The sequence below is a fragment of the Coregonus clupeaformis genome, chromosome 24, assembly GCF_020615455.1.
Source record: "Coregonus clupeaformis isolate EN_2021a chromosome 24, ASM2061545v1, whole genome shotgun sequence".
Taxonomy (NCBI): Eukaryota; Metazoa; Chordata; class Actinopteri; order Salmoniformes; family Salmonidae; genus Coregonus; species Coregonus clupeaformis.
Window position 1 is genome coordinate 38,831,753 of NC_059215.1, and position 109,913 is coordinate 38,941,665.

General features: G+C 46.4%; 1 protein-coding gene across 4 annotated transcripts; it reads right to left on the reverse strand.

The window, feature by feature from the left end:
- Nucleotides 1-8,173: 8,173 nt before the first annotated feature.
- LOC121538172 (protein SOGA1-like) lies at nt 8,174-96,550 on the reverse strand. 4 transcript variants are annotated; one of them, XM_041845972.2, is made up of 14 exons: nt 95,352-96,550; nt 93,106-93,330; nt 83,033-83,191; nt 34,502-34,564; nt 31,176-32,516; nt 28,849-28,962; nt 24,160-24,294; nt 22,983-23,258; nt 22,640-22,789; nt 22,269-22,436; nt 14,141-14,395; nt 12,423-12,496; nt 10,694-12,314; nt 8,174-10,484 (listed from the first exon to the last, which is right to left on the reverse strand). In XM_041845972.2, the coding sequence occupies exons 1-14, from the start codon at nt 96,261-96,263 to the stop codon at nt 10,332-10,334; spliced, it is 5,646 nt and encodes a 1,881-aa protein (XP_041701906.2). In that variant the 5' UTR covers nt 96,264-96,550; the 3' UTR covers nt 8,174-10,331. The 4 variants fall into 4 exon arrangements, with proteins under 4 accessions (XP_041701906.2, XP_045063119.1, XP_045063120.1 ...); XM_045207184.1 differs by having other exon boundaries at nt 28,849-28,959; nt 31,176-32,519; XM_045207185.1 differs by having other exon boundaries at nt 24,160-24,291; nt 31,176-32,519.
- Nucleotides 96,551-109,913: the final 13,363 nt, after the last annotated feature.

Consider the following 109,913-nt stretch of genomic DNA (forward strand, 5'->3'; position numbering starts at 1 on the left):
CCTCATCGCCCATGGGACTGCACTATGGACCTACTGCCTGGTTCTACCCTCCTGCGGGGGCACATCTACCCTCTCTCGCATGCAGAGACCGAAACCATGGAGGTCTACATCCAGGAGGCGCCGGCCCAAGGATTCATCCGTCCGTCCACCTCTCCGGCCTCTACCAGCTTATTTTTCATGAAGAAGAAGGACGAGGTCTCCTCCCCTGTATCGATTACCGGACACTGAATAAGGCTATGGTTAAATTCAGTTATCCCCTGCCTCTCATACCCACTGTGATCGAACAGATGCACGGTGCAAAGTACTTTACCAAATTGGGTTTACGCAGTGCCTACAACCTGGTGCGCATCAGAGAGGGCGATGAATGGAAGACCGCCTTCAGTACCAGCACCGGGCACTATGAATACAGCGTAAGGCCCACGTCCTGACAAATGCACTCTCTGTGTTCCAATACTTCATTAACAAGGTGTTCAGAGACATGTTGGGTCGCTCTGTAGTGGTGTACATAGACGACATCTTGGTGTACTCCACTACACGCAAGCAACATGTCTCTCATGTCAGGTCCGTTTTGAAGAGGCTGATACGGCATCACCAGTACGCCAAGGTGGAGAAGTACCTTTTCTTCCAGCAGGCGGTCTCCTTCCTGGGCTATCGGATATCCACCGCGGGAGTGGAGATGGAAGAACAGCTGGTCAGTGCAGTACGTTTGTGGCCTGTTCCCTCCAACATCAAGGCAGTGCAGCGCTTCCTAGGTTTTTCCAACTATTTCAGGCGCTTCATTACGGGTTACGGCACAGTGGTGGCCCCTCTCACCTCCCTCCTGAAGGGAGGTCCTTGACAGCTGCGCTGGACTGGGGAGGCCAACGAAGCCTTTCGTGCGCTCAAGGAACGGTTTAGGAACGCACCGGTTCTGGCTCACCCTGACCCGTCTCTGCCCTTCATCATGGAGGTGGATGCCTCCGGGGTTGGAGTAGGGGCTGTTCTCTCCCAAAGTACTGGATCGCCGCCTAAACTCCATCCATGTGCCTTCTACTCACGGAAGCTGTCTCCCGCAGAGCGGAATTACGACGTGGGGGATCGTGAGTTGTTGGCCGTCAAGAAGGCACTGAAGGCATGGTGGCACTGGCTGGAGGGTGCTCAACACCTATTCCTTATCTGGACGGACCACCGGAACCTAGAGTACATTCGAGCAGCGAAGAGGCTGAACCAGCGTCAGGCCAGGTGGGCCCTATTCTTCACCAGGTTTGACTTTACTATCTCCTACCGGCCGGGATCTAAGAACGTTAAGGCCGATGGATTGTCCTGGGTGCATGACACAGAGGATCGGAGGGAGGAAGTGACACCCATTATTCCCCTGTCCAGCACTGTGGCTCCTGTCGTGTGGAACGTGGACGAGGACATCCGTCGAGCCCTGCGACAGGAGCCCTCACCTGCCCACTGTCCCAAGGGGCGTATCTACGTGCCCTCTGATGTACGGGACCGTCTCCTCGCCTGGGCACACACAGCACCTGTGTCGGGGCACCCGGGTATAGCACGTACTATCGACTGTCTCTCCACTAAGTACTGGTGGCCCACCTTGGGTTTACGTCTCTTCCTGCTCCACCTGCGCACAGAGCAAGACACCGAGACACCTCCCCTATGGCAAACTCCACCCACTGCCGGTTCCACAACGACCCTGGTCACAGACCTTCCCCCCTCGGAGGGGCACACCACCATCCTGGTCATTGTGGACCGGTTTTCTAAAGCCTGTCGTTTGATTTCTCTGCCTGGTCTCCCTACGGCCATGCAGACAGCGGAGGCTCTCTTCTCTCACGTCTTCCGGCACTATGGGATCCCGGAGGACATCGTGTCTGACCGTGGTCCTCAGTTCACCTCCTGTGTCTGGAAGGCCTTCATGGAACGACTGGGGGTCACGGTTAGCCTCACCTCCGGTCACCGTCCCCAATAAAATGGGCAGGTGGAAAGGGTAAATCAGGAGCTGGGTAGGTACCATCGTAGTTACTGTCAGGACTGGCCGGGAGAGTGGGCTGCGTTTCTGCCTTGGGCAGAATACGCACAAAACTCCCTCTGTCACTCCTCCACTAACCTCACACCATTTCAGTGTGTTCTAGGCTATCAGCCGACCCTGGCACCCTGGCACCAGAGTCAGATCGAGGCTCCTGCAGTGGACGATTGGTTCCGGCGCGACGAGGATGTATGGATCACAGCGCACACCCGTCTCCAGCGCGTCGTCCTCCGGCAGAAGGAGCAGGCCGATCATCACCGCAGTGTGGCCCCGGTCTTTCAACCCGGTGACAGGGTTATACGAAGGACCTGCCCCTCCGCCTGCCCTGCTGGAAGCTGAGCCCGCAGTTTGTTGGGCCGTTCAAAGTCCTGAGGAGAATCAATGAGGTGATGCACAGATTACAGCTCCCCGTCAATTACCGTATCGCACCCTCATTTCATGTATCTCTCCTCAGGCCGGTGGCAGCTGGTCGTTTGGCTAGTGCTGGACCCCACGACGCACCTCCCCCTCCCTTGGACGTCAAGGGTGCCCTGGCATACTCCGTCCGCAGCCTGTTGGATTCAAGGCGTCGTGGGGGGTCTCTCCAGTACCTGGTCGACTGGGAGGGTCTCTCATTCGGGATTTCCACAGGCATCGTCCTGACCGACCCGCGCCGCGTCTCCGGGGTCGTCCCCAAGGTCGGTGGCGCCCCGCAGGGGGGAACTGTCACACCAGCCTTCGCTTTGGCTCCCCCTCCTGTCCAGCTCAGGCGTTCAGCATCGCCGGCCTTCTAGCTGCTGCCGAACCTGCTGCTGGCAAACGCCCTTCACTCATCAACCCCGGACTTGTCTCGTCATCATTACACACACCTGGTTCCAATCCCCACTCTATCACTGTATACAGTGGGGGAAAAAAGTATTTAGTCAGCCATCAATTGTGCAAGTTCTCCCACTTAAAAAGATGAGAGAGGCCTGTAATTTTCATCATAGGTACACGTCAACTATGACAGACAAATTGAGAATTGTTTTTCCAGAAAATCACATTGTAGGATTTTTAATGAATTTATTTGCAAATTATGGTGGAAAATAATTATTTGGTCACCTACAAACAAGCAAGATTTCTGGCTCTCACAGACCTGGAGGACAGAGGCTCCTCTGTCCTCCACTCGTTACCTGTATTAATGGCACCTGTTTGAACTTGTTATCAGTATAAAAGACACCTGTCCACAACCTCAAACAGTCACACTCCAAACTCCACTATGGCCAAGACCAAAGAGCTGTCAAAGGACACCAGAAACAAAATTGTAGACCTGCACAAGGCTGGGAAGATTGAATATGCAATAGGTAAGCAGCTTGGTTTGAAGAAATCAACTGTGGGAGCAATTCTTAGGAAATGGAAGACATACAAGACCACTGATAATCTCCCTCGATCTGGGGCTCCACGCAAGATCTCACCCCGTGGGGTCAAAATGATCACAAGAACGGTGAGCAAAAATCCCAGAACCACACGGGGGGACCTAGTGAATGACCTGCAGAGAGCTGGGACCAAAGTAACAAAGCCTACCATCAGTAACACACTACGCCGCCAGGGACTCAAATCCTGCAGTGCTAGACGTGTCCCCCTGCTTAAGCCAGTACATGTCCAGGCCCGTCTAAAGTTTGCTAGAGTGCATTTGGATGATCCAGAAGAGGATTGGGAGAATGTCATATGGTCAGATGAAACCAAAATATAACTTTTTGGTAAAACTCAACTCGTCGTGTTTGGAGGACAAAGAATGCTGAGTTGCATCCAAAGAACACCATACCTACTGTGAAGCATGGGGGTGGAAACATCATGCTTTGGGGCTGTTTTTCTGCAAAGGGACCAGGACGACTGTAAAGGAAAGAATGAATGGGGCCATGTATCGTGAGATTTTGAGTGAAAACCTCCTTCCATCAGCAAGGGCATTGAAGATGAAACGTGGCTGGGTCTTTCAGCATGACAATGATCCCAAACACACCGCCCGGGCAACGAAGGAGTGGCTTCGTAAGAAGCATTTCAAGGTCCTGGAGTGGCCTAGCCAGTCTCCAGATCTCAACCCCATAGAAAATCTTTGGAGGGAGTTGAAAGTCTGTGTTGCCCAGCGACAGCCCCAAAACATCACTGCTCTAGAGGAGATCTGCATGGAGGAATGGGCCAAAAATACCAGCAACAGTATGTGAAAACCTTGTGAAGACTTACAGAAAACGTTTGACCTGTGTCATTGCCAACAAAGGGTATATAACAAAGTATTGAGAAACTTTTGTTATTGACCAAATACTTATTTTCCACCATAGTTTGCAAATAAATTCATTAAAAATCCTACAATGTGATTTTCTGGAAAAAAAAATCTCATTTTGTCTGTCATAGTTGACGTGTACCTATGATGAAAATTACAGGCCTCTCTCATCTTTTTAAGTGGGAGAACTTGCACAATTGGTGGCTGACTAAATACTTTTTTCCCCCACTGTATATACTCCCTCTGTCATTTGTCTTTGTCGGTCATTGTATATGTTGCTTGTTTTCCTGAGTACTTTATATTTTGCACTGTGGGTTTCATCCCGCTTTAAGCTATGGTGCTTTAATAAATTCAGTAGTTCTAAACCTGTGACTGCCACCTGCCTACTCCTCTCTACACTTGTGACACTTTTGCCACTGCGCTATTCAGACTCTCCTTCATATCTCGTAGTGGGAATAGGGTCCTAGCTGTTATTGGCAGAGAGGTTTGGAACTTTCTTTCTTATTCATCTATTAACCATTTTACCTCCTGGTGATGTCACCCGGCAGGCCAAAACTTCATCTCATCAAAACAGGCTGAAATGTCAAATTTTTGAATGCACTGAGCCTTTAACTCCTGTAAAGTGGTTGACACAGGCTGTGTATGTCCTGGACTGGTGAGGCGTGTGTGTGTGTGTAAGTGCGCTCGTGCATGCTCCCATGTGTGCGTGTGTGTGTTTGTTTGCGAGCACGCATGTGTCTGCATGTGCATGGTGAGGGCGGCGCCAGGTCGGTTGGAATGCACCCAACTGTGAAATGAAATGCATTATGGGCCTGCACTGCTGCCAGGCAGCTTGGTGCTGTGGGAGGAGTCTGTCTGGCAACACTCTGGGCAGACTTCCCTCTTTTCTTCACTCCCTCTCTTTATATATATTTTATTATATAGTTATATAGTACTTTTTCTTCTCTCCAATCCAATCTCTCTCTGCTCTCTCTCTCTGACTGTATCTCGCTTCACTTTGGTGAATTTTAAGAGAATTTGAAAGGTGACAGTCTCTCCATGACTGACCATGTTAAGTTTGTTGTACACATGTCAGATCAAAATTAAAGTCTAAAGTTAAACAGTAGATGATAATGGACTCATCTATTTTTGTGAGTGATTAATCTCATAGGGTATATTTGTGTTACTTTTTTTTAACACCCTTGACAAGTTCTAAATATAAAGATGTATAAACATCTAACTTGTATTATGTAAGATGTGAACCCAGTCCCCTAGGACACCTAATGGTCAGGGACTGTGTAGCCATTTTAAATGAGCTGCTCCAGTACATACTGGCACTGTGGTTTATTTAGCCCTCTGATGATAGTGTCACCTCTATCCAAACAGGAAGTTTTTCTTTGTTTTTAAATGTCGCTGTGGTGAGGTCATTTCCTGTCTGTCCACCAGCCAGTCGGCCGGCCGGCGACATTCAAACCCACACTTGTTTTGTTTTAAAAGGAAGACAAGCGGAGAGAAAAAGAAAAAAGATTAAACTCAACTCAAATCCCAGATGTTTCCAAGAACGTGTAGCCAACAGGATCATGCGCCGCCCCTCTAACCACTCCCACTCCCACTCCCCCTTCCCCAAAACCCCCTAATGTCAGTTCCCCTCTGATGACATCACAGTCAAGTGTAACTAATCAGAGGACAGAGAACAGCCTGTGTGAGACAGACATAGTGGTGGCCACAGGCGGACTCTCATGCCTATGTTAGAACATTAGAACGCTAGAGGACACAAACAACAAGATGCTACTATATGTGATGGACACACAGCCGAGAACTATGTTGCATATTCACTGCGGAAAACCTCCTCTATCGCTTTCTCTCTTTCTCCCTCAGCAATTTCTCGCTCCTCTGTCACTCCTCACTGTGTTCCCCCCTCTACCTTCTCCTACTCTGGCTTCTCTCCCTCCCCTCTTCTCTCTCCTGCCTCTCTCTCTCTGCCTCCCCAGTGTTTTATAATGTCTCTCTGCAGCTGCCCAGTCAGCTCAGAGAGTGCATACAGGGACAGCTGGGCTGCAGAGAAAGACAGAGTGAAAGAAAGTAAGAAAGGGAGCGAGAGGAAGAGAGAAAGGACACAGGGAGAGAGAGACCGCGATTTCTCTCTCTCACAAATACCAAACCCACAACCAATATATTGTAGTGTTATTTCAATAATAAAATAATAAAATATTAATATTGATTTATTTCAAACAAACATTTATTTGTGAACTATATGACAAACAGGAGGCAATGAGATCTCAGCTGAACAGGCTACATAGTTGGAAACCCCCCAACCCCAAACCCACCTAAAAATCCACTCAAAATCACTTTTCATTTATTTTTCTCTTCCTTTCATTTCCTTTTTCAAAATGAGTATGTACAAATAAATGTTCAAGTGTCTCTAGAAAGGGAGAGAGCTACATACTTCAACAGTCAGCTCAGAGCTACTGTAGACATTCAGCTTTATTCTCTACGCAAGGATAGAAAGAGTACAAATAATACCGTAATGTATTATTTTCAAGTTACAATACATGTGATGATTTTTTTTGTTTCGTTTTCAGTCATTGCATTCTTCTTTTAGCAAGAGTCAATGTATTAAAAAGAAAGGAAATATATAAAGCGAATATACAGGCAATCTTTCAGTAATAATTTAGCTAATATTATTAACAGCATAAGCTAAGAATTAATGTACATATTGCTAGGCATTGTGACGTGACAGTGGACAGTGTGGATGGGGAGGTGACATAATACAGTTTGCTTTAGGACAGATGAACAATGACAAAGGTATGGTACAGTGGCATTGCCCTCTCATGCCTAGCAGTACCTCTCTCTGAATGGACTGTTGCTTTAGAATGTACCAAGGCTCTCTCCTATCATTGGCTACCTGCCGTGTGACCAGCTGCTGTTACCTGAGGGGGAGGAGCCTGACATATGAACCTGCCAGAAAGCTAAATTAGACCGAAACAACTTCAAAAACACAAGAGGAAAGACCTTTACTGTAAACATAAAAACCTGAAGTGTATTAAGAAGAAGCATATCATCATATTTTCAGTTCCCTTTAAATCTACATAATTCAGGACTTCGTGTGCTCAGTTAATTGTTTTGGGAAAGTAGAAGAGCATAGTGGTCTTTGATACTGTATAACACTTTATGTTTTGATGACAATGAGATGGCAGAGCCTTGAAGAGTAAGCCTATAACACTGATCCTAACTTGACTGTACACAGTCTGTATCTATCTGGACCACGGGACCGTAGCTAACTGGGCAAGGCAGTTGTCAAAAGAGCTGCTGCTCACCAAGACAACGTTATTTTAGAAAGGCACTCTAGTGACCTTATTAATGACAACACAACAAACATGGTGGGCCTCGGGCAGGTAGGTATTACATTTAGTTCTTCCAGGTCAAAGGGCCTCCTATTTGTGAGGAGGGCAGGGAGGTAGCAGAGGATGGGTTTGGCAGCAGCTTCTATCAAAGGCAGGAGGAACCAGACCAGTTAGTCTATCTGTGTGGACTGGAATCATGCTCGTCATTGGTTGGATGGCTGGGCCTGGGAGAGACTGTGGGTCTGAACCACAAGGTAATTTAAAGCCTACTACTATAATGCCCTGTTCTTACAACAAGAAGCGCAACACACAAAAGAGCCTGCTGACTGCCCATGTTAACTCAGCTTCTGGAGAGAGAGAGAGAGCGAGAGAGAGTGAAAGAGAGAGGAGGGGGGAGAGAGAGGGGGGGAGTGAGAGAGTGAAAGAGAGGGGGGGAGAGAGAGAGGGGGAAGAGAGAGAGCAAGAGAGATGGGGAAGAGAGAGAGCAAGAGAGAGCAAGAAAGAGTTAGAGAGAAAGAAAGAAGGTCGGGAAGAGATAACAGAGAGAGAAGGGGTGAAGAGAGAGAGCGAGGGTAGAGCAAGAGAGGGGGAGAGAGACAGGAGGAAAGACAGAGAGAACAAGAGAGAGTGAGAAGGGGGAGAAAGAGAGCGAGGGGGGGGGGAGAGATGTGGTGTGTGTATGTTCGTGTTACACATTCATTGAGGCTCTCATGGGTAATGGCCAAATCAGTGTTTTTACGACAGTGACATGCTCATCATTAACGCTCCTGCCAGGGACTGACTCCTAACCAACATCCATTTATATAGAATACTGTGTGCCACTGCCAATATAGGAAAAACTGAGCCTTTTCTCTTACCTAAAAGCCTTGTAAAAAGCACTTTTTAAAATGAGGGAAGAATCTGCACTATTAGTTCAGCACCATTGCAAACCGAGAGAAAAAACAAACAGATATAAACATTTATATATATATATATAAAAAAAATACAAATAATTTACTTCTCTGAAAAAAGTTCCTTGGTATCAAAAGAACGTAAACCTTTCGCTCTCTCTCCGTGCTTTTAAGAGTTGGTGATGACTTGTTACTTCTGAATGACGTACATAAGAGTACAGTATACTGTATATCCCCCTTGTGTCTAAAATCATTATATGAACAACAATCTGGGGTTCTAGTTGTGACGTGCAGTTTGGTGCGAGCTGACCTAGTCTATCAGGCACTTCAAAGTCAACACTACAACAGTCACCATAGTAACAGACTGATTGACAGCTATCAGACCTTAGAGAGACACTCCAAAATGGAAGGAATCAATCAAATCTAACTAGACAATTTCTCAGTCTCTCTCGTCTCGGATTTCATTTCAAGGTACAAATAACCCTCTTCACAACAGGGGCTTTTGTTCGCCCCCCATTTGCAAGATAATACAGTTTTTCATTAAACATATTACACAAAGTATCTCAAGAATTGAGTGATGACGTGAGAAAGTAATGAGCTAGCCTTCTGTAGAGGACGTTGTTACACAAAGCAGGAGAAAAGAGGTCAGGAACACACTGACAGTCGATGAAGGAGAAACACACGCACAAGTTAACAGATTACCCAGAGTGTCATTGGAATTGTAACTTAACAAAGGAATGCATTTTGTCTCAAAATGAGACAAGGAGTTTGTGTTTTTTCCTGGCAGGGAGTTATCTTTACAGCTGGGTTTAGACTGAGTATAGATCCTCCTATACACATACAGCCTACAGTACACACAGAAGACACCACTCATAGTCTTAACCACCATACTATCAATGTGTGGCAGCCAGATGACAAACCTTCAAACAACCTTTAGAAAACATAGGATCATATCATACGTGGTACATCATAACAACGTCAATGTCCTATCCCTACATCGGATTCAAGTCTTTTGGAAAAACGACAGGCATAACATCAGGCAGTTGACATAAAGAAATGATGAAACGTTGAACGGACGTTTTTTGATGGTTGGTGGTTGACAATGGCAAGAGGTGGTCCACACCAGTAGAATCCTCTGCTTGGTGTTGGGGAGGATGTTTGGACAGTGGTCTCCAGATGTCGGGTTGGGAAGGGACTGGTGTTGGGTAGGGATTGGGATTGGGAGCATTCCCAAGTGGTCCCTCTCCAGGCAGCTAACCAACCGCCTCATATCCCTGTCGGTTGGAAAGAGGAAAGAGGTTCTTCTCCCAGACCACTTTCTAGTAGTCCAGTATTCAATAGTCCAGTATGTTTTCCCCTGTGCAATTCCAAGTAAAGTAGAGTGTTGTGGGTTCTGACATTATATAATTCCACACACTGTCTGCATCCAAAATGGCACCCTATTCCCTAAATACTGCACTATATAGGGAGTAGTGTGTGAAGTGGGGTTGTCCTGCTGGTAGTTGATAGTGGTTATGGTGGTCAAAGAGGAATCCTAGGAGATTGTGGTCTTCCTTTGTCCTTGGCAATAGAATGTGCTGCTTGGGTTGAGTTCCAATGTAGACATCTGTGTATGTGCGTGTGCGCGTGCATGTGACAGTGATTCTGTGTGGCAGTTTGTGGAGGATTGTGTGTATGTACATTATGCATGTGGCAGTGTGTTTGTGTGGCGGTTTGCAGGTGTATATATATATATATGTGTGTGTGTAGCCAAGATGTTTGCGTGTGTAAGTTTTGTGACAGTACTGTACTGTAGTATGTGGCAGTCTGTTGGCGAGGCAGCATGTATGTACATGTGTGTGTGTGGCAGTGTGAGCTTCCGTGCTCTCTCTGATCCATCACTCATTGTTTGGATCCAATCTCTCCTCTGTTGCCGTTGGAGACTCCTGGGAGAGGTGCATGCAGTGGCCCAGTGAATGGCGTGTGGCCGAGCGGGAGGGCCGGACGAAGCAGGAAGTCAGAGCCTGGGAGGTGCAATCACACACTGCATCCTGGGACAGGTAGGAGACAGTACATAGTTATGTTATAATCCAATCCAATGAAAGACAAAGCTGTTTAAATAATACGCTTGGATATGATGTCCTGTGTGTGTGGGTGTGTGTGTGTGGCGCGCGTTCATGTGTATACCCCTGTCTCTGTGTGAGTGTATGTGTGCCCCTGTCTCTCTGTGTGTGAGTGTGTCTGTGTGTGTGGAACCTACCTCCATGCTGGAGCTCATGGTCAGGTCCCTGGCAGTGGGATCCCTGGTGGTGGGGTCCCTGGCGGTGGGGTCCCTGGCGGTGGGGTCCCTGGCGGTGGGGTCCCTGGCGGTGGCCCCAAGCTCCTCCCTGGGCATCTGTCTCATGAACCTCTTGTTGACGATCTTGGTGACACTGTCGTTCCCCACCAGCGAGGCCCCGGAGAGGCACTCTGGCTTTGGCTCATCCATGGCCCCCACCTCCCTCTGCCCTCTCTCCCCTCCCCCGGGCATGGGCGTCCCGGTCCGGCCGCACACGTTCCTGAAGAATTCCTGGAAGGGGCCGTATTTCTGGGCTCCGGTGTCTGGGCCAGGGCCAGGGCCAGGGCCAGGGCCAGGGCCAGGGCCAGGGCCAGGGCCAGGGCCAGAGGGCTTCCCTGCTGCCTGGCGGGCTGGGCTGGCCCCCGGCTCACTCTTCCATAGGGACTCCACGCTGCCTGAGTGCTCCACCACGCTGAACAGGCTGGACAGGCCGTCATTGAGGCCACTGAGCACAGGGCTGTCTCTGGTGGTGGTGGAGCGGGCCCAGGCCGAGCCACTGGAGGTCGAGGAGCGCTGGTGCAGGTTCCACAGGCTGCGATCACGGGAGGATGCCGAGGACGACCCTCCTCCGTCCAGCTTGGAGGAGGAGGCGGAGATGCGGCGCTGAAGCTTGGGGGAGCCGTACTTGGGTGAGCAGCAGGGCCTGTCGATGCGGCTGTGCACCTTATCCAGGGACGAGGAGATGTGGCGTGAGCGGGCCGAGGCCAGTGAGGACGAAGGCCGGGGGGACCAGGAGGACTTAGTGTGGAGGCTCCCTACCCCTCGAGACCCGAGCCCGTCCGTCTGCAGTCCCACAGTCACAAACTGGGCCGTCTGGGTGGAGCGGCTAGACACCAACACCGTCTGGCTGCCTGCGTCCTTGCTGCACTTCCTCTCCAGAGAGCTGGAGCGGATGGCCTGGCGCACGCAGTTGGTCATCTCCTTCATGTCGTCCGAGAGGTTGGCAGAGATCTCCAAGCCGTGGAAGGGCGCCACCCCCGCACCCACACTGCTGTTCTCCAGAAGGTCCCTGTGCTGGTTGGACAGAGAGCTCAGCCACTGGTCGTAGGACGAAGAGGAGGAGGAGGCAGAGGAGGAAGAAGAAGGCTGGCCCTCCAGGGCCCCAGCGTCTGACGGAGTTGAAGCCCGGGACAGGTGGCCTTGCTGGGCTTGAGGTTTGTCCTGCTTCTCCTTGGCCAGCATCCTCTCCATACGGCGCATGGTGGGGGGGCTGTAGTAGATACGGATGCCGGTCTTGTCGGGGGCCGTGTAGCTCCTCTGGATGCTCCCCAGGCCCAGGAAACTACTGGGGGAGCTGGGGCAGTCCCATGTCTTGAAGGGGGTATCACCCTGCTCCATCATAGCCACCTCATTGGTCAGGTACTTCCAGTTCCTCCTGGTTAGGTCACCCAGGTCTGTGTGGGCTGGAAGGGGAGGGGCCTGGGTGTTGGGCTGGTCCTTCTCTCCCTTCTCATTGGCTGTCCCGTTGACCTCCTGACCCGGAAGGAAAGGACAGGCCTCCAGCAGACCCTCCAACTCTGGCATGGACGGGATGGATTTGGTCCTGGGAGAAGAAAAATTATATCATTCAACATTATTTTTCAGCTACTACTATTTATTTTTCATGATAACTGAAATGTAGAGTTTTGTATACATTCAAAGCCAATGTTACCTTAGTAAATTGCTTCCATTTGTAACAGCATCTGTTGCAGTTTCCCTTTCGGAGGTAGTTTTGTCGTGCATAGACTGTAAGGGAGAGAAACAAGGAGAGGTTTTAAGTTGCCTGCCCAGCCAGGCCGTTAGGTTTTATAGGTAGTGTTTAATGGAGGACATGAGGAGGATGTGGCCATCATGAAGGACATACAGTATCTCTCCCTGACAGAGGGCTCGCTGTCCATGTAGTGACACTGACTCAGGACCTTTCAGCTCGCAGGGAGATGAGCTCACACACACACACACACACACACACACACACACACACACACACACACACACACACACACACACACACACACACACACACTCACACATTCACACAACCTAAACCATTTCCTTTCAGAGGGGGAGGGAGGAAATAGGAGAGGAGAGGGGAGGGAGAGGGGGAAGGAGAGAGGAGGAAGGGGGAGAGAGGAGGGGAGGGAAGGGAGGAAGGAAGAAGAGGAAGGATGGGGGAGGTTCAATGTAATCATACAGTACATGACTGCTGTCTACATCATGAAGGAAAAGAAACAACTTGTTTGTTTTGTTAAACAGATTTTGTTTTCAGGGTATGTTGAAGCACAACGAACAAAACCAACAGTAGGGCTACGACAGATTGGAGAAAATAGTTGAGAGCGAAAGAGACGTCTGTCTGAAATAATGACATGTCCTCTTGTGTGCTTGGCCTCAGTGCTATGCTTCCTGTGCGGTTTTCTGCCACAATGAGTATTGGAGCGAGAGAGAGACAGTCCTATTTTCCAAGACCAGCCAGTCAGCTTGGGATAGACTGGATGACAGCCAGACAGACACAGGTAATGAGGCTGGGCTGGTAGTAGGGCCATTCAGACTATACCAAGCACACACACACACACACACACACACACACAAGCCTCCAGTGTGGTTAGACCACGCAGCAGACACACTCATGTTCAGCAGCATGCAGTCTCTCCTTGCATTCCTCTACTGGCCAGTCATCTGCCCCACAGTGAAAGCTCTATGGAAAACACTCAACCAAATAGAGTACCGTAATGCATACAAGCCCACAATGTCCTACCAGTGACAACCTCCCATTCCACCCCATCAAAATACCACCTTGAGGAAGGAAAAAGAGGATAGTCATTAGATGTCACAAGGATAGTCAGTGTCACTCTCAATACTTATGTAGGCTGTGTGTAGCGGTTATGATCTGGTTTGGCTTCAAAAGTTACATACATCTGAGAAAATATACAAAAACGAAGAGAAAATATGAAAGGAGGAGAGCGCATAGATGTGAGAAGGAATACAACATGGCTGCTATTAAAGTGAACTGTGTTTACACGTGATCAGGGGTGTATTCATTCTGCTGATTCTGTTGAAAAACGTTTCTTAAACGGAAGCAAGTGGAACGAGCGGGGTTAAACATACCTTAATTTGTCCAATAGAAACTCTTGTTTTTATTTCAGGCCCCGTGTAGCTCAGTTGGTAGAGCATGGCGTTTGCAATGCCAGGGTTGTGGGTTCGATTCCCACGGGGGGCCAGTATGAAAAATGTATGCACTCACTACCTGTAATTCGCTCTGGATAAGAGCGTCTGCTAAATGACTAAAATGTAAAATGTTATGGCTAAGTGTCACTCTCAATATACATGGTTATGCCAGACTACTAGACTATGCTAGCAGAGTAGAAGCTCTGAGGTGCAACGAAATCAAGTTACCATCTTGTTCTGTAGCCTCTGCTCCCACTGGCCTCTCTCCTGACTGAAGTGCTCTAGAAGCTCCAGCTTCTCACGGCTCCAGTTCCTCTCTCCCATCTGCAGCTGCTTGGTCAGGTCCATGACGGCGGCGTACGAGTCGGCCAGGAGGTGCTGGTACTCCTCACGATCCCTCTTCAGGGCCATCTTCAGGTCGGGAGGTCCTTGGAGGTCCTTCTCCTCCCCGGCCAGCGCAGCTTGGCCCAACTTGCTCTCCAGCTGGAAGGGGGTGACAGAGGGGGTGAGGTTGATGAACATGACGAATTATGGGGGATGTAGTGCGGTTGGTGCACAAGTTCTTGTTCCATGCATTTCTGAACAGCTAAATTAGATGTAGGCCTACAGGTGATGAAATACCCAATTGCAGAAAAACAGACACTTCCTGAATTCCACTCTCTCTCACTGATTTACACTCTAGATACTTTTCTATCTCTTTCTTTCTCACTTTCTTTCTTTCTTTCTTTCTTTCTTTCTTTCTTTCTTTCTTTCTTTCTTTCTTTCTTTCTCTGAGAACAACTGTTAGTGTTTATCTGAATTAGTGGTGCGTGGGTTGACTCATAACCCGCAGTCGCTGTGGTTATATCTGCGGGGCGGGCGGGTTTAGGGTCATGAAATATTATGTGGATGAAGGGCGGTGGGTGGCGGGCGGGTTGAATAAAGAGAAAACAATGCATAAAAAAATGTATGTATAATTCTTGTGCAATTCATATCTATAGGCTATATTGATGATTTTTCTTTCATAATTTTTTATTTGGCATTGGTGCGTAAGCCTAAGCTTTAGGTCCTAATTTTACCCGCACTGACTGAAACCTGGCACAGTGGACGCTATTCTGTTTCTCAACAGTGCTGCAAAAGAAAGACAAAGTAAGCAATTATAACTTCATAACTGGACAGTGGGTACTTAGATTTTCTCAACTTTATGTTACGTTATATCCTATTTATTTTCTATGCCTATTAATTTTTTTATTCAATTTTTTTTTTACATTCATATGCCGGTATAGGCTATTAGCCCATTTCACATTTTGTTTCGTTTCAGCAAAACGATAGGCTACCGTCCAATAAGCCTTTTCCAATGAATAGGGCTAAATGCTCAAGAAAAACATAATTGTTCACTTAATTGTTCAAGGGAAAAGTATCCCAATTGTACAGTGTATTTTCACAAAAGCATGACCAATATCTGATTTATTGTTTGACTATTTTTTCACAAAAGCATGTGCAAGGTGTCAATTTAGGCTATTGTTTGACATTTGTTGTTTCAGCAACACATTAAGCTACTGTTCAATAGGCATAAATATTAATTAAATAAATGAGTAAATGTTGAAGGAAAACGTCATTGTTCAATAATTTTTTAAGAGAGAAAAAAGGAACTGTACAGCACATTTTCTATATTTGTGAGTTAGGATCAGATTTTCACTTTATCACATATAGTGGGGTGATTGCGGATGGGTAATTAGCAATTGCGGGTGGGTGTGTGTGAACAAACATCTGACCCGTGCATCACGAATGTGAATATCTAAACAGACTTTATTTGCTCTTTAGTATTCCTCCCTCTATAAAACCAGATATGGAGCGAAGCAATGAGAAAGCCCTATAAATAAAGAACAACAGTAGATGCTGACAATTTGAATAAGTCATCCCTTGTTTTTGAGGCGGAAGAGAAAACGGAGAGAAAACCTGGAAACTATCAGTCACATTAAAGAGACAACAGCTGAAGAAGCCCGCTACGTTTCTCCCTTCATTCTCCTCCTCTTTCCCTCCTCTCTCCACCTCTACCTCCTCTCTCCACCTCTACCTCCTCTTTCCCTCCTTTCTCCACCTCGCCCTCCTCTTTCCCTCCTCTCTCCACCTCGCACTCCTCTTTCCCTCCTCTCTCCACCACTCCCTCCTCTTTCCCTCTTCTCTCCACCTCTCCCTCCTCTTTCCCTCTTCTCTCCACCACTCCCTTCTTTGTCCCTCCTCTCTCCACCTCTCCCTCCTCTTTCCCTCCTCTCTCCACATCTCCCTCCTCTTTCCCTCCTCTCTCCACCTCTACCTCCTCTTTCCCTCGTCTCTCCACCTCTACCTCCTCTTTCCCTCCTCTCTCCAACTCTACCTCCTCTTTCCCTCCTCTCTCCACCTTGCCCTCCTCTTTCCCTCCTCTCTCCACCTCGCCCTCCTCTTTCCCTCCTCTCTCCACCTCTACCTCCTCTTTCCCTCCTCTCCCAACCTTGCCCTCCTCTTTCCCTCCTCTCTCCACCTTGCCCTCCTCTTTCCCTCCTCTCTCCACCTCGCCCTCCTCTCTCCACCTCTACCTCCTCTTTTCCCTCCTCTCCCAACCTTGCCCTCCTCTTTCCCTCCTCTCTCCACCTCTCCCTCCTCTTTCCCTCCTCTCTCCACCTCGCCCTCCTCTTTCCCCCCTTTCTCCACCTCGTCCTCCTCTTTCACTCCTCTCTCCCTCCTCTTTCCCTCCTCTCTCCACCTCTCCCTCCTCTTTCCCTCCGCTCTCCACCTCCTCTTTCCCTTGTCTCTCCACCTTGCTCTATTCTTTCCCTCCTCTCTCCACCTCTACCTCCTCTTTCCCTCCTTTCTCCACCTCGCCCTCCTCTTTCCCTCCTCTCTCCACCTCGCCCTCCTCTTTCCCTCCTCTCTCCACCACTCCCTCCTCTTTCCCTCTTCTCTCCACCTCTCCCTCCTCTTTCCCTCCTTTCTCCACCTCGCCCTCCTCTCTCCACCTCGCCCTCCTCTTTCCCTCCTCTCTCCACCACTCCCTCCTCTTTCACTCTTCTCTCCACCTCTCCCTCCTCTTTCCCTCCTCTCTCCAACACTCCCTCCTCTGTCCCTCCTCTCTCCACCTCTCCCTCCTCTTTCCCTCCTCTCTCCACATATCCCTCCTCTTTCCCTCCTCTCTCCACCTCTACCTCCTCTTTCCCTCCTCTCTCCACCTCTACCTCCTCTTTCCCTCCTCTCTCCACCTTGCCGTCCTATTTCCCTCCTCTCCCAACCTTGCCCTCCTCTTTCCCTCCTCTCTCCACCTCTTCCTCCTCTTTCCCTCCTCTTTCCCTCCTCTCTCCACCTCGCCCTCCTCTTTCCCTCCTCTCTCCACCTCTACCTCCTCTTTCCCTCCTCTCCCAACCTTGCCCTCCTCTTTCCCTCCTCTCTCCACCTTGCCCTCCTCTTTCCCTCCTCTCTCCACCTCGCCCTCCTCTCTCCACCTCTACCTCCTCTTTCCCTCCTCTCCCAACCTTGCCCTCCTCTTTCCCTCCTCTCTCCACCTCTCCCTCCTCTTTCCCTCCTCTCTCCACCTCGCCCTCCTCTTTCCCCCCTTTCTCCACCTCGTCCTCCTCTTTCACTCCTCTCTCCCTCCTCTTTCCCTCCTCTCTCCACCTCTCCCTCCTCTTTCCCTCCGCTCTCCACCTCCTCTTTCCCTTGTCTCTCCACCTTGCTCTATTCTTTCCCTCCTCTCTCCACCTCTACCTCCTCTTTCCCTCCTTTCTCCACCTCGCCCTCCTCTTTACCTCCTCTCTCCACCTCGCCCTCCTCTTTCCCTCCTCTCTCCACCACTCCCTCCTCTTTCCCTCTTCTCTCCACCTCTCCCTCCTCTTTCCCTCCTTTCTCCACCTCGCCCTCCTCTCTCCACCTCGCCCTCCTCTTTCCCTCCTCTCTCCACCACTCCCTCCTCTTTCACTCTTCTCTCCACCTCTCCCTCCTCTTTCCCTCCTCTCTCCAACACTCCCTCCTCTGTCCCTCCCCTCTCCACCTCTACCTCCTCTTTCCCTCCTCTCTCCACATATCCCTCCTCTTTCCCTCCTCTCTCCACCTCTACCTCCTCTTTCCCTCCTCTCTCCACCTCTACCTCCTCTTTCCCTCCTCTCTCCACCTTGCCGTCCTATTTCCCTCCTCTCCCAACCTTGCCCTCCTCTTTCCCTCCGCTCTCCACCTCTACCTCCTCTTTCCCTTGTCTCTCCACCTTGCCCTACTCTTTCCCTCCTCTCTCCACCTCTACCTCCTCTTTCCCTCCTCTCTCCACCTCGCCCTCCTCTTTCCCTCCTCTCTCCACCTCGCCCTCCTCTTTCCCTCCTCTCTCCACCACTCCCTCCTCTTTCCCTCTTCTCTCCACCTCTCCCTCCTCTTTCCCTCCTTTCTCCACCACTCCCTCCTCTGTCCCTCCTCTCTCCACCTCTCCCTGCTCTTTCCCTCCTCTCTCCACATCTCCCCCCTCTTTCCCTCCATTCTCCACCTCTACCTCCTCTTTCCCTCCTCTCTCCACCTTGCCCTCCTCTCTCCACCTCACCCTCCTCTTTCCCTCCTCTCTCCACCTCACCCTCCTCTTTCCCTCCTCTCTCCACCTCTCCCTCCTCTCTCCACCTCTACCTCCTCTTTCCCTCCTCTCCCAACCTTGCGCTCCTCTTTCCCTCCTCTCTCCACCTCTCCCTCCTCTTTCCCTCCTCTCTCCACCTCACCCTCCTCTTTCCCCCCTTTCTCCACCTCGTCCTCCTTTCCCTCCTCTCTCCCTCCTCTTTCCCTCCTTTCTCCACCTCTCCCTCCTCTTTCCCTCCTCTCTCCACCTCGCCCTCCTCTTTCCCTCCTCTCTCCACCTCACCCTTCTCTTTCCCTCCTCTCTCCACCTCGCCCTCCTCTTTCCCTCCTTTCTCCACCTCTCCCTCCTCTCTCCACCTCGCCCTCCTCTTTCCCTCCTCTCTCCACCTTGCCCTCCTCTTTCCCTCCTCTCTCCACATCTCCCTCCTCTTTCCCTCCTCTCTCCACCTCGCCCTCTTCTTTCCCTCCTCTCTCCACCTCGCCCTCCTCTTTCCCTCCTTTCTCCACCTCGCCCTAGTCTTATCCTCCTCTCTCCACCCTTTCTCCACCTCTCCCTCCTCTTTCACTCCTCTCTCCACCTTGCCCTCCTCTTTCCCTCCTTTCTCCACCTCTCCCTCCTCTTTCCCTCCTCTCTCCACCTCGTCCTCCTCTTTCCCTCCTTTCTCCACCTCGCCCTCTTCTTTCCCTCCTCTCTCCACCTCGCCCTCCTCTCTCCACCTCGTCCTCCTCTTTCCCTCCTTTCTCCACCTCTCCCTCCTCTTTCCACCTCTCCCTCCTCTTTCCCTTCTCTCTCCACCTCTCCCTCCTCTTTCCCTCCTTTCTCCACCTCTCCCTCCTCTTTCCACCTCGCCCTCCTCTTTCCCTCCTTTCTCCACCTCTCCCTCCTCTTTCCCTCCTTTCTCCACCTCTCCTCCTCTTTCCCCTCTTTCTCCACCGCTCCCTTCTCTCCAATCCCCCCATTTGAATGAATCAAGCAGCGCTTCAAGGAGGTGATTACTCTTTATATTTTTTACAAGTCTGTCTCGTTTTTTTTCTCATATTAGAACTCACAGCTTTCAGTGGAGGGAGCCCCATCAATCGCTATGGTGGGGACGACTGCAGGTTCCTGCCTTATATGGTGCTAATGGAGGAGTCTGGGCGGCCTATTGGACGACTACGCCATTCGTCTCCGACGGCGACGGAGCGTTGATCTCATCTGATGATGAATATCCCTAATGAGTTTTATTGGTGAGGCGTTGCGGGGCTGTGACTTAATAGTTGTCTGGAGGTTTATTGCACAGAGAAAGACTTTTGCTTTGAATGCTCCCAATTCACCCCAGTTTCCACCCAAAACAACTTTAGACAGACTTCCTAAAAGGGTTTTCTGTAGGCATCTGTAGGCATTAGGCCCTAAGCCTGGTTCCACAGTGCAACAGCTGCTGGTGCCATGCCACGTTGCCAGGATGCCATCCTACTGATGTGGTTGGCAGAGCAGATCAGGGAGAGATTGGCCCCAGCTGTGCCATCCAGATCTTGGGCACCAGACCAGTAGGTCTACACAAGACAAGGGCACAGTAACAGCATAGTTTATAGAGTGAAGGGGGCATTGTAGAATTGTGTGTGTGTGTGTGTGTGTGTGTGTGTGTGTGTGTGTGTGTGTGTGTGTGTGTGTGTGTGTGTGTGTGTGTGTGTGTGTGTGTGTGTGTGTGTGTGTGTGTGTGTGTGTGTGTGTGTGTGTGTGTGTGTGTGCGTGCGTGCGTGCATGACTCTCAGGGTGGGGCAGCAGATGATGAATGAGTTTCTCAAAAAATAAGAAATACTAAATGAATCATGCTCTAATTATGCCATAAAGGTTAGTCAGTAAATCTGATCTAATAAAATCACCGCACTGCATTTGGGGAAAGTCACCTGTCAGCACTTTCAGATGACAAATGATCCCAGACTGGGAAAAGAGAGCCAACGCTTTGATTATGGCCATGATTCACACAGGTGACGCCATTTTAAAGTGTTCCAACTGAATTACTACATTGGCATCTGGGTCTTCTTGTGAGACACAAACAAAACACAAATCAGGACTTTAATTAACCCAAGGCAAAATGTAGGCTTCACCCAAGGCTACAGCCTGGGCCATGCTCCTACAGTCCATGTTGGGCCTTATTTCATCAGGAAATATCAATTAAAAAGAAGTTAGTTGTATCAAGTTTCATAAGATCTAGAACTATAGCGCAAGAAGCCCCTTTTCCTCTCTCCCTATCCATTTTTCCCCCCTCTCTCTCCCTCTCTCCCTCTCTCTCTCTCTCCCTCTCTCCCTCTCTCCCGGACACACAACACATTACTACTGCCATGGAAGAGAGAGACAAAACTCCTCCATGGTTGTAAATTGTGTAAATTGTGACGCCCCCCCTCCCTTACTCTGTTTATTTCTCCCCCATTTTCTTTCGCTCTCTCTCTCTCTCTCTCGTTATTACTCTTCATCTCTCCTCCTCTTGATTCCTTTTCTATTTTTCTCCTTCTGTTTCCCCCCTGGTATGTAATGCAGTGGCCTGTCTTAAAGCATGTTCATTTAAGTCATTGTGGAGGCTGCTGTTATGAGAACGTCTCAGGCTGGCAGTCGTCTGGATATTAAACTCATCTCTCACTGCCAGATACCCTCTCTCACACACATGCACGCACGCACGCACGCGAGCACGCACACACACACACACACACACACACACACACACACACACACACACACACACACACACACACACACACACACACACACACACACACACACACACACACACACACACACACACACACACACACACACAGTGAACGGAGGTCTGAGGGAAAAACAGACGGCCAGACGGAACACCAGACAAATAGATTGGTACAAATCCACCACCTAAGGATATCAGCAGTTTCAAGCCATTTGTCACTATGAGTATTGGTGATGAAATGAATACCCAGTGACTGATTCATACTGAACTGTAACATAATCCTTTTTTCAGTGAGTAGATTGTAACAAATGGAAGGTCATGTCATCCTTTATGAATGGGTAACTTGATCTGTGTTCAGCTTCATGGTGTGCTCTCCTGCATGCTGAATGGATAGCTATAGTTCCACTACAAAACGTCACTTAATGGCCGTACAATCAATGACTTTGCCCCAGACATCCAGGTAGCCAAAAGGAGAAACAATTGGGGCCCAGTAGGTATAGAATATCTGACTGATCAGGCATGAATCTACACTAAAGTAATGACTCTACCTCCAAACAGGGAGAGATCGTAACCCTGGTGGCTAGGGTCCTATTATCTGTCCTCTCTCTCCAGTAGTCTGTGTGGTACCAGGGTGCTAAAAGGTGTGATGAATTACTGCCCTCCCAGGGCGGCTTTATGCTAAGCCTAGATAATGGTCTGTAAGCTACATAATAACCTGGCCTCTAAACTAGCCAAATAACACCTGATGGTTGAGGGTTTTTTGTTGGTTTTAGGTCAACTAGCTATACACTCTTCGGATAACCCTTTTTGGTTCCCCATAGGAGAACCCTTTTTGGTTCCAGGTAGAACCCATTGTGTTCCATTTATAACCCTCTGTAGAAAGGGTTCTAACGGCAACCAAAAAGCGTTCTTTAAACGGTTCTGCTATGGGGACAGCCGAAGAACCCTTTCAAGTTCTAGATAGCACCTTTTTTTCTAAGAGTGTAGGTTTAAAACTATGCAACAGAGCTTTCTATAGACTAGCTAGCACAATACCATGTCAGCCACATTGAGTGTCAGCTCGCTCACATCATTATAATGCCAGTTGCTTTCAGTAGGTGTTCTGGTCTTACCTGGGTGATGAGGCTCAAGAGCTCTGTCCTCTCCACCTCCCAGGAGGCCTTGGCACGGGCAAACTGCTGGGTGAGTTCCTGGGAGCCCTGACGCTCCTCTCGCAGCACTCCGCTCAGATCCTGGAGCGCTCCCTTGAGGTCTGCCAGAGTGCTGCTCACGCCGCTCGTCTAGGGCACGGACAAGATAGAGAATCAGTGAATGACCTCGTCATAGAGATGAATATAATATTTACATTTAACATTATTACTATCTGAATAATACCTCTATATTATCTCTAACTATCTATCTCTCGAGGATCTCTATGCCACATTTAGTCTCAAATATTGCATTAATACTGTATTTTCCAGTGTTAACCCTGTGTGTCCTGTACCTGTTTGTAGCTCTTCTCCAGCATGCAGAGCTCCTTGGAGATGCTGGGGCTGAGGGGCTGCTCCTCTGCGGCGGCCATCTTGTTGTCTCCCTGGTGGGCGGCCAGACTCTCCTCCTCCAGCAGCAGGTACAGGTCCTTCAGACTATTCACCTGTAGGGAAACACACAGCACATTATCTGTCAGTCAGTCAGCCACTCAGTCAAACAGTTAATCAGTCAGCCAGCCAGTCAGCCAGCCATCCAGCCAATCAGCCAGCAAGCCAACCAATCAACCAACCAACCAAACTATTCTGCCACAGCTAAGTGGCTGATTCAAAAGGAGAAGGTGTCCACCAGTCCTGTACCTCCAGGACATCCTTGGCCTCCGTGTCCAGCTTGCGTCCCAGACGCCACTGTTTGAGGAAGCAGCGCAGCTTGAGGCTGAGCAGCAGCAAGGTCTGCTTGAGCTGGTGGGACTCCTGCACCATCAGGTTCCTCTCCTGGCTCCAGAACTTCTGTTGCAGCCGTGTCTGCAGACTCAGACTCTGCAGCTGAAAGTCCCTCCGCGTCAGGGCCTTCTGGTGCTCCTCCTGCAGCTGAAAGTCCCTCCGCGTCAGGGCCTTCTGGTGCTCCTCCTGCAGCTGGGGACACAGGGAGACACAAACACATACACACACATACACACACGCACAGGACACAGGCCAGTTAGTGAGGGCTACAGTGACAGTGTTGTTATTATAAGGGATGCGCTTCATAGCAGTTGTTTATGAAGTTTGCTTTAGCTGTTTGCTAAGTGGGTGCATGTATGTAATAAACAGTTGTTAAACATATAGTAGCGATACCATACTGTTCTGCAGTGGGCGCATATTCTGTATTAGCATCGACAAGACGTTACAGTAACAATGCTCTGCGTAATATAATAATACTTTGAGCAAAAATGTTTATTTTTAATTCACAATCTGTAGAAACAATGAGAATAGAAATGTTCCGAACTTTTGTAAAACATCACAGTACAGTTGAAATATATATGGCAAATGGTGTTAAGAGATAGATGGGAGGTGTTGAATGGAGTTGAAGGATGGGACTAATAACAAATAACAACAAATAATAACAAGATAACTAATAATGTAAGCATACTGTGTCCATAATAAGTATATAGGTTGTATGTTGGGAGCTTTTGGGAAAGAGCACAGTTAGAAAGATATGGCATATAGAAGCAAACCGGATGGACATCATGAAAATGATCGGAGAGGTTGAGAGTAGAAGAAGTTCAGGAGCAAAAACAAATAAAATAGAATTGTTGTAAAATTGACTGTGTCCATAAAATGTAGATAGTAAGTATAAGCTGGAAGTAGAGGCCTAAGCATTGTTGTTCACTAATTTACCCCAAGTAGGTAAAGGATGGCGGGTTGAAAAGTAATAAAGGGGAGTATATATATAAAAAAACAAAAAAAATAATGCTCTGCGTGGTTTAGCAGGGTTTGTCTTTAGTCAGTGTTGTGTACATAGACATAGAACAGTTGTATTTCTATGGGTGTGTACCTGTGTGAGTGTCTGAGAACTGCTGTGGGTGTGGTCTGTCTGTGTGGGGGCCTGTCTCTCCAGAGTCAGTTCCTCCTGCGTCCCGTGAGCCGTCTCCCTCGCATCCAACAGAAGGGCCTGCAGCTCACTGATCTGCTGAGGGAGGGAGGGAGCGAGGGAGGGAAGGAGGGAGAGAGAGAAGTACTCCATTATAGCTAGAGTAAAATACACCACACCACCTCCCAACTAAAAAATATCCTTCTTTAGATTGTATAACACAACAAACATCAACAAACATATTGATCATAACTCTACTCCAAACAGGGAACAACAATCCCCGCTACACAGTTAAATAATACATTACACTTACACCCACAGTCGGCCCTGTGGTAGAACGAACATGCCTCATCTTAAATATCATCACATACTTCATTTGGCTGTGGAGTGAGACGCATCGACCGTTCCTCTTAATGTTCTTCTTCTTCACCCTCCGCTAACTCGTGGTGGGGGCCACCCCGACCCAGCCCACCATCACCGTTAACCCACTAACTGCTAAATCAAATGGCCTCCTTTATAACGATAGGCTCAAGACCAGCCGCTCGATCTCTTCATTATCACTCAGCGGCAAAAAATCATTCTCGCCAATTAGATGAAGCGTGTAAAATGTGATAGGGCTGGGATGTTCTGTGGAAGACGGAAATACCCTGAGGGAATTGTATTACTCTAAAGGCTTGAGAGGTTTGAAAATGAAAATGCCATTATTTAATATCCACTGTGTGTATAATGTGCCATGGATATCTGTGTTTAAATGGCGTTAGGCTACTAGTTGCTGCTGTGTTTTGAAGTATAAAGACGGCGACCATTATGCTTTGTCTTGCGATTCTCTGAGGGATTTGCCAGATAAGTGAAAATACTATGTCATTTATTTTCATATGTAAGCTTGATAGGCGTTGCTGGAATCATTTTTGGTTGTTGTTGTACAATTTCACCCACCATTCGTCTACCCTTATTGTGTTTTCTGAGTGAGTAAACTTTCCTGTCAGTGTAGGTCCCCATTGCGCTATGACACTAGCTCACTATTGCTCAGCGAGTAACATAATCGATTTACAGCTGATTTTGTATATCAGTTACACCATAACCAGCTTTTGTATATCGCTCCCTCCTTCACCTCTGCAGCCTCTATAAGTGACTTTTGACACCCTCAATTTCTCACCAAAGGGATTGAGGAGCGAGGGGAGCTCAATTTCAGCTGCTAGACCTTTCAAGTTCGTCAAATTTCAATGCATATTTGCCTCGTAGAACATAAAAAGGGTATAAAAGGCTTACATTTCCCAGCCAAGCCTCAGACGCAGCCTCCATGTACATAAATGGATAACCTGCTGTCAGTTTCTGATGCCCTTCACAGCTTTATGTCAGTCACACCACTGCCCTGCAGAATAATCTCCCATTTAAAGGTAGACTCAGCGATATAACGTAAATGCAGAAAGTAAAAAAGCATAATGGGTCAATTTCTGCAACAAATAAGAGAGTTAAAGCGCGAGGCTGTGTGACTGTGTGAGAGCGAAGTGTTACATCTCGCTAATCTCAATATCTCCAGTGCTGCTCGTGGCAACATCATTTCGCTGAGTCTACCTTTAAGTAGCTTTCTGAGCAGGATATAGTACCCTATTTCTAACATTCTGGCTAAGAAATGGAATAACAGATTATCATACAATACATTACTGAGCTACTCTGAAAGGGTTGGGTGGAAGGAATGGACACGAGAGGCACCACTCAGTGGGGAGAGACCAGGGCCGTCTTCATTAGGGACCAAACAGAAGAAAACGGACTGAAATGTGGAGGGACTACCTGAACTTGTCCAATAAGAAACGCTCCTTTTCATTTTCCGTTGCACAACGTTTTGAAACCATGTGAATAGAACAGTTACCCTGATGGACCCCAGGTTCCCACCAACACTCCCACATCCATGTCCATACATCAGCCCTGTCACGCTTCTATCGACGACCCTGTCCTTCCCTCCCTGGACCTGGTCCTGGACTTCCCTGTCCCTGTCCTGGCAGCCTAATCACTGATCACTGAGAGGGAAGAGAGGAGCAGGGTGGATGAATGACGTGTAGAAGCCAACAGTAGTCTTTGATGCAGTGATTACTGAGATAAATGAATAGGCCTAAAGATCTCAAACACTTGGCCCACAAGCCAATTTAATGTGGCGTGCTATGTTGTCATAGTTCATAGTTGTCATCGCCTAATATGATTATATCATTTTTAATTTCGAATGTGTTTTAATTCTGCAGATACAGAGAAATCAACTGAGTTATTGCACCTTTAATAACTATCCTACTGACAGCAACCATGAGGTTCTCTCAGTATATAAAGTGTGTGGTGTGTTCAGATTACTAACTGATTATGTGCTACAATACAGTCCAGAGAGAAACCTTTCATTTCACGACTCTCACATAATAAAACCAACATTGCAATATCCTGTAACAGGAGAGCGGGATGTGGCGATTGTGTTTCTCTCTGCTCTATTCATCGCTTCTGCTGATTCCCCCTCACAGCCCAGGTTTCCAAGGAGGCCTGCTATGGAAAGGCCAAACAAACACTGAGCAGCAGACACGTCCTCTTCTCACTTCAAGAGTTGATGTCATTGTGTTTACAGCAGCAGCGTGATTCCAGCCTGATTAACCCACATGAAAGAACGAGGGAAGCAAGCCTAATGACAGCATAAACCACATGCTTGGGCCATCAAGGAGTGCACAGTGTGTATGTTTTGGGGGGGGGACTAAGGTCACAGGAGTAAGGTCGAATCTTACTAAGCCGGCTCTGATGCTAGATGGATGTAGCAGGGCTTGCAAACTATCACGGACTACAAAGGGAAACCCAGCCGTGAGCTGCCCAGCTACGCAAGCCTACCAGAGAAGCTTAATGCCTTCTATGCTCGCTTCGAGGTAAGCAACACTGAACCATGCATGAGAGCACCAGTTGTTCCGGATGACTATGTGATCTCGTGAGTGAGACCTTTAAACAGGTTAACATTCGCAAGGCCGGGGGGCCAGACGGAAAATACCAGGACGCGTACTCAGAGCATGTGCTGACCAGCTGGCATGTGTCTTCACTGACATTTCATCCCTGACTCGGTCTGTAATACCAACTTGTTTCAAGCAGACCACGATAGTCCCTGTGCCCAAAGATGCCACGGTAACCTGCCTAAATGACTATCGACATGAAATGCTTTGAATGGCTGGTCATGGCTCACATCAACACCATCATCCCAAACACCATGGGCCTACTCCAATTCGCATACCTCCCCAACAGATCCACAGATGACACAATCTCTATTGCACTCCACAATGCCCTCACCCACCTGGACAAATGTAATACCTACGTAAGAATGCTGTTCATTGACTACAGCTCAGCATTCAATACCATAGTCCCCTACAAGCTCATCCCCAAGCTTTGGACCCTGGGACTGAACACCTCCGTCTGCAACTGGATCCTAGACTTCCTGATGGGCTGCCCCCAGGTGGTGAGGGTAGGCAACAACACATCCGGCACGCTGACCATCAACACGGAGGCCCCTCAGGGGTGCGTGCTTAGTTTCCTCCTGTACTCCCTATTCACCTACAACTGTGTGGCTGCGCAAGATTCCAACACCATCATTAAGTTTGCTGACGACACAACGGTGGTAGGACTTACCACAGACGACGATGGGGCTGCCTAGAGGGAGGAGGTCAGAGACCTGGCAGTGAGTGCAAGGACAACAACCTCTCCCTCAACGTCAGCAAGACAAAGGATCTTATCGTGGACTACAGGAAAAGGAGAGATGAGCACGCCCCCATACACATCGATGGGGCTGTAGTGGAGCGGGTCGAGAGCTTCAAGTTCCTTGGTGTCCACACACACACACACACACACAGTTGTGAAAAGGGCATGACAGTGCCTCTTCCCCCTCCGGAGGCTGAAAAGATTTGACATGGACCCTCAAATTCTCAAGTTCTACAGCTGCACCATTGAGAGCATCTTGACTGGCTACATCACCGCTTAGTATGGCAACTGCAAGGCACTTGACCACAAGGCGCTACAGAGGGTGGTGAGTACGGTCCAGTACATCACTGGGGCCGAGCTTCCTGCCATCTAGGACCTCTATACCAGGCAGTGTGAGAGGAAGGGCCAAATAATTGTCAAAGACTCCAGCCACCCAAGCCATAGACTCTTCTCTCTGCTACTGCACGGCAAGCGGTACCAGTGCACCAAGTTTGGAACCAACAGGACCCTGAAATGCTTCTACCCCCAAGCCATAAGACTGCTAACGAAGACTGCTAAATAGCCAATCAAATGGCTACCCGGACTACCTACATTGACCCTTTTTTGCACTAACTCTCTTGCACTGGTTCTATGCACACACACTGGGCTCTACCCACACACTCACACATACACCCCAACACACTACATATACCCACACACACATATATTGCCATGTTTTTTTTACTAGTTATTTTTATTCGTTATTCACTGGGTATTTATTCCTTGTGTCACTATTTCAATTTTTTTGTATCTTGATCTTTAACTCTGCATTGTTGGAAAAGCACCCGTAAGTAAGCATTTAACTGTTAGTCTACACCTGTTGTTTACGAAACATGTGACAAATACAATTTCATTTGGATAGATTATGTGGGTGTGTATTTTGACTGTACTGTAGCAGCGACCTACCAGAGCTGTGTCCGTCTCCTGTGTTTCCTGGTTCTGGTTGCTGTCAGTGCGGCTGTCACCCTCCTCCTTCTGACCTTTCACATCGCGCTCTGATTGGTCCCTAAAGTTGGGCTGCTGCATGCAATGGCAAGTTAATGAAAAAAATAAAACAAAAGAATAAAAAGAGGGGAAGAGGAACAGAGGAGGGGAAGAGGAACAGAGGAGGGGAAGAGGAACAGAGGAGGGGAAGAGGAACAGAGGAGGGGAAGAGGAACAGAGGAGGGGAAGAGGAACAGAGGAGGGGAAGAGGAACAGAGGAGGAAGGGAAGGAAGAGGATGAGGGAAGCCAGTGGGGGAAGAGGTAGGGAGGGAGGTAGTGAATTGAAAACAAAACAAGACCAAATAAAAAAAGAGATAAAAACAATAGAACCAAAATGGACGATCCATAAGACACGGTCCAAATAAAAAATGAACCTCACAGGACAAAGAAAAGTATGTAAAGGAAAAACAGCTTTTTCAGAGTGGCGTAGGACAGAGTGGAGAACAGAACCAAAACAATGATGAGAAGTGCGAGCGACGGCTGGAGGGTTGGGGGAGGAGGGTTGGGGGAGGAGGGTTGGGGGAGGAGGGTTGGGGAGGAGGGATGGGGGAGTGAAGGAGAGGGGATTACAATAATCAAAAGAGAGAGGAGAGAGGAAGAAGAGGAAAGGGAAACAAGTGCAGAAAGCGGCAGTCATGGTGCCCATGCAGTGAGAGGGGGAGGTGGGAGGTGGGAGGGGGAGAGAGGGAGGGACGGGGGGAGAGACAGAGGGATGGGGGAGAGACGGAGATGAGAAATTGGGGGAGAGACGGAGGGACGGGAAGAGAGACGGAGGGATGGGGGGAGAGATGGAGGGACGGGGGGAGAGATTGAGGATGGGGGAGAGATGGAGGGACGGGGGAGAGATGGAGGGATGGGGAGAGATGGAGGGACGGGGGGAGAGACGGAGGGACGGGGAGAGAGACAGAGGGACGGGGGAGAGATGGAGGGATGGGGGAGAGATGGAGGGACGGGGGGAGAGACGGAGGGATGGGGGAGAGATGGAGGGACGGGGGAGAGATGGAGGGACGGGTGGAGAGATGGAGGGATGGGGGAGATGGAGGGACGGGGGAGAGACGGAGGGACGGGGGGAGAGATGGAGGGATGGGGGAGATGGAGGGACGGGGGAGAGATGGAGGGACGGGGGAGAGAAGGAGGGACGGGGGAGAGATGGAGGGACGGGGGAGAGACGGAGGGATGGGGGAGAGATGGAGGGACGGGGAGAGATGGAGGGACGGGGGGAGAGACGGAGGGATGGGGGAGAGATGGAGGGACGGGGGAGAGATGGAGGGATGGGGAGAGATGGAGGGACGGGGGAAGAGACGGAGGGACGGGGGGAGAGACAGAGGGACGGGGAGAGATGGAGGGATGGGGGAGAGATGGAGGGACGGGGGAGAGAGAAGGGACGGGGGAGAGACGAGGGACGGGGGAGAGATGGAGGGACGGGGGGAGAGACGGAGGGACAGGGGAGAGATGGAGGGACGGGGGAGAGATGGAGGGACGGGGGAGAGAGCGGACGGGGTTGGCACTCAGTAGGCCTCTAATGTAGCTTAACTATAAGCAAAGAACCAACTTTACTAGACTGACTTAGAGTTCAATCCTAAACATTAGGCCTAGGTCATACTATAACTATATGACGCCACTTGGAGTGCTAAGCTATATATAGTAAGTAATACAGTACAACTACTCAAAGAGCAAACCAACCGCTGTTGATACACTGTTTTGTTTGCTTCTGTCTTCATTATCGATTCTCCTCCATTCTGAACCACACAGCCACGTCCTTGGCCTTTACCACATTCATTATTATAGAATAACAGGGTACTCAAGAAGTCTAATTCAATACGCTATTTTATTACACCTTAATAGCCCTACTTGCGCATATACAGTACATTTACATGGATATGAGAATTGCCTTTGGATGTGTGTAAATAAATGGTAGTCTATGATTTCTTTATCGCCCTAGTTGTCATGCAGCACAGCGGTGGCTCCATTTGAGGCCTAAGCTCTATGTAGCATCTATAACAGGCTTAAGGCATCAAAGCAGCATGCGTGTCATGTTATGTGTGCTGGCAGCATTCTGTGCCAGGGAGAAACCATAGTATGAGCTGGGATGGTGGAGGAGTATTAGTAAGCCATAACGTGGTTCAAAGAGCAAACAGAACAGACATAATAGACTTGCTACAAAAAAGGAGGCTATAAAAAAATGAAAGAAACACGATCAATAATAAAGGAGGGGTGGGGAGAGGAGGAGTAGGGTGTTTGTTCTTACCTTCTGCTCAGCCGTGATCTCACCCGCCTGGTCGTCTGGAGGGCAGGGGTGAGAGGCAAAGGGTGCACCCACCACAGAGTCCCCAGCCTCAGACAGTAGAGGCAGGGGGGATGCCCCCTGCACCTGTGCCCTCCCTGGGGGGGTGGTCCCTAGGCTCTCCACCTGCTCCACAAAGGCCTGGAGCTGGGTGTGCAGCGCTCGCAGCCTGCCCGTCAGAGCCTCCACCAGGGTCAGGTCCTGGAGCTCTGAGGGCTGGGCCTGCTGGCTCTTCTCTGGGACACATGGCTCTGCAGCCTCCCCGGAGGAGGAGGAGATCTTGCGGTAGAGGGAGATGGAGGGGCAGTTGGAGTCTGAGGCGGTCAGCAGCTGGATGGCTTTAGAGATGAGGCGTGCCTGGTCCCTCATGGCTAGCAGGGCTTCGTGGTCCTTCAGCCCCAGGGGGACATCACCGTCCAGGGGGACAGGAACCCCAGTGGACGTCTTCTTCTCCCTCTCCTCCAGGGGCTCGTTCTCCCCTCCGATGGGGCCCTCGCGGTGTGCCTTGCTGGGGAGGCACTCGGCTGAGTCCCCTGCCTCTGCGTCGGTCTCCAGGGCGGGCCTGGAGGAGCTGTGGTAGGAGGCCAGGTCGCAGCGCTGCAGGTTGGACAGCAACACACGGTTCTCATACTGGAGCTTCTTCACCTTGCCGCTCAGATCCCCAATCTGGAGCCTGGCGGCCTGAAGCAGCTCCTCCTGGGGGGCCTCTGTGCTGATCAGAGCCCCACCACCATGACCGTCCTCCAGGAGAGAGATGGACGAGGAGTCGTCCTGGTCTGGGTCCGACACCAGCGGCAGCTCTGACTTGTAGCGGTTGATCTCGTTCATCAGCAGCTTGTTCTGCTCCTCCATTTCCAACAGCGAGCGCCGCAGCAGCTCCGCCTCCTCCTCCACAAACTGCAGGTGCCTCTGGAGCTCCATCACGTTCTCCAGACCTCCTCCTCCAGGCCCTCCCATGCCTCCGACCCCCAGGCCTGGTGGCAGCTCCTGGCCCTTCATGTCGTCCATCTCGGCCCGCAGGCCACGGTTCTCCACCTCCAATTCCACGATGCGCCGGCTCAGCAGGTTGGCCTCCTCCTCCACCAGCTTCAGGTGAACTCTGACCTCGGCCTCGCGGGTGTGGGGCGAGTCGTTGACCTCCTCCACGGTGAGAGAGGCATCCACGTCGCCGTACATCGAGCGGTACTTGGCCAGCTCCTCCCGCATTGCCTCGCTGTCTTTGGCCATCTTGGTCAGCTTCTTGCACATGAGCGCTGACTCCTCCTTGGCAAAGTGGAGCTGGCACTTGAGGTCAGAGCTGTCCTCCTGCTGGCCACAGAGAGGCACAGAGACAGGTTGTTAGGAACACTGACAACATACTGACTCACTCACACACACAATGACAAGATATCGCCAGCCTACATATCACAGAGAGAGACACAGAGAGAGAAAGATTACGAAGACAAAACAACAAATTTAAAAAGTGAATTGTTTCTTTCTATTAACATAATAGCTTGAACTCATCTGACATCCTCATGGTAACCCCAGCAAATAGTTAGACCAATGCAAAGTTATGGATTTTTTAGGGCAAAGTGGGATAGGTGGATGCAACACTGGGAAGTCACGCACCCTGTATTACAGTGATATGAAATGTGTGGTAGCTGTGGGCACTTAGGAACATTGGTGTATTTATAACAGACAGAAGCCATTTTGAATATTAAACTCACATTTATTTTGCAGAGGGTATTCAGATTCCCTTCCCATTATTATTTAACCAAGCGACCCAAAATGATCCAGGCCCATTAAATAATACTTTGTGTTATGTAGTTGATTGGTTATAGACTATTTCCCAGAACATTAAACACAGTATGGAGAGGGTTTAAACTATTTACAGTATGTGGCACTCCAATAATAGAATAGTAAGCATTAACCTTATCCCCACAGGAAAGAAAGAGGAGAGAGAGAGACTATTGACCTTTTGTCTTACTTTAATTAGACATCCTCATTATACTAAAAACGCCACATTACCCCCCCACACACACACACACACTGTGTACCACCAGAACCTCAACGAGAGAGAGAGAGAGACACACACAAACACAAACAGACCCTACAGAGCCACAGGACAACAACAACAACACAATTAGACCCAACCAAATCATGAGAAAATAAAAAGAGAATTACTTGACACATAGGAAAGAATTAACAAAAAAACAGACCAAACTAGAATGCTATTTGGCCCTAAACAGAGAGTACACAGTGGCAGAATACCTGGCCACTGTGACTGACCCAAACTTAAGAAAAACTTTGACTATGTACAGACTCAGTGAGCATAGCCTTGCTATTGAGAAAGGCTGCTGTAGGCAGACCTGGCTCTCAAGAGAAGACAGGCTATGTGCACACTGCCCACAAAATGAGGTGGAAACTGAGCTGCACTTCCTAACCTCCTGCCAAATGTATGACCATATTAGAGACACATATTTCCCTCAGATTACACAGATCCACAAAGAATTTGAAAACAAACCCAATTTTGATAAACTCCCTTATCTACTGGGTGAAAAACCACAGTGTGCCATCACAGCAGCAATATTTGTGACCGTTGCCACAAGAAAAGGGCAACCAGTGAAGAAAAAACACCATTGTAAATACAACCCATATTTATGTTTATTTATTTTCCCATTTGTACTTTAACTATTTGCACATTGTTACAACACTGTATATAGACATAATATGACATTTGAAATGTCTTTATTCTTTTGGAACTTCTGAGTGTAATGTTTACTGTTAATATTTATTGTTTTTTTCACTTTTGTTTACTATCTACTTCACTTGCTTTGGCAATGTTAACATACGTTTCCCATGCCAATAAAGCCCTTAAATTGAATTGAATTGAATTGAGAGCGAGCGAGCGAGCGAGCGAGAGAGAGAGAGAGAGAGAGAGAGAGAGAGAGAGAGAGAGAGAGAGAGAGAGAGAGAGAGAGAGAGAGAGAGAGAGAGAGAGAGAGAGAGAGAGAGAGAGAGAGAGAGAGAGAGAGAGAGATATGAATGTGCACAAAGCTTGATCTGCTATTGTCAACCTAGTAAAATGTTGTGCTATCTTGGAAGTCGCGAAAGTGAGAAAAATCAGTTTAACTGTAATACTTTAGCATTGACTTTGGGTTCAATAGCTGAGGTAAGGTGAGAATCTTGAGACAAAATGCTGCAGCTGCAGATAATTATTTTGGTTGATTCATTGGGAAGTCTCTAGGAGATTGTCCTTCTTGCTGTTCAATGTAGGAAAAAAATCTAAGGTCTCTGTAAGTCTGGGTTACCTGGGGAGACGGCTTCTTCTCTGGCTTGTTGTTTGGCCGAGCGCCTCTCTTCTTCAGAGAGTTCTGAAAATAGAAGGAAACACATATAGTGACAATAATTAGTGTCAATCAATCAAAAAATAAAATTAACATATAACTTTAATAAAAACCTTTGTCACAAAGTGCTTTTACAGTAACCCGGCCTAGGCCCTAGACCCCCAAAGAGCAAGCAGCAGCGTATTGGCCAAGGTGTTATACAACCTAATAATAATACCACCATGAGTCTCCAACCCTTCTTCTTTCTCCCCCAGTTTATCATCACCATGGAGATGTTTATCCCCACAGTGACACTGATAGGGGTGTGGAGCTACAGTTGACCGCATTTATACTTTGTAAACGGAAAGGAAGGGGTGGAGAGGGAGATAGAGAGAGAGAAAGAAGAACAAACAACATTGTAAATACAACCCATATGTATTTATTTTCCCCCCTTTGTACTTTATTTGCACATAATATGACATTTGAAATGTCTTTATTCTTTTGGAACTTTTGTGAGTGTAATTACTGTTTTAAATTTTTTTTGTTTATTTCACTTTTGTTTATTATCTATTTCACTTGCTTTGGCAATGTAAACATATGTTTCCCATGCCAATAAAGCCCTTAAATTGAGATTGAATTGAAAGAAAGAGAAAGCCGAAGAAAGGAAGATAGTAAATAAAGAGACAACAAGAGCAGCGTTGCTAATGATAGCCAGCCCCTCCCCTTGGTCACCTGGGCTTCAGTACACTGAGTTAAATCCTAATAAATCCTAATTCCTACCAGAGTCCAGAGAGACACAAACACACGCACGCACACACACACACACACACACACACACACACACAGACAGACGCACTGCAGTACAAGCTTATCTCGCCAAGGTGTTTCCATGGAAACTGGCTACTTTCTCCGCACTGAGCTGGCTGGTGAAAAAAGCAGGGATATCCACAGTCCACTCTGCTGTGTTTTACTAAATCAAGCTAAAAACAAACAAGACCCTGCTACCACAGGACAGTATAGATCCTTTAACACAGTGGACACAGGACTTTACACACACACAACATCCAGAACCAATTCCCCCAGTGGAAAAAGCCAGCTGCAGAGCAGAGTAACTAGATTGGATTTAAAGCGGTGCCGGTTCAGCATGAAGAGCGGCATTCAATCCAATCCTCATCCCCCATTTTGTGTTTGCTGACAATGTCATGCAGTTTAGCTGGTGGCTGAGAACCTTTTAATGGTGCTAAACTTCACGGTAGAATCAATGGAGAGATAATGGAACTATTGATCCCTGCCACATATAGACCAACTTTGGGACACTTTTTCGTTTTGTTTCGACCATTGGTTTCGACAGGCCAGCTGTAACAGTGTTGTAGTGGTGTCACTGTGACAGGGCAGGCTAACACCATTCTAACACAGAGCTAAACCTCAATCCACACTCATCATCTATAAAAACCCTTTATGACACAAACATCTCACAACAACACTTTTTTCTGTCCCCTAAACCTATTTTGTTATCTCTAGGGCTGTGGCGGTCATGACATTTTGTCAGCCGGTTATTATCATGCAAAAGTCCGCCGGTAATTGACCGTTAATTAACATAAACACGTTTAGGATCTCCAGGCCTCCATCTACATTTTAAAAAGTATAATAAATCAATTTAATATACACCATCACAAAAAAAAAAAAAGCAATTATTTATTTTAGTCAGGTCTTAAGAAACATTATGATATGAAGAAAATGTATTTCAGAAGAACAGAATATGAGTTGGCCTACTGTATGTTATCTGGCTATGCTCCATGCCATAGGCTGTAGGCTTGTTCATTTAGCTGACAAGATATGCTTATATGTGCTTAATAAAGTCCTGTGACATATTATTTTATTTTATATGATTTTATAGTAAGAAGAATATAATTGAACTTAGCTGAATAAAATAGAAAGGATATTTTTCCCATTCCGGAGCGAGTGCGCATAGTGGCTATGTTGAGCGTAAAAGTGAACATTTGAAACAGGAGTTATTTGGCAACTTTAGTTGTGAATGATACAAACCTTACAATTTTCCACCCAAACTCTGTATGCCATGGGCTCCCCAACCATGTTCCTGCAGCTACAAAAGTGCTTAATTTGGGAAACCAAGTAAAATCTGTTTGGCAACATCGATAGTAACATGTTTTCGCAAAAACTAATCATATTTCACTAAACTGTTGACAGCCTGTCTGCGCACTCGAGAAAGGAATAAAGGAGAGAGAGGAGGAGATGGAAACGCATGGTGGTGGATATTCTGTATAGCTAAAGGTAATGTGTCACCCAATTAATTATGAAAATATTTAAATTCCCTATTACTAGGCTATTCAAAATCAAATACAAATTCACTAATTGTAGGCTAACTGTAAGCCGGCCTGCACAATCAATGAAACAACAGCATTGCCTAGCTAGGCTATACATTCTCTCCCAGACACATGGATAGACATTTTGGAGCGTAGCATAAGGTAACCAGTCCATCCAGTATGCATAATAATGCAGTCCACTCTCAAAGGCAATTACTTGAATTTGTTTAATTTTGGTGTATAGACTAGACCAATTATGTACCAAAGACATCTTAAATCAGTTTGTTTTATGTTTTTCTGCCATGCATAATATGCAGTAGGCTATGTATTGTATAATGGCACAATCATCATTTTAATTCCGTTTATTTTTTTCTGGGATTGGGCTCATAAGCCTATGTATATGGAAGTATGGAGGGTTTTAATGAATCATCATGCTGTCCATTTCGTTGTGTTAGGCTTTGAAACAACATCCGCAACAACCATGTTTTACACTGCTGTTGAACTTCTTTCTTCAAATTGATCATCACAGCAAGGTGATTTAAATGTTTTAAAAGTACGATAGCCATACTGTTTTGATGATAAGAGTTTGACGTGATTTTCGATCGCATTTGCATTGATGTCAGAGTGGTTAGAGGGACAATAGAGCTCTGAGTACCAGGCCATTAGGACCTGATGGTAGTTAGCGAGTTGGGTACTACCAAAACATGTCCAGAGTCAATAAAAGGAGATTACCGTGACTCAACGGTAAATTTTACTGCCGTCATGACTCATGACTGCCGGTGTGGCGATAATACGGTCACCCCAATAGCCCTATCTGTATCAAATATCAATCATTTTTACACTCCCCCTCCTCCTTCCCTTCTCCCATCCCACAGTAAAGCTTTCTGGATGCGTCCCAAATGGCACTTAATTCCATATGTAGTGCGCTATGGGCCCTGGTCAAAAGTAGTGATATCGAGGGCACACTCTCAGAAAAAAAGGTGCTATCTAGAACCTAAAAGTGTCCCCATAGGGGAACCCTTTGAAGAACGCTTTTGGTTCCAGGTATAACCATTTTGGATTCCATGTACAACCCTTTCCACAGAGGGTTCTACATGGAACTCAAAAGGGTTCTACCTGGAACCAAAAAGGGTTCTACCTGGAACCAAAAAGGGTTCTCCTATTGGGACAGTCGAAGAACCCTTTTGGAACCCTTTTTTCTAAGAGTGTAGGGTGCCATTTGGGATGCAGGCTCCCTGCTCTGCAATCTCATGACCCCAAACAAAACCAGACAAAATTCCACCCGCTCTGCCAAGTTGATGTAATCGTCCGGCCCTCTCGGTGCAACAGCTACGTATCATTCAGAACACAAGGCCACTCACACAAACAATGCAGCGCTGACTCAACCTCAGCAAAACCCTGAGGCAATACTGGGACAACGTTAGGGAGATGAGGCTTGAAATTAGGTTTCTGTACACTTTAAAGGGGTTACCGTGAATTTGACATTTCATATTATAGTACACTTACTGTAATATAAGTACGGTATCAAAGAAAATACTGTGTAATGACACACAGTACAATACAGTATACTGTAAAAAAGTAAATGCTACCGTAATCGGAATGAATTCATGAATTAATGGATTAATGAAATTCATTGAGGGGAGGGCTTTGTATTTCACAGTATTTTACTATAATTACAAGGGATTGGTCCAAGCAGGTTTGCTTCTACACTCTAAGAATTAGGGGTTCAACAAGGGTTCTTCTAAGATCCTCAAAGTTCTTTGAAGAACCTTATGGTTCTTGGCACTGAAAATTAAATGGATATCAATCAACAAAGAGGTAAGAATATGTACTGTATGCTATAAGAATATGTTGAAGGCTAGCTGTATTGGGTGCAGATGATAATAATAGGGGAGGGGGGTAGTTAAAAAATTACCCCAAAATGTTCTTCAAAAGGTTATTTGAGGATCCATTAAAAGGGGTTCTTTAAAGAACCATTTTAAAGGGTTCTTCAAAGAACTTATAGTGGTTCCCTCACGGTTTCAATTTGAAGAACCCCTAAAGGATACTCCAGGAACCTTTTATTTTTTAGCGTGTAGTTAGTGTTTACACATTACAGCATATTAATGAATATTTTTTGTTTTACATCACTTAACAAAGGCTTCAAGACAGGCAGCGACTACAGGGAAAAACAGACCAAAAAGACATGGCAAAATGCTAAACCATTTAAGGTTTAAGACTTCCTGCCACTCCAATCTATCCCCTATACAGTTTAAATTAATGGGTCTCTATAACCACATAGAAGTTAAATTGGTACATAATTCTCAGTATTATCCTCTTACAAGGCATGCCTCAAAATATAATAATAAGCCAGCAACAACAATACCATCCACCCACTAGTGGTCAAAAGGTTTTTAGCGCTCTAAAGATACGGTACGGTACTGTATTCGGTGGAGTGGAATGACAGAGCCATTCAAAATACAGCAATTTTCCCACAATGCACCATCATTTACAATATGCAGTAAAAAGTTTCAGAGTTTTTTTACTGTTGATAATACCTAAAATTACAGTTTTCCGTTACAGTGTATGTGAAATGGTGCCACTCCAGGTCTGCCTGTCTCATGCCTAAACACACCTGCTCAATGCACAGTTAAAGACACACACGCACGTGCACACACACACATACAGAGGTACGTACGCACACACACCCTATCCCCAGCAAAAGAACCAGAGCATTCAAAGGCATGTGTCTGTGCTATCTGATAGCATGGTTCTGTGGCTGTATGTCAACAGGCTGTAACTCTAGTTGTGTGGGCTGGGTAACCTGAAGCCTGGAGGGGGTAGGTAGGTAGGATGATCCCTGGCTGGATGTCTCTCTCCTGGGAGAGGGAGGTAGAGACGTGTAGGTCCCCTTAGACATGTGAAATCGCATTTTCACTAGTAAAATAGCTTTTTTCACATGTTGATCTTAAAATTCACACGCAAAACCATATTTTCACATATATTACATTTAGAGTTCACATGTTAACACCACCTTTTCACATTTTATTTTTTTATTTTATTTCACCTTTATTTAACCAGGTAAGCCAGTTGAGAACAAGTTCTCATTTACAACTGCGACCTGGCCAAGATAAAGCAAAGCAGTGCGATTAAAAACAACAACACAGAGTTACATATGGGGTAAAACAAAACATAAAGTCAAAAAATACAACAGAAAATATATATACAGTGTGTGCAAATGTAGCAAGTTACGGAGGTAAGGCAATAAATAGGCTATAGTGCAAAATAATTACAATAGTATTAACACTGGAATGCTAGATGTGCAAGAGATTATGTGCAAATTGTCACGGTATACTACGCCAGAACCCAGAAGCAGACCAGGACAAGGTACTTAGAGGAAAAGGTGAGTGTTTATTAATTGACTCCCGAGTGAGGCTGAATAATCCAGGGACAGAGCGGGTGGCGTGGATGGGTTGTTGAGGGTGCAGGGGTAGGTCCAGACATGGCTCGGCAGCCGCCGACCATCAGGCAGAGGTTGGGTGAAGGTTCCGGGTGAGAGACTGCAGACAGAACAAAACGGAGGTGAGTACACAGCAATTCAACAAGGTGCAAAACAACAAAAACTAACGCTAGAACTCAAGGCTGATACGCTGACAAACATACTGTTCATGGCTAACGATCCGGCAGGAACTGGATGTTTGGCAGAGCCTAAGAAGGGTGATGATCAGGACCAGGTGTGCAGATTGCTGATGGGATGCAGGTGCGGAAAACAAGAGAGCTCCCCGAGCGTTCCCGAACCCTCGGGAAACTGGAGATCACGAACAGGAAAACTAGTCACCAGACAGGACCCGACTCAGACTGCCGGGATCGTTACAGTACCCCCCCCTCCGACGAACGCCACCGGGCGGACCTCCCGGAGCGCCAGGATGGAGGCGGTAGAAATCACTGATGAGGTCAGCATCTAGGACCTGTCGCCGCGGAATCCAACTCCTCTCTTCAGGACCATACCCCTCCCAGTCCACGAGATACTGGAAACCCCGGCCCCGCCGTCTGGAATCCATGATGCGACGCACCGTGTAGGCAGGACCACCTCCGATCATCCGAGGAGGAGGAGGAGGAGGCGGAGGAGGCAACAGAGGACTGAGGAAGACAGGCTTGAGGCAGGAGACATGAAAGGTGGGATGGACTCTGAGCGTCCTCGGTAGTTTGAGTCGAACTGCCACTGGATTGATCACCTTCTCCACCACAAACGGACCAATGAACTTCGGTAACAACTTCCTAGACTCAGTCCGTAAAGGAAGATCCCGTGTGGCCAACCAGACCCTATCTCCGATGGTGTAGGTGGGAGCGGGGATCCGGCGACGATTCGCCTGGAGCTGATACCGGTCCGAAACTCTAAGGAGTGCCTTTCTGGCCCGATGCCAGGTCCGGTGGCAACGACGAATATGGGCCTGAACAGAAGGCACTGAGAGCTCCTTCTCCTGAGAAGGGAACAAGGGAGGTTGGTAGCCATACAGGCACTGGAAGGGAGACATCCCAGTGGCAGATGTAGGGAGAGTATTGTGGGCATACTCAACCCAAGGCAACTGAGAGACCCAGGAGGTGGGGTTGGAAGAAACCAGACAGCGTAGCGTGGATTCCATCTTCTGGTTGGCTCTCTCCGCCTGACCATTGGATTGGGGGTGAAAACCAGATGTGAGACTGACTGTAGCTCCAATGGCCAAACAGAAGGACTTCCAGACAGCAGAGGTAAACTGAGGGCCACGGTCGGAAACGATATCACTGGGCAACCCGTGGACCCTGAAAACCTCCCTAACCAGGATCTCGGACGTCTCCGAGGCAGAGGGAAGCTTGGCAATAGGCACAAAGTGGGCGAACTTGCTGAATCTGTCCACGATCGTCAGAACGACCGTGTTCCCCTCAGAAGCGGGCAACCCAGTGACGAAGTCCAGGGCCAGATGCGACCATGGTCGCCGGGGAATAGGAAGGGGGTGAAGTAGTCCAGAGCTGGGCCGATTGGTACTCTTATTCTGCGCACACACTGGACAGGCAGCAACAAAACCCCGAGTATCCTCGGCCATGGCAGGCCACCAAAAACGTCTGCGAAGAAACGCCATTGTCCGAGCCACGCCAGGGTGACAAGCCATCTTGCTGGCGTGGGACCATTTGAGGACAGCAGGACGAACCGACTCAGGCACAAACAACCGACCGGGTGGACCGTTATCGGGACCGGGCTGAGTCCGAAGGGCCGCCAGCACCTCCTCCTCAATCTTCCACATAACTGCTCCCACGACGCAGTTCCGGGGGAGGATTGTCTCGGTCTTGGACCCACTCTCCTCCGTCTTGGAGAACATCCGGGACAAGGCGTCCGCCTTGCCGTTCTTAGATCCAGGTCGGAACGTCAGGGCAAACTTGAATCGTCCGAAAAACAACGCCCACCTGGCCTGGACGGGAGTTGAGACGTTTAGCCGATTGCACGTAAGCAAGATTCTTGTGGTCAGTCCAGACAATAAACGGTTGCTCCGCCCCTCCAACCAGTGGCGCCACTCCTCCAAGGGGCAAGTTTCACCGCGAGAAGCTCCCGGTTACCCACATCGTAATTCCTCTCCGCAGGCGAAAGGCGACGAGAGTAGTAGGCGCAGGGATGGAGTTTACTGTCCGTGGAGCATCGCTGCGACAGGATGGCGCCAACTCCCACATCAGACGCGGGGTCCACTTCAACGACGAACTGACGGGCCGTGTCCGGTTGAGAGAGAATCGGTGCGTTGGTGAATCGCCTCTTCAAATCCAGAAACGCTCGATCCGCCTCCGGATTCCACTTGAAGGTCCTGATACTGGAAGTCAAGGCAGTTAACGGAGCGGCCACACGGCTGTAATCCCGGATGAATCTGCGGTAGAAATTCGCAAACCCCAAAAATCTCTGGAGCTGCAATCTCGTACCGGGCTGGACCCATTCCAGAACCGCTCTAACCTTCTCCTGGTCCATCCTAATCTCTCCCCTGGAGATGATGTACCCGAGAAAGGATGTCGTGTGGGCGTGAAACTTCGCACTTCTCGGCCTTCACGAACAGGCGATTCTCCAACAATCGCTGCAGAACCTGCCGGACATGCTGGACGTGGTCGGAAGGTTCCTTCGAGAAGATCAGAATGTCATCCAGGTAAACAAACACAAAGAGACCGATCATATCTCTCAGGACGTCGTTCACCATACTCTGGAATACCGCTGGAGCATTGGTCAGTCCAAACGGCATCACCTGATACTCAAGTGACCCATCGGTGTATTGAAACCCGTCAACCACTTTCGTCCCCCTCTCTGATCCGGACCAGGTGATACGCATTGCGTAGGTCTAGCTTGGTGAACACCGTAGCACCCTGTAAGGAGTCGAAGGCAGAACTCATCAATGGCAGGGGATACTTGTTCTTGATCGTGATGTCATTCAACCCCCGATAATCAATACACGGTCGAAGAGAGCCATCCTTCTTACCCACAAAGAAGAATCCTGCCCCCAGGGGTGATGACGAGGGGCGAACGAGACCAGCAGCTAGGGACTCCTTGATGTAGGTCTCCAACGCCTCACGTTCAGGTCGGGAGATACTGTATAACCTTCCCTTGGGGTAGACAGCTCCAGGGACCAGGTTGATGGCACAATCATATGGTCGGTGGGGGAGGAAGTGACAGAGCCTTCTGCTTACTGAAAACTTCCCCAAATCGTGATATGTCTCGGGAACCAGGGACAAATCTGGGGGTTTAGCCTCAATCACCTGACTGGGAACCGAATGGGGGCAGGCAGTCTTGAGACAGTTAGCATGACAATCAAGGCTCCAACTCGTTACCTTGCCCGTCACCCAATCGAACGTGGGATTGTGTTCCTTCAGCCAGGGGTATCCAAGGACCAGAGGAACATGGGAAGACGGCAGAATGAAGAATGAAATCATCTCAGAATGATTCCCCGACAACCGCATCTTAACCGGTTCAGTCCTCATCGTGATACGTGCCAGACTACTGCCGTTCAGAGTGGTCGCTTCAATGGCTTCCCGGCAATTGCTCCTTGGAAAGCCCCAGCTGTTCCACCAACTCGGCATCAAGAAAGCTTCCATCGGCACCTGAATCGATAAAAGCGTTAAGCGCTAAGCTCTGATTCCTGTTCACAAGGGTAGCCGGGAAACGGGGTCTGACAGAGGTACTGAGAGGTTGAAACTGGCTCGCTAAAAGTCCTCCCAACTTTAGCGAGCCGGGCAGTTTGACGACCGCCGGGAACAGGTGGAGATGTAATGTCCCGAGCTACCACAGTAGAGGCAGCAGTTGGTCTGACGTCTATGTTGACGCTCCTCCTTGGTTAACCCGTGCACGCCCCACTTGCATGGGTTCAGAATCGGAGAGAGGACCTCTCCACTAATCCATTGTGGAGGAGAATGATCGACGTGTTCTGGTCCACCACCCGACCCGACTGGGAACTGAGAAGCTGATCGATTGGACGGACCCCATTGCTTCTCCCTCCTTCGCTCTCGGACTCGATTATCCACCCGAATAGACAAGGCTACCAAGCTGTCCAGGTCACTAGGCTCCGGATAGGAGATCAACTCATCCTTGAGCTGCTCCGACAGACCCTGGTAAAAGGCCGCTTGCAGAGACTCCTCGTTCCACCCACTCTCCACAGCCAACGTCTTGAACTCGATCACGAAGTCGGCCACGCTGCGAGTTCCTTGGTGAAGCGAAAACAGGCGCCTAGCTGCGTCCCTCCCTCGGACGGAATGGTCGAAGAGCTTCCTCATCTCGGCCGTGAACCCCTGGTATGAAGCCATGCAGGGGTCTTGTCGTTCCCAAACGGCTGAAGCCCACTCAGCGCTCGACCACGCAGCAACGCAATCACAAAGGCTATCCTAGCCTTGTCTGTGGCATAAGAGTAGGGCTGTAGATCGAACACTAATCCACACTGCATAAGGAAGGAACGGCATCTTCCCAGCTCCCCTCATATCTATCCGGCGTCGGAACCTCGGGCTCACGGAAGGACACAGCTCCCGAGCGGCAGGCGAGATGGGGGAAACCGGTAGTGGATCCTCCACCGGAAACTTGCGTTGGTTCTGGACCTCCGTCAGACCGGTAGAAAGGTTCCGAACGACAACGCGATCTCCTGTAGTACCGTGCTATGATGGCCCAACATCTTCTCCTGATGGGTAATGGCATGGCGAACAGAGTCCAGGTCCGCTGGGTTCATTACTGGCCGGATCGTTCTGTCACGGTATACTACGCCAGAACCCAGAAGCAGACCAGGACAAGGTACTTAGAGGAAAAGGTGAGTGTTTATTAATTGACTCCCGAGTGAGGCTGAATAATCCAGGGACAGAGCGGGTGGCGTGGATGGGTTGTTGAGGGTGCAGGGGTAGGTCCAGACATGGCTCGGCAGCCGCCGACCATCAGGCAGAGGTTGGGTGAAGGTTCCGGGTGAGAGACTGCAGACAGAACAAAACGGAGGTGAGTACACAGCAATTCAACAAGGTGTAAAACAACAAAAACTAACGCTAGAACTCAAGGCTGATACGCTGACAAACATACTGTTCATGGCTAACGATCCGGCAGGAACTGGATGTTTGGCCAGAGCCTAAGAAGGGTGATGATCAGGACCAGGTGTGCAGATTGCTGATGGGATGCAGGTGCGGAAAACAAGAGAGCTCCCCGGAGCGTTCCCGAACCCTCGGGAAACTGGAGATCACGAACAGGAAAAACTAGTCACCAGACAGGACCCGACTCAGACTGCCGGGATCGTTACACAAATAGAGATACTGGGGTGCAAAAGAGCAAAATAAATAACAATATAGGGATGAGGTAGTTGGGTGGGCTAATTTCAGATGGGCTGTGTACAGGTGCAGTGATCGGTAAGGTGCTCTGACAACTGATGCTTAAAGTTAGAATAACATGTTTTCACCTCACATGTGAACTGCAGTTTCACATGTGACATTTTCGGTTTCACATGTTAAAAACTTTCATGTGAAAATCGGATATGTAGTTTCACATGTGATTGAATTTCACATGAGCTTGCAATTCCACATGTGAAAGTGAGATTTTCACATGTGGAATTGCAAGCTCATGTGAAATTCAATCACATGTGAAAATCTAATTCGCAGATTAACATAAGAACATTCCACATACGAAAATGTCACTTTCATATTTTCACATGATTGTTTTAGACATGTGAACTTGCAATTCCACATGTGAAAGTGAAAATCTAATTTTCATTTTCACGTTTAAAAAAATCTCACTTTCACATGTGGAATTGCAAGTTCACATGTGGGGTTTAAAATAATGTTATGGTGTGAAAAGATGGTGTAAACATGTTGCATTAGCAATGTTTCCAACGGTAGAATTAGTGTGACCACATCTAAAAAGCCCAAGACAGGGGAATGATTTTGTGAAAAGTTTGGACACACCTACTCATTCATCAAAACTATGAAATAACACATATGGAATCATGTAGTAACCAAAAAAGTGTTAAACCATTCTAAATATATTTTAGATGTTAGATTATGTGGGAACTCCTTCAAGACTGTTGAGAGAATGCCAAGAGTGTGCAAAGCTGTCATCAAGGCAAAGAGTGGCTACTTTGAAGAATCTCAAATATAAAAAATATTTTGATTTGTTTAGCACTTTTTTGGTTACTACATGATTCCATATGTGTTATTTCATAGTTTTGATGTCTTCACTATTATTCTACAATGTAGAAAATTGTAAAAATAAAGAAAAACCCTGGAATGAGTAGGTGTGTCCAAACTTTTGAATGGTACTGTATGTATATTTGTTTTACAAATCGATACTTGGGGTCACAGTATCGATATAATATCTTCAAAAATAATGTTGCGATATGTATAGATTTCACCCGTCACTAGTTATTATATGGTGTAATCCTCTAGTGAGTGAGTTACTTCTATGCCATTAATATTAAGCAAAACCTCTGAAGTCGATAACACAATTCTTAGTATTCCAAACAAAAATATTGATATTGAAAGCAAAACATAAACCCAAAAGTATTGATGGCAAAACAAAATATTGCAAGAAAATAATTCCAAAATGCGAGAACAAATGAATGTAAATGGATAAAAAAGTATAGTTTTCAGTGAAAGAAATGTGTGATAACGGGATTAAATAGAAACACCTCCCTCTTTCCTGCAATTTTCCCTATCTTTGGTTATTAACGTGGCCTTTGCTTTTGCTGCCTTTTTTTCCAGTAGGAAGTTTTCGCACATTCATTCCAGCAATATAGCACCCTGCATCCCACTGTTGGTTTGCCTCTGAAGCTAAGCAGGGTAAGCCCTGGTTGGTCCCTGCATGGGAGACCAGATGTAGCAGAAAGTGGTGAAAAATGCACATGTGGGGAAAAAGATAATTCATATGTGATTTGTTTACAAGAGTGTGTTGAAAAACCATGTGTTTCTTTTGTAAGGGTCTGGCCATCATGCCTGCACACTTAAGCCCAGTACAGCTATGTCTGGCTTGGCCCAATAGTGTAAATCAGGCAACAGTCAGCCTGCCTGGGCCTGACTGGACTTAGGAAATAATGCCTGGTGCAAAGAAAAGAACAGAGACGTTACACAACCTCACAGTCCAGGGCTTGGAAAGATTAACTTGTGTAATGGGCTCAACAATGAATGTTAGGATAGGAACAGACATCATCACAACACTAATGTGGGTTTACTGGATTTTATGGACATCTGATGGCTTTGTTATGTGTGTGTGTGTGTGTGTGTGTGTGTGTGTGTGTGTGTGTGAGGGTGGGGGGGCAGGAGTTTGATCCACACACACATACAGATGTAGGATCCTAATTTCAGCCAGTTTGGTACAGCAAGAAAATAATCCTGCAGCAACAGGAAATGTGAATTAATATGTGGATTATAATAAATATTTTTAAAAAATTAAGAATATACAACTTTTTAGTAAGGGAGAATCAAGTCTGACATTTCAAAGTAGAAATTACAAACTTCAGAAGCCCTTTTAAACCTCAAATACACTACACATTTTACATTTCCTGCAACAGTGTGTGCGCACATGTAAGCACGCACACAAACACAAGTCTGTGGAGGCGAGGGGCCCTTAGCATCAAAGAGGAGGATGCTCTAGTGAGCACGCTCAGTCCCTCCCATCACCATGGCTTTAGTGGCACTTCGGTAACAAAGACAAACATCCCAACTATTGCATAACCAGGGTGTGTGTGTATGTGTGAGGGGAGATAGATAATTGCCCATAGTGGACCAAGTATCTCTCTCACAGTGTGACTGTGGCTCTGTTCTGCTCTACTCCACTATAGTGCCAGACAGCACAGTGACTTTAACATCAACTCAGCTAATTGACTAGACTCAACAGCACAGCATTCCAATGTTCTTTCTCTCTCTCTTTCTGCCCTTCCTTTGTTCCTTTGTGTGCCGTATCTAAATCATTGCAGGGTTTGAGACAGGGGAGTGAGAAAGGAGTGAGAAAAACAGAGGAAGAGAGAGGAGTGGAGGTGTAGGAGACAGGTAAGGAAGGAGGAGTGGGAGAGAGTAAGAGAGAGAGGGTGAGAGGGTGGGATAGCGATATGCTGACTAGTTTATAATGGAGAGTAATAGTGTACAACAGTGGAGGCTGCTGAGGGGAGGACGGCTCATAATAATGTCTGGAACCGAGTCAATGGAATGGCCATCACACAATATGGCTTTATCATATTACTACACCATTCAATACAGCGGAAGCATGAAACAAAGAGAGTAATAAAAGTGTAATAAAATTTTAAATATGAATATCCAATCAGTAGGATTATTAAAAACCAATCGATGCTATTCTAGTCGTAACATCAAATGGTGTTATTGCAGTAGCAGAGGAGGCGCTTTCTAAATTCAATTAGATCTGTTTCTATCTGCACTCCAAAGTGGGAAGTGAAGTAGAATAGTAGATTTGCATGACTGCTGTAGCAGAGCTGCAGGTAATGTGAGTGGAGATGACAACAACACCAGACAATACACTCCCCACTTTGCTTTTGCTCTAATCCACAGAACAATCAATGGTGTTCAGATCAACCCAAGTTTGAGATCCAGTGGGGGGAGATATGTCTCTTTGTTACCAAACTCACTGCTGCTCACTTTTAGACATTGTAGGAAGGCTGTGGGAAAGAAGGCTGTGGTTGATTGGTTGGTCCGACCCTGTGTATGCACTGGTTAAAATGTTTCTGAAAGCTTGTTATTAATATGATTCGTCAACTTCAAGCAGAGCAAACATAGAGTCATGTGTGAAATGTGTGTGTGTGTTTCTGTCTGTTGGTGTGTCAATCTGTGTGTAGTGTTAGAGTTTAGGGAATGGGAGGCATGGAGTCTGTGCAACAATGAGTTGAGGAGAGACAGAGGGGGTGGGAGGGAGGGAGGAGGGGTCTGCAGACGTCCTCTAAAGCCTGTCAGCATAGCACAATCCAGGGGGACAGACAGCCTAAACACCAGCCACCAGCCACCTCTCTGTCTCAGTCCCTCCTCTCCTCTCCTCTCCTCTCCTCTCCTCTCCTCTCCTCTCCTCAGGCTCCTATTGTCCCTTTACGGCACTCACAATGGACCAGCACCAAAACCCAAAACCCCAAATCTCCAGAATCCAGAATCCAGAGTCCAGAATATAAATATACTGTATATACATATAATGGTGTGTATAGACAGTACGGACAGTATAGGAATAGAAATGGTGTGTACAGCAGTATGGGATGAGCCATGACTAGAATACAGTATATACATATAAAGTGGGTAAAACAGTATGTAAACATTATTAAAGTGACCAGTGTTCAATGACTCTATGTATATAGGGCAGCAGTCTCTAACGTGCAGGGTAGAGAATTGGTGGTAGCCGGCTAGTAACAGTGACTAAGGTTTAGGGCAGGGTACTGGGCGGTGGTGACTGTTTAACAGTCTGATGGCCTGGAGATAGCCGTGGCTGGCTGAGGTCCTTGATGATCTTCTTGGCCTTCCTGTGACACTGGGTGCTGTAGATGTCCTGGAGGGCAGGCAGTGTGCCTCCGGTGATGCGTTGGGCTGACTGCACCACCCTCTGGGGAGCCCTGCGGTTGCGGACAGTGCAAAAGCTTTTGACCCTCTCCACTGCGGTCCCCCGTCAATGTGGATGGGGGTGTGCTCTCATTGCTGTCTCCTGTAGTCCACGATCAGCTCCTTCGTTTTGTTGACGTTGAGGGAGAGGTTATTTTCCTGGCACCACTCTGCCAGGGCACTCACCTCCTCCCTGTAGGCTGTCTCGTCTTTGTTGGTGATCAGGTCTTGCACTGTTGTGTCATCAGCAAACTTGATGATTGAGTTGGAGACGTGCATGGCCACGCAGTCATGGGTGAACAGGGAGTAGAAGAGGGGGTTGAGCACGCACCCCTGTGGGACGCCCTTGTTGAGGTTCAGCGTGGCGGAGGATGTTGTTGTCTATCTTCACCACTTGGGGTCGGCCCGTCAGGAAGTCCAGGACCCAATTGCACAGGCAGGGGTTCAGACCCAGGGCCCTGAGCTTAGTGATGAGCTTGGAGGGCACTATGGTGTTGAAGGCTGAGCTGTAGTCGATGAAGAGCATTCTTACATAGGTATTTATCTTGTCCAGCTGGGATAGGGAAGTGTGTAGTGCAATGGCGATTGCGTCGTCCGTGGATCTGTTGGGGCAATATGCGAATTGTAGTAGGGTCTAGGGCAGGGGTATTCAACTCTTACCCTACGAGGTCCAAAGCCTGCTGGTTTTCTGTTCTACCTGATAATTAATTGCACACACCTGGTGTCCCAGGTCTAAATCAGTCCCTGATTAGAGGGAAACAATAAAAAAATGGAACTGGTCAAAGATTTGAGTTGGAGGGGTCTAGGGTGTCAGGTAAGGTGGAGATGATATGGTCCTTTACTTGCCTCTCAAAACACTTAATGATGACAGACGTGAGTGCTACAGGGCAATAGTCATTAAGTCACAAGACCCTATTCCCACTACAAGAGATTAAGGAGAGTCTGAGAAGTGGAGTGGCGAAAGACATTCCTACATTTCAATTCACAACGCAACATTCTTAGTTCGCAGCTCAAATGAAAGTGAATATCACAGTAGCCACTAGCCAAACTATTTAACAATCCGAGCAACTTTTCTTCTAAAACATATTACAATATTTAATAATGCAACCAAACCATATTACACTCCTGAACAATGCAACAATCCACAAGCATGTGCAGACAATTAAAGGGTTTATTTTCTTGTCCATACACAATATATTAGCAGAACGCACACAGCTAACTCCTGCTAGCTATATATTATAATATAGGCTACACAGCTAGATAACATTAGCTAGCTACACAAAATGTGACCCGTTTCAGAAAGCTGGGCAAGATCCATTGGATTTACTCATATTTTCATGATGGACAACATGCAAAGTGTAGCTACAGTTTTTAATAATAATAATATGCCATTTAGCAGACGCTTTTATCCAAAGCGACTTACAGTCATGCGTGCATACATTTTTGTGTATGGGTGGTCCCGGGGATCGAACCCACTACCTTGGCGTTACAAGCGCCGTGCTCTACCAGCTGAGCTACAGAGGACCTTAATAACAGTGTTGTCCTGAATACAGCTGCTGGTATCGACACAGCTCTGTCTTCTTTCGAAAAAGCAGTCTGGACTGGTTGAAGCCGAGTGGGAAGGATTATTTTAAGTGTTTCAGTCTGCCGTGGATCATCATAATCCATACACAGGTAAGAGTCTACAGTTAAAATGCCAAGATAGCTACAGTGGGGAAAAAAAGTATTTAGTCAGCCACCAATTGTGCAAGTTCTCCCACTTAAAAAGATGAGAGAGGCCTGTAATTTTCATCATAGGTACACGTCAACTATGACAGACAAATTGAGGAAAAAAAATCCAGAAAATCACATTGTAGGATTTTTAATGAATTTATTTGCAAATGATGGTGGAAAATAAGTATTTGGTCACCTACAAACAAGCAAGATTTCTGGCTCTCACAGACCTGTAACTTCTTCTTTAAGAGGCTCCTCTGTCCTCCACTCGTTACCTGTATTAATGGCACCTGTTTGAACTTGTTATCAGTATAAAAGACACCTGTCCACAACCTCAAACAGTCACACTCCAAACTCCACTATGGCCAAGACCAAAGAGCTGTCAAAGGACACCAGAAACAAAATTGTAGACCTGCACCAGGCTGGGAAGACTGAATCTGCAATAGGTAAGCAGCTTGGTTTGAAGAAATCAACTGTGGGAGCAATTATTAGGAAATGGAAGACATACAAGACCACTGATAATCTCCCTCGATCTGGGGCTCCACGCAAGTTCTCACCCCGTGGGGTCAAAATGATCACAAGAATGGTGAGCAAAAATCCCAGAACCACAGGGGGGACCTAGTGAATGACCTGCAGAGAGCTGGGACCAAAGTAACAAAGCCTACCATCAGTAACACACTACGCCACCAGGGACTCAAATCCTGCAGTGCAAGACGTGTCCCCCTGCTTAAGCCAGTACATGTCCAGGCCCGTCTGAAGTTTGCTAGAGTGCATTTGGATGATCCAGAAGAGGATTGGGAGAATGTCATATGGTCAGATGAAACCAAAATAGAACTTTTAGGTAAAAACTCAACTCGTCGTGTTTGGAGGACAAAGAATGCTGAGTTGCACCATACCTACTGTGAAGCATGGGGGTGGAAACATCATGCTTTGGGGCTGTTTTTCTGCAAAGGGACCAGGACGACTGATCAGTGTAAAGGAAAGAATGAATGGGGCCATGTATCGTGAGATTTGGAGTGAAAACCTCCTTCCATCAGCAAGGGCATTGAAGATGAAACGTGGCTGGGACTTTCAGCATGACAATGATCCCAAACACACCGCCCGGGCAACGAAGGAGTGGCTTCGTAAGAAGCATTTCAAGGTCCTGGAGTGGCCTAGCCAATCTCCAGATCTCAACCCCATAGAAAATCTTTGGAGGGAGTTGAAAGTCCGTGTTGCCCAGCGACAGCCCCAAAACATCACTGCTCTAGAGGAGATCTGCATGGAGGAATGGGCCAAAATACCAGCAACAGTGTGTGAAAACCTTGTGAAGACTTACAGAAAACGTTTGACATGTGTCATTGCCAACAAAGGGTATATAACAAAGTATTGAGAAACTTTTGTTATTGACCAAATACTTATTTTCCACCATAATTTGCAAATAGATTCATTAAAAATCCTACTATGTGATTTTCCGGAATTTTATTTCTCATTTTGTCTGTCATAGTTGACGTGTACCTATGATGAAAATTACAGGCCTCTCTCATCTTTTTAAGTGGGAGAACTTGCACAATTGGTGGCTGACTAAATACTTTTTTTCCCCACTGTACATGTACTGTACATACATTATTGTCTCAACTGTCTCAAAAAGTTGTTTTCATTGCTAGCTATTGTTAGCTATATAGCTAACTAGCTATACAGTTGCATACAAGTAACGTTATAGCCAGCTAGCTAGCAGAGCTGGCCAGTTGCATTCTGCAGTTAATGTTGATTGCTGATGTACTAAGCCATGGATGACGATAATCTTTTTCCATGTTCGTCAGTTTGTCATGTTTAACTAGCTAGCTACCAAAAATAGCCACTATGGTGTGAATGCTAATTGATTAGCAAGCTAATCAAACCCCATGTTAAGTGATAGGGACACATGTTAAATTGGCAAGCTAGCTAGCCACAATGAAATGATAGCTAAATAGTTAGCTATTGGATTATAGGTTTTGTGGTCGTTTTTTTGCATTTTCAACTAGCTGGCTAACTAGATGAATACCATTTACATCTAGCCAGTTGGTAATTATAAAGCTAAATCTAGCTAGTTATCTTGAAGTGTCTGCATTGCCATTGCTGGAAGCAGGTTGAGTGTATACAGGGCATTTAAGTACAGCTGTAGCAGTCAACCAGCAATAGCATGCTAAGGGAGATTAATTAATTCATGTTTTAACCTATTTTACTGGAATTTGTCTTTCAGCATAAACCTGCTCTCCGCCACCAGTACAAGGAGATGATCAAGGTTAGCAGTGTAAAATCAAATTTTAAGAACATACATTTTAGAAATGGGCGGGGTTTATGACAGTGGCTGTGGTAACTAGTGACGACCCTGGACCTCGGTGGCGGCTCAGTGCAGTCAAGCAAAAATAAAAATACACCATTGAGATTTAATGTAATGGTGACAATTTCAGAATGTAACAGGCTGCTACTACAATTTCAGGTAAAAACTCAATAAAACAAGTCTAAAAAATAAGGAAAATGTCTGTACATTTCAGCTGTTTCAAAAACATTGCTATGCTATTACAATTTTTACTGTAAAGAGTGTTGGCTCAACGAGACAATTCTGTTTACACTGCCTTGCTTAGAGGTGGGCAATTGTCGGGCGTGTGTCGTGCGGTCAAGTAGTGACAAGTTTGCAAGTTTACATTGCAGTATATGTGTAGGCAAGGGTATTTTTGCGTAAAGTCTAGTAAGTGTGAAGAACCTCTAAGAAAGGAGCTCTGCAGGTGTAGAGAGAGAGATCTAGCAAAGGCACAGGGATATATGCAGGGTGACAAATGAGAGAGGGAGAAGTGGGGGAGATAAAAGCCAATCTGCATAGGAAAGGAGAGTAAGAGCGAGAGAGAGTGAGAGAGAGGGAAGGGGGAAGGAAGAGAGAAATAGAGGAGGGAGATGTATAAGAATGAGTATGTAATTTCCCACACTACAGCGAACGTTCGATTCAGAGATTGGGGGGATGAATGTGTCGTCCATTATCCCACCACCTCCACCGCAGACCTTAATGGGTTCCCATGACAACCGCTTATGCACTTCCTCATTCAGTTTCTGACAGTGGAAGCCAACAAAACAAATTGGTGAAAGTGGAGGATAGGAGGGAAAAAACATGGAGGACAGGAAATGCAGACCCTTGAAATCCCTATTGACATGAGACAGCTCCACTCTTCAAAAACCAACGGAAATAACGATAAACGCAAGAACACCCCCTCCTGCCCTCTCTTTTACGCCCTGACGCATCTATACATCGAGCTGGAAATTAGGGATGGCATTAGAAATGATTTTACTATTAAAATTTGTAAAGTGGTTATCCCACTGGCTATAGGGTGAACGCACCAATTTGTGAGTCGCTCTGGCTAAGAGCGTCTGCTAAATGACGTTAATGTGCCCTTGAGCAAGGCACTTAACCCTAATTGCTCTTGTAAGTCGCTCTGGATAAGAGCGTCTGCTAAATGACTAAAATGTAAATGTAAATGTAAAATAATATCATAAAAAAATATGGATATCCGGATAGTTGAAATTCAAAAAAGAACAAATGTGCTCTTGAGTCTCTCGACCATACAATGACCCAAATGCACATGGCAGAGGTTTCTCAGGTAGTTTGGCTAACAGCAACAGCGAAAGAGAAGTCTGATTTTCACCATGATAGAACTGATTCTGTTACAAAAAGGTTTTCTGGTGAGTATTTTGCATTGATCTGTGTCAGGTCTTGTGGGAACTCCGCTAGGTGAGCACCTGTAATTGCTATTTGAAGTGGGGATAATAACAAACCGATGTCAGGCCAGCCTGTAGGGCTCGATGCGCAGCAGACGCTCAATGCACTGTTATAAAAACTACATTCAAATGTTTGTTTTATTAAATTAAATTTCAAATGTCATGGTATATCCTTGTCATGGTATAAAAATGTATGTTAATTTAGACAAAGCTTTTTCATTGTATGTTTTTTTTTTTCTAAACACACTCAAGTAACAGAATACTAACGTCCTTTCGGATATCTGGATATTTGATTAACCGTGCCAATCCCTACTGGAAATGTGATTATTTGCATATGGATTACTCAGAGGGGTTTACATGCACATACGTTATTGTACAAACTATATTTTCCAATGTTGTATTTACCAGTACACTATACACATAGGCCTGACAGATATACAAATACGCATATTGAAAGTCTGTTCTGTATATCCAGACAATATAAAATCATTGAGGCAGGACCTGGACAGTCGTTCACCTGTCCTTCACTTCATCTCTCCATCCACCCATCCCTCACCCCATTCTATTCAGCATATCTTGGCTTTACTGTACATGCAGGGCCGGCCTTGTGCATAAGCGACATAGGCATTTTTTGGGGGGGGACTCAGTCGGGGTCTCAACTGTTGAGCGTTAGAATAGTAGAATACAAAAAGGCGTAATTTCTAAATTTGGTTGTGCATCAGCAGTTTTCCACTTGTTATGCCAGTCACTGCCAGTCACTCAATTAGCCCATGTCAGCAAAAATAATGTAGATGAGTCTATCTAAACTTTTTGTAATCATGGCCGAATTCCCGACCGGGCACGAAGAGCACGTGCCCAGGGGGCCCCCATTGATTTTGTTAGTCACTCTCACAGTACCATATTAACATGACATACAGTACCAGTCAAACGTTTGGACACACCTACTCATTCAAGGGTTTTCCTTTATTTATGACTATTATCTACATTGTAGAATAATAGTGAAGACATCAAAACTATGAAATAACACATATGGAATCAGATAGTAACCAAAAAAGTGTTAAACAAATCAAAATATATTTTATATTTGAGATTCTTCAAAGTAGCCACCCTTTGCCTTGATGACAGCTTTGCACACTCTTGGCATTCTCTCTACCAGCTTCATGAGGTAGTTACCTGGAATGCATTTCAATTAACAGGTGTGCCTTGTTAAAAGTTAATTTGTGGAATTTCTTTCCTTCTTAATGCGTTTCAGCCAATCAGTTGTGTTGTGACAAGGTAGGGGTGGTATGCAGAAGATAGCCCTATTTGGTAAAAGACCAAGTCCATATTATGGCAAGAACAGCTCAAATAAGCAAAGAGAAACGACAGTCCATCATTACTTTAAGACATGAAGGTCAGTCAATCCTGAACATTTTCTTCAAGTGCAGTAGCAAAGATCATCAAGCGCTATGATGAAATTGTCTCTCATGAGGACCGCCACAGGACAGGAAGACCCAGAGTTACCTCTGCTGCAGAGGAAAAGTTCATTAGAGTTACCAGCCTCAGAAATTGCAGCCCAAATAAATGCTTCACAGAGTTCAAGTAACAGACACATCTCAACATCAACTGTTCAGAGGAGACTGCGTGAATCAGGCCTTCATTGTCGAATTGCTGCAAAGAAACCACTACTAAAGGACACCAATAAGAAGAAGAGACTTGCTTGGGCCAAGAAACACGAGCATTGGACATTAGACCGGTGGAAATGTGTCCTTTGGTCTGATGACCGCCGTGTCTTTGTGAGACTCAGAGTAGGTGAACGGATGATCTGGTTCCCACTGTGGAGGAGGAGGTGTGATGGTGTGGGGGTGCTTTGCTGGTGACACTGTCTGTGATTTATTTAGAATTCAAGGCACACTTAACCAGCATAGCTACCACAGCATTCTGCAGCGATATGCCATCCCATCTGGTTTGCGCTTAGTGGGACTATCATTTGTTATTCCACAGGACAATGACCCAACACACCTCCAGGCTCTGTAAGGGCTATTTGACCAATAAGGAGAGTGATGGAGTGCTGCATCAGATGACCTGGCCTCCACAATCCCCCGACCTCAACCCAATTGAGATAGTTTGGGATGATTTGGACAGCAGAGTGAAGGAAAAGCAGCCAACAAGAGCTCAGCATATGTTGGAACTCCTTCAAGACTGTTGGAAAAGCATTCCAGGTGAAGCTGGTTGAGAGAATGCCAAGCGTGTGCAAAGCTGTCATCAAGGCAAAGGGTGGCTACTTTGAAGAATCTCAAATATAAAATATATTTTGATTTGTTTAACACTTTTTTGTTTACTACATGATTCCATATGTGTTATTTCATACTTTTGATGTCATCACTATTATTCTACAATGTAGAAAATAGTACAAATAAAGAAAAACCCTTGAATGAGTAGGTGTGTCCAAACTTTTGACTGGTACTGTAAGTCATGGCAAAATGTGTAGAATTTCAGGAAATTAGCTTTAAAACGGGAAACAAATTCTCTCCGCCCCATGGCAAAATTAATAAAATTGCATGAAATTAGCTATAAAATTGCAAAAATGTTTGTCCGCCCCATGGCAAAACGTGTAAAATGTCATTAAACGTGCTTTAAAACTGCAACATTTTCTCTACGCCCCATGGAAAAATGTGTAGAATTGCAGGAAAGGAACTTAAAAACTTTAAATGTTTCTCTCCGCCGTCCAGAGGGGGGCCACTAAAATGTTTTGCCTAGGGCCCCCAAAAGGCTAGGGGCGGCCCTGTGTACATGTCCATTGTCTTCACAAGGAGTGAGCAGAATGGCCAGCTCCTGAATGCCTGATCCCTGCTGCAGGCAACTCTCCCGCCCCCTCCTTCTCTTTCCCTCTCCTCCCCCTCTCTTGCTCTCTCACTCTTACCACGGAATCACAGCACACACACACACGCACACACACCATCCCAAACAAACACAGACCCTGTTACAACCCTAAAAATAGTCCCCCATCTTTGACAACAGAGCCCCTCTGTAGCCGTCTCCCACACCACCCACGTAGAGCAGCAGTGACACCTTCCATCATATGTCTCTGTGACTAGGAGAGAGAGGAGCAGTGTTTATGACAAGGTGATTGGACTTCTTGTAATTAGCGCTGTGAAACACTGTTATAATGGTGCTTTGGGGCATATCGGGATTGGGTGGCCAGATGGGGGGAGTTCTTTCTGAGCCTGAGGGGACACAGCATGTTGACTGGCTATATCAGTTTAGATAAAGAGTCGACTCCAGAGTGCAGAGGAGAGGAGGTCATTTCTAGGTCGTGATACAAGGACGTTGAACGGTGGAGGTTGTGTCTTTGGTTGTCTCACATTGACCAAGTCACGGTCACAGTAACACTTTGCAAATTGGCCCATTAGAATCCATGCACCGTTATCCCTCCATCCGACCACCCTTTAGATGAGTGTCACAAACAGCCACACAAAGACTAGGATCCAACCCAGCTGAGCTCCCGACGTCCACCCTTTCATCTCTACCTTTAATGTGCTGACGCCAACGTCACTTCTAGGTGAGGTCCCAAATGGCACCCTATTCTCTATGGGCCCTGGTCTAAAATAGTGCCCTATATAGGGATTAGGGTGCCATTTGGGACGAACCCCTAGGATTGACTTGTCCTGCCCTGACTGCCATTTAACTACCAGTAACGCCACAAATGTAAGGGATTTGACTGTTTGTCTACTGAAATTAAACATCACACGAATCTCTCTGAAATCTCTTTTCATCAAACACTTTCCTGGAGACATGACTTGTGTAATCGAGGCAATCTCCCCTTTCTGACAGGACATCAACATTGAAATGGGAAATTGATTAAACATAACCTTAATGCAATTGTGTCTCTCATGGCACATTTCTGTTATGACCTTGTGTAATTGCTCTACGCTCGCCTCTAACGCAGGTGAGACTTACACTGTACACTCCCACACAGAGAGGGTGAAGAGAGAGAGACATAGACAGAGACAAAGAGAGACACACACAGGGAGAAAGAGAGAGAGAAAGAGACAGAGAAAGTGAGAGAGAGATGGAATGATTGAAATGACAAATCATAAATAAGTAACAGAAGAAAACAAAGCCATCTGCATGTGCTCCTCCAAAGACACACCGGGCCCACCTGCAGTAAAAACATGGTTAATTACACACAGGTGTGGGCCAATTATATTTACCCACCAAAACATGTTTCTCATTATTCTAACCAAAATGGCCGCCACCGAGACAATACAGACTGTAGCTGTGTTCGAATACCCATACTAACATACTGTATACTACATACTTAATGAGTATATACTTCATACTATATACTATTAGTATACTGTAAACGAACGGTATCCTTTCAGTTGAGCATACTAGCGCTACGCCTGTCTACCGGAAGTTGACGCTGTTACTATGCAACCTCTTGCTAGCTTGTTAGCAAAACAAATGACTAGCTAGACATTTTACGACTTTGGGTGTGTTCGTAAATTCAATCAGGAGTGCAAGAGTGCGCTCTGGACATTCGTAAATTCAGAGTGTTGGCAGATTGTCAGTTTGTAAATTCACAGTGTTTCCCTCTCTGAGTGTTCAGAGTGTATACTGGACGCTCTGAGGAGTAGGGGTTGATCCGAGAGTTCTGACCATCACAACCACAGTCAAGCACACAAGCTAACTGGCTAGCTACTTCCAGACACAAATGAGAGAACACCTCACTCTGACCATTTTACTCGCCCTAGCAGAGCTGGTTAGGCTGTTTTCATGTTATCCAGAGGGTTAGTAACTGTAACTGTGCTGCTGTCAACAATTTAACTACGCTTTTTTGTGTTGGGTTATCAGTTATTCTGCGCTCTCTGGCACACTCAGACGAGAGTGCTCTGAAATCGGAGTAGATAGCCAGAGCGAATTTATGTCCATTGAGAACGCACAACGACTATTCCACTTAGCTAAGAATGACATGAATAATCAAGTCAATAAACGTTGGGTAGTTAGTTAGATAGCATATAGTTAATATAATGGCAAGTTCAATGTATTATTTGCTAACTAACGTTAGGTAGCTAACTAACATTCCGGTACCTACTGCTGTAATGATATGCTATGCGGTTCGTAAGGATAGTGTAGCCAACAAATTGTCGGCCAACATAACGTGTAGCGTAACTTATTTGAAAAGTAATTCCTTTATTACATTCCTCAACATTTTCTTAACATTTGTCATCATTAGTTAAACCAATGAATTTGTATCCGCTGTCGTCAGACTTCGGCTGCATATTTTCCGCCATTTTCTTCCAATCTGAAAACGTTGTGAAGCCAAGCACATTTTCGGAAGAATTGCATTATGGGCCCTAAAAGCACGGAAATAGTGTCCACTGCTTGTATACTTCGTATTTTGGCGAATGTAGTACGATATCCAGGAACTTTTGGAATACTAACACTATCCATACTATGACCAATAAGCATACTACATACTCAATTTCCGTCACACATATTATGGTTAGTGCTGTTAGTATGAGTATTAGAACACAGCTTGTGTCCCCCTGCTGTAAGGATGGGCAACACCAGTTCTCAGGGGCCTGATTGGTGTCACACTTTTGCCCCAGCCCCAGCTATCACACCTGACTCCAATAATCAACTAATCATCCTCTTCAGTTTAGAACGCAATTAGTTTAATTAGCTGTGTTTGCTAGGGATGTGAAAGAAGTGTGCCACCACTCCGGCCCCCGAGGACTTGAGTTGCCCATCCCTGCTCTGATGGAACTACAGGGAAACATACATCTGATACCATTGTTATGATGGGGAGTGAGAAAACAAAAAATATGTCAGGCCTGACATTACACATTTATGACACATAAACACAGTCTGTGTAAGGGCTATTTGACCAAGGAGAGTGATGGAGTGCTGCATCAGATGACCTGGCCTCCACAATCCCCCGACCTCAACCCAACTGAGATGGTTTGGGATGAGTCGGACCGCAGAGTGAAGATAAAGCAGCCAACAAGTGCTCAGCATATGTGGGAACTCCTTCAAGACTGTTGGAAAAGCATTCCTCATGAAGCTGGTTGAGAGAATGCCAAGAGTGTGCAAAGCTGTCATCAAGGCAAAGGGTGGCTACTTTGAAGAATCTCAAATATAAAATATATTTTTCATTTTTTTGGGGTTACTACATGATTCCATGTAGAAAATAGTAAAAATAAAGAAAAACCCTGGAATGAGTAGGTGTGTCCAAACTTTTGACTGGTACTGTATATGTTTAAGAGTTTCTCCTACTGGCCCTCCAACACCACTTCCAGCAGCAGCTGGTCTCCCATCCAGGGACCAACCATGACCAACCCTGCTTAGCTTCAGAGGCAAGCCAGCAGTGGAATGCTGGCATTACTAGGCCACTCAGCTCAGAGCAGAATGTAGGCAATTAGATATTTCATTTCAGAGTGGCGGGCACTGGGTAGTGTGGAGAGGTTCTCTCTCTCAATCTGTTTCTCTCTCTCTCTATCGCCCCATCTCTCTTGACTGGGATGAGAGATAGTAAAATAAGTCAAATCAGGCTTCAAAGTCAAATCAGAACTGGGAGGCCAGTTTGACCCAGTTAACAGCCCTCCTCCCTCCCTGTCTCCCTCCCCCACCTGGCACCTCGCCTGCTTTGTGATGTGTGTTTAACAGAGCTATCCATCGAATGCCTGTCTGCCTTTACTGTCTATTAAGAGTTACTGAGGACGAAAGGCAGAAGGAGACTAATACAGTATATATCCCAATATCTTCTCTTCTCTTCTCTCCTCTTCTCTCCTCTGCTCCATTCTCTTCCATTCTCCACTCCTTTCAACTGAATTCAATTAAGGAGCATGTGCCTCTTTCTCCCCTGCTCTCGCTCGTTAAGAGAATCTGGAGCACCTGACGCACATTAAGCCGTCAGTTAGCTGGTCGCTAACGGAGACAGACGCTCAGCTGAAGGAGAAGGGGCGCGACAGTCCCCTGCATTCCTCTCATAGCTCACCTCATTACTTCATTAAGCCTTCTACACAACAACAATAACAACAGTGGCAACATGGCCTTCTCCCAGTTCTATCCAGACTGAAGAAAGATGCATGAGGCAAATGGAATGGATTCAGTTTCAATCTATAAGAGATGTCTGATTGTATCTTGGGGCATGCTGTTCATGAGGGAAAGCTTTTTGTTAGGCTTTTTTTTGTCAAGTTGGCAGGTGCACACTTAACACATAAAGACACACAGACACACACAAACTCATGCACGCACGCACACGCACATGCAAACACATGCACACATACACACAGAGACCCCCCTACCCACACACACCCACACAGACACACACATACACTCTCCCACACAAACTCACACCAATCATCCTCTTTTGACTAAACCCCTCACACCCTCAGTACAGAGGGGCTGCCAGCCAATTTCTTTTCCTTTCTGCCACAAAATGAGTTTGGAGAGCTCTCCATCCCCCAGAGAGCCCTGAGAGAGATGAGCACTGAACACTACGCTGCCCTGATAAAATCACTGGGAGGAGAAGTATATACATTTATATAAGCCACGTCCTGTGTGACAGCTAGACAACTATCTACGTGCTCTCATAACCAAGCAGGACCAAACAGGAGCACTGAGGCTGAAACTGGCCATCAGCCCATCCAGAGCTGTAGTGGTGGTGGTTATATAGAGGTATAGAAGGAGGAGGACGGGATTTGGGCCTTTCAATGGTGAAATAAAGAGAGAGATGAATACCCAGCTGGTATGGACTAAATATAACCAACAGTCATCACACTTCAGAAGACAGATTCACTCCTATGTTGTGATGCTTTGTCCAGTCAGTCCGATCTATATAGCACTACTGATCATCTCACGAGCCATGTACATGAATGTCATGAATGTCAAGAGAGACTACATTACCACTTTGTGTGTTTAATTGCAGTCTTACAAGCATTTCACTACACCCGCAATAACATCCGCTAAATATATGTATGTGACCAATAAAATGTGATTTGATTTGACTATGCTGATGTTGGCAGTGGCAGAAATAGTAATCAATCTATAGGTGATAATTGATGAGTGCTTCATTTCACAGTGTGCATCCAGCCTTCTCTCTACGGTCTGCGGCTGCCTGGGAGTTAATGGATAATTATCAGAGGAGAGAGATGAGAGAAAAGCGTGTCACAGCACAGGGTAGTGCTCGGCTCTAGGAGAGACAATGCAGGGGTGGGTGTGTACAGTATATCATGCCACTGCAGCATGCTACTGCTGCACACACACACACACACACACACACACACAATCACACACCCATACTAATGCATGCAGGCAGGCAGACACATGCACACACACACACTCAGAGAAGCCTGCCCAGTCAAGCCCCTGTGTACTCTAAGGAGAGAGAAGATGATAATAACCCAGGAAATGTACTTAGTTGGCCAAACCCAGCTCAGAACACGTTGTAATTGTTTATTGGTCTACACACTGTGGTTTTGATGATCTCACCATGTCCTCTAAAACCACATCAAATTCTGGAGGAGATACAGTTCACTCATTTTTTATGCCTGGGGGCTCATTTTGTATCTAGAAGCCTACCCTCGGCCTCCCGAGTGGCGCAGTGTTCTAAGGCTCTGCATCGCAGTGTTGTGGCGTAACTACAGCCTGGGGTATGATCCCAGGCTGTGTCACAACCGGCCGTGACCGGGAGTCCCATAGGGCGGTGCACAATTGGCCCAGCGTTGTCCGAGTTAGGGGAGGGTTTGGCCGGGGGGCCTTTACTTGGCTCATCGCGCTCTAGCGACTCCTTGTGGCGGACTGGGCGCCTGCAGGCTGACTTCGTCGTCAGTTGAACGGTGTTTCCTCGGACACATTGGTGCGGCTGGCTTCCAGGTTAAGCGAGCGGGTGTTAAGAAGCGCGGCTTGGCGGGTCATGTTTCGGAGGACGCATGGCTCGACCTTTGCCTCTCCCGAGCCCATTGGGGAGTTGCAGAGATGAGACAAGATCGTAATAACAAAAAAGGGGGTAAAAATAAAAAATTCAAAAAAATAGAAGTCTACCCTCCCATGGTTCTCTTCTCGTCATTCTTTTCATCTCTCTCTCTCTCTCTCTCCCCCCTCTCTCTCTTTCTCTCTCTCTCTCTCTACCTCCCGCCATCTCTCAGGCTCTGACAGGTTAGTGTACGGAGCACTAGTAATGGAATCTCTCCACAGAGAGACCAATGAAGATGCAATTTTCCTCATCCAATTGAGCAATCAATCTCACTTCTCATTTGCTCCACTCAGCCCCATCACCCAGCTTAGTAGCCCAGCAGTCTGGAGGAGTGTGACTGGCCTCGAGGACCCATCCCTGGGTAGAGGAGAGCAGGGAGGCAGGGAGGCAGGGGGGCTGGAAGACTGATCATACTGGACATGGAACAATGCTATGTCAGCTCAGCACACAGCTAGGGTTTATGTAACGATGGTTACGTAAGGAGAGGTGATCCCACCATCTCCGAGTCTGCTGGATAGGACACTCACTAATGGTTCATGACAACGAGACCTAGAAACAAACACACACTCCAAGCAATCACTCACAGTCACCACCAGCAATCACACACAAAGGAATACCAATTCAAATCCTATTTAATTAATTGATCTCTTTTCATAATGAAATTCAATTCAGTTCTATGTCCTTGGTTCAACTTAGGAGTCAAACTCCAATTCTTCAACAGTCAAACTCAAGGATTTGGGACCCTCCGATTCATTATCAATGTCTCGTTCCCTGCCAATTTAATCAGTAATGATCAAAATCCTGCTTTGCTGGTTTAAAATGACCTCATCTGCAAGGCTCTTTGCTGTCCTACTGTCTTAACTGTCTCAACAACACTCAGACCGACAGACAGACAGACAGACACAGAGAGATAGAGAGAGAGAGAAAAACAGAAGCGAGAGAGAAATAGAGAGAGATAGAATGAACTAGAAATAGAGACAGACAGACAGAGATCAAGTTCAAGTGGAGCTCAGCTCCTTCTCAGCCTCCTGATGCAGGCAGACATGTCTGTCTCTTACATAACAGGGTGTTTTTAATACACACATACACACACACACGCACCCACACACACAAGTGGAGCGGGAGACTCCGGAAGAGTCAAGATCTACTGATTTTCTGTCAGAGAGAGAGACCGGAATGTTCTGACAGGACCTAACGAGGAGAACAGGGAAGACAGAGAACACTTAGAACTAGGTGCTGTAACGGTACACGTATTCGTACCGAACCGTTCGGTACGGGGACCTCGGTTCAGTCCGCACTGTGAACACAAATGAATACATAAACAAAAAAAACTACAACAAAAAACAAACACTAGGCCTATAGGCTATGCCTAAACTGCGTTGTATGCCATTGCCTCGTGAGTAAATCTGAGCTGAAAAAACATTGTTCTGTTAAAACAACTGTAATCAAAATTCTAATCTTAACTGGCGGATTTCAAACTATCCTTTTGTGAGGCGCAGCCGGGAACTGTAGATGGCGAGTGGTGGGGCATGTGGTGGGATCGATAAACCAGAATTGGAGGATCCTCCATCATCTTTTAAATCTCAAGTTTGGGAACAGTTTGGCTTCACAGTCGATTACAACGGGGATGGACAGAGAGTTGTGGATAAAAAGTTAATAGTATGTTCTCCACTACTCGACGAGAATATCACAAGTCGGCCAATCACAAGTCACCAAAGAGCCACTACAGTCATAGAGCCTCAGTGTGAGGCAAAGCAAGTTAGGACATTATCTAATCAAATGAAGATGGAATTAAAATGATGGAATTAAAAGTTTAATGAGAAGTATATGTTAAAACGAACAAGAGCCAACAGGTTGGCTGCTATTTAATAGTCTGCATGGAGGTGTTGTTATTTGTAACTGTAGGACAGGAAGAAAGATAGCTGGCTAGCTATTTTAGCCAACTAGCTTCTCTCGGTTTGATGCAGTCAAGACTGTAACTGCGTAATCATATTGGATGATAAATAACCTAGCTATGACAAGCTAGAAGTTAGTCTACTAGCGCAAGTCGGCTCGGTTGGTTGCTTCCTTCCTCTCCTTCCCTCCTCCTTGCTCCCGTTTCACTCGCTCACAGTACAAACACACCAAGGCCCCTCCTCCGCCTGCTCTCCCTTGCGCTGTATCAGGTCTGGTTAATAAAGTAGCTTACAAATGGACTTTTCTGCTGCTTCCCTTATCGGATCCGACCACGTCTATATGGAACTGGTCGTCCTCGGGTCCGTTCGTAACGGGTCTCGATATTTAAAAATTTATTTATGGATATTTGTGACACGTTTCAGGAAACTAGGCGTATGTCACGCGTCACTACTTCACAGGAGCGCTATTTGAACGTAAACTTTATTTTATTTGATCAAAATGCGTTTTTTGGCAGAAATGCCTTCTGGAACATGTAAACTTTCATGTGCCTTAATAACAAACTTGTATGCCATCTGTAAATACGAATACAATTGTTAAATTACGAGCCTAGTTGGTTTAGCCACGGAAAAATACAGCAACATGATTGGCTGAGATAATGAGTGGGCTGGACATGCCGAGAGATGAGTTCGGATTGGTCTGCCGTGTAACAAGCTTCTGTCTATAATATGAGCTGGTCAGTATGTGTAGGTAATCCTTTCTGACACTGCTTTTTTGAAAGATATCACGTAGTAGAACTGCATAAGTGTTGCTCTACACTTTCTGGAGGTTCGAGTTTTGAAATACGTGGAATTAGAGTATGATAGCTAAGGAGATGGAGAAAATTCTGGCGTTTGATTGCAAATATGCAGACAGAGTCGAAAAGAGAACACACAGAAGGCTGTTGTATAAAACACCTGTCTCCGGATTACATCTTCAAACTAAGGGCAACCATGGCATCCGAGACAGAGAGGAAGAAGCCTCCATCCATATATACGGGTAAGAGAGTCTAGCTAGCTACATTTTCAGATATTACACGTTTCTAATTTTGTCAGAAAGTCGTTTTCATTTCAAGTTAAAGTGTACTGTTAGCTAGCTAGCTAACGTTAGCTGGCTGGCTAGCTAGCTAACGTTACGTATATGATCTGTGTAAAAAAACGTAATTAAATTGTTGCCAGCAGCCCAGTTGCAGTCACTACCGCTCTGGATAACATAAAAACAACCTAACCCGCTCTGCATGGCAAGTAAAATGGTCAGAGTGAGCTGTTCTCTAATTTGTGTCTGGAAGTAGCTAGCAAGCTAGCCAACGTCAGCCAGTTAGCTTGGGTGCTTGACTGCTGTTGTTAGGTCAGAACGCTCGGATCAACCCTACTCCTCGGCCAGAGCGTCCAGTGTGCGCTCTGAACGCTCCGAGTGTTAGGCCTACTGCTGCTAGGTAGCTCTCTCTCTGCTCTCTCCCTCCCCTCTGTCTGTCCTTGATTGCAGGAGTGAAGTCTGGCGTGCGGGAGTCAGGGTTCCAGCTGCAGCTCATTCACCATAATCACCTCAGCCTTTAAGACCCGGTCAAACTTACCACTCATCGTCAGATCATAGTCAAGACGACCATGTTAGTCTCGCTGCCGACTCAACCTGTTTATTTTTGCTCTTTGTGTTTTGGCCTGTTCTATTTACTTTTTCTCCTGTGCCACAGATATTTGGAACCTGACTCCTGCCTCCGCTTCACTCCTGCCACCACCATCCTGCTCTCCACTACCGGACCTCTCTTTTGGACTCACCACGGACACTAGGGACATTACGGTACCACACCTGCCCTGACCTGGATCTGTTACCCTCCCTGTAACCTGGACTTGCTCTTCCCCTATTATTGGAAACCTGGACTATTGAACATTTTAAATAAACCTGTTAAACCTTCTCTGGCTTGGTGTACTTGTCTGCATTTGGGTTCTAATACTGGTAAATCATAACAGTATGATCTGACCATCATGAACCCAGCAGACAGTAGCTTGGATACCACCCCAGAGTGCACTCAAATTTGGACTGCCATAGCCAATCAGGACATTTTACTTGGCCAACATGATACCCTGTTTAAGACGATTGCTGAGGACAGTCAGGTGCTGCTTAATCAGGTTCAATTACTCACCAATCAAGTGTCTGCCCTTACTACCCCTTCAGCCCAGATCAGAGAGCCTTTGTTCCTGCTCCAGAGCGCTATGACGGGAACATGGGAACCTGTGGCGATTTTTTGACTCAATGCTCGTTAGTGTTTGAACAACAGCCCCTCACCTACGCCTCAGAAAGAGCCCGTATTGCCTACCTTATCAACTCTACTAGCGGTTCCGCCTCGTGCCTGGGGATCCGCGGTCTGGGAGAGTCAGTCGGACATTTGCAACGCTTTACGTTGCCTTCACCACTGAGATGAGGAAGGTTTTTGACCACCCCGTACGAGGCAAGGAGGCTGCGAAACGGTTGTTTTCTCTCGGCAGGGGGCTCGCAGTGTGGCGGAGATGGCAGTGGAGTTTCGGACTTTAGCAGCAGTGAGTGGTTGGAATGACGAGGCATTACAAGGAGTGTTCATCAATGCTTTGTCTGAGACTTTAAAAGATGAATTGGTGTCATATGATGAATCGCCTACGCTGGATAATCTTATTTCACTCACCATCAGGTTGGATAATCGGATTCGGGAGCGCCGCCGGGAGAGGAGTGTTAGTTCCAAGCAACCTGTCTGTCATCAACAAACTCCTCCCCGCATCTTCCCTACGGAGAAAGCCGTGTCTTCCCCGAGTCGATACGAGGGAGCACTGAACCCGAAGCCATGGAGGTGGGTCGGGCACGGTTGTCCTCAGAGGAGCGTGCACGTCGCATTCAGGCTCGGGTCTGCCTGTATTGTGGGGAAGCTGGTCATTTCGTTCCTTCCTGCCCAGTTCGTCCGGGAAAAGGGCCGGCTCATCATTAATGGGAGAAGTTTTGGTGAGCCGAGCAGCGGATTCTTCCTCTTCTCCCCGCATTCTGCTCCAGGCATCCCTCCAGTGGCAGTTCCAGAATCTCTCTGTTAGTGCGCTGATTGACTCTGGTGCAGACGAAAGCTTTTTGGATAGAGAGTGGGCTCAACAAATGGATGTGGAGACTGTTCCTATGGACTGTCCGCTGCAGGCTAAGGGTCTGAATGGACATTTGTTGACCCATATTACCCATCAGACTGTTCCTGTTTGTCTTAGAGTGTCGGGAAATCATCAGGAGAACATTCAATTCCATATTATCGACTGCCCACAGACCCCCTCTGGTCCTTGGTATCCCCTGGCTCATAAGACACAATCCACACATTGATTGGGTGACAGGTAGAATTGTTTCATGGAGCACATTTTGTCATGTGAATTGTTTGTGTTCTGCTCTGACTCCTGCCAGTACTGTGCCTCGACCTCCACTGGAGTCCATGGATCTTTCTAATGTTCCTGACGTGTATCATGACCTGGCATCCGTTTTCTGCAAACACAGAGCTACTTCTCTTCCTCCTCACCGGCCTTACGACTGTGCCATTGACCTCCAGCCAGGAGCCCCGCTCCCCAGCAGTCGCCCTGTACAATCTCTCCCGGCCGGAGACGGAGGGCTATGGAGAACTACATTCGGGACTCCTTGGCGGCAGGTATTATGCGTCCTTCCTCGTCACCTGTAGGAGCGGGGATTCTTTTTTTGTTGCTAAGAAGGGATAAGACCCTCAGACCCTGTATTGATTACCGTGGACTTAACAACATCACCATTAAGAACAAGTATTCTCTGCCTTTGATTAATTCTGCTTTTCCCCTCCTTCATGGTGCTACCATCTTTACGAAACTGGATCTACGAAATGCGTATCACCTGGTGCGCATTCGTAAAGGTGATGAATGGAAGACTGCCTTCAACACACCCTTGGGACATTTTGAGTATCTGGTTATGCCTTTTGGGTTGTCTAATGCCCCTGCTGTTTTTCAGGCACTAGTCAATGATGTCCTTCGGGACATGTTGAATGCGGTTTGTTTTTGTCTATCTGGATGATATCTTGATTTTCTCAGAGTCCTCCCAGGAACATGAACTGCAATGCGCCAGGTGTTGCAAAGGTTGTTGGAGAACAAACTGTTTGTGAAGATGGAGAGAAATGTGAATTTCATGTGTCTGAGACCTCTTTTTGGGTTACATCATCGCTCAGGGGGAGTTGCGGATGGACCCAGCTAAGATCTCTGCTGTCACGGACTGGCCAGCCCCCTCTACCCGCAAACAACTTCAACGATTTCTGGGTTTGCGAACTTCTATAGGAGGTTCATCAAGGACTACAGCCGCACGTGCGGCGCCACTCACCGCTCTCACCTCCATCTCACGACGGCTTTCGCTTGGAATGAAGGGGCCGAATCAGCGTTTCGAAGAACTGAAACATCGCCGCCTCGGCTCCCATTCTGATGCAGCCGGACCCCGACCGCCAGTTTGTCGTGGAGGTGGATGCATCCGACACTGGGGTAGGTGCGGTGTTGTCACAGCGTTCCTCCTGAAGATAACAAACTGCATCCCTGTGCTTTTCTCTCAAGGAAACTTTCTCAGGCAGAGAGGAATTATGATGTTGGCAATCGGGAACTGCTCGCCGTTAAGCTGGCTCTCGAGGAGTGGCGACATTGGTTGGAGGGGGCGGAACAACCCTTCATCGTTTGGACGGATCATAAGAATCTGGCTTACCTCCAGTCAGCGAAGCAGCTCAACCCCGGCCAAGCCAGGTGGGCACTATTTTTGGGAGATTCAATTTTTCTCTGTCTTACCGTCCTGGGTCACGCAACGTCAAGCCTGACGCCCTGTCTCGTGTTCATTCGGCTGTTGATACTGGTAGTAACCCTGAACCCATTTTGCCTCCTACCTGCAGTATTGCGGTCGTCACATGTGACATCGAGGGGATTGTTAGACAGGCTCAACATCATCAAGCTGACCCTGGGAGGGGTCCTCCTAACCGGATGTTTGTCCCTGAGTCTGCTCGCTCCCAGGTACTTCAGTGGGCTCACTCGTCTCCCCTTACCTGTCACCCTGGAGTTTCGCGGACCCTTGACTTTGTGCGACGGAAGTTCTGGTGGGCCACGATGGAGGCGGACACTCGAGCCTTCATTGCTGCTTGTACGGTATGTGCACGAAGTAAGAACTCCACCCAGGCCAGCGCTGGTCATCTACACTACTCTATACCTAGCCGGCCCTGGTCGCATATCGCTATGGATTTTGTCACTGGACTTCCCCCTCGTCTGGAAAGACTGTAATTCCTACGGTGATTGATCGTTTTTTCTAAGTTCGCTCATTTTTTGGCCCTACCTAAACTGCCCACTGCCAGAGAGACGGCTGATATTTTGGTTGAACATGTGTTCCGCTCTCATGGTCTACCCACGGATATTGTCTCTGACAGGGGTCCCCAGTTTGTCTCCCAGGTGTGGAAAGCTTTCTGTAAAGCTTTGGGCATTACATCCAGCCTGTCCTCTGGATATCACCCCCAGACCAACGGGCAAGCCGAGAGAGAGAGCGAACCAGGAGATGGAGACCGCCTTCGCTGTGTCACAGGGTCTAACCCTGGGTCATGGAGCTCCATGCTCCCCTGGGTGGAATATGCTCATAACACCTTGACTAACGCTTCCTCTGGTTTGTCTCCTTTTCTGTGTGCTCTGGGTTATCAACCTCCCTGTTCCCTTCTCAAGAGAGGGAACTGGCGGTACCTCGGTGCAGTCCCACATGCGCCGCGCTCTGGTCTGAGGAAGGCCAGGGTAGCTCTGTCTCGAGCTTCGGCGTACATGCAGAGGCAAGCCAACCGTCACCGGTCCCAGGCTCCCGGTTACTCTCCTGGTCAAGAGGTATGGCTGAAGTCACGGGACCTTCCATTGAAGGTGGAGTCTAAGAAGATGGCGCCTCGTTTTATAGGACCGTTCAAGATACTGTCTATTGTTAACCCCTGCGCGGTTAAGCTACAGCTTCCTGCCTCCCTACGGGTTCATTCCACCTTTCATGTTTCCCAGATTAAGCCTGTGTCGGTTAGCCCTCTGTGCCCGCCTCTCGTCCCCCTCCTCCGCCCAGGATCGTGGGTGGGGGTCCAGTCTACACTGTCCGGCGACTTCTGGAGATGTTCGCCGCCGGGGTCGTGGTTTCCAGTACCTGGTGGATTGGGAGGGTTATGGTCCTGAGGAACGTTCCTGGGTGCCCAGGAGCTTGGCATTGTGGATCCTGCTCTGGTCCGAGAGTTTCATAGGTTACATCCCGATAAAGCCGCGGCCGCCAGGTGGCGTCCGTAGAGGGGGTACTGTTAGGCCTACTGCTGCTAGGTAGCTCTCTCTCTGCTCTCTCCTCCCCTCTGTCTGTCCTTGATTGCAGGAGTGAAGTCTGGTGTGCGGGAGTCCGGGTTCCAGCTGCAGCTCATTCACCATAATCACCTCAGCCTTTAAGACCCGGTCAAACTTACCACTACTCGTCAGATCACAGTCAAGACGACCATGTTAGTCTCGCTGCCGACTCAACCTGTTTATTTTTGCTCTTTGTGTTTTGGCCTGTTCTATTTATTTTCTCCTGTGCCACAGATATTTGGAACCTGACTCCTGCCTCCGCTTCACTCCTGCCACCACCATCCTGCTCTCCACTACCGGACCTCTCTTTTGGACTCACCACGGACACTAGGACATTACGGTACCACACCTGCCCTGACCTGGATCTGTTACCCTCCCTGTAACCTGGACTTGCTCTTCCCCTATTATTGGAAACCTGGACTATTGAACATTTTAAATAAACCTGTTAAACCTTCTCTGGCTTGGTGTACTTGTCTGCATTTGGGTTCTAATACTGGTAAATCATAACACCGAGAGCGAAACGCTCGGAATTTACAAACGGACAATCTGACAACGCTCTGAGTTTACGAACGCCCAGAGCACACTCTGGCACTCCAGATTAAATTTACGAACAAACCCATAGTATAAGCCAGCCTTTAGTCTTGAAATCTTTGGTTGTTTAGTACATAGCCTCACATGTGAATCGTTAAAGAGATGGGTGGGGCTAAAGCTTAAATGGGTGTGAACGATGCTGAATGGGTGTAGACAAAGAAGAGCTCTCTGGTAGGTACCAAAACATTCAAGGGCCATTTTCTCGAAAGTGAGGTTACAAGTTTATCAACTTTCAAAGCAGAATTACTTTCCCGTTGTTCCTCAAGTGTAGTGTATGATACACCATTTTCTAGCTCTGAGTCTCTACTTTTATCCAATGTAAAAAAAAAACATTTAAAATGTTTGTACATAAGACCGAATCGAGCCGGTCGGTCACATTTGTCTGGGTGGGAAAGCCCCAGGTACATTTCAGAACGGGTCCACATTTTTAGACCTCTACTTGAGGCCCAACATAACAATCCCTGTCACAACAGACAATGCCAGGAACATTGTGAATGATGTCACAGAAACTGGATTTGGGCCACAAATAGGGGGCTTTTACATTTTTCGTATTTTGCCAAAAAACAACAGTTAATAATAATAATAATAATATGCCATTTAGCAGACGCTTTTATCCAAAGCGACTTACAGTCATGCGTGCATAAATTTTTTGTGTATGGGTGGTCCCGGGGATCGAACCCACTACCTTGGCGTTACAAGCGCCGTGCTCTACCAGCTGAGCTACAGAGGACCACTAGAGTAACTGTTGGAATTTCATTTTTATGCTGTACCGAAACCGAACCGTGACCCCAAAACCGCAATACATACCGAACCCCGTTACACCCCTACTTAGAACCCTGGAGAACAACTGTGGTTCAAAGTTCCTGATGTGGAACCAGACAGACATACAGTACATGCCGTGATGGAAACCATTGGTGGTGACATTCTGTAGTCACACAACTGCCATTCGTTCAATATACCCATTCTATATGGCAGGCCACATTTTCGGGATAATAAAACGTCCCCACTGTCCTATTATACCATGTTGCTAATATGTCTCTGTTGTTTTCTCTGTTAGGGATCTGTCATAGGCTTATTATAGTCTTTACCATAAGCCTCGCTATAAAACCTATTCCCAATTGAAGTGACTGAGAGGCTAATATGTCTAGCCAAACAGGTGTCTGAGTTTAGGTAGCCATGGCAACCAAGGTCCAAAGCGACAGCATAGCCAGCATAACATGTCATTGGCCTATTCCCATTACCTTGTTGAATATCACAGTAAACACAGGCGCAACTGGCAGCATGTTGATGATGTCACTGCCTTGGTCTGGTAGGAGGATGGGGATTGTGGAGTCGGGGGCCTTATATGAGCCAGAGCTCTGAATAGACATCTGGTAAAACTATTATTAGTCTTGGGCCAAGGCAGTCGGTTCAGACAGGGTGTGTGGCGGTGGGGGACTTTACAAATGACCTGCCAGGACAGGAGGCCTATCACCCAGTCCAACCTAATCACCGCTCGGTCTGATAGGCTCCGGCCTCCTGGAGAATCCGTATAAATGTGCCAATCATCATAAATCACAGACACATCCCTGCATCTGGGTTTCTTCCCCTGTCAAAATGGCCGACAGGGTCACTTCGGGTCCTCCGATAAGGAAATATGAAAAGGAGCTGCACGTGAGAACGCTCAATGACGATTCCCTTCGGTCGTTTGTTTAGCTGGAAGTAGTATGTTGAGTGAAGTGGCACCTTGCAGCACATATGAAACCCGGGCAACTTATGCCACAGTCTAGTGCGCAGATTATTCTGACATACAGTACCAGTCAAAAGTTTGGACACACCTACTCATTCAAGGGTTTTTCTTTATTTTTTACTATTTTCTACATTGTAGAATAATAGTGAAGGCATCAAAGATGAAATAACACATATGGAATCATGTAGTAACCAAAAAAGTGTTAAACAAATCAAAATATATTTTATATTTGAGATTCTTCAAAGTAGCAACCCTTTGCCTTGATGACAGCATTGCACTCTCTTGGCATTCTCTCAACCAGCTTCACCTGGAATGCTTTTCCAACAGTCTTGAAGGAGTTCCCACATTTGCTGAGCACTTGTTGGCTGCTTTTCCTTCACTCTGCGGTCCAACTCATCCCAAACCATCTCAATTGGGTTGAGGTTGGGTGATTGTGGAGGCCAGGTCCTCTGATGCAGCACTCCATCACTCTCCTTCTTGGTCAAATAGCACTTACACAGCCTGGAGGTGTGTTTTGGGTCATTGTCCTGTTGAAAAACAAATGATAGTCCCACTAAGCGCAAACCAGATGGGATGGCGTATCGCTGCAGAATGCTGTGGTAGCCATGCTGGTTAAGTGTGCCTTGAATTCTAAATAAATCACAGACAGTGGCACCAGCAAAGCACCCCCACACCATCACACCTCCTCCTTATTATTGGTGTCCTTTAGTAGTGGTTTCTTTGCAGCTATTTGACCATGAAGGCCTGATTCACGCAGTCTCCTCTGAACAGTTGATGTTGAGATGTGTCTGTTACTTGAACTCTGTGAAGCATTTATTTGGGCTGCAATTTCTGAGGCTGGTAACTCTAATGAACTTTTCCTCTGCAGCAGAGGTAACTCTGGATCTTCCTTTCCTGTGGCGGTCCTCATGAGAGCCAGTTTCATCATAGCGCTTGATGGTCTTTGCGACTGCTCTTGAAGGAATGTTTTACGTTTTTGAAATGTTCCGGATTGACTGACCTTCATGTCTTAAAGTAATGATGGACTGTTGTTTCTCTTTGCTTATTTAAGCTGTTCTTGCCATAATGTGGACTTGGTCTTTTACCAAATTGGGATATCTTCTGTATACCAACCCTACCTTCTCACAACACAACTGATTGGCTCAAACACATTAAGAAGGAAAGAAATTCCACTAATTAACTTTTAACAAGGCACACCTGTTAATTGAAATGCATTCCAGGTGACTACCTCATGAAGCTGGTTGAGAGAATGCCAATGAGTGAGTGTGCAAAGAGAATGAGTGTGCAAAGCTGTCATCAAGGCAAAGGGTGGCTACTTTGAAGAATCTCAAATATAACATATATTTTGATTTGTTTAACACTTTTTTGGTTACTACATGATTCCATATGTGTTATTTCATAGTTTTGATGTGTTCACTATTATTCTACAATGTAGAAAATAGTAAAAATAAAGAAAAACCCTTGAATGAGTAGGTGTGTCCAAACTTTTGACTGGTTCTGTAGGTATGTACAATTCATGTGTAATTCTCCGACCAGGAGCCGTTAAGCAGAACAGATGTACTCTGGAGAGCAATTACTCTTCCCCACTAAGCTTTGGTGAGGAAAGGTAAGGCTATCAATAAAACCGTCTACTGCCTACACCCCCCTTCACACATTTAACATCAACCCCACCTCCCCCTGGCTGTAACATGTTGTTTTCCAGACTACAATGGCTCCCTGAAGACTGCATAGTCCAAATTGAACCTTGTAGTAGACCTCTCCTCCCCACACCTAACGGGTCCCACTGCGTGAGATAATGTGACACTTTAAAAACCTTTTAATGTCTATAAAACAGGAGGAGAGAGAGGGGGGAGAGAGGGGGAGAAAGAGAGCTGTAAAAACAACAACCAACAGATGTTGAGTAGACGTCTGGCTCAGGGGGGTGATGAACAGAGCAGTGGTTTTAGATGTGTCAGTTCTCTCTCTCTCTCTCTCTCTCTCTCTCCTCCCTGCAGACTGGCTCAGGTGTGGATATACTGGCTGGGGATGGAGAGACTAGCAGGGGATGGATATAAAATGCCTTTCATCTAACCTGTCAGGGCTCCAGCGCTCTGCATACACTTTGTCTGCTGCATGTGTTTCTATGTCCACAGTGCTTTCACTCTGTAATGAGGAGGAGAATGCAGGCTATACAGCTTCAGGTCACTGTCTGAGGATCTATCCTTTCCACAGTTGACCTGACTCTTCTCAATTTTCATGTGTATTTTTATTGGAGCATTAAATTACCTTGCAATTCCTCAGGGGGGAAAATATGCATGTGTTTGAAAAATTCAACACAGTTTGCTTGGCTGTGCCTGACTCATACATGAGGAAATGGCCCATGCTGCTCCAAGATTTTACATGGATTTTGTGATGAGTGCATAGTATATGCGTTTATGTTTTAGTGAGATATGTGTGTGTTTTTCTGCAGGTATTTTATGTTCCTCCATGGGGAGCTCTGGTCCTCCAGCAGCTCCTCACACACCTCTGAATGTCTGTTTGTCCCACAGGGTTCATTGTGTGAAGCTTCTTTCTATCGACCCAGAAATGCTACTGGGAACATTCCTTTGTCTTCACTGGCCTTCTCTCCCCACCTCTCTTTTTTCTTACTCTCCTGCTTTCTCCTCTCTCTCTATTTTAGTCATTAGGCTAATAAAGGCCTTGGTGTCCTATATTTACATCCTATATAGTACTGCAAGACAGTGATAACATTTGAGTAGTTGCTCTTATCCAGAGCAACTTATAGTAGTGAGTGCATACATTTCTCGTACTGGTCCCCCGTGGGAATCAAACCCACAACCCTGTTGTTGCGAGCGCCATGCTCTACCAACTGAGCCACACAGGTGATGTCCTGGTCAATCACAATGACCCAGAAAAACAGCATTCTATCCAGTGCCTCCATAACCCATCTGCTTTGATGCCATGATGGCCCATAATAGGTTTGTTTGTCCTTGGCATTGTCCTGGAACACACCCAGCGCAGGGCGGTCCTCATCAGAGACAGACAGCTGGCCAGCTAAATCCTTATTAGGGTGGGAGAGGTTTTGACCAGGGGTAAGCAGCTCTGTTTTTAGAAGGGACAGTTTGAGGGGAGCGGGAAAGAGACAGTCATTATCAGAGAAGGCTCCGTTACAAGCTGGAGGTCTGTAGGTCTGGAGATCTGGAGGTCTGCAGCACGGTGGGACTCAGTTCAGCCCAAACCACTGTGGTTGCAAGCAGCATGGTGAGGAGTTCTAATCAGAGCACACACACACACACAGCGACTGCAGCCCGTTTGGGACAAGTGATCGCCCATAGCGACCTGATTGGTTGCAGGGGCTGAGCGGAGAATCCCAGATTAAACCTGTCAGCTTGGCCCACGGAGGAGAAGCACTCAGGACCCACCTAATGCAGCGGAATAGGTGTGTGTGTGTACTATTGTATGTGTATGTGTGCCCATGGTGAAATACCTGACCCATTTCACTGTAACCTAACTGAATAACACCACCATTGTGTGAGAACTAAAGCGTACCACAGTGGCAAAGTGCCAGAAGATGGAACATTGTCCAAGGTACCAAAGAAAACAATGTTGTCCACTACCCACATAAAAAATATATTACAGTTTACTATAGAATACTACAGTAATTACTATAGAATTATATAGCAAACTGTAGTATACTGTAGAATACTATTCTACACACGGTAGTATCCCTCGATCATGTGTAGTACTTGTTGTTGTATACTGTAAAATACTATAGTAAATACTACAATATTATCCAGAGAAGAAAATAAACACTGTAGGAAATACTACAGTAATGTACGCAAAAACACTACAGTCCGCAAAACACTACACTATAGTAAATATTAATGTATTTAATTTGCATATACCCTGCCCATTCCCCTCCCCCATAACGCAATTTATGCCACCCATAACTGAGAAACCTACATGCCAAGTATAGACCATATATTGCAGAAGCTCTGAACTATCTATTCAGAACCCAGTTCTACCTAGCTCGACATCCATCCATGTCTGAGGATTTTGGGAGATAACGTGGAAACCAGCCACTAGGGGCAACAGTGAGCGCTATTACCTTCAAGTAGTTTTCAGTTTTACTAGGGTGTTGGGAATGGCGAATGGGCGTAAGCGTCTGCCACTGACTCCAAAGGTTGCAAGTTCAAATCTAGCAGTTGAAAGTTGTTTTTGATTTTTTTGTTTTAAGCCTATCCCAAACCTTAACCCTTACCTTAACCATTCAGAGTTAATGCCAAACCTTAAAAAATCGGAGTTAATGCCTAAACTTAACCTTAAACACTTTGAAATTTGACATTAGGAACAACTTTGACGTTTGAGAAACATGGATGAACTTTTAATTCTGACATGAGACTTTGAGAGCTAGTAGGTCCTACCTACTTACAGGTTATGGAGCATTTGCTCTTTTAGTATTTCTCCAGTAGGTTTCCTGAAGGAGAAAGTCTCCACTTCTATGTCAAAGATAATAAAACAAAACACTATAGTAAATACTACAGTAATGTCTGTAAAAACACTACAGTAAATACTACAGTATACTAAAGTCCGCAAAAACACAACAGTAAATACTGCAGTATACTACAATCCACAAAAACACTACATGAATTACTATAGTATTTACTACAGTTGTCAGGTACTACAGTATTTATACTATAGTTAACTGTAAATACTACAGTATTATACAGTACACTACAGTAAATACTATAGTAAATACTACAGCATTCACTGTAGTGTTTTTGCTGACTTTAATTCGCAAATACTACAGTAAAGTCAGCAAAAACACTACAGTGAATACTATAGTATTTATACCATAGTATACAATAGTATTTTATTATGTGGGTATTCATCACATGAATACACCCCTCAGCTCTTCTGCATGTTGTAAAGCACTGAATTATCAATGGCTCAAGCCCAGAGCATAATCATTCATTCATTGGGACAGACAACCATGTGACTGATAAGGAAGTAGCTCACGGTCACATGTCCTCCAGGACAAAGGCACTTCCTGAAAGTCATAAATAAAATGGGGGCAAGCTCGGTGTAGTGTTTCCTTGATAAGTAATGGCAAAATGAGTGGCAGATGCAATACTAAAGGAGTGCATTAGGCCTTGGGATTGACTGCTACAGAGTTCTGTGTCCCCAAGCAGTCCCCACTGCGATCCCACTAAATCACTGGGGTAATGAAAGCCCACAAATACACACACCAGTAAACATAAAACACTGCCCAGTCTGCCCATGACCTCCGAGAGAGAGAGAGAGAGAGAGAAAAGGTATTATAAAGAGAGAGTGAGAGAGAGAGAGAGAGAGAGACAGAGAAAGAGAGAGAGAGAGAGAGAGAGAGAGAGAGAGAGAGCGAGAGAGAGAGAGAGCGAGCGAGAGAACATGTGAGGGAGCGACTGGGAATGAAAGTGGGAAGGGGTGGCGAGAAAGAGAAAAATAAAGATAGAGGGAGAACAAGCTTAAGAAAGAGAGAAAGAGGGAGGGAGATAAGTCCTGCTATATTTTTCTTTGCCCTCTCGCCATTGAGGTTTCCACTTAAGGGTGTTATCTTTCCTGACTGCCAGCCCCCTTCGCCAGGACCCCACATACTATAGCCCACCTCTGTCTCCATTCATCTCAGCTGAAGCTGCTACAGGACCCAACCACCCAACCCCCCCCCCTCCCTACCTCAACCCAACCCCCCTCCATCCCTCCCTCCAATCCAGCCTCATCACCTTCAGAGGGTCAAAACAGCGGCAATGGGAATCGATGCACTTGAAATTAGAGGAGGACAGGACAGGGAGAGGATAAAGAAATGTCTTAATCAGCAGTGTTCTGTCTGTGTTGGAAAGGGGAAGGGTTGCAAGCATTCCCCTTTGTCCATTTGTGTGGAATCACTTCTGAAAAATGTAGCTGGTTTACAGAGAGCAATACGCTAGACACAGGCAGCCAAAACCACTCAAATGTATCTAATCTCAGAGAGCTGTCCTTATTTAGCCTCACTGGTGACACTACTTCTAATCCCAACATTTTCCATTGGTTTAGAGGGGTGAATGGCAGATCTATCACAATGCATTTACGTGATGAAACGCTGAGAGCCTACGATGGGTTTTAAACAGATTGTCTTTGGAAGACATCAGAAATAGTCAGCAGCCAATCTGGATTTAACCTAGGCCTAATGGTTAATGCATCCTAAATATGGACTCAAATGTTACTGCAGCAGCCAATCTGGATTTAACCTAGGCCTAATGGTCAATGCATCCTAAATATGGACTCAAATGTTGCTGACCACATCTTTCAACACAACTGAGGTTATAAACATTGCAATGTTTGGGGGAAAGGTCTGATGTTATAGAGTTGGCAGCACAGTATGTCACAGCTTGCCACAAGCTTAGGGAGGAAACATATAAATGTACTATTTTCTCCATGTATTATAAGTAATAGACAATACAAGTACCACCAGTCATTTTTAATTTTGTTTGCTGAATTAGATTCTGAATTGATTGTTATTCAATTATTAAAACTGACCATTATTACATTTCTGTACTGAAACAGAAGATTTTCAGAAAACATGGCAAATACTGCATATTTTCTTTCTGTTTTTTCCTTCCTTCTCACTCTCTCCTCCCTCTACCTGGCCAGCATCATCAGCCCCTCCACTATCCCAGGAGACTGATCATCTAGCAGCACAATCCCCTGGTCTAGCCAGGCCCAGCAGCTACCTCAATACTGCAGCAGCAGCATCACTTCCACTCCCAAGACAGGAGCCACAGAATACCAATTCATTATTTACAGACCACCTTTTATTCACCTTTATACACAAATCCGTGATTCTCTCTCTCTCTCTCTCTCTCTCTCTCTCTCTCTCTCTCTCTCTCTCTCTCTCTCTCTCTCTCTCTCTCTCTCTCTCTCTCTCTCTCTGTCTCTCTCTCTCTCTCTCTCTCTCTCTCTCTATTTTCCTCCTATCTTCCTGTCTCTACCTCAACTATATTCACTTGTGTGTTGCTTGGCTGTTTTTAATACTGTTCTTAACTTATCCTTTTAATCAAAGGAAAAGAACAGTGACGGAGACATTCCTAACTGACTGAGAACAGAGACAGAGTGGGTAGTGAAACAGTGAAGCCAGGGATCGGCAGGCACACATAATAGTTCTGGATCAGAAGGGTGTCAGCTATGCAAAGAATTCTCCCTCTCCATGGGGCAAGCACAACACAGCAGCAGTACCCCACTTAGCATAGCCCGCCAACCACACAGCTAGCCAACCAACCAACCAGCCAGCCTGGCAATGACGGAGTGAGTTAGCATTGCAGCCAACCAGACACCCAGCTACCCAACCAGCTACCAACCAAGCCAGCCAGCCAGCCAGCCAGCCCTGCCCCCATTCTGAGAGCTGGGCCAAGAATATGGTCAGTCATCAGTCCCTGCTCTCCTCTCCTCCATAAAGGGACAGCAGGAGAGAAAGGGGCCTCCTTTTGTCCACTCCAGATTAGTCAACACAGAGGGAGGGCCGAGACTGAGAGAAGAGGACATTTGATTTCTCCTGAGAGCATAACTGAGCATAACGCAATATCTGTAGAGAGCAAATAGTGTTTTTAGCAGGAGCATTTATCAGGATAAAAAGACTTGCACAAAGCAACTTCCTCCCACGGTTTTCTATTTAACTCTGTCCAGTAAACATACGGCGAGGCCAAATGAAGAAAGGCCAAATATCACATTTGGCTTAAAGGTTAGCAGTCCCTATTTGGGTCCAAACAAAAACACAACCCTCTATCATAAATCTCAAACCGCCCACTTATTTTTTCTAATATAACATATAGGACAATAAAGAATTGATGTACAGTATGAGGTCCCAAACTTTCCATTTACTGAAAATGTAAAAGGTTTTATTCCAAGCCTGGTGAATTTACATGGAACCTTGAAGAAAGCCAAAAAAACAGATCAGCACAGCTAAACCCAGCCTACTTAACCCAGCCTATTCAACACAAGAGTAACCTATAGCCAAACCCAGCTAAACCCAGTACAGCTCAGCCCAGCTAGACACAGCCAGGATCAACCCAACCAAGCCCAGCCCAGCTAAACCACACCATGTCTTACTTCTCTGGCCTTATCAACACGGCCCAAACATGGTAATCCCAGCTCAGCCCAATCCCACCCCACCCAGCCGTGTACTACATAATGTCTTACCTCTCGTTGCTTCTCCATCTCAGCCTGCAGGACCTGCTTGGCCACCTCAAGGTCCTGGAGCCTGACCCTCAGCTCCTCATTCTCCTGCTCCAGACGGCCCCTCTTCTTCTCCACAGAGTCCAACTCGTTGTGCAGCCGGATGGACACGTCTTTAGCCACCTGACATCCAAAGGAGGAGAGAGAAGACATGAGGGAGGGTGGTCAACATCAGAGGTTCATTGAGAAGCATGATCCACAATTCCATGGTCCAGAGTCATACTAAATGACTTTATGAATGCCCTAAGCCTTTATAAGTTGTATTTTGTTTCCAGTATGAACATATATGCACTGAGTGTACAAAACATTAGGAACACCTTCCTAATATTGAGTTGCACCCCCTTTTGCCCTCAGAACAACCTCAATTCGTCGGGGCATAGACTCTACAGGGTGTTGAATGCGTTCCACAGGGATGCTGGCTCATGTTGACTCCAAAGCTTCCCACAGTTGTGTCAAGTTGGCTGGATGGACCATTCTTGATACACACGGGAAACTGTTGAGCGTGAAAAACCCAGCAGCGTTGCAGTTCTTGACATACTCAAACCGCTGCGCCTGGCACCTACTACCATACCCCGTTCAAAGGCACTTCAATATTTTGTCTCACCCATTCACCCTCTGAATGGCACACATACACAATCCATGTCTCAAGGTTTAAATATCCTTCGTTACCCTGTCTCCTCCCCTTCATCTACACTGATGGAAGGGCATTTAACAGGTTGCATCAATAAAGGATCATAGCTTTCACCTGGTCAATCTATATCATGGAAAGATCTGGCGTTCTCAATGTTTTGTACATTCAGTGTATTTGCGTAAGTAATATATGGCTCTCTGCTGATGGTGTATTCAAAGCACAGTAATAAATGCACCTTACTGTAGCTTATCATTAATGTGTTCCAGTATTATCACTAATGTGTTCCAGTATTATTACTAATTTGTTCCAGTATTATCATTAATGTGTTCCAGTATTATCACTAATGTGTTCCAGTATTATCACTAATGTGTTCCAGTATTATCATGAATGTGTTCCAGTATTATCATAATGTGTTCCAGTATTATTACTAATTTGTTCCAGTATTATCACTAATGTGTTCCAGTATTATTACTAATGAGTTCCAGCATTATCACTAATGTGTTCCAGTATTATCACTCATGTGTTCCAGTATTTTTGCTAATGTGTTCCAGTATTATCGCTAATGTGTTCCAGTATTATCACTAAGGTGTTCCAGTATTATCGCTAATGTGTTCCAGTATTATCATGAATGTGTTCCAGTATTATCACTAATGTGTTCCAGTATTATCATTAATGTGTGCCAGTATTATCATTAATGTGTTCCAGTATTATCGCTAATGTGTTCCAGTATTATCACTAATTTGTTCCAGTATTATCACTAATATGTTCCAGTATTTTTGCTAATGTGTTCCAGTATTATCGCTAATGTATTCCAGTATTATCACAAATGTGTTCCAGTGATATTATCACTAATGTGTTCCAGTATTATCATTAATGTGTGCCGGTATTATCATTAATGTGTTCCAGTATTATCGCTAATGTGTTCCAGTATTATCACTAATTTGTTCCAGTATTATCGCTAATGTGTTCTAGTATTATCATTAATGTGTTCCAGTATTATCACGCATGTGTTCCAGTATTATCATTAACGTGTTCCAGTATTATCATTAATATGTTCCAGTATTATCACTAATATGTGTAGGAGTGGAGTAGAGCAGAGACCAGCTCTTACATCATCATGAGTTGACATGTTGCTACAGAACAAGACTGTTATCAAGGCTGATCTTCTTACAGTTAGATATACAGTACCAGTCAAAAGTTTGGACACACCTACTCATTCAAGGGTTTTTCTTAATTTGTATGTAGAATAATAGTGAAGACATCAAAACTATGAAATAACACATATGGAATCATGTAGTAACCAAAAAAGTATTAAACAAATCAAGATATATTTTATATTTGAGATTCTTCAAAGTAGCCACCCTTTGCCTTGATGACAGCTTTGCACACTCATTCTCTTTGCACACTCACTCATTGGCATTCTCTCAACCAGCTTCATGAGGTAGTCACCTGGAATGCATTTCAATTAACAGGTGTGCCTTGTTAAAAGTTAATTTGTGGAATGTATTTCCTTCTTACTGCGTTTGAGCCAATCAGTTGTGTTGTGACAAGGTAGGGGTGGTATACAGAAGATAGCCCTATTTGGTAAAAGACCAAGTCCATATTATGGCAAGAACAGCTCAAATAAGCAAAGAGAAACAACAGTCCATCATTACTTTAAGAACTTTGAAAGTTTCTTCAAGTGCAGTCGCAAAGATCATCAAGCGCTATGATGAAACTGGCTCTCATGAGGACCTCCACAGGACAGGACGACCCAGAGTTACCTCTGCTGCAGAGGATAAGTTCATTAGAGTTACCAGCCTCAGAAATTGCAGCCCAAATAAATGCTTCACAGAGTTCAAGTAACAGACACATCTCAACATCAACTGTTCAGAGGAGACTGCGTGAATCAGGCCTTCATGGTTGAATTGCGGCAAAGAAACCACTACTAAAGGACACCAATAAGAAGGAGAGACTTGCTTCGGCCAAGAAACACGAGCAATGGACATTAGACCGGTGGAAATCTGTCCTTTGAGATTTTTGGTTCCAACCGCCCACATTTGTGAGACGCAGAGTAGGTGAACGGATGATCTCTGCATGTGTGGTTCCCACCGTGAAGCATGGAGGAGGAGGTATGATGGTGCTTTGCTGGTGACACTGTCTGTGATTTATTTAGAATTCAAGGCACACTTAACCAGCATGGCTACCACAGCATTCTGCAGCGAAACGCCATCCCATCTGTTTTTTATTTTTTTATTGTACCTTTATTTAACTAGGCAAGTCAGTTAAGAACAAATTCTTATTTACAATGACGGCCTACACCAGCCAAACCCGGACGACGCTGGGCCAATTGTGCGCAGCCCTATGGGATTCCCAATCACGGTCGGTTGTGATACAGCCTGGACTCGAACCAGGGGGTCTGTAGTGACGCCTCAAGCACTGAGATGCAGTGCCTTAGACCGCTGCGCCACTCGGGAGCAGTGGCACTTAGTGGGACTATCATTTGTTTTTCAACAGGACAATAACCCAACACACCTCCAGGCTGTGTAAGGGCTTTTGACCAAGAAGGAGAGTGCTGCATCAGAAGACCTCCACAATCACCCGACCTCAACCCAATTGAGATGGTTTGGGATGAGTTGGACCGCAGAGTGACAGGCAAAACGTCAATATCGAGACAAAGTGGAGTCGCAATTCAATGGCTCAGACACGAGACCTATGGTGTGTTACGAACATATTCAATCCCTCCCTATCCCAGTCTGCTGTCCCCACATGCTGCAAGATGGCCACCATTGTTCCTGTACCCAAGAATGCAAAGGTAACTGAACTAAATGACTATTGCCCCGTAGCACTCACTTCTGTCATCATGAAGTGCTTTGAGAGACTAGTCAAGGATCATATCACCTCCACCTTACCTGTCACCCTAGACCCACTTCAATTTGCTTACCGCCCCAATAGGTCCACAGACGATGCAATCGCCATCACACTGCAGTGGTCCTCTGTAGCTCAGCTGATAGAGCACGGCGCTTGTAACGCCAAGGTAGTGGGTTCGATCCCCGGGACCACCCATACACAAAAATAAAAAAAATGATGCACGCATGACTGTAAGTCGCTTTGGATAAAAGCGTCTGCTAAATGGCATATTATTACTGCACACTGCCCTATCCCATCTGGAAAATAGGAATACCTATGTAAGAATGCTGTTCATTGACTATAGCTCAGCATTCAACACCATAGTACCCTCCAAGCACATCATTAAGCTTGAGGCCCTGGGATTCAACCCCGCCCTGTGCAATTGGGTCCTGGATTTCCTGACAGGCTGCCCCCAGGTGGTGAAGGTAGGAAACAACATCTCCACTTCACTGATCCTCAACACTGGGGCCCCACAAGGGTGTGTGCTCAGCACCCTCCTGTACTCCCTGTTCACCCATGACTGCGTAGCCATGCACGCCTCCAACTCAATCATCAAGTTTGCAGATGACACAACAGTAGTAGGCTTGATTACCAACAATGACGAGACAGCCTACAGGGAGGAGGTGAGGGCTCTGGGAGTGTGGTGCCAGGAAAATAACCTCTCACTCAACGTCAACAAAACAAAGGAGATGATCGTGGACTTCAGGAAACAGCAGAGGGTGCACCCCCCTATCCACATCGACGGGACAGCAGTGGAGAAGGTGGAAAGTTTTAAGTTCCTCTGTGTACATATCACTGACAAACTGAAATGGTCCACCCACACAGACAGTGTGGTGAAGAAGGCGCAACAGCGTCTCTTCAACCTCAGGAAGCTGAAGAAATTTGGCCTGTCACCTAAAACCCTCACAAACTTTTACAGAAGCACAATTGAGAGCATCCTGTTGGGCTGTATCACTGCCTGGTACGGCAACTGCACTGCCCACAACCGCAGGGCTCTCCAGAGGGTGGTGCAGTCTGCACAACGCATCAACGGGGGCAAACTACCTGCCCTCCAGGACACCTACAGCACCCAATGTCACAGGAAGGTCAAAAAGATAATCAAGGACAACTACCACCCGAGCCACTGCCTGTTCACCCCGCTATCATCCAGAAGGCGAGGTCAGTACAGGTGCATCAAAGCTGGGACCGAGAGACTGAAAAACAGCTTCTATCTCAAGGCCATCAGACTGTTAAATAGCAATCACTAGCACAGAGGCGCTGCTGCCTACATACAGACTTGAAAATCACTGGTCACTATAATAAATGGAACACTAGTCACTTTAATAATGCCACTTTAATAATGTTTACATACCTTGCATTACCCATCTCATATGTATATACTGTATTCTATTCTATCTATTGCATCTTAGCCTATGCCGCTCTGACAATGACATTGCTCATCCATATATTTATATATTCTTATTCCATTCCTTTACTTAGATTTGTGTGTATTAGGTTTTTGTTGTGGAATTGTTAGATATTACTTGCTAGATATTGCTGCACTGTCGGAACTAGAAGCACAAGCATTTCGCTACACTCGCAATAACATCTGCTAACCATGTGTATGTGACCAATAAATTTGATTTCATTTCATTTTGATTTGAAGGAAAAGCAGCCAACAGGTGCTCAGCATATGTGGGAACTTCTTCAAGACTGTTGGAAAAGCATGGTTGAGAGAATGCCAAGAGTGTGTAAAGCTGTCATCCAGGCAAAGGGTGGCTACTTTGAAGAATCTTAAATATAAAATATATTTTGATTTGTTTAACACTTTTTTGGTTACTACATGATTCCATATGTGTTATTTCATAGTTTTGATGTCTTCACTATTATTCTACAATGTAGAACATTTTTAAAATAAAGAAAAACCCTTGAATGAGTAGGTGTGTCCAAACTTTTAACTGGTACTGTATGTTCCCCTGAGGGGTTGGAAGAGCATTAAACGCAGTTGGGGATCAACACAGACACTATCCAGATGAGTGTATGATGTTCTCTTGGGCCAACAACAACGTGTGTGTGTGTTTGTGTTGGTGACTGTATATCACCAGGGCACTGACAGGTTGTTCAATCCAAATGCAAACCCAGCTGCCTGGTTATAATTGTTTATAATGAAAGGAGGTGTCAAGGGTGCTCTATTCATACGATAGATAGGAAATACATCCAAAACATCTGAGTGGATTGTCATCTTTATGTCAATTGTGCTGAAAGCATTGTATCATTCAAAATGTTAATATAACATAATGATATCTAAGGCACAATATTACTATTATTATTATTTAATGTTCTCTCTCTCTATTTTTCTACCTCTGCAACATCATAGCATGGGATGGGAGTCTTTTGGTGCAGTGTGGAGTGGGGTACAGTGCTGATCTCATTAAAGGAGGAAGGGGGTCAGAGCAAACAAGGCTTCTGTGTGTGTGTGTGTATGAGTGTGTTTGAATATGTGTGTGCGTGCAAGCGTCTGTGTGTTTGTTTGTGTGTGCGAGTGAGTGTGTGCATGTGTGTCAGAATTGGGGGATTCTCTCTGGCCCTTAACCAGAGCCAATGTGCAGCTGGGAACCACAATGCCCCTCTGTGCTGCCCACTCTGAGAGTGGACCAACCGCCCAGTTCCCCATCACAATCAAATTCATCTCTCTCTCTCTCTCTCTCTCTCTCTCTCTCTCTCTCTCTCTCTCTCTCTCTCTCTCTCTCTCTGTCTCTCTCTCTCTCTCTCTCTCTCACACACACACACACACACAATCTCTTTCTATCTCTTCTTGCACTATTTTTTCTGTCTTCCCCTCCTTCTCTCATTCTGTCCCTTTCTCTTCTCCATACTTTAGAAGGGAGAAAAAGACATGCAGATCAAATCAATGCTCTCCTTCATTATCGTTCTGGGAGGTTTCCAGGTTATGTTTTTAGACTGGTGCTATATGGTGATCGGCCCCTTTACAGTATACAACAGTCTTTATTAACAGCCTGTTAACTTACCACATTTACTAGATTCCCCCCTTCCTCTTGATGTTCAGCCTCTTTCCATACACTGCTTTGTCTGCCTTTGCCTTCCAATAAAAGATCATGCTTTGATATGTAAAGGTGAAACACATGGATTTTAGCACTCCGTGGTTGAAGTTTCCCCTAGATACAGATCTAGGATCGGCTTCCCATCCCCAACCCCTAACCTTAACGATTATTGGGAAAATAAAAAACTGAACCAAGATCAGTGTCTAGGGTCACCGTACTAGCAGTTTTAGCATTGGTGAGCGAGGCCCCAGCTGGAGAGCTAGAGGATGTGAATGGCATACAGAAGGTCTTGCATGACTGGTACATTATAGTCAAGTCCCAGCCTTCAAACTACTAACGTCTATCAGCCTCCCTCCTACCCACACCCTGCACTTGAGATACCCTCTATTCTCTGTGGCCCATTGTACACACATACCAAATTAAAAAGAGACATTCACCCATCAAAAGGGTCTCTTTCCCTACTTTCATGTTTTTGTGGGTGAGTGTGTGTGTGATAGAGAATATTTTGTATGTCTGAGGGTGGGTTAGTTGGTGTGTGTTTGTGTGTGTGTACGCGCATATGTGTGTGTCTGCATGGGTGCATATGTGTGTTAGCTGAAGCAGCACCCTGTTCCCCCTCTGATCCTGCCTGTCAACACTATCACAGCTGTTCTTCCACCCGCCGTTTAACAATGACTTCCCTGTAGATTTTTTCATCAGCGTTTTGCATGTTGGCAATAAGCACAGGAGGGGGGAGTGTGTAAAGCATCGGCCATGTCTGCGTCTCAAATGGCACCACATTCCCTATGTAGTGCACTACTTTTGACTAGGGCCCATAGCCAAGGCCATCCTGTAAATTACCTTGGAGAGATATTGTATTTTCTACTTTAATCAGCTAAGAAGTGTTTACAAAGGAGAGCATACTCTATGAAAGTATTGAGTACATACCATCTAGCTTAGCCATTTAAATCATGATAGGATCTAGTATTGCAGTATCAGCTAACAGACTCATCCAACTGGTGCATTTTCTGTAACTATCATCTAGTTGTTATCCTTCCTGTTGCAGCCTCTAGAAACTGAAAATAATAATCTTCTTCCCTTCTGTCTATCTATAAAATGCTCTTTAGCAGTGAAAGAGCAGAACCCTGCATGACAGTTGTTTAGTGGTTACAGTATAATCCACATGGTGGGCATCCACACACGCTCCTGCTAGTGCCATTCTGAGCAGGCACAGGACCAACAACACTTCCTGAAACTCCCTGAGTCAGCCAATCGGCTCTCTGATCCGGGCATGCCTGGCAGACACATGGAGACGGTTTCTATGTGTATCTCCAGGATGCTGCTGTTACTGCTGCCAAGCCATTATCTGCTGCTGAGAGAGGGATGGAGAGAAGGAGATAGAAGAGAGAGAGGGAATCCACCCTCTCTCTCGCTCTGTCTCCATATCTCAACAACCCTTACTTTTCCTCCCTATATGTCACATCACACCATACTGCAACTCGGCTGTTGCTATGCAGGAGTGCACAGAAGCTCAGCCCACTCATCCTATATATGTGAAGCTAAGAGGGGAAGGATATGGTATCTTTCACACCCCACCCCATCACAGATCACAGGCAATGTGGGAGAGACTGTGCCTTTGACTAGAAATGAAATACCTCAGTCAGTTTCCCCAGCAAACAATAACTATACTGTAGCATCATAACATCCAAGCTGGGAGAGATGTTGTTTATGGAATTAATATACATTAGGCTAGCTGCCCTGAAGAAAACCGACGGACCCATTCAGTGTAATGAGAGGCAAATTCTATATCCTACTGACATCTAGTATATCCCTTAGCACATATCCAGTGACATGGAAGACCTCACTGTTTTCCATTTCCTATGTTTCATAGCTCTGGAATTAGGCCAGTGGGTCAGAAAGGACAGGAAGTGACCAGGAGAATCCCACGACCATCTCCAGATATCACACACACACACTTGTATGCGCACGCAAAAATGCATGCAGTGCACACACACGCACCCATCCCCCTGCGAGCGCTGCAGGGCAGGATGCAACAGGAAGTGGGAACAGCTTACTGTGTATGTCACAAGGGAACAAGGTCAAGGAGAGAGAGCAATAATTATGTTAAGCCAATTTAAAGTGTATCCCTACTAGTACAGCCCTATCAGCTTACAGTATGTTATTTTATGTGATCATGTTAGTTGAGTACTGTGTGACTAATAAAGACTGACCATAGCCACAAAGTAGTTATTTTCATCTAAGGAACCTACCCCAATGTGTTGAAACTACCTGTATTTACTGAATGTAACATACATAATACGAACTAACTGTTCAATAACTCATTGCTGAGCCACAAACAGAAAGTAGTGTTTTCTTGCTGACAAGTTAAAGAGGGTATACAATGGCTAGTACAGGACAGATCTCAAATATCACCTGGAATACTGCCCAAATCATCTCAAACATGTCAAGACACATTTCCTTCCTCCAGTGCTTGGTTTGTGCTTGAATAACCCCTACTTTCTAAGAGCACAGCCGGCCTCACGGAGTCTGGAGTGCATGTGAGTGTTTAAACCCAGTGTGAGGGAACAGGGCTGCGAAATTTGACCTGGTTTAGTTGGTAGCCAGGAGAAACAATCAGGTATGTGTTGAGAGACTGGGCCTAGCTGTTTAAGAATACAGAGAGGGAGACGGAGAGGGGAGGCCGAGGAAGCCGGGCTCACAACCCTGTGGTTTGTTTTTGGTTTCCTGTGTTAATGGCCTTCTTTGACTGGCTTCCCCCGGCCCGTAGACCCTGCGCCCTCCCGCTGCGCCCCGATTGGCTGCTGAGGACTCAACTCGGGAGCGAGACCGAATCCTTATTCCCCTGACTCAGCACAGAGGCACAATCTTAGCTTGCCAGAAAGAAGGGATGATTTTTTTCACCTGTTTCTTTCTTTCTCTTTTTTTAAAGATATACAACTGGACCGTTTTTAGTGAGGGACAGTGGCAACAGGGCCTGCCTTCAGGGGATGACATCATTACCCTCCTCTCTCCCCTCCCCTCTCTTCCCTCCTTCCTGGACTCCTGAGAAAGACCACATTGTGCTTCTGTCACATGGAAATGGATCACAGATGGCTGTGAATTTGGGATGTGTAACCATAGCCTCAGTTCAGTAGGAAGACCAACAACCCACAATGTCTCCATTAACAACAAATCCCATCAATGGTGTGTGAACGTATGCATTTAAAGCCAAATGTAACCTTTGTCCTATGACCTGTTATGTCATACCCCCCTTCTTTGAAGTTTCCAAAAGCCTGCAAGGACCTAAATGCTAGCAATTACCCAAAGTTCAGTCTCTCTTCAAGTTTCTGTTTGTGTTGCTGACATATATGATTTATGCATTGCCTTACACACACACACACACACACACACACACACACACACACATCATCTTGGCTGCCCATCGAAGTCAATGAAGGCATACACACACACACACACGCTCTCCATTCCAGATTAACCTTGACGTCCTGCTCCAGGGTACGGATGAGCTCCCCGTCCACCTGTCCCGTCTGGGCCACGCGGAGGCTGCGTCTCTCGGCCTTGCGGAGGCGATACTGCAGGATGCGGCAGGTCTTGTTGGCCTGCTCAAACTGCTGCCTCAGCTCCTGCAGCTGGTACACATCCTCCTCCATGTACATGTCCCTCATCTCCAACATCTCCGAGCGCTGCTCCTCCATCTCATCCTGGGGAGAGAGGATGGGGGAAGGGTGGAGGAGAGGAGGGGTGAGAATGGTTGAAAATGGTTGCCTACCATATACGGGGTCTTGATGAGCTAGTGCAATCATTATACTCATTATAATAATTATTATAGAGTATATGTCAGCATCAGATCATCAGAGTCATCATCAACACCCTCTTCATTAGTATGTCCTTAGCAGGATGTATACGCCTAAAATCCAGTGTTTCGGTGTCAACGGTTTTGTTATATTTCAGTCTACTGTGATGTATATAAAGTGTAATATTGGGATGCAAACTCAAAATTGAATACATTTCAACTCTATATCTGACATGGAACAGGGGTCTTCTTTTTTTTAAGCCCATAACCATGTGAATGAGGTGTTTACTTTAGTTTTAAAGTAGATAAGACTACCAAGAAACACTGTGTGTGACCCTGATTTTGCCCACTGCAGTAAGAATGTAGCATTAACAAACCCATCGCCTACATTACCAGTTCAGGGGCAAACCAGTGCAGAACACAGATTAATACAGAACTGAACTTTGCCCAGCTGATATAAACGTGTATAGTAACAATGCCAAGGTATGATTTAAATCAAACCCAAAAAGCCTTAGGGGGGTTGCCCTAGCATTCCCTACTACTACTTACATAACAACACGGTTGAAGAGGCATTAACCCAAATCCTACAACCCCCCTGTCAGAGGCATAGTAATAAGGCAGATAAAGTATTTATAAGGGTGGTGGTGGGAGAAGTGTGTAGTAGTAGTAGTAGTAAATAGAAGCCTTTTATCGCATTGCTAATATGCGGAGAGGTCTGCCAGGGGAATGTGGGTCACCCACTGCAGAGCAGCGTCACGTGGTGCGGCCCCGGTATAAACAATAGTGTGTGGATTGAGGACAGTTGGCGCTCTCGACTGTAGCATCTGTACGACGCAGGCTACCCCGAGAAAACAGCTGCACTAGTCAGACAGGCGTGCCGAAGACAGGAGAGAATGCACGGGATAAATAAATAAAGATGTCGCGCTCTGGTACTACTATGGCTGCACGCATGACCTAATTTCTACGCATAATTAGACTTAAGAAAAATAATGTGACACCCCATTGCTGTTTATGGTAATTAACCAGTAAGATGGATTTGATGATTATGGTCTGAAATTAACCAAAAACCTTACATGATCATTATTGTTGTGGAAATGTGCATTACACATTCATGCACAGTGGACTGTCCTAGTAAACTGCCTTCTTTAGATGGGCCATCTTAGATGACCACCGCATAGCCTCGTAGTCTATAAGGCATATGTACACCATAATAATCGTAATATTGCTTTCCCAGACCAGTTAAATATTAAATCAAATGTGCTAATGGTAACCTAGACGTTGTTTGGATAAACCGTTGTGGTGCGTCTTAGTGCACAGGCCTGTAGGATAATCCAATTAATTATTGAACCTCTCCCACTGAGCCAGTCTCCGTGACGCATGTCAATGATAATATTGGATGACAAAATACAATTAGTTAAGCTGGTCACTGTAATCCTCCAGTGCGTAACGGATTGGCACCCTACAACCACCTGCATGTCCGACCACCTCTGATGTCTTGGGCATTCACCACCTGACCATCTTGAGCAGTGAACACAACAGCTGAGGCAACATTGAGTTTGAATTCAGAAATAACACTGACCACCCCTGAAGTCTCTGTGCCTTCAAATTGTGGTATTTTGTTGTTTTTTGAAAAGAGGGAGGGGGGGGTAATCAATTATGCACTCAATATGTTGTTGGCTGGCTATGTGGCCAATTTGGGTTTGCATGGATTTCCCTGCTTTTATCCTGAAGTGCAGAACAGTGATTATGCATAAATATATTAGGTTTGTTTCTGATGAACCAATGAAAATAGTAACTCCGGCTTCATCTCTTACAGAACTGTTATTGGAGAGCTTTTAAAAAAAACATTTTTTAAACCTTTTTACTTTCACAAATAAGAGCAAACGGAGGGAGGAATGTCTGTAGCAAATCTGGAAAAAATATGCTTACTTTTAGGTAATCGTTTTCTGATCTCAGTTCCTCGATTTCCCTAACAAATTCTTCATGCATGCCGTCCATGAACTCTTCTGTCAGGTCGGAGAAAGCCAGGGATGTGCTGGTAGGCACCCGGCTGTCGAACGAGGTGAGAGACCGTTCATCCCCCGGAGAAATGCTCCCCTCCCCGGTCTCCACTCCCAGGGAGAGTCGGTCCTTATCTACGTGGGTCTTGGCATGATGGTCACCACGAGTACCCCTATCCGGTGGCCCATCTCCGCAGTCCGTACTCGATTTCTCGCCCTCAGGCCCCCCGCCTCGGCTGCTGGATTCGGTGTCACTACTCAGAGCGTCGGTGGAGACTTTATTCTCCTCCGAGGCGCAATCGGAGATCTCGGAACTGCTATCCGTTGGCGACAGCTTGCCCGCGGCGCAACCAGAGTCTTTGCTCAGGTCGTCCGAGGCGTTTCTTGCATCGGACACCTTCTTCCGACCACCTTTCATCGATTTACTGCCGCCCTTCTGAGCACTGGCAACCGATAGTGTGGATTTCCCCGGCAGTTTTCCTTTCTCTGATTTGGTCTCTTTCCCGCTACCCGGACTACGCCTGGACACCCGGCTGCCTAAATGTATGGATCCTGGTTTAACGCTCAGTGTTGGTGTACCGATGCCTCCCCGGATCTTGGTGAGGGACCATCCAGGCACATCCTTGGGTCTGGCGGGTGACGGAGCCCGGTTGATCTTTTTCTTCTCGTTCACTTGGATGGACTGCACTACGGGCTGTTGCTCGAACTGGTGCTGTTGTTGGGGCTGCGCCTGCCCGCTGTCCGCGCTCTCCGTCCCGCTTTCCATTTTGTGCCTGTGTCTCCTTTCCTTGGGCGAGACAAAGTGAGTTGGCGAATTAACATCAGCCTTTGTCTTTGTCATTCATTCCGCTTTGACAACTACAGAAAACAGAAACGAAACCCCTATCAGAAGAGGCAGAAGTTGAATTTTGTCTCACAACTGCAAACAAATACGCTGCAGCAATCCCAAATAAACCGGATGCAACAGCGCAGAAAGATAGGAACTGCGAGTTGTAACACGTTGTAATGATGTTTTTCCGGTTTTAGGATGACTCTCGTTTAGGTTTTTGCCCCTCTTCTACTTCTCTTGCATTAAGCGACTCTCTCTCGCCGGCGCGGTTTGAAGTGGTAGGAACAGTGGCAGTGTGCTAGCGAGGTTATTTTCTCCGCCCAGCTAGCGGTTCTGTCTGTGACGAATCGCAGTTTCGAAACTCAGCATCACTTGGAGCTCTCTGCTGCCACCCAGACATGTAGATCGTTTGAAGAAGCACAAATGAGACTACAATAAAAATAGGATGCATGTAGGTTTACTACAAACATAGGCTATAGGCTGCCTATTTAATTCAGAATCAAACTCTATTTGGACAGTAAACTATACAGTGTCTGATACGCAGTGCTTAATTTGTAAAATCGGTAAGTGCCGAAACAAAATGTGAGCGCGAGAGGGGGGTTGACCTCGAGAGTTCTGAGGTACCGGAACCATGAGAAGAAAAAAAACACCTTGATAATAATGCATTGCATGCATTTCATCGCATTTGAGTAGTGACATAGAGCAGTAGAGTAGAGGCACTTACTTACTTACAGAAGTTGCACACATGGGAAACAATTGGCCGTTTATATACGCATTTCATGCAACTGTATGTCATTTTACATGACTGGAGACTTTGGCAGAATCTTTTTTAATATGCACGAATGATCGAAATGACAGGATACTTTGACACGGACAAACTGAGAATCTGAGATCAATAAAAACGACCTTGTCTTGAATCCATCAATAGCCTAGGCCTAGGTGTGTGGAGAGACACATATTGTAGGCTACAATATGAAGAGGAAATTATGTTTTCCAGTTTCACTGACTCACCCAATGATGTGCAGCTCACTCGCTGGTGATAGCAGATGCGCTCTAAAACAATTTTTGGAAGTTGATCAAGTATTTTGGTAGTCTACAGCATACAGATTAGAGTCTTCTCTTTTCAGCAGGAGCCATTTGCTTTCCAACCTGTGTTTTCCCTCAATTGTGTTTTAAATATTGCGAAAGGCCTGTTTTGTCTGCATGTTGTGTGTTCACTGATACATTTGCCACGCGTTCCAGACTGTAGGTTATACCTTGTTATTGGGCTACAATCCACTGTTTGACTATAAAAAATAAATAAGCTATTGATCCTCTGTGGCTAAATTATAAGCCTTCTCCTGCCGACTCACCCCACAGATTGAGAACCACTGCTAGAATCATAGCCAAGCTCAAAGGGTTCTGAAGGAATTGCAGCACCCCATATAAATTGAAATATACATTTACATTTTAGTCATTTAGCAGACGCTCTTATCCAGAGCGACTTACAGTTAGTGAGTGCATACATTATTTATTTTTTATACTGGCTCCCCATGGGAATCGAACTCACAACCCAGGCGTTGCAAACGCCATGCTCTACCAACTGAGCTACATCCCTGCCGGCCATTACCCTCCCCTACCCTGGACGACGCTGGGCCAATTGTGCGCCACCCCATAGGTCTCCCGGTCACCGCCGGCTATGAACCAGGATATCTAGTGGCACAGCTAGCACTGCGATGCAGTGCCTTAGACCACTACGCCACTGGCACTGCGCCACTCGGGAGATATATGTGCCAAAGTTATACAATTACTGTTGTCTGTTCAGAAAGAAATGAAATAATTCAGAATAGCCTTCTACAGTGGTTCCCAAACTTAGGAAGGGGTCGACAGGAGGGGTGTGTGCCCCCTTCTCACACAGCCACTGCCACGCATTGGTCTCAAACATAGGTTACAATGTTGCGCAAACCATAAGCCCCGGCCGGCCCAACCCGAATCAACGCTTAGAATATTATGATATAGAACATGTTTACTCGTTGCTATGTTATCATCACTATTTATTAACATAGTTTCCTCTCAGTAGACATCATTTGGCTCCATGTGCCTTTCACCCAACCTGCAGGCAAATGACATCAGCATTATTTTCACTGAGAGACACAGTTCTGTGGCCCTTCTCCGGTTTGACAGTGTGACAGTGTGACAGTTTGACAGTGTGACATTGTGACAGTGTGACAGTTTGACAGTGTGACAGTGTGACAGTGTGACAGTTTGACAGTGTGACATTGTGACAGTGTGACAGTTTGACAGTGTGACAGTGTGACAGTGTGACAGTTTGACAGTGTGACAGTGTGACAGTGTAACAGTTTGACAGTGTGACAGTGTGACAGTGGTGTATTCAGTTCACATATCCATCATTGTAAGCACATACAGAGGATTGAGTACACAGGGGCCCCCACAACACGTGCTGCCCTGCTTCCATTTCACTTGAGTACAGTCGTGGTCAAAAGTTTTGAGAATGACACAAATACTAATTTTCACAAAGTCTGCTGCCTCAGTTTTGATGATGTCAATTTGCTTATACTCCAGAATGTCATGAAGAGTGATCAGATGAATTGCAATTAATTGCAAAGTCCCTCTTTGCCATGAAAATGAACTTAATCCCCCAAAAACATTTCCACTGCATTTCAGCCCTGCCACAAAAGGACCATGTCAGTGATTCTCTCATTAACACAGGTGAGAGTGTTGACGAGGACAAGGCTGGAGATCACTCTGTCATGCTGATTGAGTTAGAATAACAGACTGGAAGCTTTAAAAGGTGGGTGGTGCTTGAAATCATTGTTCTTCCTCTGTTAACCATGGTTACCTGCAAGGAAACATGTGCCGCTATCATTGCTTTGCACAAAAAGTGCTTCACAGGCAAGGACATTGCTGCTAGTAAGATTGCAGCTAAATCAACCATTTATCGGATCATCAAGAACTTCAAGAAGAGAGGTTCAATCATTGTGAAGAAGGTGTCAGGGCGCCCAGGAAAGTCCAGCAAGTGCCAGGACCGTCTCCTAAAGTTGATTCAGCTGCGGGATCTGGGCACCACCAGTGCAGAGCTTGCTCAGGAATGGCAGCAGGCAGGTGTGAGTGCATCTGCACGCACAGTGAGGCGAAGACTTTTGGAGGATTGCCTGGTGTCAAGAAGGGCAGCAAAGAAGCAACTTCTCTCCAGGAAAAACATCAGGGACAGACTGATATTCTGCAAAAGGTACAGGGATTGGACTGCTGAGGACTGGGGTAAAGAACAGTTTGGTGACGAACAATGCCTTTTCCAGCATGATGGAGCACCTTGCCATAAGGCAACAGTGATAACTAAGTACGCTCGGGGAACAAAACATCAACCTTTTGGGTCCATGGCCAGGAAACTCCCCAGACCTTAATCCCATTGAGAACTTGTAGTCGATCCTCAAGAGGCGGGTGGACAAACAAAAACCCACAAATTCTGACAAACTCCAAGCATTGATTATGCAAGAATGGGTTGCCATCAGTCAGGATGTGGCCCAGAAGTTAATTGACAGCATGCCAGGGCGGATTGCAGAGGTCTTGAAAAAGAAGGTTCAACACTGCAAATATTGACTCTTTGCATAAACTTAATGTAATTGTCAATAAAAGCCTTTGACACTTATGGAATGCTTGTGTCACACCCTGGCTAATGGACTCTATTTGTTGAGCCAGAGTGTGTTTGTTCTATGTGGTTATGTCTATGTTGGGGGTTCTAGTTAGTCTGTTTCTATGTTTGACTGAGTGACTCCCAATCAGAGGCAACGAGTGTCAGCTGTGTGCTGGTTGTCTCTGATTGGGAGCCATATTTAACTGTCTGTGTTTCACTTTGTGTTTGTGGGTTTTTGTTCCGTGTTCGGTCAGTGTCACCGTGGACTTCACGAGTCGTGTATTTGTTTTGTTTAGTGTGCTTTTTATCGCTGTCAATAATAAAGATCACCATGTTCGTGCAACACGCTGCGTATTGGTCTACTTCGCTTCAAGACGATCGTGACAGAAAAACCCACCAAAACTGGACCAAGCAGCGTGTCCAGGAGCCATCGCCAGGGGAATCGCTTGCAGATCTCCGTGGCAACCTCGACTGGGTCCAGCCTTGTAAAGAGCAGAGTGGATGGACTTGGGAACAGTGGAGGAAGAGTCTCGACTGGGTCAAGCCTAAGGAGGAGCAGAATGGCTGGAGTTGGAAGCAGGAGAGCGAGAGTTGGGCGAGAAATATAGAGGCCTGGCCCACGGGGAAGAGAGACCCCCAGAAATTTTTTAGGGGGGGGCTCACGACGTGGACGACGGGGCAGCAGGAGGCCGCGATGGAGCGGTCCAGCGGGTGTGCAGAGGAGGCCGCCAGGTTAAGGGGGCCACTGGTCACAGAGGAGAGGGAAAGTGTGGAGGCACGGCGAGAGGTACTGGGGTGTGTTACCAGTCCGGTCCGGCCCGTTCCTGATCCCTGCGTAGGGCCAGTGGTGTGTGTCCCCAGTACGGTCCGGCCTGTTCCTGTTCCTCGCATCGAGCCTGTGGTGCGTGTCGTCAGCCCGGCCCGGCCTGTTCCTGCTTCCCGCACCGAGCCTATGGTGCGCGCCCGCCAGCCCGGCCCGGCCTGTTCCTGCTCCCTGCACCAAACCTACGGGGTGCGTCGCCAGCCCAGCCCGGCCTGTTCCTGCTCCACGCACCAAGCCTACGGTGTGCGTCGCCCGGCCTGTTCCTGCTCCACGCACCAAACCTACGGTGTGCGTCGTCAGCCCGGCCCGGCCTGTTCCTGCCACTCGCACCAAACCTACGGTGTGCGTCGCCAGCCCGGCCTGGCCTGTTCCTGCCACTCGCACCAAACCTACGGTGCGCGTCGCCAGCCCGGCCCGGCCTGTTCCTGCCACTCGCACCAAACAGACGGTGCGCGTCGCCAGCCCGGCCCGACCTGTTCCTGCCACTCGCACCAAGCCAGGGGTGCGAGTCGCCAGCCCGGCCCGGCCTGTTCCTGCCACTCGCACCAAGCCAGGGGGTGCGAGTCGTCAGCCTGGTCCAGCCTGTTCCTGCCACTCGCACCAAGCCAGGGGTGCGTAGTCGTCAGCCTGGTCCAGAACGTTCCTGCTACTCGCACCAGGCCAGGGGGTGCGAGTCGTCAGTCTGGTGAGGCCTGTTCGGCCCACGCACAAAGCCAGGGGTGCGAGTCGTCAGCCCGGTCCGGCCCGTGGCTGCTCCACGCACCAGGCCAGGGGTGCGCATCGTCAGCCAGGTCCGGTCCTTTCCTGCCTCGCGCGCCAAGCCAGGGGTGCGCGTCGTCTGTCCGGCACAACCCGTGCCTGGGTCACCGGTGCCTAATCAGGTACCGGTCAACGGCTCCACAACGGAGCTGAAGCTAGCCGCTCCTGCTACGTCCAGGTCAGCTCCAGCCAGCGGGACCAGACCGGACCAGGGGCGCTATGGGGGGTTTATTGGAGGGTGGTGGGCAAGCCCGGAGCCAGAACCGCCGCCGAGGAGGTATGCCCACCCAGCCCTCCCCTGTTTTGCGTTTTTGAGGCGCGGTCGCAGTCCGCGCCTTTAGGGGGGGGTACTGTCACACCCTGGCTAATGGACTCTATTTGTTGAGCCAGAGTGTGTTTGTTCTATGTGGTTATGTCTATGTTGGGGGTTCTAGTTAGTCTGTTTCTATGTTTGATTGAGTGACTCCCAATCAGAGGCAACGAGTGTCAGCTGTGTGCTGGTTGTCTCTGATTGGGAGCCATATTTAACTGTCTGTGTTTCACTTTGTGTTTGTGGGTTTTTGTTCCGTGTTCGGTCAGTGTCACCGTGGACTTCACGAGTCGTGTATTTGTTTTGTTTAGTGTGCTTTTTATCGCTGTCAATAATAAAGATCACCATGTTCGTGCAACACGCTGCGTATTGGTCTACTTCGCTTCAAGACGATCGTGACAGCTTGTAATTATACTTCAGTATACCATAGTAACATCTGACAGAAATATCTCATAACACTGAAGCAGCGAACTTTGTGAAGACCAATACTTGTGTCATTCTCAAAACTTTTGACCACGACTGTACACCTGTGTATATATTCACCTCCTACGATCTTTCTTTCTTTCTTTCTTTCTTTCTTTCTTTCTTTCTTTCTTTCTTTCTTTCTTTCTTTCTTTCTTTCTTTCTTTCTTTCTTTCGCACACACGCACACACACAGTATAATTTCCTATACTGTAATAATATGTGTAATCTTAGTGTCGAATAGGCAGTTATTATACTACCACATTAAAACCCTAAATTAACACCTTAGAGTATAAGCACAAGTTTCAGTCACAATGCTCTAATATTTATTTAACACTTGTATGTGTTTTCCCGGGATCATATGTTGTTTTGTCTGTCGATTTGTCATGTGCCAGAACGAGAGTCTATCAGACCAACAGTTCAACACAGATCTAAGCCTCAGTGGAAGAATGGTATCTCTGAAAAATGAAGCAGGGATCACACAGGAGCACAAAGCCCATGCTCCCTAATTAACTTACTCTGTAATGACTGCTTAATACTGTGCTGTTCACACACACCAACACGTGCACGCGCACGCGCACGCACACAGACACGCATGCATGCACACACACACGGACATGCACACACTCATGTATGCACACACAGACAGACACACACACAGCGCAAAGCTCCTGGTTAACCACTCACAGGCTTTATTCCAGCCTATCCAGGGGCTGACGTTTGACAACTCGAACCTTCAACTCCCTCCACAGATTTTCTATGGGATTAAGGTCTGGAGACTGGCTAGGCCACTCCAGGACCTTAATGTGCTTCTTCTTGAGCCACTCCTTTCAAATCAAATCAAATCAAATTTTATTGGCCACATGCGCCGAATACAACAGGTGCAGACATTACAGTGAAATGCTTACTTACAGCCCTTAACCAACAGTGCATTTATTTTTAACAAAAAAAGTAAAAATAAAACAACAACAAAAAAAGTGTTGAGAAAAAAAGAGCAGAAGTAAAATAAAATAACAGTAGGGAGGCTATATATACAGGGGGGTACCGGTGCAGAGTCAATGTGCTGGGGCACCGGCTAGTTGAGGTAGTTGAAGTAATATGTACATGTGGGCAGAGTTTGTTGCCTTGGCCGTGTGTTTTGGGTCATTGTCATGCTGGAATACCCATCCACGACCCATTTTCAATGCCCTGGCTAATATGTCCCTTTGATGCGGTGAAGTTGTCCTGTCCCCTTAGCAGAAAAACACCCCCAAAGCATAATGTTTCCACCTCCATGTTTGACGGTGGGGATGGTGTTCTTGGGGTCATAGGCAGCATTCCTCCTCCTCCAAACACGGCGAGTTGAGTTGATGCCAAAGAGCTCGATTTTGGTCTCATCTGACCACAACACTTTCACCCAGTTCTCCTCTGAATCATTCAGATGTTCATAGGCAAACTTCAGACGGGCCTGTATATGTGCTTTCTTGAGCAGGGGGACCTTGCGGGCGCTGCAGGATTTCAGTCCTTCACGGCGTAGTGTGTTACCAATTGTTTTCTTGGTGACTATGGTTCCAGCTGCCTTGAGATCATTGAGAAGATCCTCCCTTGTAGTTCTGGGCTGATTCCTCACCGTTCTCATGATCATTGCAACTCCACGAGGTGAGATCTTGCATGGAGCCCCAGGCTGAAGGAGATTGACAGTCTTTTGTGTTTCTTCCATTTGCAAATAATCGCACCAATTGTTGTCACCTTCTCACCAAGCTGCTTGGCGATGGTCTTGTAGCCCATTCCAGGCTTGTGTAGGTCTACAATCTTGTCCCTGACATCCTTGGAGAGCTCTTTGGTCTTGGCCATGGTGGAGAGTTTGGAATCTGATTGATTGATTGCTTCTGTGGACAGGTGTCTTTTATACAGGTAACAAACTGAGATTAGGAGCACTCCCTTTAAGAGTGTGCTCCTAATCTCAGCTCGTTACCTGTATAAAAGACACCTGGGAGCCAGAAATCTTTCTGATTGAGAGGGGGTCAAATACTTATTTCCCTCATTAAAATGCAAATCAATTTATAACATTTTTGACATGCGTTTTTCTGGATTTTTTTGTTGTTATTCTGTCTCTCACTGTTCAAATAAACCTACCATTAAAATTATAGACTGATCATTTCTTTGTCAGTGGGCAAACGTACAAAATCAGCAGGGGATCAAATACTTTTTTCCCTCACTGTACTAGGCCAGAGGCCTAGAAGCCCAGGAAATTAGAAAATATCATACAGCTGTTCTCCAATGGACATGCTACAGGATAATGGAGAGAACAACATTCCATTTATAACCTCTGAAGGTGTAACTTCTTCAAACAAAAACCAACCACCATTGACCAATCAAACGATTCCAAGTTTACAGTAACTCGATCACCCAGGCCCAATCTCCACAAGGTGTCACAGCATCTAAAGGCTTGTGCGTGGGATGAGACCACTGTAAACAGACAATAAAACCCCTTTGAATAGAGTAATTTAGAGTTCACCCTGTACAGATACAAGTTACAACAGAGATCATAGATCCATATAGATGGCATCAGAGTCTTCCTTAGGGGACAAGTTTCAAGATACCAGACATGGATACCATATCATTATTCTGTCACACATTCCAGTAATCAATCCTCCGGATACCGTAGAGAGAGATACATTTTGGCCCCTTGATGGGGGAAGGGCTGACTGGTCCTTGGGTATTGTCTTGGGCCGTTTGCCCTGCGGCCGGAGGTGACAGAGAGCACATAAATGAGGTCTGAGCCTATAGAATGTCACAAAGTAGGAGTCATGATTAGCTGTGAGCTTCCCCCAGGGATCACGTAACAATGTTAGGCCACATAAAACCTATCAAAGGGGATTTGCAGAGCGAGAGTACATGGAAGGCTGTCAGCGTCTCAGTGGGAAACCGGCTCAGTATTCACTGTCCATTCAATGGTATCTATCTATCTATCTATCTATCTATCTATCTATCTATCTATCTATCTACAGTGAGGGAAAAAAGTATTTGATCCCCTGCTGATTTTGTACGTTTGCCCACTGACAAAGACATGATCAGTCTATAATTTTAATGGTAGGTTTATTTGAACAGTGAGAGACAGAATGACAACAAAAAAATCCAGAAAAAACGCATGTCAAAAATGTTTAAATTGATTTGCTTTTTAATGAGGGAAATAAGTATTTGACCCCTCTGCAAAACATGACTTAGTACTTGGTGGCAAAACCCTTGTTGGCAATCACAGAGGTCAGACGTTTCTTGTAGTTGGCCACCAGGTTTGCCCACATCTCAGGAGGGATTTTGTCCCACTCCTCTTTGCAGATCTTCTCCAAGTCATTAAGGTTTCGAGGCTGACGTTTGGCAACTCGAACCTTCAGCTCCCTCCACAGATTTTCTATGGGATTAAGGTCTGGAGACTGGCTAAGCCACTCCAGGACCTTAATGTGCTTCTTCTTGAGCCACTCCTTTGTTGCCTTGGCCATGTGTTTTGGGTCATTGTCATGCTGGAATACCCATCCACGACCCATTTTAAATGCCCTGGCTGAGGGAAGGAAGTTCTCACCCAAGATTTGACGGTACATGGCCCTGTCCATCGTCCCTTTGATGCAGTGAAGTTGTCCTGTCCCCTTAGCAGAAAAACACCTGCTGCCTTGAGATCATTGACAAGATCCTCCCGTGTAGTTCTGGGCTGATTCCTCACCGTTCTCATGATCATTGCAACTCCACGAGGTGAGATCTTGCATGGAGCCCCAGGCCGAGGGAGATTGATAGTTGTTTTGTGTTTCTTCCATTTACGAATAGTCACCTTCTCACCAAGCTGCTTGGCGATGGTCTTGTAGCCCATTCCAGCCTTGTGTAGGTCTACAATCTTGTCCCTGACATCCTTGGAGAGCTCTTTGGTCTTGGCCATGGTGGAGAGTTTGGAATCTGATTGATTGATTGCTTCTGTGGACAGGTGTCTTTTATACAGGTAACAAGCTGAGATTAGGAGCACTCCCTTTAAGAGTGTGCTCCTAATCTCAGCTCGTTACCTGTATAAAAGACACCTGGGAGCCAGAAATCTTTCTGATTGAGAGGGGGTCAAATACTTATTTCCCTCATTAAAATACAAATCAATTTATAACATTTTTGACATGCGTGTTTCTGGATTTTTGTTGTTGTTTTTCTGTCTCTCTGTCACTGTTCAAATAAACCTACCATTAAAATTATAGACTGATAATTTCTTTGTCAGTGGGCAAACGTACAAAATCAGCAGGGGATCAAATACTTTTTTCCCTCACTGTATATGCCATCTGCTAGGATGGGCATAGTGCCAACAAAGCACTTTGTGGTGCCAGCCAGGGCTGCCAGGTCTCCCTTCTTGCCACAGCCAGGATATGGCGTGGAATCACAGGCGGCATCTGGGCCCAGCGCTTCAACGACCACAGAGCTGGAACAGGGAGGGAGAGACAACCAATGCTCATTAACAGTGGACATAGTCCTTAATTACCTAACACCTCCTTCTTTTCCTTCCAGTTTATTATAGTCAGATTATATGAACTCCATCAGCTCTGGACATAAAGAAGTATAGGCTAATACCCATACAGAAAAACTGCTGTCCAGGCAAGTCTTTACATTACAGTAATTGGAATCCAGTCATCCTCAACATAAGTTTTGAGAACTTGTTATGGCTATTATCTATCAGCAGTGCTATTACTTAAGTATGCCAGCATTCTCAGAGACAGATTTAAACCATGATTTAAACAGCCCAACTGCTGGTGGGATATGAAGTAAAAAATATATATATAGTATGGATAATAAGCTTTTCTCCAGCTTTCATCCCTTATCCCAATGGCCTGCATAACTGTAATAATGATATCAACATTAGGACCCCGTACTGCTCTGTTGTCCCTCCAGAGGCCTAGATGAACTCTATTTCTGGGTCCCCTGCGCCGGTGTGTTGCCACCAAGTCTCCAGAGTGATGGTTAGGATGCCAACAATGACAATAACTGTATGCTCATCTTTTATCTGGCCATGTTATTGTGTTCCTCTGCTTGTTGTTTGTTGATGTGTCACATGGGAGGCTCAGGCTCCTTAAATCCTTAGATCCTTTAAATATGGTGGTGAGTGACACAAGTCACAGCAAAGGAAATGTGGCCTTTGTATGTAAGGGTAAGCCTACGTTCAATTTGAGCTATCTTTTTGATCAAATGGCCAAATAATTATGTTTCTGTTTTATCATTTGATATTCTCACAACATCTGGATTGCCTTCAATTCACTCTCAAAGCAGTTACAGATTTGACTCATTGACAGATTTCATCTAGAGATTGTGAGACAGCATATAATGGAAACTGAATAGATTTCTGTTCAAACTGACCATGGAAGTAGAGCAAGAAAATGCATCACAGTTCTCTACCTCCATCTAGTGGGAATATGAGGAATAGCCTGCAAGGACTCCACAAGGGCAAATCAGGGCATGTCAGCTGAGGGACTGGTAACTGTGAACATTACCCGCTGATATGAATATGACTACTCCTTGAAGTAAACAACATACTCTCAGAGAAAAACAAGTATGTGATATGTAATTTGTGAAAAGCTTATCTGATTATAAAATATATGGCGCTGTAATTTCATACACTCAAAGCCTTCTTGTTCAAGCCATATTCCACAAGAATAAAATAGTTTTTGACCCATAGTTATGATATGCCAAGAGAGAGAGAATTATTTTTTTATCCGAAGCACTGAAACAAAACCATCCTGTGGCATTCTCTAGCACTGGCTAGCTGTGTAATTACCGTACAAAATGCTGAATGACTTCTCTGAGGCCATCTAAACAACCTCTCTCTCTGGTTGCCATGAACCATCGGAGCGATACCGCTTCAACAATGGCCATAACTATGCACTCTCTCTGTGCAGAGCGATGGATTGCTTGCCTGTGGTTAAACTATTTAAAAAATCCCCCTGGTTTTCAGGAGGGTGTGGCGAGACAAGCAGGTCTATGTTTCGTTGAAGAGCCCAGAACAGGGCAGTGCTTGAATGCTGCCTCCGTTATTGATGAGCAGAATAGTACATGACAGCCTAACATATCCCTCATAAACAATGCTCTGCATGCTGATTACTGCGATAGATCTACTCCCATCCCTCCCAGCTCTGTTTTTGGTACAGGACATGCTGGAGGTAGGTAGACTGTTGATGGAAAATACTCTCCCTGTCAGTTGCTGTATGTGATTGCCTGATGTGTCTACAATGTCTGTCAATGTGATATCATTCACTTTTGAACACAGTTTTACATATTTGTACAGGAGGTGTCTCCACTACAGGCCAAGTACTTTCACCCATCATCACCAGCATCATCAGCAAAAGCATTATCAACTTCAATACAACCATCAATTACCATTCTCCAGACAGTTATTGTTAGATGATCCTGAGCCTTCATGCGGACATGGTTGGGCACCTGGCTTTGGCAGTATCCATGAGAGCAGACAGCGAGTGTTGATGGCTGTTGTATAGTAATGCCATGCGATTGAGAGATTTCAGATATTAATAATCGGAATGAAAAACAAACAGTAGGCCTATTTTTCATCATCATTCTTAAAGTCCCCTGTCCTCTGGAAATTGATTGCTGGGTCAGATATCACTTTGATAGTAGTCCCTGTTCACCCTCCTGTACTCCCTGTTTACCCATGACTGCATGGCCGCGCACGACAGCAACCTCTCCCTTAACATCAGCAAGACAAAGGAGCTGATCGTGGACTACAGGAAACGTAGGGGCGAGCACGCCCCCATCCACATTGATGGGGCTGTAGTGGAGCGGGTCGAGAGCTTCAAGTTCCTCTGTGTCCACATCACTAAGGAATTACCATGGTCCACACACACCCACACAGTTGTGAAGAGGGCACGACAGCGCCTCTTCACCCTCAGGAGGCTGAAAAGATTTGGCATAGGCCCTCAGATCCTCAAAAAAGTTATACTGCTGCACCATTGAGAGCATCTTGAATGGCTGTATCACCGCTTGGTACGGCAACTGCAAGGCACCCGACCACAAGGGTCTACAGAGGGTGGTGAGTACGGCTCAGTATATCACTGGGGCCGAGCTCCCTGCCATTCAGGACCTCTATACCAGGCGGTGTCAGAGGAAAGCCCACTTTTTTTTTAAAGACTCAAGCCACCCTAGCCATAGATTGTCCTCTCTGCTACCACATGGCAAGCAGGGCCGGTGCACCAAGTCTGAAACCAACAGGACCCTGAACAGCTTCTACCCCCAAGCCATGAATGCTAAACAAGACTGCTAAATAGCCAATCAAATGGCTACCCGGACTACCTGCATTGACCCTTTTTTTGCACTAACTCTCCTGCACTGACTCTATGCACACATGCTGGACTCTACCCACACACTCACACATACAGTACTTACACCGACACCCCAACACACATATACACAAACATACAGTACAAATGCATACTGACGCCACACACAAATGCACTTTCACAATCACCACAAACGCTACTGCTACTGTCTATTATCTATCCTGTTGCCTAGTCATTTTACCCCTACTATATGTACATAGCTACCTCAATTACCTCGTACCTCTGCACATCGACTCGGTACTGGTACTCCCTGTATATAGCCATGTTATTTTTTACTTGTTATGGTTATTCGTTATTCACTGTGTATTTATTCCTTGTGTCACTATTTCTA

Bases quoted from the DNA above. Each gene is read 5' to 3' on its own strand.
- LOC121538172 (XM_045207183.1), bottom strand. From the start codon at position 96,263: ATGACAAAGACAAAGGCTGATGTTAATTCGCCAACTCACTTTGTCTCG. The intron at 28,963-31,175 runs GTAAGAACAAAC...CATTGCATGCAG, and splicing joins AGATCACGGCTGAGCAGAAG to CAGCCCAACTTTAGGGACCA. The intron at 23,259-24,159 runs GTACACACCCAT...CTGTGTCCCCAG, and splicing joins GTTCTCAGACACTCACACAG to CTGCAGGAGGAGCACCAGAA.